This window comes from Nuphar pumila, chromosome 5, assembly GCF_984573655.1.
Source record: "Nuphar pumila chromosome 5, dmNupPumi1.hap1.1, whole genome shotgun sequence".
Taxonomy (NCBI): Eukaryota; Viridiplantae; Streptophyta; class Magnoliopsida; order Nymphaeales; family Nymphaeaceae; genus Nuphar; species Nuphar pumila.
In genome coordinates, this window is record NC_143253.1 from 110,063,458 (window position 1) to 110,174,590 (window position 111,133).

General features: G+C 37.1%; 2 protein-coding genes across 2 annotated transcripts; both read left to right on the forward strand.

The window, feature by feature from the left end:
* Window positions 1–33,361: 33,361 nt before the first annotated feature.
* Window positions 33,362–42,827, forward strand: LOC149838094 (DDT domain-containing protein PTM-like). The gene is made up of 10 exons (XM_090007583.1): window positions 33,362–33,623; window positions 33,850–34,987; window positions 35,333–36,058; window positions 37,144–38,407; window positions 39,581–39,872; window positions 39,980–40,104; window positions 40,186–40,643; window positions 40,753–40,781; window positions 40,896–41,375; window positions 41,463–42,827. Exons 2-10 carry the CDS (start codon window positions 33,876–33,878, stop codon window positions 42,392–42,394), a joined length of 5,418 nt encoding a protein of 1,805 aa, XP_089863709.1. The 5' UTR covers window positions 33,362–33,623; window positions 33,850–33,875; the 3' UTR covers window positions 42,395–42,827.
* Window positions 42,828–55,322: 12,495 nt separating this feature from the next.
* KDTA (KDO transferase A) lies at window positions 55,323–98,674 on the forward strand. Its single transcript, XM_090007584.1, has 13 exons — window positions 55,323–55,447; window positions 55,525–55,618; window positions 56,119–56,161; window positions 59,578–59,700; window positions 61,499–61,550; window positions 72,759–72,878; window positions 72,952–73,023; window positions 87,289–87,402; window positions 87,556–87,653; window positions 97,008–97,098; window positions 97,398–97,517; window positions 97,614–97,684; window positions 98,336–98,674. The coding sequence occupies exons 2-13, from the start codon at window positions 55,533–55,535 to the stop codon at window positions 98,519–98,521; spliced, it is 1,176 nt and encodes a 391-aa protein (XP_089863710.1). The 5' UTR covers window positions 55,323–55,447; window positions 55,525–55,532; the 3' UTR covers window positions 98,522–98,674.
* Window positions 98,675–111,133: the final 12,459 nt, after the last annotated feature.

Consider the following 111,133-nt stretch of genomic DNA (forward strand, 5'->3'; position numbering starts at 1 on the left):
AAACTCCCTATCTTTTCTTTGCTTGTTATAGACTTGTTTCATTCTATTTTGAGCAATCTCAATATTCCTCTTTAAGATTCTTAGAATCTCATCTCTTGCCTGCAATTGCTTGTCTATTAGAGGAATGCTTGTTGTTCCCTCTTCATATAAGAGAGTTCGAGGTGGAGATTTTCCATACACTACTTCATAAGGGGTCATACCCGTAGTGGTATGAAATGAAGTGTTGTAACACCATTCGGCCCAAGGAAGATATTCCACTCAATCCTTTTGTTTCTCGCTTGTGAAACATCTTAAGTAGGTTTCAAGAGTTCTATTGACCACCTCTGTCTGCCTATCCGTTTAAGGATGACTTGTCATGCTAAAACACATTTTAGTTCCCATCAATGTAAAGTACTCCTTCCAAAATCTACTAAGGAATGTCGGGTCTCTATCATATGTGATAGTCTTAGGCATTCCATATAGCCTAACCACATTTTACAAAAAGGCTTTTGCCACCATTTGCACTATATAAGTGATTGGTAAAGGTATAAAGTGGGTACTCTTGGAAAGTCGATACACTACCATAAGAAGTACCTCTTTCTTTTGTGAAGATTGTAACTTCTCAATAGAATCCATACATAGGTCGATCCATATTTGTGAAAAAATAGGGAGGGGTTGAAGAAGACCGAGAGGTTTAATTTTCTCATATTTGCTTGCTTGACAAACTTGACATTCTTTCACATATCTTTTTATGTCTTTCTTCATATCGGCCCAATATAATTCATTTCTTACCCTTTTCTAGGTCTTATGAACACCTTCGTGTCCTCCCACTCTTCAGTCATGGAAATGTTTCAATACCTCTTTGATAAGTGAAGAGTCACTAGGTAGAACAATTTTATCCTTGAAAAATAATTTGTCTCCCTTTACGATGAAAGAGTGATGACTAGTAGAATCTTCTCTTAACTCATGTATGATTCTTTAAATCTCTTCATTTTCAATTTGAGCTTGATTAATTTTTCCCGCAAAAGAACAAGCAACATCAGAGATGACTAAAAGAGAGTCATCTTCCATTCTTCTTGATAATGCATTGGCAACCACATTTTTCACCCCTTTCTTATATTTGATTTCAAAATCATAACTCATAAGCTTTGTGAGACATTTTTGTTGGAGAGGAGTAGAAACCCTTTGTTGCAAGATGTACTCAAGGCTTTGGTGATCCATTTGGATTAGAAAATGTCTCCCAAGTAAGTAAGGCATTCACTTTTTCAAAGCCAAGACAATAACAAGGAGTTATTTTTCATAAGTAGAAAGACTTTTGCTCCTTCCCGAAAGAGTTTTACTCAAATAAGCCAAGGGGTGTCTCTCTTGCATAAGCATGGCTCCAATTTCAATGTCACAAGCATCGGTTTCTAAGACAAAGATTTTGTCAAAATCGAGTAAGGCAAGAACCGGTGCCTCCACCATAGCTTGCTTAAGCATGAGAAAAGCTTGTTCCGCTTTACTATTTCACCCCCAAACATTCTTCTTTAACAAAGCCATGAGGGGTTGGGCGATGACACCATAATGTCTAATGAATCGGCGATAGTAATCAATAAGGCCTAAGAACCCTCTTAAAGCCTTAATGGTGTGAGGTATTGACCAACTAGCCATAGCTTCAATCTTTTTTGGATCGGCACTAACCCCTTTACTTCCAATTAGGTGCCCAAGATATGACACATTTTCTTGTCCAAAACTACATTTGCTTTGCTTGGAAAAGAGAGTGTGTTTCCTTAAAACTTTCAACACCATCTTAACATGATTAAGATGATTTTCTCAATTAGCACTATAGACCAATATGTCATCAAAGAAGACCAAAACAAACTTTCTTAACATTGGTCTAAAGATGTCATTCATGGTCCTTTGAAAAGTGGTCAGTGCATTCGTCAACCCAAATGGCATGACTAGGAATTCATAGTGATCATCATGTATGTGAAAGCCGGTCTTTTCTATGTCTTCACTTGTCATTCTTATTTGATGATAATCGGCTCTTAAGTCAAGTTTTGAAAAATATTTGGCACCATACAATTCATCCAATAATTCATCAATAACCAGTATTGGATGTTTGTTTTTGCAAGTCACCTCATTAAGTGCTCTATAGTCAATGCAAAACTGCCATGTGTTATCCTTCTTGCACATAAAGAGAACCGACGAAGAGTAAACACTTGAACTTGGGCGAATGATGTCACTATCAAGCATTTGTTGTATTAGTTTTTCAGTTTCATTTTTTTGTACAAAAGCATACTGGTATGGTCTTACACTTATTAGTCATTGTCCTGGCATAAGAGGAATGTGATGATCTTGAGTACGTATAGGAGGTAAACCCTTAGGTTCTCCAAAAATATCTTGAAATGACTTAAGCAACTTACTCATGTCCGTAGGGATGTGCTCTTCTACTTTGGACTCCCCTTGTTGTGTAAGTGGTTGTGCCAAACATATAGAAGCCATGTGAGTAACCTGGAAAATTTTTAATGCCTCTTGGCTATCCATTAACTTCCCGTCAAATGTGTTATTAGCTTTTAAGCTCATAGGTCTTTTCGCCTTGGCAAATGTCATTTCCATATTAGTGAAATTCTACATGATACTTTCAAGTGAGCATAGCCAACACATTTCAAGCACAACATCGACTCCATGCATTGGCAAGACAATTAAGTCCAACTTGAAATAAGAGCCTTAGAGGTTAAGCTCAACATCCATGCAAAGGTGACCACACTTGAGATGGCTTTCATCTCCTACCGTAACATCGAACTTAAGATGTTCATGTGGCCTAAACTTGAGTTTAGACACTAGGTCCTCTCTTGAAAAGTTGTGGGTAGACCCCATGTCTATGAATACCTCTACTCTTTTGCCAGAAAGTATATCGAAAACCCTCATGGAATTTGGTGCGGATTTACTTTTCAAGGCATAGCATTGGCCAATTGGTCCTTGATTAATATCAATTTCTTCTTGGTCCAATTCTTCCATGGTATCATCCTCTTTTAACTCACTATCATCATCATTAGTAGTCACAATTAAACATTTAAGTGACTTGCACTTGTGACCGAGCATCCAATTACTTTTATAATTAAAGCATAGTCTTTTTCTTCTTAGATCTTTCATCTCTTCTATAGAGATATGTTCAATCTTAGAGTTATTGGCACTCTTGAATTTGACTCTCTTATTAGGCGTAGGCCTTAGTATAAATTTGGTATTTTAAGTAGAATTCCATGAACTCTTGTGCACCCCATGCATTTTTTATGTTTTTTCTCAACTATACGGGCTTGCAGATAACAATCCTCAAGTGAATTTGGGTTTTTTGCTAGAAGCTCATGACAAATTGCATCTTTAAGTCCTCCAATGAAAGAGCTCAAGAGCGCTCTTTCATTCCATTCTTCACATAAGGAACATAAGTCTTCAAATTAAGTTTGATATTCTTGCACGGTTCCTATTTGGCAAAGTTGTTTCCTCTCAACTCCATGGTTGGTGAAAGGTGTAGGACCAAACCTTTTGATGATTTCTTGTTCAAGAATATCCCAAGTTGAATATCCATTCCTTTGATCAAACCATCAAAACCATCTAAGAGACTCACCTTCAAATCTCATAATAGCACATCTCACCATGTGCTCAAAACTCACGTTATGGCTTATGAAAAATTATTGTGCTTTGTAAAGCAAATCTTTAGAATTTTTTCCCAAAAATGTTGAGAAAGGTAGCTTCACTGAGCATGGAAAAAAAATCTCATTTTGTTTTTAAAGTAGGCATCAGTCCTTCTATAATTTGTAAACCCTGTTGTGTTTTCGAAATCATTCACCTCATCATCGCCCATGAGGTCATGTTTGAACTGTGCATTATTTGAGACATTTGTCTTCATATGGTTCTTTTGCCCTCCCGGACTTGGTATGCAAGACACTCTGCTTCGCACCGGATTATTGACAGTAAAACATTCCTACGTGTCAAGCATATCTTTGATGTGGCGCATGCCCGGTGGTTCACACACATCGTGAATGTAGTGTGCATCTCGCATGTCACGTGCGTTGAGAGTATAGCATGTGTCATGTGCATCGCGAGCATAGTGTGCGTCATGTGCATCGCGTGCATCTTGAATGTAGCGCGCGTCACGCGCGTCATGACCGTAGCGTGCATCATGCGCTTCACGGGTGTTGCGGTTGCGGCATGCATCACGTGCTTCATGCGTGTCGTGCACATTTTCTGTATTGTGCGTGTAGTGCACATCACACCCGTTGTGTGCATCGCATGCAATCGCACCACCCACATTACCTATTGTCCTTGCATCATGCTAAAAACCGTTGTGCCACAAGGCATTGTTGCCCTGTGCATCAGTCCGGTCTGCATTGCTTTCATTTACAAAATTTTGCAGGGCTTGCATTTTGTGTGCATGGCTTGAAGAAGGATCTTCTGCATGCATCAGCTCTGCAAAGGACTGTGCTGCAACTGGATCTTCCTTCTACGTGTTTTGCTTTTCACTTGCACGCAGGTGCAACAACACTTTCGCCAATTTATCTGTAAGCTCCTGTTGAATAGATGAAAGCTTTCTGTCAAATTGATCAAGCTTAATTTCCACAGATGCAGTTCGTGCAACAATCTGCTTGTAGTTTTCCTCGAAATGTTGTTGCAATGCATCCAGCATATCCTCCTTAAACGGTGATACTTTAGGCAGCATTAGCTCTGATACCAAGTTGATAGAGTGCTCTTTATGGATCTTCACTGCTGGTTGTCTCTAGGGATCTATTTACAAGAACTTACAAAGACTCAGCTCAATTCGCACTTGTAGATGCTCAGACTTTGGCTCGCTCAGGTGCGTGGCCACTGCAGTGCTCGTGGAGATGGAATTGTTGTAGCGCTCACAGTCACTTTACAGAATAGCCCACTTAGATGCTAAAATATACAGTGCACACAGACATATGCTTGTAATTACATAGAAAGGTTGTTCTGTTGTCGCATTTGGTTTCTGTATTCGAGTACGATCTAGGTTGACAATTTCTGGACTTGAATCGCGGTGCACGCACAGTTGCACCTTGATGCGCGATGTTGAATGCGAGATTTGTACTCACTTTGACACAATAGGAAGAATTTGTAATTTCTAAATAAGAGATCAAATATTCAACAGTGTCTGATGCACTTAGCTTAAGCCGATTGAGCGATGATTAAGCAGGTTGCTTAATTCACTGGAGATGATCATTGTTTATTCAGTGTGGTAGGCTAGTTGTGATCTTCCTGTGCATTATGAACGTCGCTTCTATTTTTCACCTTAAGATATAACTTGATCAGTTACTATTCTACAAAATAAATAGAATTCGTTTGACATTGCACTCATCTACCTATCGATTTAGGCGTTAATGAGCAGAGAGCTCATCACTACACCTGTAGCTCAATTCAAATCACGGTGGAGAGATTGCTTGTCATGTAGTTGACTTACTTAGGCATGAATAACAGGGTTACGGTATTCAAGTGTCATTGGTTTGATCCAACTGCAACAAGACTCGGCAAAGCTTCAGGCATTATGGAGGTGAATCATAAATCCAGGTTTGGAACATATGAACCATTCATATTAGCCTCGCAAGCTCAACAAGTTTATTATACTTCATATCCGAGTATAAAAAAGTCAGATAGAAATGAATGGTGGGCAGTTTGCAAGGTGAAATCCAAACTATACCCCGAGTATGATCAGTTACAGGAAGATGAGTTAGCTGAAGACAGTGATTACTATCAATCAGATGATGTCTGTGACTTCGCTTATGGTCACGATATTGCGCATGATATGCATGTCATATCTCCATTGGCTGATGAAACATTCATAGAGGAATGTGATCCAAATGATGTACCAAGTGGATGGGCAAACAATGAAGAAGAAGAAAGTCAAACTAGTGACGAGGAAGAATTCTCAAGCTAGTGAGCAAAATCTTATACTACAAACCTCTATTTAAATGCATTGTAATACTTGATGTGAGTTGTATTGCAATACTTGGTGTGAATGATTAAAAATTTTATTTCAATGTATTGTAATACTTGATACAAATGATTCGAATGCATTGTAATACTTGATGTGAATGATTTCAATTATCTGAATGTATTATAATTTATGCAATTAACGAATGATTTGAATTAGTGCAATACTTGATGTCAATGATTTGAATTATTTGAATGCATTGCAATGCTTGATGTGAATGACTTGAATGCATTGTAATACTTGATGTGAATTATTTGAATGTATTGTATGACATATGTTATTTGTTAGAATATGGTTCGTGGAGGTTATAGTGGTCGCTCATCCAGTAGTAGCCAGGCTCAACCTTCATCTTCACGGGCTCCTGTGATAGGTATATCATATAACTAATTAGATGCTTGATTAGTTCAAATGCACATTCTGAGAACTTGGTGTGTATTTTTTTACAGATGATGTTGTGCCTGTACACGACCCACCTACACCAGTTGATCGCACAAGTCAACAGCCAACACAGGAAACAGGGTCTTCTCAGGCTGGCACAAGAAGACTCATTCGAATAGTGTATATCGATAATCGACCGTAAGTATTTTGTTTTCAATTATTGCATATCTTTTAAATATTTTATATTGATATTTACTGTGTAACAATTCATGTGCAGCACGAGGTTTGAGCCACAAGAAGTAGTACGGGAGATTAGGAATTCACTTCTTCAACATCTACCAGGACCAGTTGCTCAATGGAAAGAGTACCCAAAGGAGGTGTTAGACAGATTGTGGTCCTCATTCATGGTATACAGTTGTTCCTCATAGTTAATGTGTTTCATATTTAATTTATTTAAGCAATGTCTACTAACTTTCTGAAAATATTTGTAGGCTTTGAATCGCTTTGCAACTACGGTGGAAGAAAATGATGCAAGGAAGGTGTGGCAGAAGGTGGCTGCCAATCGATTTGCAGACATGCTGCACACTATGAAGACTACAGCAAAAAAAGCATCTGGCGTAGTAGATGATCCATTACTGTGGAAGGGCCATGGTCCTATTACTATCAGGAGAGATTACTGGGATGAAATATGCGATATGTGGGCGGGAGATGCATTTAAAAATCGCTCTGCGAAGGCTTCACAAAATCGATCGAAGATGCCCGAAGCCCATCTACACACAGGTGGATCTAAGACATTTGGGAGCCACCTAAAGAAAATGGTAACTCATCAATATATAATATTAATTTTATAAGTATTGTTGCAAATTTGTGTACTAAATCTTTTGTCATTTAACTTCGCAGGAAGCAGAAAAAGGAGGCAGTGTACCATATAAGGATGTGTTTGTAGAAATACATAAACGGAAGACCACGGGAGTCTTCATATCAGAGAAGGCGAGAACGACAACGGTATGTATTAATTCTATTAATAATCATTGCAATATATATGCAAGTTATCATAATGTTATCATTAATTATTAATGAATACTTTAAACATTATTTTGTAGGAGGCATATGAGCAACAGATGGTAGAGCGATATGGCAAAGACGCTACTCAGCATCCATCATTTGATCCTACAGCATGGGTGACTGCAGCAGGTGAACCCAAAAAAGGTCGCGTGTTCGGGTTTGGGAGTAATATGAACACTTCACCAGTTATTGGTTCTTTCAGTTACGGCTCACCGACTTCTTGCGCCGACATAAGCTCCAAGCAGCCTACTATTCTTTCCGGTGATGATGTACGCGAGATCATTAATGAATCACTGAATAACTACTTCCAATACACTGTCGCCCCCTTTCTCCGAAATGAGATCAAGGCCGCTGTTCAGGATAGGGGATCTTCGATTCCAGGTCCCTCTCAGGTATAATCACATATATAGTTTTTTTGACTGTCTTAAAGCACATCTGAGCATGGTAGAATCACATATAGAGTTTTTCTAGATGCCTTAGAACACATATGAATATACTATAATCACATATTCAATTTTTTTACTGTCTTAGCACACATATGAGCATGATAGAATCACATATAAAGTTGCTTTGCCTGCCTTAGAGCACATATGAGCATGCTATATTCACATGTTCAATTTTTTTACTGCCTTAGCACACATACGAGCATGATCGAATCACATATATAGTTTTTTGCCTGCCTTAAAGCACATCTGAGCATGGTAGAATCACATATAGAATTTTTTTATATGCCTTAGAACACATATGAACATGCTATAATCACATATTCAATTTTTTGACTGCCTTAGCACACATATGAGCATGATAGAATCACATATATATATATATATATATATATATATATATATATATATATATATATATATATATATATTTAACTTTTTGTCTGTCTTAGAGCACATATGAGCATGATAGAATCACATATAAAGTTTTTTTGATTGCATTAGAACACATAAGCATGCTATAATCACATATTCAGTTTTTTTACTGCCTAAGAACACATATGAGCATATTATAATCACATATTCTGTTTTTTGACTGCCTTAGCACACATATGAGCATGCTATAATAACATATAGAGTTTTTTAACTGCCTTAGAACACATATGAACATGTTATATATCATTTATGATAGAATCACATATAAAATTTTTGGCTTTGCCTGCCTTAGAGCACATATGAGCATGCTATATTCACATATTCAATTTTTTTACTGCCTTAGCACACATACGAGCATGATCGAATCACATATATAGTTTTTTGCCTGCCTTAAAGCACATCTGAGCATGGTAGAATCACATATAGAGTTTTTTTATATGCCTTAGAACACATATGAACATGCTATAATCACATATTCAATTTTTTGACTGCCTTAGCACACATATGAGCATGATAGAATCACATATAGAGTTTTTTTATTGCCTTAGATCACACATGAGCACATGATAGAATCACATATAGTGTGTAATTTATTTCATTATATTTTGTTTATCAATACTGACTGTTCTTTTCTTGTGTAGGCTGCTAGCGATAATCAGGGTAGTGGAGCTGAAGGGACAGATAAAGACAATGAACAAGAAGACGCACAAAATCTTGGCGATGATTAGAGGACTGTGTTGAAGAAGTTCTATTTTTTTATTTTTCCTAATTGTAATTGTTGAATTGTAAATAATTAAACTTCTTAGTTTTAAGGTGGAACGATTAATTATTATAGATACTTGTTATATGAATTTTTTTGTGTGGTTTGTTTTTTATTTACAGGAAATATAAATTGTACAGGAAATATAAATTGTACAGTTCTCGGTAATTAATTTTTAAATAAATTTTTTTTGATTTTTTTTCGTTTTTGCGACGGATTAGCGACGGATGATTCTGTCGCTATTCATATTAATCTAGCGACGGCTTAGCGACGGAATTAAATCCGTCGCCACGCCGTGGTCGCCGTTTAGTACCGGCGGATTGGCGACGGAATATAGCGCTCGTTATTCCGTCGCAATTAGCGACGGACTTGGCGACGGAATTATTCTGTCGCCAGTTAGCGTCGAAATATTCGCGACGTAAGCATATTGTCGCCGCGTTGTCGCTAATCCGTCGCTAACATGGTTAGCGACGGATTAGCGACGGATTAGCGACGGAATGTGGTCGTCACTAATCTACTGCTTTGTTGTAGTGTATTAATATGAGTTTACAAAATGAACCATCTTTCTCTGGTGCAGTGATGGTCATATATGGGTGAACTGTTTTTGTAAATACCACAAAAAAACAAGGGAAAAGGTTGACATGTTTTATGTACCATATGTTCAACTTGAATGTATATTTAAGAGTAAATATAATTAACATAATTACAAAAATTAATCAATATATAAGTAAAATAAGTGATATCTAACCAATGTCACAAAGATATGTGGACAAGAGGACATGGGATTTGTGTTTGACTCACAAGTTCAATTCCTTTTCAAAAAATCGGACACAAGGACACATAAATTTTTAAATTTTTATTTTTTAATCAACAAAAACTATTTAAAAAGTAGTTTTTTATTAAAATGCAATGAAAATTGTTTAAATATTCAAATAATAGCTGTAAAAATCCATGTCTGCTGCTCTTGTCACTAGGACACTAGACTGAAATGATGTGTCTCTATGACATAACAGCTAATATATTTAAATATTTCATTGCTTCAAAAATTAAAATAACTCATTGCGTGCATGTGTTTCCTTTCTGATTAAAAGACATGTGAAGGGTGAAAAAATAAATTCATACACTAAGTTTCCTTCTTTCTTGAGTGAAAAGAAAATTCATACATTTAAAAAGAGAAACTAAGAATTATTACATTAAGGTCGATGAGAAATCACTCTACTCAACGGGAGTAGAAAACAAAGGATAAATAAAAAAAAATGTCAATCCCTTGATTCAGAGGCAGGGAAAATCACCAACCATTCTTGAAAATTGCTGCGATGAGTGCTTGCTGCTTAAAGAGAATCCATGTTTGATCCTCTTCTTCATTAAATCCTTTCAATAATTTTTTTCTGCATCACATTCTTAGTAGCAGGTCTCAGTTACTTATTATCACTTTAGGTGCTTATGAACTTTTTTTTTTTCATTGGTACTCAGCATACAGTAGTAGTTGAAGGCAATGAAATATGCATTCAGCTCTTGATAAATCAAAGAGAAGATCCTAACAGCATAGGTACATGATCAACTTAAAGAGTAAGTTCAAAGATTAGTGGATAAACCGGTAGATTTTATGTTCTCAAGTTACTTTCAGTGTTCATTTGACTAGCCACAATTATCTCCAACCGCTAGAAGTTATCATTTGAGCTATATATACTTTTTGCTAACAAAGCATTGATCATAACTTCTTTGTCTACAACTTGTCAATTGCTTTAGTACATGATCAGCCAGACTACAACTTGAAATTGGAACAAATCTACAATTTGGTGACATTTTGCTTAGGATGGACTGAAAAGGAATTTGCATTTATTTTACTTTAGTGAAGTATTTTCTAAGCTGCTTATAATTTGATCTACATTTTGGATGTGAAGGCAGTTTTGTTAGTTTTCAAATTAATATAATATGCCAGCGTTTACAATTTGCTAGTATAATATAATTGACAAGGTCCGATAAACAAAAACTACAACCCAACTTAAACCACGACGCTAAACGACTTTGAGCAACAAAGACGAACAAACTTTTACCAACACTAAACATTAATAGTTTCACGACAAAGTAAATTTTAGAAGAAAAAAAATGACTTCCTCCAACTAACACCAGAGTCAGACCAACCGAAGAATCAAAACAAAGTCCATGGCCGCGCGTCGTCCTTCACCGGAAGAACATCACATCGCGAACTCATCCTCTCCATCTGCGACGGATGATGGGCTGCAATCTTTGCGGCTATATCTTCAAGGAGCTTTGCGTTGCGAGAAGACTCTCTTGGAGTGCAGCGTCAGAGGGGGGGCACAGGAGGCGTCGATGCAGCTGCTGAGAGAAGTGGGGGCTGTGGAGGCTGCGAACATGCTAAAGGAATGGGGTCATGTGGCTGAGTCTCCTTATCACCCCCGCGGTCTGCCAAGAAACTCCCCACAATAACCTACCAAGAACAGCACCCACCATTTTAGACCAACAGAGAGAGAGAGAGAGAGAGAGAGAGAGAGAGAGAGAGAGATGTTACGTAGACAGGGGACGCAGCAATCAATCCTCCGAAGACAGTACCGCCAAACACTCGACCATCAAGACCAGCCAAAGCCACAGTCATTCCACGCCTTATTGGAACGGTCTGAGTCCCGGTATTGCTACCATCAGCTGCAGCGGGTGCCGAGACAAACCCTGACAAACTTACTATCTGAAAGAGGCCCTATATGTGAAAATTTTTTAAGCAATTAGTTACAATACCAAACCATGCATTCTTTTTTTCAATTTGTTACTCGAAGAAATCGTGTCTGGGATCCAAGAAGACGCGGTCGCACTGACTCAGCCTGCCATACCTAGACTCATTGTTCTGGAGGTGTAAAACCATCAAACCTTACAGGCATGTTTTTTTTTTATAATCCAAAGGAAAACCCCCCCTCACCGGCCGTGCATTGGCTGGCCTATGGTTGGTAAAACCCTTGAGGTCCCCCTGCCCACGGGAGAGCAAAACTCAGCTTCGACCTTACAGCAAGGGACACCACCACCTGTGAGTTTCGAACTTGCGATGTCCTGATGAACGGAGCCCTTGTGGGCAACCTTACATGCATGTTGTTGTAAAGAAGATGCATAAGAAACAGAGACTAGACTAAATGCAACCGGAAATAAGAAAATATCCAACATGGTGTACTCAAATTTAGTTAGCTACCAAGCACCAAATTCTGATAATCTCTGTACAAGAGCATTAGTTGGGTTTCATGCCTCATAGTTCATCAGTTCGCCGTTTGAGGCCGGGCTAAGCAGAGTGACCTTAGAAATGGTCCCGTTTCCACTGATCAAGAAGAGGGGACGGGAGCTTTTTTGGCCGAGGTCCAGCAGCTCTTTCGAGATGTCCTGCGTGTGTAAAGAAGAAATGCGGATCAAATGAGTGGGGTATTTAGAGGATATCCATGCGACAGAAGCTTCCATTGCCAGATAGTGATATGATACGCACCTTTCCCGGATGGAAGTGGAGAGGCTGGAGTTTGAAATCTGAGCTGTTCATCTGTGCTACTGCTGGGTTGGCGTCTTCACAAACAGACAACAATTTGAAAGAATTCGAATTCAATCAAACGCAAGAATTTAGTGCAAGATCATGCATGCCAAAGATATGTGAGTCGAACCGCACAAGCACAAAGGGTTTGGGTGTTGGTGACCTCACCGGGGGTTTAACTCGCAAGGGTGGCCCATTAAGTGACCCTATTCTCGGCGAGAGTTCCTCATCATAAAATAAATGTATGATGGAGGAATGCTCTCTAATCTCAGTAGGAGGGTTTAACCCAGGCAGAGCCACCCCTCCAAGGTGGGGAAGCAGGTGGATTTTCCAGGTTTAAACCCAATATCCTGTCTGGTTTTGGTGAAAGGGGCACTGACCCGGACCCAATTCAGGTCTCACTATCCAGGCGTGGTTTCGGATCCCCATTTGGTCTTCGTGATGCCAGAGCCAGTGTAGCTGGTATTCTCCATCTTTCACATACAAAAGGCCAGAACCAGTCGATTCGGATCCAGTTCTGCCCTGTTTCCAACTTTATGTATCCTTGGAACGAGATTCATAACCCAAAAGGTCCAGTCTTCGTGTTCTGGAATTGATCCAAATTCGTATAAGAGGTGCCCACATCAGATAGTAGGTTGCACCTGGATCCAACCCATTTACAACCCCACCACTAGGAGTGTCAATGAGTCTGGTTTACCCGGACCCGACCTGAACTTAACCCTATAGGATCCGGGTATGATGGTAAATAAGAAGACCCGAAGGGCCGATTAGTACATGAACCTGGGTATAGTTTGTGAAATTTTATACCAGACCCGGACTCCAATTAAGACCTGTAATTTTTCAATGTAAAAATGATAAAAAATATGGTTTTACCAGGTATGGTTCGGGTTTGGTTCATGTAGTTTTTATCGGGTCCGGGTATGGTTTTTCTTATAGTAGACCCGTGGGTTTGGACCCGATATCATACCCAAAAATCTGGTTCCACCTGGGTCTGAACCAAACCCGACCAGTTGACACCCTTACCCAACACCAGTAGAGATGTAAGTGGCGCATACTTGAGCTGGATCTAGGTATGACTGAATCCTAAATTATGAGGTCCAGATGCAGATTCAGATTCAAAGTCAGATTTTGAAAAGGTAATACTGAAATCCAAATATGATGAGCTAATCGAAGATATATATTTTATACGTAATCGTACGTATCAGATAATCTATCGGACTTGGATTCACTTTAGACTTGGATTCTGGCAAATCTGCATACTGAATCCGATTAACAACTGTCAAAGGGACACAACATTTTGGTGGCGTGTCCTGGGTGACATGAGTGAACATGATCGGACACATAGACACTGACACTGACACTTACGGCCTGCATTTGAATATTATTTTATTTTTTAATTTTTTTACAGTTTTATTTGAATAAAAATATATTTTTAACATTAAAATATCAAAAAATAGTTTTATTGAATAAAGATAAAATAAGTATCTTCGTGTCACGTGTCCTCTTGTCAATATATTTTTGGTGACAGATTATCTATGCTGAAAACAACGATGGTACGTACACCCACCCACAGGGGCAGTAGCCTAAGCTGTGCATGCCATAGCGTTCCAGGGGGCATGAAGGGGTATAGATGGCGGATCAGATTGAATGATTGGTGCCGGACACTTTACAAAGTACTCAGGCCACATAAAACACAAAATATCTTTTGTTTGTTTTTTTAGAATACATGAAGCACCAAAAATCGGGCGTGCAGCAATTTTCTTCATCGCATCGCACACAGCGATTTTCTGTGTCACACAGACAATCACTGCGCGTGCAATGATTTAAAAAAAAAACTGTAGCCAAGTCCTTTGTAAAGTATACGGGCCCGATTATTGGCCCATGCCTCGGGGGCATGGTCACCGGTGGTGATGATGTCCACCGTCAAAATGCCTTGAACCGTGCCGGAGAAGAACGGGTGTGACTGATCGTCTAACACGAACTGGACATAATCATCTATCCTTTGTCCATGCATGCTCAAAACAGACCTTGTAAGAGTGAGAGCAGAAAATCACTTTAAAAAAGTGATTTGACATCTTCATCGTCCATTGCTTCATCCTACAAGGCCCTCATGATCTTGTATAGGTGAGGATGTCAACAGATCACTCCATTCTTCTCTGATGGAAGTGTTATGGTAGGTGAGGATGTCAACCCATCACTCCATCTTATCTGAGTAATGGAGGTGCATGTGCGAGAGAGAGAGAGAGAGAGAGAGAGAGAGACCAAGGTCCCTATTGGCAGCAGTAGAGGATGATGATGGGCGACTGCTTCTCCCGCCCCGAGGCCTTCCTCTTCGTTTTGCGGGCGTAGGATCCTGCGCCAGGGCAGAGATTAATGAAGTCGGGGGCAAAGTGTAAATGGGAGGTGGGACCTCTTCCAAGGTCACCACCCTCTCTTCCAGGCACGCGTAGGGCTGGTACCTTCTATGCCGTCCCCTCCCCCTTCTGATAGGTCCAACGCACCCACTTGCCACGGTCCTCCTTGGAGCCTGGTGTTGCACCCTCCCCATGTTCACCACCATCTGCTTGGCAGGAGGCAACACATCAACTCCATGTTCTGTTATTCCTCGGGGGTTACCCGTCAGGCTTCTGCTTTGTTCCATATCATTTGTCTCAATGGCCATCGAAATTCTGAACAAAACACACACACATTAGTTAACACCAATCACCTCCTGGATAGCATAAACGTACTCACACTCAAATGTACGAATTCAATCCAAGGAAAAGAAGGGAAAAACAATACCAATTACCCTCTCGCACTTTTATGATGCTGGGAGAGGAATCTTCCCAACAGCTTATCTTTCCCTCTCTTCTATTCCCCTCTCTGCTTCCTTCTTCCAAAGACCAAGAAATATGAGTATGGTACCCAAAAATTTTCATCACCTTCTAGCCTAGCTTTTGAACCAACTCTTGTCCACCCTCCATCATTGATAGGGTGCCATTTTCCAAACTTAAGAAAATTGGCCAGGGGCCAGCACTGACCTTTTCAACTTTTGGGTAATCTCAATTATTTTGTTTCCAAAACAGAAATATCTACATTCAATAGAAAATTGTCCAAAGACGGCAAACGAGTCGACCCAAATGAAATCGAGATTGAATTGTAGGGCGCTTACACCCTATTCGGATGAAAAGCCTAAAAGGTTCATGTTTCTAGACACAGCTCACCCGAGCTTGACCATCGGCAAACTCAATGCTTCTTTTTATCTAGAACTTAGTTGTTCTTCATTGTACTAAAATGAACCCATATAAGATTTTTTATTCAAAGTTTTTGACAAAGAGAAATTTTTGCTCTCATTGGCATCATGGAAAAGAAAGAACTAAGAAAAATGAAGTCAAGATCAAGCTTGGCTAAGTCAACCTTCTTTACCTAATGGTCCTGTAAGCATGATTTCAATTTGTCCAACATATTGTTTCAACTTAAACAAGGCCTAGATCAGTAGCACCAACTCGGCTCAATGACCGGCCATAAGCAAGTAAATGTAGTTCAATGTATGTACCCTTTTTTTTCTTACCGCTAACAAGAAAGTCATTAATGTAATGATAATGGGCTATTTACCCCAATGTCAGGCACAAGCAAACATGCCAACTTTACTTCCTAGTGTGTCATGGACTCAGGGATGCGTTATTCTGACTGCAATACCCTATATTCAACGACTCTAAACTTGATGTGCCAAATGCAAGCCTTCTCTCTACAAGGAAATCCACAATTGAGAATCTCTAACAAAGATTTTATTATCATTAATGATAATGATAAGGTTTCATCTTTTCTCCAATGGGCAACTATTTTGTGCTTTTGTTGTGTCAAGGTGTGAAATTAGGCTTTCTTATTTCTATTCTAGAAGTTAGGTTACATAACAAGAGGCTCAACCATATGGCATTTATCTAAGTAATATAACTCTAACAAGTACACCAAGCATCACTAGGGGTTGTTATCAAATCAAGGTTCTCAAGTTCAAATTTAGTTTAAGTTGGTAAATTTTTGTTTAAACTTCTTGATCAAACTAGTAATCTAAGCTCAAGCATGAATCTTGGGTTGTAAAAGTAATGAAGAACTCAAGCAAATTCATGTATATGCTTTTTTTTTCCTCCTCTTTGCCATAGATTTCTTTGTTGGTCCATATGTATTAAAAAAAACACAGTAGTCGAGCATAACTTTTAAATTGTTTTAGTTTATATTCTTAAAAATAGATTTTTGTAATGTTTTAATTATATGTGGAACTTGTTTTACTTTCACATAACTTTTAAAGTTTTTAGGTCTTATTTATTTGACCACACCCTTATGATGTGGCATCCAAAAGTGAAGGGTAGAAAACTCATTCAAAGGTTACTGACACAAATGAAACTATTTGAACTCAAAGTGGAAAAGTCAATCAAAAGTTCCTAACACAAATCAAATTATTTGAACTCAAAGTGAATCTTAAGATCAACCTGAATATTATGAATTATAGTCTAATTTAATGTTTAGTTGGCGTCATCAAGTTCTAAATACGTTAATAATAAAGATTTGTAATATGAAATACTTAATTGAAATTCAACACTAAATTGCACTACCTAAGATGTAGCAATAAAATCATTTATATAATGAATTATATATTTCATATTGAGCTCTAGCAATGGAATCCAATATTGAAAACCAATTCTTAAAGGCATTGAATAATATAACATAACACTACCACTACAAGAAAAATGGGTTTTAGCCGCATTAATATCTGCCACTAAATTATCAGTGAAAGTGCTTAGCAGCAGCAGTGTAAATGTTGCACCAATGTCATTATAATCCATAGTCACTGAGTATTAGTGGCAGAAGACTGTTTGTCGATAAACACAAATAGTGGCATTAATATTTTGATGTTGTTACTAATTACCCCTCACAAGGGCAACAAAATGTTACTTTTTCATGGTAGTCACCAACTTTTGCAACTAAAATTCAAAGTTGATAGCGACAATACACTATTGATAGTATATATCAAAACAATAGTGGCACTTTACACCTACTGCCAGAATAGTTCAAAAACATTAGTTGTCCCAATTTGCTAACTTTTTTGTGGCATTAGGCATAAGAGTGACTTTAAAATTGACAATATTTTTTTATTAGAAAATAATGTGAACACGATCTATACTTGTAGTTTTTAATATATATATATATATATATATATATATATATATATATATATATATATATATATCAAAGTAGCATTATAAAACAAACGCATGACATATTCAAACCCAAATGTCTATTGTAATAATATGTTGTCAACAAAAGAACATGTATATTATTAACAAATATTGAAATCAAATCATTGATTATTCCATGAGAATATTTTCATCTTGCTCAAAAGAAAATAACACAATCTCCCATATAACTCATACATGCTTCAATCCCCATGATGTCCCCTATTATAACTCATCTCTATATCTTCAAGTTCTTATTGATGCATCTATAGTCAGTAATCCATAAATTGAAATTGACTGATATATATATATATATATATATATGTCTAACACTCCATTACATGGGGGCAACTCCATCATTAAGCATATCATGGGTATCAACTTTCATCCTCAGCTTGAACAGTAGAAGTGCTTGAATTTAGAAGGTCATTGGCAATTCATGTAAGCATATGTGTTTACATGCATCTCGCAAGGCCGACACTGACTGCCCATTCATCAATTATGGCAATACTCCATTCACGAATACGGTAGGCAATGGTGCAAACATCAATAGGATAACCTGCAAAGTATGCCACAATTGAAATTATCCATGGAGTTAGTTGTGTGTACTTTATCTCATGTCACATGGTTACTTGAGGTCTTCACTTAGCATGTCTTCATTATGAAGATATGACCCTTTACTATAGATGCAAGACTATCAATGTGTGGACAATGCAATATCCATAACATCATCTACATTGTTCTTGATCCTGGTTATTTAAAACTTATCATTTATATGAGTGTATTTGTGTTTTTTAATGGTCTTAGAGTTTTGACATTGGTGGTCTATAATTATGGAATAAGTTTAGGGTGTTTGTGTGTGTATTGGCTACTTTGAAGAAATCTAAAAGCCTTCTTCAAACAAATATGAAGGATATGAGACCCTATATTCAACAATCCTAAACTTGATGTGTTAAACCAAGCCAATTTTACTTCCTAGTGTGTAATGGACTCATGGATGTGTTATCCTTACTATAAGACAATATATTCAATGACTCTAAATTCTATGTGCCAAATGCAAACCTTCTTTCTATAAGGATATCCATGTTTGAGAATCTCTAGCAAAGATTTTATTATCATTAGTGATAATAATAAAGTTTCATCTTCTTCTCTAGTAGAAAACTGTTTTGTGCTTCTATTTTATTGGAGTGTGAAATTAGGCTTTTTATTTCTCTTCTAGAAGTCAGGTTAGAGAACAAGGGGCTCAACCATATGACATTTAAATAATGTAACTCTACCAAGTAAACCAATCATTACTAGGGGTCAGTATCAAATCAAGGTTCTCAAGTTCAATTTTAGTTTAAGTTGGTAAAATTTTGTTTAAACTTCTTGATCAAACTAGTAATCCAAGCTCAAGCATGAATCTTGGGTTGTAAAAGTAATGAAGAAGAACTCAAGAAAATCCACAAATATGTTCTTTTTTCTCGTCCATTTTGCCATACATTTCTTTGTTTGCCCATATGTATTAACAAAAACATGGTAGTCGAGCATAACTTTTAAATTATTTTAGTTTATATTCTTAAAACTAGATCATTGTAATATTTTAATTATGTAGCACTTGTTTTACTTTCACATAACATTTTGGGTTTTTAGGTCTTAATTATTTGAGCATACCCTTATAGTGTTTTATTAAAAAGTGAGGGTTAGGAAACTCGTTCAAAGGTTACTGCCATGAATGAAATTATTTGAACTCAAAGTGGAAACTCAATCAAAAGTTCCTACCATAAATCAAGTTATTTCAAAAAGTGGAAAACTCAATCAAAAGTTCCTAACACAAATCAAATTATTTGAACTCAAAGTGGATCTTAAGATCTACATCAATATCATGAATTATATAAACCATGTAAATTATACCAATCTAATTTCATGTTTAGTCAACACTACCAAGTTTTAAATATGTTAATAACAAAGATATGTAATATGAAATACTTAAATGAAATTCAACACTAAATTGAGCTACTTAAGATGTAGCAACAAAATCATCCATATAATGAATTATATATTTCATATTGAACTCTAGCCATGGAATCCAATATTGAAAACCAAATCTTAAAGGCATTGAATAATTTGACATAACATTACCACTACAAGAAAAAGGGCTTTAGCCGCATTAATATCTGTCACTAAACTGTCGTTAAAAGTGCTTAGCAGCAATAACATAAATGTTGCATTGATGCCACTGTAAGTCACTCACAATGAGCATTAGTGGCAGAAGACTTTGTCAATAAACTTAAACAAAAAGCAGCATTAATATTGCTACTAATTGCACATGCTACGACCCATCACAACGGCATCAAAGAATTACTTTTTCAGAGCAGTCACCAGCTTATGCTACTAAAACTTAAAGCTAATAATGACAATACATTATTGCTCTTATATATTAAAACAATAGTAGTACTTTACACCTACTGCTAGAATAGTTCAAAAACATTGGTTGTCCCAAATTTCTAACTTTTTTTTGCATTAGGCATGGAAATGACTCAAACAAATATTGACAATATTTTTCTGCTAGAAAATAATTTAAACACTTGATCTATACTAGCAATTTCTAATGTTGATATATATATATATATATATATATATATATATATATATATATAAAATAGTAGCATTACAAAAGAGAAGCATTACATATTCAAACCCAAATGTTTGTTGTAATAATATGCTGCCAACAGAATAACATAGGCTTATATTATTAACAAATATTGAAATCAAATCATTGATTATTCCATGAGAATACTTCTATCTTGCATTCCCAAAATAAAATAACACAATCTTCCATATTATAACTCATGCATGCATGCTTCCATCCCCATAATGTCCCCTATTATAACTCATCTCTATATCTTTAAGTTTTGATTGATGCATCTATAGTCATTAAGAAATAAGTTGAAATTGACTCTGATGTATATGCCTAAGACTTCATTACATGAGGAAAACTCCATCATTAAGCATGTCCTAGGCATCAACTTCCATCCCCAGCTTGGATAGCACAAGTGCTTGCATATAGAAGGTTGTTGGTGATTCTTGTAAGCAGACTTGTGCTTGCATACATCTCACAAGGCTGACTCCAGCTGCTAGTTCATCAAGTATGACAATGCTCGATGCACGAATATGCTAGGCAATGATGCTAACATTAATAAGATAACCTGCAAAGCATGCCACAATTAAAATAAGCCATGGAATTAGTTGTGTGCATTTTATCTCATGTCACATGGATACTTGAAGTCTTCACTGAGCATGTTTTTTTTAAGAGAAAGCGAGGGTTAGGCAGACCCCTACCAGATTTATTAAAAACACAAGAAAATAAAGTAGGTTACATAGGGGGAACCCAATCCGAGTTCAAATTAGACCATTATCTGTCTACAAACGTAATGGCAGGGATAGCCAAAGTTCATGCACGATTATTGAGCTCTTTAGGGACAAAACTTATGATATTTCTTTGAAAAGAGAGAAGGCTTTGGGTAAGAAGCACTAATTGATTGTTATTTGTACCACTGCCTTCCATACTTTGGTTCACCATAATCACATAATTTCTCCTAGATGCTTCCACAATCACTCTAGAAGAAATAGAAATGAGAGCAAGAATTTTAATCCAACATCGAAAATCCCTGTCACCAAGAGGAGAGTGATTGGTGATCTGCCCTTCTTTGATAAGATGACATCAGAGTCCTGAATCACATAACTTGCATGCCATCATAAACGATGTACACTATAAATATTGACCTTAGTCCAAAAAATCAGAGGGGGAAATCCATGAACCAAAGTTCCACCATCGCCAAACCATCAGGTGATCCACTCCTGCACATATACGAACAACTTGCTCCCTCACTGCTATAAAACAACTCTTTTGAATCTGTTGGGGAGTGAAGATCTTCTTGTCAAAAATAGCTTTATTATGAGTACCCCATATTTTCCAAGCATTCACTTTAAAAACTACCATCCAAGTATGACACATCTTTTTAGATGGAAAATAGCAACATTTCCATTTTTGTAATGCATTAGGCATAGAGTCATATGGGTGATGCCAGATCCCAAACATACGGCTAATCATTGTCCATGATCGTTGGGTGACAGGATGAGATGAAAAGATGATCTATCAATTCTTCGGACAGAAAACACATCAATTGGCCGTAAAGAATCCAAGTTTTTTCAATCTATTTTGGCTCAATAGGCTATCTTCTAGTGCAAATAATAGTCACAACTGCCCTTGGAATGTAAAATTTACACCAAACCAGATGCACCAAGCGGTTGTTTCGAAGGTGTTGATGACTCTGTTGTCATGTTGCCTTTGAGGAGAGTATTAGAGTATTTTCAAACATGATGCAGTCTTGCACTTCCTGTCTGAGGTTTGATGCATGGAGATGATGCCCAACATCAGTAATAACTTGTTTAATATGACTATGGATATCATAGTTTGTGCCTTGTTTTGATGTTGCCATGTCAGCAAGTTTAACGAGTAACATAAACTGTATCGCCGAAGTAGTGATAGAAATATCAAGGAACTTAATTAGTGGTTGAGAACCACGCTATGGATTCAACCAAAATGATATTTGTTGTCCATTATCCACCTGCCATTTAACTTCACGTTGAATAAAACTTAGATCCTTGGTTAGACTGCACCAGCCATGAGAGCTATTTCTGGTAAGGTTTGGCAGCCATACTGAGTTCCTTTAGAAGTGCTTTCTTTGAATTAATCGCACCCAAGGATTAAGCTTATTTTAAAGAATGTCCCATCCCAACTTCGCTAGGCAAGCTGCATTATGATCTTGCTAGAAATTGATTACTAACCCTCCTTCCTCTTTATGCCAACAAACTTTGTCCCATGGGAGTAAGTGGAAGTGCTTTCTTGTGTCTAAGTCATACCACAAATGCTATGTCATGATTTGTTCTATAACTTGGCAGAGCAAAGCATGCCATCCAATAGATAAGAAAAGAAGCCAGACGGAGTTAATTAACACCAATCTTCCTGACATCGATAAGACTCTACTACTACAACACTCAAGTCACTTGCGAAACTTCATCACTAAGGGCTCACATAAAGATTTTTTCAGGAACCCTTTGAATAGAGGAAGGTCCAAGTATCGAATTGGCAAGGATGCTTGTTGCCACCCACATATATTAGCAATATGGTTAGTACGAGCCATGGATAAATGGAAAGGAATGAAAACTGATTTACTCGGGCTAACGAGCAATCCAGACTTATCTTTAAAATCATGATTAAGATTTAGGAACTCATATATAGACTATTTTTTATCGCATAGGAAAAATGAAGAATCATCAGTGAACAAAGAGTGACTCCAATAGAAACCATTTATTGCAAAATGATAGATTTTGCCTTCTTCCTTTGCCTAGAGAAGTCTGTGACTCAACCTTTCCATAACAGGAAGGAAAAAAAAGAGATAAAGGATCTCCTTGACAAACACCCATACTATAACCAAATTCAAGACCCAGTTCACCATTAATGACCATCGCAAACTTTGGAGAAGTGATGCATCACATGATACACTTGATCCAAAAGTTCGCAAACCCATATTGATGAAGTGTATCTTTCAGGAAATGCCTGTCTACATGATCATATGCTTTATCTAAGTCCATATTGAACATTATAGACGTTGATTTGCTATGAAATGGAGTCAACTAATTCATGAGCCAATAATATGCTTTCATGAATACCGCAACCCTTCAAAAAAGCCCTTTGATTGTGAGAAATGATTCACTGAAGTATTGGAGACATGTTATTCACCATAATTTTGGTGATGACCTTGTAAATAAAGTTACATAAACTGATAGGATGAAATTTGGCAAAAGTGTGAGCTTCCTCCTCTTTAGGAATGAGAATGATGTGGGTGGAATTAATGCTCGAAAGGATTTTTCCTTTATGAAAGAAATTCTGGACAGCCACACATATGTCCTTGGAAATAACATCCCAAAAGGAAGTGAAGGAAATCATCTGAGTCGGGGGCACTCTCTCCATCAAGCTTAAAGGCAGTCACTCGGACTTTTGCATCAAAAACAGGATTGAGAATGTGTGCATTTTCTTCTGGGCTCACGCCAAGCAAGATTGGCCCAATAAACTCAGACGGATTAATATTGGAGCTCGAGAAAAGTGAAGAGAAAAAATATGAGGCTTCCTTGAAAGTGTCTGCTTTATTCATCACACTGGTACCATTCTCTTTTTGGATCCACAGAATCTGTTTACGTTGAGTATTCTTAATGGCCATCAAATGGAAGAATTTGGTGTTGTGATCCTCATCTATTAGCATCTACATCTAGATTTTGGATATCAATTTGATTCATCAAGTCGAAGGATATCAAATAACTCATCTTGGAGGAGAGCTTCTTTTTCGATGACCGCTAAGTTTTCACTATCGACTTGAGCTTGCAAGTTACTAATATCCTCACCAATATTATTTTTCTGCTTTTGTAGGTCCCCCACTGTCATTTTTTTCCAATCTTTGAGAGCACGACAGACATAAGCAAGTTTAGATACCACTCTGAACATTGGGCAACCTTGAACAGGAATCGATCAAACTTTTTTGATGACTTCTCTATATGAAGCAATAGTAAGCCATAATGAAAATTTTAAAAGGTCGGGGGACATGTGAACAATGATTGGATGACATCATCAAAGCATTATGGTCTGACACTGACTTAGGGAGAGATGTCAATGTCAATGAAGAAAACTTGAATTGCCAATATCATTCACAAAGCAACAGTCAATTTTGCTGGCCCAAAATTGGGACTCAAGCTGCTTATTATGCCACATAAACTGACAAGAGGGGTCTTCTCATTCCATCAGCCCCAATGAATCAATAAAATTATTAAATTCAGCGGTACCCAAATCATGACAAGTCACATTCTAGTTCCCCGTGATTACCCATGGAGATTCAACCAGATGAGCTACCAAAGTGTTCCAAAGAGAGCATCTTTTCGCATAATTGTTACTACAATACACGCCAGTAACAAGAAAAACATTTGCTCCATAATCTACAAGAACAATGATAAACTGGTCTGAACTCCATAGAACATCAATTTGGGGACAAGCCTTATTCCAGAGACATATAATGTGGCTCTTTGGGGAGCTCTCAAAATTTCCCATGATATCATAGTTTGAAAATTTTAGTTTAATAGTTTGGAGCATGTTAGAAGTTATTTTCGTTTCTAATAGAAAAACCAAGTCGGCATGGTTAACTTTTGGCAATGTGTCGATGTGCCTATTTTCGATCGAGACCCCGTACATTACAACTAATGATCTTCATTAGAAACTGTCGAGTCGGTTTCCAAAGTCAGAAAATTGACTTCTATTTCACGGGAAGAATTGTCTACAGAATTCACAGTGTCAGGAGGAGGCTGACCTAGGGTATAGTTTGAGGGACTTGGATATCCCATGTTTCCTTTAAAGTTGTGCGACGTGCACCGACTACTGAGTAATTCTGATCTCCCTCGAAGGAGGCCTCACGTATTCAAAGACACTTGATTTATAGCACCTTTGAGTTTTTGCAAATCCTGTCACCAGATCTGAAGTAGGACTCTCTGCTTGAGTAGAAGGGCATTCCTCTGTAGCCATGAACGTGAAACTAGGAGGAACCTTCTGTCCATAATCAGAGGCTCTTGCTGACGATACTGCTATAGAAGATGAGTGGTGTGCATGCATTGAAACCAAAAGGGGTTGTTGACTTGGATCCTCATCAGTGTGAGGACATGTACGAGGAGGCGACCCAAATGGTTTCCCACTGGGAACGTCCTCCTGATTCATGCCGCTACATTTGCGGGTGGCTGAGCAGTTACATAACTGCTTAACTTGACTTTTGCTATCGAAAGTTGCATCTCGTTGTTGCTCTAGCTAGCTACCATCTTCCATTTCCAGTCGTGGGTTTGAAGGGTTATCTACATGGAGGTTGGCCTCCTCTTGCATGGCAGTTGGAGGGTTATCTGCATGGAGGGTGGTCTCCTCTTGCATGGCAGACACATCTTCTTCGTGTGGAGCTCACTTAGCATGTTTTCACCATGAAGATATGACACCTTCCTATAGAGGCAAGACTGTAAATGTGAAGTCAATGCCATCTCTATAACATCATCTACATTTTTCTTGATGTTGGTCATTTTTTTGTGATTAGTTGTTTCTTTTAATACTCACCATTGATATGAGTGCATTTATGTTTCTTAATGGTCTTAGAGTTTTAAAATTGGTGATCTATGATTATGCGATAAATTTAGAGTGTGTGTTGGCTACTTTGAAGAATGCTAAAACCCTTCTTCAAACAAATATGAAGGGGTAAAGAGAACACACCTTAAAGTAACAATTGATGGCAGTCTTGAAATCCTTATCTCTGAATGCAATGTCTCCATACTTCTTTTTATTTAGCATATCTTGAACTTGCTAAGTTAATTCTTGAAATGACAACTATTTAGACACATAAAACTCCATCACTCACCACCACCAAATTTTGACTTATCTAAAAAAAATGAATCTCTTCAGTAAATATTAGGATGCACCTGCTTATCTAGAAAAATAGTCATGTCGTAGTACAAAGCAATTCACAAGTTTTAGCTCAATTTTCTAGATAAATCAAGCAATTGAAGCATCAAAAGTAACTTTTCAAGTGCAACATTTACATAAACCTTATTTGTATCTAAATCACTACAACCATGAAATAAATGTAATTTACAAATGGGAAGCATCAATGTATAGTCCTAGTTTCTTACTTGAAAATATATACCCATCAAAATAAATGTAATTAACATAGCACCATCAATCCTAGCTTCCACTTGAAATGGCTTGCTCATCAAGTTTCTTGGCTAAGATCTTAAACACTTATTACTCATTTGAGACAAAAAAAAATCTACCAATGATAAAATCCCAAAAGAGTAGTACTTAAACATCTTCAGCCAACTCCATTGCAAACCAATATATAAAACTCCATGTAAGAAATTTTGAAATGGGCAGCAACTTGGGTGAGTCAATAGGGTTGACATAGATCCATCCAAATTTGAGATGACTTTAGTCGCATCTACAACAAGAGAAAAATGGGTTCTATAACAATCTACAATGACAAAAAACAAGATTTTGTCAACACAAGAGATTACATACTTGAGGCTTAAGTACAAAATGTATCAAAATCTTTTTTGCATATAATTAAAATGCAAAGCTGAAATATAATATTAAATGTTGCCTTAAAAATTGATATTTAGTTATAGTTTTAAAATAAAAATAAAAATATAATACCAAAATCAACTATGGAGTTCATTTATAAATTTTTTTTTATAGTGAAAAATAATACTAGTACATTAAAGTCTCAATCACTAGATGTGTTTTTATAACAAGATAATGTAATAAAATATATAAATGATGAAATATTAAAACTACATAAACCATTGTTCTCAACTTATTTATTATTCAATTGACAAGTTCATAGTTTTTTGTCAAACAATGATTTTAACTTATTTTCTTCTATTATTATGTACATACTCCAAAAAATTATAAACTATGATCTACATATAATGACAATATTTGGTCAGAGAGATAATGTTCAAGAGAGAAAACCTAGAGTGTAAATCATTACTGAGATATGAATCTACCATGCCCTTTTATGAGCCATTATCATGTATATGCTTCATAAAAGTGTTGGTTAATCATAAATAAATAACAAGGAATTAATTAAGTAATGGGCAAGCTAAAAACATACAAGATACTTAAATCATATATTTAAAAATTAAGAAACTAAACACATAGTAATAGTAAATACTAAAGGAAGATAGAAAATTATAATAAACAACTTATGAGAGATTGGATTATGCACATGCAAGCAAGACTAATGTTGAGAAAGCTTGTTGGAAGAGACTTGAAAATGCATATTGTTCAATATATTTAATTTACATAATTTCAATCTTTGATTTTCGATTGGGAGAACATGTTTCATATTTTTAGAGTTTTTCCTATTATAGTTCAAGCTTGTTTGTAAATAAAGTAAACATGAACATTGTTAAAAGGTTCTTGTTGCAAAATTTTAATTTGATAAAAATAATAATTGTAAAATCAATATAAATTATATGTTTTTGCTTACAGTTTATCAAACACAATATTTAGTTGTTATGGTGGAGTTTGATTTTTCACAAACTTGCAAAGATTTTTTTAAACCCAAAGGCTTCTTACTTTATTATGTTGTTCTTAGTTTCTTTTTTTTTCTTGATTCAGTGGATTTAAGAATCCCTCTTATTGTGCAAAGGAAAATATTGTTTTGGGCTCATTTGAAATTACCTAACTCTAATCCCTCATGGTTAGGTCTTCACAGGTTACATGTATTTTTTTCCTCTTCTTCCTGTTTTCCTTCCTCAAATGGGTTGTGTTTATTGTAGATAAGCTTTACTTGTATTTTATTTTGTTTTGTGCTATTGTGACATGGGTGATGCCTTATCATTCAACCTCCACTTCTTTCATTTCTGTTTATTTAATACGTCTCTTTATCCTAAAGAAAAAAAACATCACTTATTGATTTTACTTCTTATATTGCCTTTCAATCTCGTTCTTTCCCTTACAACCTTAATATGGTTATTGCCATTTGCATTATTCAATTTTCTCTTGTCATAAAGCACATGCTAGTTTAATTGTCTTCATCCATGTATATCAATTGAAAATATCATACACAAGTCAAGAGGTGGGCAATGGTGGAGCTATTTAATTTGGAAAATATAAAATATTGAAAGCAAATCCCTCCAAAATGTTCATTTTCTTTCATTAAATGCAGTTGCATTCAATAAAAAAGCGATAGTGGAGAAGTTCATTACATTGGGAAGAAGGTAGTTCAAACGAAAAAGAGCTTCGATGATGGTTTTTTACTTTTGACTTAGTCTTTGTTGGGGCTTTGAACCTCAACAAGGTTGATTATTAATGATAAGCATGTCTTTGTCATATCCTTCAAGATTTTTCTTTTGCAAATGAATGTGGGTTTGCCTCCTAAGTGCACCTTGCCAGAAGCAGGCTCACTCTTCAAACTTGCATATGTGTGGCTTGTGTTCCTAAAGAGCATTTACACAAAAGAATGCTTGGAAGCTAGGGGGTCAGTGTATTATGTGTGATCACGCTACCAAAAATTTTCAAAATGTTTTTTTTTTGTATACACATTTTTTATAATTAGTTTGGCCAAGTTAACAAATGTTTTAAGCAAAAAATCAAGCAATCATTCTCTTCTCTTGGTCAAGAAGATGAGCTCCAAGGGAAAAAATGAGAAAGTTTTGTTTAGATAAAAACCTATGCATTATTGAGGACTAGCATCTAGCCCATTATAGCATTGGTAGTTAATAAACCCTAGTAGATCATGTATTAAGTTTACTTGTACTCAGTGGAGTATGAAACTTATTTTGGAAACCATAAGTAGAAGTATCAAATGTTAAGAAATATGTTTCAATTACTTCATAAACTTGCACAAATTCTAGTGAAAAATTGTTTCTATTATTTTATAAACAGGTATCAAAGTTTTTTTATCAACTTTTCTAAATATAGATAATTACACCATTCCACAAAGACACTATTTTTGTTAAGTCTTTTGAATATTATGACTTGCAAAGAATTTACAATACAATAACGATTGATTAAATATGCATAATTAACTACTTTAATTAATGGGTATCGTTATGAGAATATAGCTTTGGTGTCAATATTTTAGAAGATAGCATTTATTATTTTAAAAATTGTACGAATGCTTATTAGAAACTTTTATGAATATTTTTTTGAATCAAATTAGTATGCATTTAATTAAAAAACATACCTCAAACTTTTTAAACTTTCACATCATAGCACTAATACTTGTTTTTGGCACCTATGGCCTCGCTCTCACTCAGTTGTCCACTAGAGCTCAATGCAATTTAGCCAAATGTTTTTTAGCTCTATTAGGAGGATGGGAGTGGAGATAGGGTTGGGATGTCATTCTTTGTGTTGTATTTTTTATCATGTTTTACTAGCACAAAATCAATCATAATTATAATTATTGGAAACTATACTCGATACTAGTTTTGGGGAGAGATGCAATAGTCGCAAGCCCATTCTAAAATCTAGAGTGGTACTAGCGTGCCTTGATTGTGGCTTGAATGAGTGGCTATTGGACTAAGACTCACTTTGCCACATAAAGAAGTCTATTTTGGACTCTTATTTAGAATCTTATATGAGGTGAAAAATATGAACCCTATGTGGTTATTTGATGGATAAAGATTTTACTTTTGAGAATTATAAATAGAGAGTGTGATTTCTTTGAAAAATGATAGGAAGTACTTCTTGTCTTAAGAGAGAGAGATAAAAGAAAAGGTATCTCTCTTTTGGTGTTGAAAGTAGTGATTTTACTCTCTTAAAAGGTTCTTTGATTCTTAGGGCTTTTCTTCGATTTTGGAGAGAACATGTCAGATATTTCTTGGTGATGGAGATAAAGGTTTGGGCAGCATGCATCGATCCTCTTGGTGGGTCAAACGACATGTGTGGTTGTTCCTGTTTGTAGCTTTATTTGTTTTCTCTTGTACCAGTAATTGATTATATTAATAAAGACTTTTGGTACCCTCCCCATTAATGTATGTGATCTTGCTGAATCACGTAAAATCCTCTTGTCTTGTAGTTATTTATTTTTTTGGTTAGTTTTATTGTGACAGTCTATGTTCTCTAATCACAGCAATATTGTATCCAACCTAGTGTGATCTTGTGCATGAGCCCTAAAATCACAATAAGCGGTCTTATAGTTATTGGTTGCAAAAAAGATCAGATATAGCTTCAAGGGTGATGAATATTAAGTTTGAGGTGGAGAAATTTGATGTTAAAGAGAACTTTGAGTTATGATAAAGAAGAATTAAGGATATGTTGATTCAACAGGGTGTTTATAAGACATGAAAAACAAAAAAAAAACTTTGTTGCAGGTCGAGCAAAAAGTTGAGAAATGAAAGGGTGATGGCTTTTTATATCAAAATCTTCTCAGGTTCAATTACGAGATAACTCACTATAGAAGGTGGTTAAATTTCAGATGAAGTCTATTTAGGCTCATGAGCAATGTGCAGAGGATGATCATGTGATAATGTATATTTTGTCAGTTGAATATACAAGTTGGTGCATGAGAAATATGACTTCTACAAGTGAAAAAGTCAAAACAGTGAAGATTACAGAGTTTAGGGTTGGTCTGAACTTGATCCCTATTATGAGGTAGATTACTTTGGCCCTAGGATTATAGGGTGTTCAAAGAGAGCTGGTTGAAGAGCATTGATGCCAAGGTAGAGAATGTTGATTGTGACTTGAATGAGTCCCTATTGGACTAGGACTCACTTTGCCACATAAAAATGTTTCTTTTGAACTCTTATTTAAAATTTCATATGAGATAAAAAAATAAAAATCATATGAGGTTGCTTGATGGATAGAGACTCTATATTTGAAAATTAAAAATAGCGGGTGTACTCTTTTTTTAAAATGATTAGAGGTACTTCTTGACTTGAGAGAGAGAAAAAAGGTTGATTTTTCTTTCTTAGGCGATTATTCAATCTTTGGTGCTTCTTTTAGATTTTGAGAGAAGTGTGAGAGAGAATGTGTCGGCTTCTTCTTATTGATAGAGGAAGGTTTGGGCTGCACACAACGATTATCTTGGTAGGTCGAACGACTTGTGTAGTTGTTCCTGATTTTAACTTTGTTTGTTCTCTATTATATTGATGATAAATTATATTAATAAAGACTCTCGGTACTCTTCATGTGGATATAGACGATTTTGCCGAACCACATAAAACCCTCTTGCTTTATGTTTATTTGTTTCTTTGTTTCTTTGTTGGTTTTATTGTGATTGTCTGTATTTCTTAATCACAACAATATTAGATCTGACCTAGTGCAATCCTGGGCATGAGCCCTAAAATCACAACAACGAGCACAAGGTAATTGATTGTCAACTGGTTGCACACTTGATCCGCTTGGTGTGAAACTTATGCCATAGTCATGACTCGACCAAGTCAGCTCCACAAGCAAGAATTGTAGGCTGACTAGCACCAAGCCAGCATGAGTAACAAAAAAAAAAAAAAGCAAGTGATTGTGTCTAACTGGTATCTTTACCAACCCTTTTAAAAACCAATTTTACATGGTGGCGTTCTTTAAGAGTAATGCCTAACTAGAGGGTTTTAGCCTTTGGTGTTCATATAAGAGGGAGAGGGGGCTCCTTTGATGAAATCTCTCAATATTGGATCTACCCCTTCAAGTAGGGCTGGTAAACGAACAGAATGAACCAAACAAGGCATGTTCAGACTCAGCTCATTAACTAGTGAATTGAGATTGTAGCTCGGCTCATCCCTGAATGAAACGAGCCAAACATGAGCTGGCTCATGTAAAAACATTCCATGTTATTTATACATAGTATATACATTTTTATATATTATACTTGAAACCTATATAACTTTTTATAAATTATACTTAATAGTTTATATTTTATGTATATATTTTTCATTCATCATTCTTTTATATATATATTATGCTGTTCCTCATTTTATATATTACACAAAATATATATTATCCATAAAAAAATATATTTTATCTATACGAGCACTATCAATCTTAGCCTAGCTGAACACCTTGTGTTTGGGCTTGACTAGTTTAAACTAAACGAGCTGCTTGGCTCGGTTCGCCAATATATACAAACCGATCATGAACGAGTTCGTGACTAGCCGAGTCACGAGCTGCTCTGTTTGTTTCCAAGCCCTACCTCCGAGTAAGGCCAAGCAAGGGCCGTTAAGAAAAGTGACCGTTGCTGCTTCAGTAAGTCTTTCCCTCGTCTTGTTTCACCCACATTGGGGGACGGGGGAAGGACTTTGGGCGCGGGCACCAAAACTTTTCCCGCCACTAACCCCATCGAAATTTCATTTCCAGGAAAATTCTAGAAAAAAAAAAAGCGAAAGGAACAGCAGCATCTTTTTAAATTATTATTTTAAATGAAATGGCTTCTATGCCCTCATCTATTTCAAAGCCTACCCGTTACACCCCAAACTCATTTTACTTACAATATCCAGAAACGCATGTTCGGCCTTTTAAAGAAACTATCAATTAGATGCCCATGATGCATAAGGTTGTCAAGGGTGCCGGAGCAAGATCTGATCAGGAAGGCAGCGAGCCAACCGTGGGTGCGGAAAAAACCAAAACCAATACCAAAACCGGAACCGAACCCGAACCCGAACCCAAACCTTTTGTTCTTAAACTACATTTTTGATGCTGATAAATTGTCACGGCTTAGGCAAGCACCAAAGCCGAAGCCGATCCAGCAAAACCCAGATATGCCCAGGCAACGATCAGAGGTAGGCTAAGTCAATACTCCAGAGTCCAGATCCTTGGGTTGCAAGCTTTCGTCTTGTTCCGCTTGTGTCATTTTGATAATTAATAGGGGTACAAAAGTCAATCAACACAAACAAAAGAATTTTTAAAAAAATTGTTATTTTCAAAAGGAGGAGAAAAAAAAAAAAGAGCGGGTGAGCCATGAGGATTAGGGCAGGGTGTGTGTGTGCAGACCGAAAACGCAGGCGAATAAAAGGGAGAAGAGGGGAAGAGGTCTCTCTCTCCACACTCACACGCACTCACATACCGTTCCCCAAAAGGAGAGTAATATTGAAAAATGAATGCTATGCGAGCGTTGTAGCTGTCGGACGGACGGACGCGGCAGCCCAACCGTTCTTCTCCATCTCCCCATATCCCACAACCCTCAACCCTCAACCGTCTTCTCCTTCGCTTTCTCCCTGTCTCCCTTTCGCCGATCTTCTTCGGCGTCGGTATCATTTTTTTCTTGGATTTAATGGTGGTTAGACTACCGCAATTCAGGTATTTCCTCTCTAATCCAGTTTCCCCTCTTCTATGTTTTTCCCGTTTTTTCGGTTCTGGTTGTGTTGTCATTTTCCGCTTTTTTGCACCCTTTGCCTTGATGATGATGATTTAAAATTAGGGCAACAAAGCAATCTGAACTTACGATTTTAATTCCGATGTTTGAGAGATTACATCGGTTATGATTTGTGAATACACACAAACTGAAAGCCCTAATTTGTGTTAGGTTTTCCTTGGGTTTTGTTTGATTCGATGGATTTGGAAAAAGCTAGGGCTCCCACCAGGAAGAGGGAGAGGGGCGGTGTTGTGGATGGGATGGGAGGGTCGGAAGGAGGTGCGTCGGTTGAGGGAAAAGGGCGGGTCGAGAAACGGGGGAGGAGGTTCGTTGGTGGATATGTGAAAAAGGAGTTTCCTGGATATGGAGTCTTCCTAGGGAAGGTGGTCTCGTTCGGGGCTGGGTTGTACAAGGTTTGGTATGAGGATGGGGACTGCGAGGAACTGGATTATGATGTGCTCTGCAGGATTTCCGTCGACAAGAGTGGGTTCGATGAGAAGATGATGAGTAGAAAGAATAGTTTGGATCAGTTAGTTTATTCGGGCAAGTTGATCCCGAATGCTACTCCTATGCAGACGAGACTGAAGGCTTTGGCTGCAAATCACGACTGGGCAGTTGAAAGCTCGAGAAGTGGAGTTAGCTCCGAACCTGAATCCCTTGTTGTGGATAGGGCGAAAGAGATTATTTCAGATGATGGAAGAACCAGAGCAAGACGCAAGCGGCAGAGAGTGATGGATACGAAAGATGTGAAAAGGGGTTCAATGCTAGAGGACCAACTCAAGTTTTCTAGGGTTGAACTGCAAAGTAGTGGTTCTACCAATCCTGAAACCGAGTCATTGGTGACCCTAGAGAAGGCTACACCTGCTCCCACTTCGCCTCGTGGTCTTTTGTTGTATGTTGATGATGGTAGTCGTACTTTTTCAGATGGAAGGTCTGAACATTGTCTTGATAGAGAAGCTGACTCGTATAGTGATTCTTGTGACTCCCAAGATCCTGTTCAGAGGCGTGCGTCATCTGTCGACAGCAGAACTATCCTTCCTCCACCACAGCCTCTTCCTCCATCATCATCTGATATAGATGTGCCACTAGAATCGGTCGGAGAACTCTTTTCTGTTTATAATTTCCTTCGATCATTTAGCCACCAGTTATTTTTGAGCCCCTTTGGTTTTGATGAGTTTGTGGCGTCACTTAATTGTGGTTCTCCAAACTCCATACTTGACGCTGTTCATGTGTCTCTCCTACGGGCTTTGAAGCGTCATCTTGAAAAGCTCTCTTCAGAAGGGGATGTGCTTGCATCAAGAATTTTGAGGTATGTCACATTTTATGCTTGTGATTTCCTTCTCTCTAGTTTTATTTTTGTTTTGTACTTTTACATTTGAGGTGACTATGCTTAATATATGGTTGTATCGAATCATTGAAGTCTCCCCATCATACTTGGAGTAAGTCGTGCACTTCCATATCTTCATCTGGTTTGGGAAGCCTTGTCAACTCGGTGTAATTAACCATTGCCTCATGTAGAAAGTTTGTACCCAAGTTGATCAGGAACTTAAAATGTGTTTTTTAGCCGGTCCATTTGGTTTCGTGTTGGTCAAGAACTTAGAACCCTTTTTTTATTTATCTTTGGTTGGCATTACTATTTAAACATTCTTTTCAGGCACCTTGATTGGAGTCATTTGGATGCATTGACTTGGCCGGCTTATGTCGCTGAATACCTTATGGTATCTGGAGCTGTCTCTAAAATAAACATGAAAATAACTGGTGCTGGTCTTTTAGATGGTGAATATTATGCTTCACCGGTGTTCACCAAGCTCAGGATCCTGCAGACCCTCTGTGATGATGTTATTGTATCTGCAGAGCTAAAGGCTGAGCTTGATATGCGTGAAAAGAAAGAAATATTCATGGATGATGATGTTGATCCAAGCCGTCCTATAGAAAATGGACTTGCAGCTGCTTATCCTGAGCAAGCAAAACCCTTCTCTTCTGTTAAGTCAGATGTTCCAGGGGGGGCTGTTAACAATATTGATTCTTCTCAACCTGCTTCAAAGCCATCATGCAATTCAAACTCTTCAGATGGTAAAGTTGAAGTTCCAGTGATTGACACAGAAAGTGCTGCTAATGATGGGAATAGTGATGAATGCTGCCTTTGCAGCATGGATGGGATGCTGGTCTGCTGTGATGGATGCCCTTCTGCATACCACTCACGATGTGTTGGTATAAATAAAGCTCTCTTGCCGGAAGGATCATGGTTTTGCCCAGAGTGTGTTGTTGATAAGATGGGGCCTACTTCATCCAGAATAGGGAAGGGATTAAGTGGAGCTGAGCTCTTTGGTGTTGACCCATATGGACGTGCGTTTTTTGGCACATGCAATTATCTACTAGTGTAAGATTTCTAGATCAGTTTCCTTTTGTTCTTCTCTTTCCTAGTTTATTCTGGGTTTTCTTATGCTTATTCCTCTAGTGCATGATCATGCTTATCAGTGCTTTCTGCATTAAGTTTTTGTCCCTCGTGTCTTTCATCTGTACTGCTTTGTCCTTTTTTACCATACTCCTTCCCAAACTATGAAGCAACTTGTGCCAGATGTCTCTTGAAATAGTGGCGACCATGGGCAAAAAACTATGTGTTATGGGCAACTGGGAGCCGCTATAGGCAGGAAGAGAGACAAGAAACCACCTCCACTCCTATCCCGCCCAAACCACCACCAGTAAATAAAAAAGCACAAAGGAAAATAAAAAATTGGGTAAAAAGAGGGAGAAATATCTACTGAATGAGCTTTTTCTACAATTTATATCTCCCTTTCCTCATACAAAATACCTTATAAGTGCCCACAAGAGCTCCACTCATCTTGTAGGGGCGACTTGTGAATGTCACCAAATTGACAGGATGTCACAAGTTTTAAACTCACAGGTGGTGTCCATCGCTGCAAGGTCGAAGCTGGGTGTATTCCCCAGTGGGCAAGGGGGACCTCAAGGGTTTCACGAACCAGAGGCCAACAAATGTAAGGTCGATGATGGTTTTTTCTTCTTTTCTTGGACTATCCAAAAAAAGAATACCTTATAAACCCATCCATTTTCCACAAAATTGAATTTTATGAATTGGGTTACTTTTCACTTTTTATTTTCAAATGACCACTGGAACCATGTAATTTGTAGTTGGCACAAATAACAGATAGTGGTTATTTGTTCTTCTATGAAATGTTTAGATATCCCATATAAAAAGATGGTGCTGCTAGTGCATAAAATCTTGAGCAGCTTATATAAATGAAAAACTGTTCACACAAAACTTCAGTGCATATGCGTAATTTATTTATATAAGCATTTATCTTCTGCCTGTTTGTTTTTCTTTTTTCTTGTCGGATGTATGGTTGAGATGATTATGGTGTCCAGATGATGTGCTCCCTGAAATTTGTATACTTGTCAAGAATTTGCTATGTATCTTTTAACTGCCCCATAAAATGGATATTGCAGGTTTGAAGATTCGTCAAATCAAGAGGCAACTTCCAGATATTACAATGTGGATGATATTCCAATTGTTCTGAAAGCCCTTTGTTTATCTGAGCACAATTCTTCTATATATTCTGACATTTGTAAAGGGATTTTTCAATATTGGGGGATTTCACCTAAGGCAGTATTCTCGAATACTGTATCTGAAAAGGAAAATGTCAATGGAACCTCAATGCACTCACTTGCTGCTAAAGAAAATGGTTCAGTTTTGAATAAGGCAGAGATTGATAGTTGCACAGGCAATATATCTCTCAGTCTTAATACTTGCAGGACATTATCAGATCATCAAGATGCCTGCCATGAAAGTGGGGGCTATGGTTCTCCTTCAGAGTTTTCGAGGAAGGCTGATAATCCAGACGTTCAGCAATGTGATGGTGGGACCTGTGGAGAGCCTGTTAAGCAGGAATCAGAGGCTTCAGAAGATAGGATGGGTGGAACATTTGGTCATTTTGCTGATGAGAATGCTAATCTGGTAGCTAATCCTGCAGGCAGTTCCATTAAGGGATATCAAAATCTTAAAACGGATCCTGTGACAGCTGTTTCAGTTTACTTGCCAACTGATGCTTTTCAGCAATGTAAGCAGCCCTTAGATATGGAATCAGCTACATGTGCGTCTGCAAGTGTAGAGCAGCCTACTGGTACAAAAGAAAGTGATGCAAGAAGTGAGAAATGTGTTACTACTGTGGGATCATATCAGAAAATTGACTTTGTGCCGTATGCATACACAAACCAGTACATCCTTGGTGATATTGCAGCCTCTGCTGCTGCTAACTTGGCTATTATTGCTGCTGAAGATAAGAAAAACTCCAGCAATAATGCTTCTTCTGTGAATATCGCTTTACAAATGAAAGCGTTCTTGGGAGCAGAAACCCACTTCTTTTGGCCAAGTTTTGAGAAGAAATCCATTGAGATTCCAAGGGAAAGATGTGGTTGGTGTATTTCATGCAAATCTTATATAAATAATAGTAATAATAGGAAAGGCTGCCTACTAAATGCAGCTGCCTTGAATTCAATGAAAGGCGTTGCCAGGGTTCTTGGCGGTGGCCTTCGTCCTGTAAAGAATAGTGTGGGTCATGTTGCTGCAATTGCTGCATATATCCTACATATTGAAGAGAGCTTAAGTGGCCTAATTACTGGCCCATGGTTAGTTCCAAATCATAGGAGGCAATGGCGAAAGCAAGTTGAACAGGCAACTACCTGCAGGAAACTAAAGCTGCTCTTGCTTGAGGTATGATTTCTAGTTTTATGAGATGACTTATCCTAATAATTCTTTAGTGGATCTTTGATGTGATTCCAAGGAGACCCGGATCCTAATGTACTTACCTGTCTGTGTGGAGATTAATAAAAAGAATGATATATTGGAGATAATGACTGCATTTTGCCTAAAAGTGAACATGCTTATGATCTAATATTGTATCTTATAATTGGCTTAATAATACAAAAACATGTAAAAACCCTTTAGTAAAGGAATCTGAAGCAATGTTATGAATAAGCTGATTGACACAAAAGTTCCCTTGGCAGATACTTTCCCTGTATGCTTCAATGTTCATTTTTTCCTAACTTGGTGTATATTCTAAAATCTAAACTTTCCATCCACAATGTCTTGTTACTTGATAATTTTGAAATTTTGTCTGGAAAAATAATAGGTCTCGTGTATGTATGTTATGGTCTTTCAATATATTACAGCAAAAATTTTTGAATGGTTGTTTGGTTGCCAGGATTAAATGCTTGTTTGGGGTTGTCATGGTTACCCATGGTTTTAGCTAAACTAATTCAACATGTTATAGATAATTATATTTGCTTTTTCACTTCATCTAGTGGTCATTTTTTACTTTTCTTTTTACTTTTGTCCAGCGCTAATTTGCTTGTTCTGGAAGACAATTTTTGTTGCTGTGGGTGTTTCAGTTTGAGCAACAAGACTGTTATCCTTCTTGATGAAGAATACAAGTTTAGATTGTGAAGTGTGCACTTGTATGCCATAACTTCATGTGCATGCCTACATATTTTTTCTCAAAAAGAGACACATACATACATGCAGGCATGCATATATGTATAGCTGCATCCCCAGATCCCTATGTACCTGTAACTGCACCCGCACCTATGTAATATAGATGCATATGTGATTTGTTGAGTCTTATATGCTGCTGCCATACTAGGTGACCCATAAGCAAGACTAAATTTAAAACAACAAACTTGGTCTCTTTCCTCTCTTTTCTTGATTGCTTGTCTTCTGTTGATAAAGCGTGATTTGTTGAGTCCTATAGGCCACTGGCCATCCAGGTGACTGGTGAACAAGGCTAACTTTAAAGTATACAATCGTTTCCTTTCTGTTTCGCTGCTTGTTTGGCTGTTATTAGTTTCTAAAGGCCTTTATGAAATGATTACCATGTATTATTTTCAGCTTGAAGAGAATATTCGTCTTCTGGCATTTTGTGGTGCTTGGATCAAACAAGCAGATGATTGGTTGTCTGAGGTTTCAGCAGTAGAAAAAAGTGTTGTTTCTGTTCGACAAACTCAAAAGCATGGTGCAGGTAAGAGGGGCAGGAAAAGTTCAGGAACTTCTGGAAGCACATCTGATTCTGTTGAACCCAGTTCAAATGATTTTCACTGGTGGCGAGGGGTAAAACTATTGAAGCAGGTCTTCCAGAAAGGGATTTTGCCTTCTGTCACAGTAAAGAAAGCAGCTCGGCAAGGTAACTCTAGTTTTTTAAGTGGTATCTGGCATCTAATCTTCTTTGTTTTCCGATCATCTGTTCTTTTAGGTGTTCTTTTGAAATGAATGACTCTGACTCAATGACAGGTGGTTCTAGAAGGATCCTTGGTGTTTTTTATTCTGAAAGTTCTGAAATTCCGAGAAGAAGCCGGTGTATTGCTTGGAGATCTGCAGTCGAAATTGTAAAGAGTACTTCTCAGCTTGCTCTCCAGGTATGTATTTTTTGTGCAGCTTAATTCTGGATGTTAATACAATGCTATCAATAATAATCTTGGAAATATAACTCCTAACAGGTTAGATACCTTGATGCTCACATTAGATGGAATGATCTCTATCGACCTGAACACTTTACTCAGGATGTGAAAGGGGCACAATTGGATGCTTCTGCTTTTAGAAATGCAGTTATATGTGCAAAATATGTTGTTGATAATGAAACGAGGTATATGCTAGATTTCGGGGTTCAGAAAGATCTCTCTGCACGGATTATGAAAAATGTTATAAAAACTGATCAAGGTGAAGATGGCAAGAGCGAGTTCTGGTTTTCAGAGAATCATATCCCACTTTACCTTATTAAAGAATATGAAGCGAAGATTTCTCTGACCTCTGCAAAGAAGTCGACAATGCTGTTCCATAGGCATCAGAGAAGGCAGTCAATAATATTCCACAAAGACATCTTCTCCTATCTCATTCAGAAACTTGACATGCCTGAGAGGGCCTCTTGCGTTCAATGCCAAAAGGATGTGTTATCAAAGTAATAATTAATTATTATTATTATTTTAAACCAGGGCATGATCAATTGTTAGGTTCTTTATTTTACCTTGAAAAAAACCTGATTGTGCCTTTTCTGGTATTCTCTACAGGGTTGCTGTCAAATGTGGATTTTGTCAAGGTACAGGATGGAAAATCTCTCAGACATTCCTTGGGAAATTTTGAAGGTCCAACTGCATTAGAATGCTGATAGGATTAGTTCATAGATTTATCTAACTGACTCTTCCTGTTTCAGGTTCTTTCCACAAAGAGTGTGTAATAGTGACATCAATCATTGGGGAACAATCAAAAGCTGCATTCACTTGCTATGCATGTTACAGCAATGAACAGGATGGCCAAAGTAATCTTTGTAAGGATTATTCTGGAGGTGGTAAAGTTCAAGGACAGCCAAACAGTTTGAATCGTCCAAATTATCAACTCATGGGACCATATCTATATCCCTCTACTCCAGCTCCTGTGGAGAGTGTAGAATTGCATTCGGAGGTTCCTACTGCATTAACGCCCTATCCAAAGTGCATTAAGAAACGTGGGGATTCTTCAGAGTACGGTCTTATACTGAAGAAAAATAAGGCTGATGAGTCTGTGGATTTTTTGAACAAAAACATTTTGTGGGGGGGAAACCAAAGCATTGATAGGTCAATCAGACCTATATGTGGCCTCTGCTACAAGCCCTATAATCCAGAGCTGATATATGTTAGATGTGAATTTTGTGGAAGTACGTCTTTGTATATTAGTTTCTTATGGCATTGGTGCCAATCTATTTGTATTCTTTTCTTTAATGTTTTTTCCTCGTTATATGCAGAATGGTTTCATGGGGATGCTGTCAAGCTTGTGGAAGACCAGGTTAATGACGTGATAGGATTCAAATGTTGCAGATGCCGGAAGAAAGTCATGCCTAGGTGCCCCTACTTTGATCAAGATACTAAGAAAGTGGTGAGAACTTCACTTAAAATGAAGCGAGGAAGCAGCAGACAATGTTTAGCTCCACAAGAGTTGGAAAGGATGCCCAGTATAACTTTACAGGAACACACGACGACTGTTGATGGCACTGAGGCACAAGACGATCCCTTTCTTTTTTCTCTTGAAAAAGTTGAGCCTGTCATTGAGCAATCCATGTTGGAAGTTGGATCTATATGGGATAACCCTGAACCATTATATAGAAGTCCACAAAAACTAGTGGTCAGATGGCACCATGTAAATGAACAAAATGGATATCTAGATAATTCTAGTCACTCAGAAGCTCCAACATGTGAGGGAAAGTTGGAAAGCATGATGGCGACAGTATCTTCTCCTCAGGCAGAGTGGCAATTTTCAGCTGCAAGCCATTGTAATGATGGAGAAATGATGCTGGGCCTTGGTGAAGGTCTGGTTGATTGTGAAAATGGTGGTATTGACGATATGCAGTTTGAGCCTCAAACATACTTCTCATTCACAGAGTTGCTGGCATCTGAGGATGATGGAGTAGAAGATATGGCTAATATGTCTATGGATGCCATGGGAAACTGGGATACGTCCAATGCTACTGCTTTTGGAACTAACGAAGTAGTTGAAGGCTGCTTGCAGCCTGGCATCTCCATGGATTCATCCTTCATGTTGGGTGGGTGTGGGATTTGTGCTGTCAGTGACCCATCACCTGACGTCTCGTGCACAAACTGTGGTTTTTTAGTACACAGGGCGTGTCTACCTTATCCCATTACAGAGAACGGGTGGAAATGCGGTTCGTGTGAGAGTTAACTAGTGTTGCTTAGAATTCCCCTATATTTCAACAAATTTTGCTCTAGCATATTCATTTTTATTAAGTAATAACAGTTCATAACCGAAGGATCAAAACCGATCGCAGACCTTTAGATGCTCTAGGCAGAGGATCAAGTTCTGGATTCTTGCTGTACAGCAACTGGGGAGTAGCAGTCCTGTAAAAAAGGTGAAAATAAAGAAATTTCAAGGGACTACAGTAGGAACTGATTTTCCTGTTTCAAGAAACAGTGCATTTCAAGCATTGTGATACCATTGGATACTTCTTTCTGTCAGGCAGAGGAGGTAGGATTGAGCTATATACGAGAGGTGATTTTTTGGGTGACAGCATTTCATACTGTATAACAATGCTAGTAGATGGGATGATGTAAAAGTGTAAACATGTAAATTAACGTGGGAAACAATCGAGAACATTTTTTTTCTCAAGATACTTTTACCCGTTAAAGATCTTTTTTACTCTTTTAATTGCTTAGTTTTCTGTTTTTGCCATTTTTCTTCCCTTGTGGCAGTTCATGCTTGAACAGGTGTTCTTCCTTTCGTGCCTTCTGGTCGTGGTAGGGTGCACCCTATGTTTGCTTTCTTTCCTCTTGTTTTGGTTTCTCTGATTTAATAATTTGAAAGGGGAATAATGCCCCTGCAATAGGGGACTCGGAAACAACCCAGTGCCAAGGGGAGCTCAGATGTATTGCACTAGTAATAAATATTGATCGACAGGGGTCTGCAGTTTAGACCGTGTTGTCACAACTTTTTTCTCCGTGTCTTCCTGATTTGCGCGGGCATTTTGGGCCATGCAGCTTGCCTTAGGCAATGAGAGATTATAAGTTACGAAAGCTTAGCGGAAGTGGATTCGAAATTGTGCATATCTCATGCATGTTTAGCACAACAGAATATCAAAAGTGATATAGTTGAACAAGTCGGTAGAGCGGTGCGATACCAAAGTCTTTAGTGTACAAGCATTCAAGCTAATTAAGGACCGGTTTTATCGCCTTCCTGTGATGAGTGCACGAGCAACAATCGAGGGTTGTAGAACTAGCTATGCCTTTGAATAAGCACCACGAACATTGGAGTGAACATAGAGTTCTAAAGATGCACCAAACGAAGGCATATCATATTTCGGCACCTGTGAGCCTCGCGGAGCATAGCGCATGCCCCATGGTAACCTCCTGCTACGATGAAAAAGGCCTTTCAGCCCTTAGCCTAAGTCAGTTGCGAATATGACATAGTAAAGCTCTCTAGCCAAGAGAAATCATCGTCGCTCGACATGCACTCATCGAGCCCTTCACAAGGGTACGAGGTTGAATGACAAGAGTGGACTTTGTGCATGCCTGAGATGCCCATGAAGAATTTGTATACTCGTGAGTACTTTCATGCACTCCGGTGTACTACTCACGAAATATAGGGGTTGTCTACTTTGGACCACACCTATGGTGCACCAATGCAAGTCAAGAGGAAGATCCTCTACATAGGTGTTTTGGGTACTCAACCCCCCTGCTAATAGGAAAAACCTTAATATCCCTTGGAAACACACCGCTTTTGTTTTTAATATTGTTCTCGAACGTAAACTTTGTATTTCACCAAAACGATTACACTAGGGTCTTCTTCACATATAAATGTGTTGGCGAGATTTCAATCTTGACTCGGTAATTCTCAACATGCATAGAGATACATGGCTCCCAAAGTTTGAGCGGGTCTGTATAGACATCGACATGACATCTCCAAACGAAGTAGTTTCTTTCAATGTTCTGACTTCATGGAGGTGCCCCCCAACTATGATTGAGTAGTAGAACACTCGATCGTGACAAATGAATTCTTCATAGATGTTCTCTGTTTGCGGGCTTGAAGTTAAGATGAGTCACGGGTGGCGCAACACCTTCGAAGTATGGCACATGGCAGCGGGTAGCCGGAGAGACCTTCGTGACATGGAGCATGGAGTTGAGCATATTGATGCAATTTTTCGTGAAAGTATTTTAAAAAGATTTTTTCAATGAAATCGCTTGTGTAAACTATGCACTAAATTTTAATTTTTGGCTCACGCTAGTAGTGAAGTCTAGGTCAAATATAGGGAACGTGCTTAAGAACTTTTGTATCCCACACAAATACAGTCTTTATTACTTTATTACCTTGACTAAAAATAATTAAATAAATGAAATGTACTACCCTCTACGGAGGGCTAAAAAATAAAAAGGCCTTATTACAATCCAACTTAAAATAAATGGCCCTCTGACCCTAAAAAATAACATAAAAAAGTAAAAAAATTATAGGGTTTCTTTTCCTCACGATCTAGCATTCTTCACATAAAACATGCACTCTTCTCTATCACGCTTCTATTCTCCAAAGTGAACCCACCTGCAAAACACAAAAGAAAAATACAAAAACATGAACCCATACACACGATCTCTAGAAGAATGAATATTAGTTACAAGAAATAAAATCAATTAAAACTATAAAGACTATTAAAACTATCTAATTAATTGACTACGTAACAAAAGAACAAGAGAGCTTAACTAACTAAATGAAATACTCAACCAATTAGCTAACTACAAAAACAATTACAAGAATTTAATTAACTAAATTAAACAATGTGTTGCAGATCTAAAACATGATCATCATTAATCACACTTCTCTATGTGATTAATGGTGATAGCGTGGAACACGGCTCCTAAGAGTGTGTGCAATCTGAAAATCACGATATGTCGAAAGCGTTGGCCTTTATAAAATAGATGCAGTGTATTGACGTCAGTTGCAGTAGGCCAGAAAATGCAGATTTAGATTGTGATCAAAACTTCAGGTGTGATCACAATAATATGCGCAAACACACCAGCACGCATGGCCTGAATGTCACGCCAATTGGTTTGATGTAAACCAATTCAATGATCACCAAATCAACAGGTCAGCATGCTTTTGTATGGCCTGATCACACTGGGTTGTCTATGGATTTGATTCAAAACACAATTAGGATATGTGCAAGTCTACAAAATCCAATCATGATGAAATCTACTAATTGTTGGGCCTGCTATGGAGTTGAACCAATCTAGGTTATCCGATTTGACAGATCAGACATGACCAGGTAAGTCTGATCCGCTTTCACGTAGATCCAACGTGATCTGTACCATGATTGGCAACTACCAGATCAGCTAGCACCAACCTGGCTGATTGGCAGGTCTGATCGACAAGTCCAAAATTAAAACAACACTTTTTTTTCCAATTTAAACAAAGTAAACAAAACTATAATATGCTAGAAAATTAATTAACTAACCAATAAGTATGAACAGAAGAAGAAAACCTAGTCTAGATGCATGCAAAAATTTAGTAAAACTAATCTATGCTGAAAACACTGGGAATACCATATCAACTATGATGTGATGCTACAAAAAAAAACTATATGCACTCCTAACCAAAAACTATTTTATATGCAAAAAAACAAAGAGAGGAGGGAGAAGAGACTCACCTTTCGGCTCGCCTTCGATAGAATGGTTGAGAAAAGAGTGATCCTTCGATGAGATCGCACGTGTACCACCACCCTCTGACGATCGAAGAGGAAGAAAAGAAGAAGAAGAAGGGGTAGGGAACCAACTGGAGAAGAGAGAGAGATAGGAGAGAGGGAGGAGATAGAGAGGATGTGAGGGGCATGAATCCCAAGAGGAAGACGCCCCTCACCTTTTCTAAATAAACTATTTATAAACTTAATTTAGGGTTACTGGGGTTTTAAGAAAAATGTTCTAAAAAACTCTCTAACATTCTCATAATTATAAAAAGACTCTATTTTCAAAACTATTTTCAAAAAGACTTAAAAAATTAATTTTGCAAAAACACTCAAATGGGTTCACTTTAAACATTTTTTTTCTCTTTTTAGAAAATAAGAAGTGTCATGCCAAAACTTTGTTTCACATATAATCATGCACATGAAATATATATAATATGTATAAAAATTATGCATGATCAAATTCTCCCATGCTTATCGTTTGCTAGTCCTCGAGTAAACTAGCTCCTAACAAAACAAAATATACAAATCAAAACTTAACTCACTTTCGTAGGTATCACAATTGTATTTAGCATATACAATATGTCCTTTAAACCCCTGGGTCGCCCTAGTGGACGAGTAAGGTCTCATGAGGATTTGCAGTAATATTACCTACAAACATCTTTGTCATGTATACATAGAGATTCAACTTCATGAAGCATTAGACAACTAAAGAGTTTGTTTAAATAAATATTTCATGTCATTACATTCTCAAAACATATTTAGAGTCGTTATATGCCACCACAAAATAAATTTCTTTCTTTACTTTTCTAAATATCGTAATCATTCCTGCTTTATTCTCAAAAAATTAGATATACACACGTCATTACTTATTTATCCTCACTTATATATTTTCTGCACAGGTTTTCCAAAATTATTTTTAAGCAATGAACTTTGTCGTTATGCTCTTGATTTTTTTTTTCAATTTTCTATATTTTTTCCTTTTTTTAGTTGAGCACTATATCAATTTTTTAGGTTTTTGTGACCCATGTAAATGTGGATCCACAAGTTGGATCCAAATGGATCCAATTGTGGATCCCTGCACTAAATTTTTATATTTATTTTTTCTTTTATATATATATATATACGATATTAATTATATATATGCCCCTTTATGGGTTCTGGATCTGAAATACGGATCCTAGGCCCATTTGCACATTTCACATTATTTTATAAAAGAAAATACATGAAAATTTTTGGTTATTATACTACATCTAAGAAGATGACAGGCCTGAAGCAGACTGGGTCGATTCATGACTACGTCAATACCTATTGATCCCTTATGTTGGAGATTACAATTATGGGGGAGTCAGATCGCCTCCTCTATTTCATGATGGGACTACAACCTTAGGCGGAGCAAGAGTTGTGGAAGTAGAAACCTCAGGATCTTGCTAGCGCCTTAGCAGTTACAGAAGTATTCTCAAAATTTCAGCGAAAACCTGTGTTCAAGGAAAGACAACTAAAGAAGATAACTTCTGGGAACAAGAAGCAGAATGAGAATCACCCTGACAAACAAAATGCCTAAGGGCAGAATCATTAAGACAATTGAAACCGAAATCAGAACAATTATCATGGACGATATGGAAAAAGCAAAAACTACCATGGGAATAACAGGAATGATGAATAGGGTTGTGAATGCAGCTCTGACAGAAGACCCACCAGAGGACCAACCAAGGATGGGTGCTCTACAAAGAGTGTTAGTGTTCAAGGAATTGAGTGTTGGCATGCCTACATCCAACAAGACACTCATATACATGGATGTCATCATGAATGGGGTGGTCACTTGGGCCATGGTTGATTCAAGTATCACCCACAACTTTATCTCCCAAGAAGAGGCAAAGCGGTTGGGCTTAAAGTCCACAAAGAAGGTGAGCCGCATTATAATGGTAAACTTAGAAGTGAAGCTAATCTTCGGTGAGGCAAATAATATGATTCTTAAGATGAAGGATTGGTTGGGCATAACCAGTTTCTCGGTAACCCTACTCAACGATTTCAAGGTAATCCTTGGCATGAAGTTATTGCGGGTGAACAAAGCCTCTATCATGCCCCACTTGAATGTGGTGTCTATTATAGATGGGTGATGCCCGTGTATGGTCTCTGCTCATCCTGTTGGCACTTCGCAGATGTGGACAATCTCTACGATTCAGTTGAAGAAGGGCATCAAGCAGCAAGATGAGACCTTCCTGGTGGCCCTCTGAGAAACAGAACCTATGAAGGAAGCAAACACCCATCTGAATTGGTCCTTATGTTGGAGAAGTTCAAGGAGGTAATGCCTCTTGAGTTCCCAAAGAGATTTCCTCTTTGAAGGAAGGTAGATCATGAGATTAAACTTTTGTCGAGCATGAAACCCTTGTTATGGCCTCATACCACATGGCTCTACCAGAGTTGAAAGAGCTGCAGAGACAATTAGATGAGATGCTGGTCTCCAACATCATTTGTCCCTCAAAGGCACTGTTTAGCACACTCATACTTTTTTAGAAGAAACATGACGGGTCCCAACGGTTGTGCATGGACTATCAGGAGCTGAACAAGGTGATAGTAGAAAACAAGTATCCTCTGCTATTGATCACCGACTTGTTTGATCAACTGACCAATGCTCGAATGTTTTTGAAGTTAGACCTACGATCAGGATATTAGCAGGTCAAGATCGTAGAAGGAGAAGAACCCAAGACTATGTGTATGACAAGATATGTTGCATATGAGTTCTTGGTTATGTCGTTTGGTCTGATGAATGCCTCTGCAACCTTCTTGACCCTCATGAACAAAATCTTTCTCCTGTATTTGGATCACTTTGTTGTCATCTACTTGGACGCCATCATTGTCTACAACATGAATCTGGAACATCACGCGTGTCACTTACGCATTGTGTTTCAGTTTTTGAAGGACAATGACATATGTGAAATGGAAGAAGTGCTTATTCAGGCAAGCAAAAGTCGAGATCTTGTGCCATGTTATTGGACATGGTATGTTGCAGATGGACCAACAAAAGGTTCAAGCCATTGTTGAGTGGAAATCACCCTCCTATGTGTCAGTGTTGCGATCATTCCTAAGACTCACAAATTACTGCCATTGATTCATTGAGGGGTATTCTCTAGCTTGTGCCCCTCTCACAGATTTGCTTCAAAAGGATCAAAGTTGGGATTGGTCAGATGCATGCCATGCAACCTTTAAAGAGCTGAAGAGAGTTATTACTAGTGATCTAGTATTGAGGTTGCCTGACCACACGAAGACGTTTGAAGTTCACATAGACGCTTCAAATTTTGCAATCGCTGGAGTTCTCATGCATGAATGACACCCTATCACTTTTGAGAGCCACAAACTGAAGGATGTGGAGCAGTGATATTGCATGCACGAGAAAGAAATGATTGCATTTGTGCATTGATTGCAGGTTTGGCGTCATTACCTCCTAGGATCTCAGTTCGTCTGCAAGACAGACAACAGAGCTACTAGCTACTTTCAGACGCAAAAGAAGCTTAGTCCTAAGTAAGCTAGATAAAATTAGTTCCTAGCAGAGTTTGACATGGTCTTTGAGTATAAGCCTAGAAACACCAATGTCATAGCTGACGCACTAAGCATAAAGGTCGAGTTGGCAGTCTTACAAGAGGAGGAAGCTTCATCTGCTCAGCCTCAAAGCGACCTTCTCGACAGCATTCAGGAAGACATCAAGTCTGATTCATCAGCTCAACACCTGGTGACCCTAGTTCAACAAGGGAAAACCAAGAGATTCTGGATGCATGACAGCCTCCTGGCGACTAAGGCTAGTCACAGTTTTGTACCATGATAGGGATCATTATGGAGATTTGTGGAAAAAAAAGTGTCATGATACCCAATACTCAGGGCACCTGGGGTAACATTAGACACTCATCTTAGTAGAGCAAGCATACTATTGGCCTTTCATGTGGGAAGATATTGAAGGTTACATTCGCACCTACTTGATCTGCCAGCAGGATAAGTTGAGTAATCAGAAGCCCGCAAGACTATTCAAACCTCTTCTTATTCCAAGTTGTTTGCGGGAGAGCATCTCCATGGACTTCATTTTGGAACTACCGAAGGTGAACGACTACAGTTTGATATTTGTGGTGGTCGATCGGTTTTCAAAGTATGTCATTTTCATATCGATGTTGTCAACATGTATAGCCGAACGAGTTATAGGATTGTTCGTGAAGCACGTTGTGACCAACTGGTCGATCCCAGAAAACATCATCAACGACCGCAACCCATGCTTTATGGGAAAGTTCTTGCATAACGTGTTTCAATTATTGGGGATGGAGTTGCACTTTTCAACGTGCTTCTACCCCAAACGAATGGCCAAATGGAGAGAACCAATGCTCTCTTTGAAGAATATATGCAACACTTTGTAGGCTGAAATCAGAAAGACTGGATAGAGCTTCTGGATGTTTCTCAATTCTCCCATAACTTGCAGAAGTGTGAATCAACTGGCCATAGTCACTTTGAGTTGGCAATAGGGGGACAACCCTAGATGCCACACACCATCATGACGAACTATAAGGGCAAGGTGTCACTTGACCATTGTTTTGCTCAAGACTGGCAGGATCAAACAGTACTAGCCAAGGTGTTCCTGCACAAAGCTGCCAAGAGGATGAAGAAGTGGGTGGATCAGAAATGTTGCTCTACGGAGTTCAAAGTCACAGACCTAGTATTGGTCAAGTTGTACCCAGAGAGAACCAAGATTTTTCGGGGTCCCCATCAGGGTCTTGTTCGCAAATACAAAAGCCCCTTTCCTATCATCAAGCGAGTAGGCAACCTCACCTACAAGCTCGAAGTTCCTTTGCACTTTCAAACACATCCAGTCTTCCACGTCAGTAACTTAAAGTCATTTCATGCCGATGAAGAAGACAGCAGCTGCAACCAGTCAATACAAGCACCAGTACTTCTCTACACAATTGACATCAAAGAAGTAGAATACCTCATGGATCATCTGTGCATTCATCAAGGACAGGTCACAGAGTATCTAGTCAACTGGAAAGGATTGCCCAAAGAAGAAGCTAGTTGGGAGAAAATGAATAACATCTCCAGTTTCCCTCAACAGTGGATGAACATGAAGCATGAGCCATATCGCCGGGGACATCAACATCTTAGGTGGGGAAGAATGTTAGGCCCAAACTTTTTTGTGCAGTTTTTGCCTTGTAATAGCATATCGAAAGATCTGTGTGTCTCACAACGACCTTTTGGCTGTGTAATGTTTGTATAGACTTACATACCTATAATTTTGCATTTCTTTTAATGAGATTTTGGTGTGTGACACTATTGTACATTTCTCGTATTCAATGAATTGATTGTTGTTGAACGTTCGTCTCTCCCCCTCTATTCTCTCCTTCTCTCTGCTTTATGATTATTGCCTCATTGTAATTGTGTGTTTGCATGCAATACTGCTTGTACACTTGTTGCTTTAAAAAAGATTCACTGCGTTTGCTTTTGAAACTTGCTAGGCTTGTTGGATCAAGGTTCACCCAACGCTGCATAGGCCTTTGAAGTTTAGCCCGTGATAGCATGCCATAGCCAAGACATGGGCTTTCCACTTAGCAATGCATGTGTCACCATATGTCCCGCTGCACCGCACACACGTGTGCCACTTTCGACCGATGATGAATAAAGTTGAAAATATTATCCCCCACTAAAACAAATCGATGTTCTTGTTGATACTTCTCCAATTGGGAGACAACTGAAGCCTAACTGCAAAAGATCGTATAAAGCAAGCATCCTTCAAGAGACTGTGTGTAAAGCAGTAGGGTAGTCCGGTTTTGAGATGGAGCTCAGTGTCGGTCCCTATGTTGGGAAAGCAAAATCTCTGAGAGCATGACATCTAGAAGCCACCGATAAAGCGCAAATGTGGGAATCACCACCCACTAACATGTGCGGCGCAGGAAGCCGCCTAAGGAGTTTCGATGTGGCCAAGCCAAGTCCATTAAAGTTGGAGGTGGTCTAGTCATCCTCAACAGAGTAGGTGTTTGGCACCCGAGCATATGTGACCCAAGCAATGCAACGACATGGCACATTGGTGATGAATGGATGTCATTACATTCTGCTCAACTAGAACAGACTTGACGTCCTTATCGATACTTCACCGGTTAGGAGTTAACTGAAGTTGCCATGAAATTCTTGATAACAAATAAGGCAAGGCCACTCTGTAGTGTGGGAATCGTCACCCACGAAGATGTGCAGCACAAACAGGCCACTATAAAATTCCTGCATTGGAGGTGGTCTGGTGCTCCTAGCAGAGTGAGTGTCTTTCAACCCATAGTGGCCTATTGAGTAGAGCAACGCGACAACGAGCAACACATGACCCAAAAGATCATAGCAACTTGGGCCAAGGAAGCGATGCAATTTTTAGCAGATAAGCTGGTCTTTCAGCAACTGATGGTCCTTTGATGAGGGGTTGCAAAGCATCGACTTCTCTCAGCGAAGCATAATTAAAGGTTAACCATGAAGTGTCTTCACATATTTCAAATAGCAAAGGTTTGGCCTCCGAAAGGTGTAGCATAGAGTGTCTGGAGTGTTTGCTCTGTGAACACGAGAGGAGTAATGGTCCTTGCATCATTCTAGCAGTGAATATCTCTCAGACGATCATTGAGGTGTGACACCAAGTCCTGTTGCAAAGGCGAAGCACCAAGAGTTAGCAATCATGAAGATGCCATTTGTGACCCAACACATGGTGGGTGAAGAAATCGACCGAGTAAAGACAAACCAAGCAAATGATGTTGATGATGAAAAGCCTAAAAAACCCAATGGTCAACGAGCACGAGCTACACCAAGTCAATGTGTCAAGTAGATGGACCAAGAGAATGGAGAAAGAGAGGCATTATGAAGAGTCTCCTCTATTGAGAAGGTGCATAGAATCAGTTGATTACGCTAAAAGCCTCTCTTACTGCATCGTCGTGTGAGCAATAAAAGTGAGCAAGCTTTATCTGTGAGACTTACTTTTGAAAGATCGAGCTAAAGCAGAATGCATCCTCTTAATGCGCTTGATTAGGGAAGGGTCACCACAACAAGGTGCTCAACCGATGAATAATATTCCATGTAAAAGTAAGCAACTGTTGAAACTAACATTGCCACAAAGCCTTACAATGTGTCCTATAACTATCTCGCTTAACTGAGTAGCAACATCCATCGATAGAAGGAGGGACAATGTAGCAGACACAAGTCACTTCCATGCGACTCTAGACAGTAGGGAGTGGAGTAAGTGTTGGAGTTACTTCTGGATCGTAGAACTCGAACATGCAATGATCTGTCACCAACAATGTTGCAAGTACCCTCGACGAAGATGATAGATTTATGAGTATAAAGTTCACCATAACTCACACTTGCAATGTGTTGTGTCCTAATCAATCTGCCGCGAATTGACTGACGAGGGACGATGCAGAGAACTTGAAGCATTCACACAAATGATACAAGCAAAGACTAAGTAACAAGCAAAGAAGATGTGAACTAAGGCAATTTCTGTTTTGATAACAGTCTTGGCAACTTTGACGATGACCAAAACTGACAAGCAGATGATGATAACAATTTGGGGCAATTTTGAGACAAGTTTGATGCACTTTTATACTAGTATGGTATGCTTTGATATCAGTTATCATAACTTTTTTCTCTCCATCTTTTGGACTCACACAAAGAGGGAACTTGACGGGCATTTTGGGTCATGCAACACATAGCTTGCTTTAGACGAGGAGCTACGTAAGCCTAGCAGAAGCGGATTTGAAGTAGTGCATATTCCATGCACGCTTAACACAATGGAATATCTGAAGTGACATAGTCGAACGGGTCGATCGAGTAGAGCGATACCAAAGTCTTTGGCGTACAAGAGTTCAAGCTAACAAGGAATGGGTGCATCATCTTCCTATGACGAGCACACGAGCAATTGAGGGTTGTAGAGCCAGCTACACGTTCAAAGAAGCATAATTGACATTGAAGTGCACATAGAGTTCTTAAGACGAACCGACCGAGGGGCATATTATATTTTAGCACCTATGAGCCCCACGAAATGTAACGCACGTTAGGGTCTTCCCCACATATGATTGTGTCGACGAGATTTTGATCTTGGCTTAGTAATTTTCAACATACATGGAGATATGCGTCCTTGAAGTTTGGGCGAGCCCGTATAAGCACCGACATAGCACCTCTAGATAAAGTAGCTCATTTTAGTGTTCCGATTTCACGGACGTGTTCCCCACCTATGATTGAGCAGGTGAGTACTTAACTGTCACACATGAATTCTGCATGAATGTCCTAAATTTGCAAGCTTTAAGTTGAGATAGGTTGCGGGTGGCGTATCACCCCCAAAGCATGGCATATGACCGTGGGTGAACGAAGAGACCCCCGTGGCATGGAGCATGGAGTTGAGCAAATGCACTTGAGATATAACATGCACAATAATGCTTGTTGTTGAACTGCTAACGAGCAATGTTGTGTTGCCTTATGCTGCCGCCGCATGCCATAACCAATACATGAGCTTTCTACTTAGCAATGCACTTGTCACCGTATGCCTCGCCACACCGCACACACGTGTGCCACTTTCAGCCAATGATGAATAAAGTTCAACACATCATTCCCTCCTTGCCTTGCAGTGGTGTGAAGCAAGAAAAGAGAAGAGATGGTACATCTATAAGGCACCCTCTATCTGATTGTTGCAAATATGAACTTGTCTAGAAACATAATCGAGATTGCCGGTTGCAAACTAATATGAAAAGAAAATAGCTCCCAACCATTTCATGCGGGTAACTAAGGTTAAAAGGACAAGGAACACACTACTGTTTGGCTAATTTTTCTTTGAAAATGATATACTGCAGGACATGGCAGCCCTGTGATTCAACTTTCTCTTAGATCACAATCACAAAAGAATCATAAGCTACTCAAACATGAAAAGATGTAGCTTGTGCTTTTGAACTCTCAACTGCGAAAGATGAGACCTTTTTAACCTGTGAAAGTTGGTCACAGGTTTTAGCCTATAACCAGGGGCGGAAGAATCAACAGTCGTGACCAAAACAAACGTGCTGTTTTGTTCAATTCATCCAAAGCTTTCTGCACCATTGAAACCCGCTTCTATATATATTGAAATTGCAATAAAAACATGTTAATAGGTGTATCATCACTTCAACCTGCGTGCTTCAAGAGTTTAAAGAACAGTACAAAAAGATGATCGGATTATCCCAATGTTCATGAAATATTGGATCCAGAACTGGGTCCAATCCTGCTTGCAAGTTGATTGGGGTTTCAGGTGCCATCTGCAATTCTCATTTATTTGACTGTGGCTCAATTCCATGCATAGTGTTGCCGCCACTGAATCAGCATAGCGAAAATGATGGGTTGGGAGAAGGGGAAGGTGGTGAGCGTGGTTTACAGGGCGGTGACCTATGCTCTCACTCCCCTCATCTTCCTGCACGTTGGTTTGAGGAGGCTTCGTGGCTTGGAACATCCCACCCGCTGGACCGAACGCTTCGGCTTCCCTTCGTCCCCACGCCCAAATGGACCCCTCATCTGGTTCCATGCCGTCTCCTTGGGTAACTGTTCTCTCTCTCTCTCTCTCTCTCTGCTTGTTGATGTTCTCTATGTATTGGTGGTGCCGTGTTGTTAGCAGGTGAAGGAATGGCTGCTCTTCCCGTCATCAGATATTGTGTCCATCACCATCCTCATATCAACGTGCTGATGACCACCACCACCACTTCCGCGTTGTAAGATGACATGAACTCTTAGCACGTTGCCTCTCACCAACCCATCTCTTGTCATGGTTTTCACTCTTGTGAGTCTCTGATCGCATCACCCAAATTGTTGTTCGGTCTAACTGAGCCATTTCTGGTGATGCTCTCAGGTGCGACTCTCGTTTTGCTGTAGTTCTATTGCCGGTCTTAGACTTGTAGATGTATTTGTAAAACCTCATAAACATGGTACACTGAGTCTTTTCGTGTAGGATAGTTCTTTACATTGATATTCTGCTAATCCATGAACAGAGTAGGCTGTCAACTATGAAAGGTTAACTGTCTGTTTGTTTGGTTCTCCTTAATCTCTTGGAAACATTTCGTTTTAATGATTTAGAATAGCTACTATAGTCCATGACTCCATGCTGCTAATAATTGATATTAGAAAAAATCTTATTCTTCCGTCAAAACATATATTCTAACCTCTTTTGGGATCAGTTGGGGCAATTGAATGTGACGACTTCCTGCTTTTGCAGCAACGTCATCAAGGACCGGCTCCCGGATCGTGTTATCTATCAGGTACAATTTTTGACCTATTTGCCTTTGGCATTGAAACAAGTAAAAAGTTGATTGTTTTCCATACACGCCTAATGAGTTCGGCGATGCATGGATCTATAGATGTGGTTGTCATGAATGGTATCTTTAAGTTGGTTTGGTATATTATATTTTGCAACATTCGTGCCAGTATTAGTTTTTATGTTCTAAATTATGCGAACAATGGAATGGTGCTGCATAACAAAGGAGAAAATACAGTCACAATGTAGATGCTTCCAAATTTCTCATTGCCGAGACCTCATTGAAACAAAGAACGAAGTGAAATCAAACTACTAAGTTCTCTTTAAACAGAAAATTGGTTGTACCTGATATTATCAGGGAATCTATGAACCATTTGATAAGTTTCTCTGTATCTTATGTGCATTTGTTGGATAAATTTTGGTGAAACTCTTGATGCCTTCCTTGCCAGAGATCAGTGTTTGATGTTTTCTGCACTTGTAGAAATAGGGGACTATCTAACATCAACATAGATTCAATGATTTATCTCTATCCTTCACAAGCATGAAGTTTACATCCTTGTTTTTCTGTTTAAATGGCTGTTTTGCTGTTTCTGAAGAGGGGAAAATAAAAAGAAGTTTTGCTGTCATGATATTCTAATTGAGGGGCACAAGTGCAACACTCAAACACACAGGCAGAGTGAGCCTTAAAATCTTGTAATCCTTCCTGTGAAAAGCACAGGCTTGCATGCAACATCATAAAAGGAAAAAAACTCACAAGTTAGCCATGAATTACAAAAAATGAAGTAAATCTTTTAGTGGTGTCAGACAATATGATCTAAATTTTATATAAGGGTGTCAGCAGAGCTAGGAGTTCAACATAGTATCCCATAGAAAGAAGTTGCTTACAGATGGCTACATTTAGGGAGGGGAAATTGAGGTGCAGCCCATTTATATGCAACCATATGTGCTCATGTCATGATATATTCCACAATATGGAACACACAAGTATGCTGTAATTGAAGTCTATACGTGCATTGTGGATTCTGTTATGATGGTAGAGGGCCACAATTACCAGTCATGGCAGTGATGTGCAGACAAGTGGTGCATAATGGGATGCATACTGTATACCTTTGCTGTTTTTGGAGTTAAGTGGATTGCCTTCATGTTTATGTATGTTAGCACTAACCATGTGTCCTCCAGCCTGTTTTTGTATGAGTTCGAGATTTTTTTTGTCATCTTCATGCCCTTATTAATATTTGGGATCCATCATTCAAAAGTATGGAGAAATTGATGGAGATGTAAATCATAGGATAAAGGTTGGGTGGATGAAATGGAAAAGTGCTACTGGAGTGCTGTGCGATCGTAGAATGCCATTGCGGTTGAAGGGAAAGTTTTATAGGACGACTATTAGACCCGCTTTACTATATGGTACGGAATGTTGGGCTGCCAAGAGACATCATATTCAAAAAATGAGTGTAGCTGAGATGCGGATGCTTAGATGGATGTGTGGAAATACAATAAAAGATAAGATTCGGAACGAAGAGATACGTAAGAAGGTAGGTGTTGCACCCATTGAAAATAAGATGCGAGAGAATCGTTTACGGTGGTTTGGACATATTCGGCGAAGGCCTAATGATGCTCCAGTTAGAAGGTTGGAGAAATGGGAAAATATATTAGTTAAAAGAGGTCGGGGTAGGCCTAGGAAGACTTGGATGGAGATGATAGGAAAGGATATGAATGCTTTGAACCTCACCGAGGACATGGCGTTGGATAGAAATGATTGGAGGAAAAGGATTCATGTTGAAGACCCAAAATGAATTTCTTTTTTGGTTCATATCGCTGACCCCAATTGTTTTGGGATGAAGGCGTAGTTGTTGTTGTTGTTGTTGTTGTTGTACACTTTTTAGTCATGTCTGGCTAGTAAAAATTTCTACTATATATGGAGCTATTTAAGTTATGTGGGCAATTATGCTTTGCCAATGTTCGAGATTTGAAGGACTTAATCTGCTGAAGTTTTTAGTTTTAATAAAGCAAAGTGCAAATAGCTATATATGGAAAACTATTGAAATGATATATCCAAATATAGTTACAGATGCTTCTTTTGGTAAATTTTTCTTCCTCTTCCTCGTGTATCACCTGGAATTAGAAAAGCGTACTAAATGATCATTGAACTTTACAGAATATGATATGTTCCTGAAGGCAACTATTTTATCACACACTCTTGATTCCCATAGTGTTTTTCTCAACTCTTGTTATTCTCAATCTGCTAAAACCTGTGATCTACTTCTTTGCCATCACTTAATTATCTTCACCATTACCGTTTTTGTTATTGTTGTTATTTATCTCGTATGATTGGCTTGCAAAACGAGTCTTTGATTGCAAGTAGTCATACTTCATGCAATCTCTCAACTAATCAATCTTCAGTACTTTGTGTATAACTTATGAATAGGTGATGTAAACCATAAGCCCGATTTACAAGAAAATCTAATCAACTACGAGTTTATCTAGGCAAAGCAGAAAATATAATGGAAATTGCAGGAAATTAACTGAAACTGGGAATAAACCAAATAAACTAGAAATTAACAAATCTTAGATTCCAACTCTACTCTGATGAGAAATCCCTATAATGAGTATTTATAGGGAAACACAAGAAACCCTAAATCTATTTCGGATCCGAGATGAATCCGTTACATTGAAAATATCCAAATATAAATAGAACTCAAATAAAAACCCTAAACTGGAGCTAAATCCAAATGGATCTCTTGGGCCCGGACTGTGTGCTGCATCACTCATGCATCAATAGGTGTTGGAAACTAATGCAGAATGTGTCATTCTAAGAATTCATTAGTTCATCTGATTATTGTATTTATTTCTTATTGTTTCTATAATGTTCATGTTGCTTGCTTGTATAGATGCAGATTATTTGATGCCAAAATTTTACATGTCAGTCTATCCCAGCTAAACAAGCCTACGACATATGCCAGGATTCTACAAGTGACACATGCTTTTAAGAATTAAGATTCCTGTGTCCTATTTGTATGCAATCTGTTTTGACCTAATGGATGCAAAGAGAATTATTTCATTTGCTGTTGGTGGAAGTATAATTTTGCTTTTACGGTTTACACCATCCATCCTTCAAATTGAGTTTGTTTGACACCTCGACTCTGTATATCATGAGTATTTAGTAGCTTGAAGGGTAAAACAGGTTCAACTGATCATAGCTCTGGGTCTTTCTTTTATTATTTGAGTTTTATTTATTTGGAATGATTCTACCCTCTCCCAAAAAATTACTTGGAATGATACTACCATCAGCTAATACGAAGTTTTGTACATTTCCCTTCCACATCTTGTTCTGTAGTCTTCTATTCAAAATGACCTTGTGGGTGTGTTGGGTTTTCTCTACATAGTTTACTCAAACTTTGGTTGCCTAACCTGTTGCAGTATGCCCCTCTTGACATTCCTACTGCTGTAGATGCTTTCCTTGATTTCTGGAATCCTGATGCAGCGTTTTTAATGGAAAATGAGCTTTGGCCAAATCTTATCTTGGCTACTTCTAGAAAAAAGGTCAGTTATCTTTGTTAATCCGGGTGGTTTCAGTTGTTTTGGACATTTACTCATTAATGGTGAAAACTAATTGCACCACATAGAAAAACAATTTGCTGGAAATCTTCCTGTGATCTGTGTTCCTGTTTCCAAATTGATATGGCTTTTATGTTTTCTGAAATTTCTTGTGGAATTACATTATCATAACAATATATAGAAGGCACACAATCTTCTCTTGATGCAAAACAGAAGGGGTAAAAATGTTAAGCACCATCACTTAACATATGGCATATCTTAACTTTGTTGGTGGAGTTGGTTATTCACTATGTCACATGGGTGCGGGTGCGGGGGTGCGGCACTTTCAAAAAACTTGGGTGTGGGGGTGCAGCAAAAATATAAAACATTATATATATATATATATATATATATATATAAAGTCCAAAAGTTGGACATAAATGACCCTGGGTGCGTTGACTGCATCCAGGGTCAGGTTGACCGCATCGGGTCCGGGTGCGGGTGTGACACGGGTGTGGCACCTAGTTGGAGAGTCCCTGTGACATAGGTTATTCATGTTTGATGGGTGACAAATTTGAAGGAGAATCAGTACATGCTCCAGAAACATAGATTGTAGGTTCTAGATCTCATAACTTATTGTGTCTTATGTGGTAGTTTCTGGATAGGCAAACCTGTAAGCACTTAATCTATTAGTGCAGCCAACAAGGTGGGAATACTTCAACTTCCAAGGAGATACCTTCAAACTTTTTCTTCACTGTATGTTCAACCTGGAACAGCTACAACTCCTTTGAGTAAAGGTGGTCCTAGATGTATAAACAGAAAATTTCCTTTTAACCTATGTAGGCAAAGGTGCCGACTAAGCACCTAGTCGGGCTAGTCGAAGGGCCAACTAGGAATCAGTATGATTCCTAGTTCACCCCCATCAGGGGTACCAATTTTCCCACCTAGGTGCCAACTAGGCACCTAGTCGGCGCTTAATTTGTCCTCGCCTAGGTGGGAAAATCGATATTTTTTCCTTTCTTTTTAATGAGGGGGGGGGGAGGTTTAATAAACCCTCTCTCTCTCTCTGCCCTCTGCCATCACCCTCACCCGTCGCCGTCGCTTCAGCCTTCAGGTACACACCTCTTCTTCTTCTCTCCCCCTTCGTCCCCCTCTTCTTCTTCTCTCTCTCTCTCATTTTGTCTCTCTTTCTCTCCCCATTCCTCTGCCTCTTCTTCTCTCTCCCTTTCTCGGCCTCTTCTTCTCTGTCTCTCTTTCTCACTCCTCCTTACTTTGCCTCTTCTTCTTTCTGCCTTCCTCCGCAGCTCCGCCTCTTCTTCTTCTCTCCCCCTTCCTCCGCCTCTTTTTCTTCTCTCCCCCTTCCTCCGTCTCTTTTTCTTCTTCTCTCTGTCTTTCTTTCTCTCTCCCCCTTCCTCGGCCTCTTCTTTGATTGTTTTCCTCTAAATTGTGTATTTTTTATCAACTTTTTTAACTGGGTGAGTTTAGTATTATTGCTCATTATATATATTAGTTATGTATGTATATGTAAATTATGTAATCATGTACTTGTTTGATTCTTTTATTATATATGTACTATGTATAATTGTTAATTGCATATCATATTATTCATATACAAACACAATACATATATATATGTATATATATGTGATTCTTTGATTCTAATATATTTTTGGTTCTTTGATTGTTTCATTTATATACATAATACATTATATACATTGTATTCTTTTGTTCTTTCATTTATATACATTTGATTGTTTTTTATTCTTTCATTCATTCTTTTAAAATATGATTTTTTATGTGATAGAATAACCAATGGAGGGGGCCGTCTTCAGCTAGTGCAAGCGCTTCTATTTCCGGTCCTAATTGGATACATGTTTGTTGTTAGTTTTAGCACTTTATTTTAAGAATTTAGATTATTTTTAAACTATTTTGCATTTGTTGATAGTTGTTTACTTTGCTTATTCAATTGTTTTTAATATTTGGGCAGGTTTTCTAATGTTCAACATGTTTTTTTTGGTCTATTGCTTATTGTTGATTTATTTTATGTTGCATACATGTTTGTTACTAATTTTAGCAGTTTATTTGCATATTTTTATATATATATATATTTTTTAATTGGTACCGACTAGTCTGCCTAGTCTCGCCTAGTCTCCGACTAGGGTTTTTATGGGTCCACCGACTAGTCACCACCTAGTGCTTTCGACTACATAGCTTTTAACCATAGTCACAAATATCGGTATCAGCTATATCTCAGTGATCTATTTCTCGCGATAATATAGGTTTGGTGATAAATCTTGGGAAAATATAGGGGCTTAAAAAGTAAAAAAAAAAGTAAGAAAATATCATGTTTAGAAAAAAAATACATAAATAATAAAAGAAATAAGTAAAAAATGTAAAAGAAAGAAGAAAAACATATTTAAAATGTAAAAAATAAAAAACATAAAATATTTGATATTGTCTTGATATTATCCCGATATATATAAATTCTTGATATTTTGAAAATATTACGATATTTTACCTTTAATATCATTTTGCCACTATATCACGTTAATATCGGCGATATCTCTGACTATGCTTTTAATGTAACCAAAAATTCTTTAAAAAAGCTAAAGGCAACAAACCAAACTTGCTTGCATTAATTTTAAGGCTAGAAAGTTTTCTAGATATTTGTTAAAATATATGTACCATATATATATATTTTCCCTTTATCCTTTGTAATGCCCACTAGGGGCAATTTAGTCTTTTCTTTTTCATGTAAAATATGCATGACCAATAGGGTCTTTTTTTTCTTATTTTCATTTTTTATTTTTCATTTTAAATATGTAAAAGGGACCCCCACTAGAGCCATTGGGATACCCCCCCAACGACTATATGGGAGCCCCCTTGGGTCTCTTTTGTGCGTATAAATATGGGGTCTTTCCCTATTTCTCTCTAATTTTTTTTAAGCATTTCATAATATATTGTGACTTATATTTTTAAGTTCTCTCCTCTCACTTTGTGTGTTTGGTGTTTGCCCTTTGTGGCATAATATATTTAGTCCATTAGTGACATCTTGCTTATGTATTTCTGCCTTCTTGTAGTCACTTTGTGACATTGTTTTTTGTCCCTTGTATTTCATTACATGGTATCGGAACCCCTAGGTGTTTGAACACTCTTGGGGCTTCTTTCTTTTTGCTTTTTAATGTGATTAAGCTTCACACTAGTGTTTCTCCAACTCTTCCGCAATGACCGACAAAGATGCAAAGATTGACCTCTCATTCAAATTGAATGAGAGCAACTATAGAATGTGGGCGACCGTTATGGAAAACAACTTCAAAGGCAAGAAACTTTGGGGATATGTGTGTGGCACAGTTCCAGAATAAAGCTCACCAAGAAGGAAGAAAATGAAAGCTTTAGGTGATGAAGAAAATGCCAAAGTTATTAAAGAATACCAATCCAAAGTTGAAGATTGGGAAAGTGAGCATGCCAAAATATTGACATGGTTCATGAATAACACAGAGCTCAATATTTGTGCTAATCTTGCCAAATTTAAGAAGGCAAATGAAGCATGGTTCTTAATGAAAGGTATGTACACTAAAAAAGACCTTGCTAGGCATTTATTTTTACAAAAAAAGGTAAGAGGAACCAAGCAAAGAAACATGAGTATTAAAGACTATTATAGTATTCTATCTCCTCTATGAGATGAGCTTTCTCTCCTTGAACCTCATTGGGAAGAAAATGCTATTGCTATGTGGCAAGAGCAAATGGAGAGAGAAAGATTTTTTCAATTTATTGATGGACTTCGTCCCTTCTTCATAGGGATTCTACTCCTCGTATTGAAGTTCTTGTCGATTTATGCCAAGAAAAAACTCACTTGGCCCTTAAAAAAAACTTTGATGAAGTTCATGCGGTATCTAAACCGGGAAATAACACGAGGACATATAAACCTCCTCACTTTTGAAAAAACAACAATGGTGGCGAAAGAAAAATTGTTTGTCACCATTATAATGAACCAGGATATCTTAGACCCGATTATCCTAAACTTAAGAAGAATGTGGCTTCCGTTAGAGATAGTCCAAGCAATTCAAGTGAATAATCAAGAAGAGATTGAGACATAAAGGACTTCATTGCTCAACTTACGGAAACTCTCCAACAATTCATGAGAAACAACTCTTCCACACCTTCCACCTCCGGTGCCGCAGTCTCATCAAGTGTCGGTATGTCCTCTTGGATCCTTACTTCATGTGTCTCCTTTCATATGACTCCAAATGCATCTCTTTTATTCAAACTAAGTCTTAACTCTTTTAAATCATTCGTTTTCACGACCGATGGAATATATTTAGATATTAAAAGAATGAAAAACCTTGAAAGTTTTTAAGTAAAGACAAAGAATTTTATGTTCTAAAAATTAGAACTATTCCAAAACTTAATTTAAATCTTTTCTTTGTTTCTCAAATAACCAATTTTGGATATAGTGTCTCATTTTCACCTACCAATTACTATGTACAAGATCTCTGGTCCGGGAAGCGGATTGGGCAAGGCTACAGAAGGGGAGACCTATATTATATGGATTTTTTATCCTTGCCATCCAAATCATTTTGTAATCATGTCCAATTTAAAAATGTTATCACTTGGCACAAAAGGCTTGGTCATCCTAGTGTCTCTAAGTTGTGTATTTTCTTTTGGGAGAAATTTTCTAATGAAAAAGAATTTACATGCAATGATTATATTCTTGGAAAAATGCATTCTCTTCCTTATCCACATAACAACTTTATTTCTAAAAGACCATTTGAATTAGTCATTCGGATATATGGGGACCGACACCTATTATGTCTAAAGGAGGATATTTATATTATGTTGTCTTTATTGATGATTTCACTAGATACACTTGAGTTTACTTTATTAATAACAAATCCGATGTGTTTTCTACTTTTAAAGAATTTCATATCTTTATTCAAAATCAATTTTAAAACAGTATAGTGATTTTTAGATCCGATTCCGGAGGAAAATACATATCAAATGAATTTCAAAAATACCTTCAACAAAACGATATTATTAATCAAGGATCTTGTCCTAAAGCTCCCCAACAAATGGCTTTGCCAAAAGAAAACATAGTCATCTTATTGAAACAACAAGAACTCTTATTTCTAAAAATGTTCCAAAGAATTTTTGTGCCAAAGCTGCTCTTTCCTTAATTTATCTTATAAATAGGATGCCATCCTCATCCTTAAAAAATGTTTTCCCTTTTGAAAAATTGTTCAACATATCTTCGGATTTCAAAAGATTAAGAATTTTTTGTTATAAATGCTTTATTCTTTTTCAAGAACATGATAAACATTCACCAAAAGCTCTTGAATGCGCTTTTATTGGGTATGGTGAAAATAAAAAGGGATATGGGTGTTATTATGTTAAAAATAACAAACTTTATATTTCAAGAAATGTGACTTTTCTTGAATAACAAAATGAATTTGAATCTCAAAAACCCAAGGAAGATGTTGATTATTCGTTTCTCTTTGACTTATTACCTAAAAATGAGTCTAAAGATTCTAATGATACTATTTGTGCTGACAATTCTCATCAAAATGATGATTTACTTCATCAAAATGATAATTCTCCTAATGAGAATCCCAATGATATCTATGTTTATACTCGGCGAGAGGGAAATGAACATCAAAATGCTTTTGACATGTATTCACAAAACATTTCCTTAGAAGATCAAGTAGAAGAATCCATACCTAGGCAATCTTCTAGGAGTAGTAGATCTCCTAAAAAATTTGTCATATGATTCTTTTTTCTCAAATTATAAAACTTGTCTAATGATGATCCACTTCTATCATGAGCCTTCCAATTTTTAAAAAGCCAAGCAACATCCACATTGGATTCATGCTATGAAACTTGAATTAGAAGCATTCAACAAAGCTAACACTTGGACAATTGTAAGTCTTCCTTTAGGAAAAAAGGCTATTGGATGTAGATGGGTTTATAAAGTCAAAACTAAGAGTGATGACTTATTAGAAAGATACAAAGTTAGGTTAGTTGCTAAAGGATATGCACAAGAATACAAAATTGATTATGAGGAAACCTTTGCTCTGGTTGATAGGATGACTAGTGTAAGAACTTTAATAGCCTTAACATCTATTAAACAATGGCCTATCTACCAATTAGACGTCAAAAGTGCTTTTTTAAATAGGACCTTTGTGAAGAAGTCTATATGGATCCTTCGCTGGGTCTTGAGATTGGGAAAAAAAATTCTTAAACTTAATAAAGCTCTTTATGGCCGTAAACAAGCTATAAAAGCTTGGTATGATCGCTTTAGTAAAGTTGTTCTTGATAGTGATTTTACTTATACTGATACTGCTCTTTTTGTTAAGAATGCAGGTGCTCACTTAACTATTTTATTATTATATATTGATGATATGATCATCACTAGGAATGATAAAAAGGGCATCGAGTTTATTAAAAAAATTCTTAAAAGCAATTTTGATATGTCAGACCTTGGATTTCTAAGGTATTTTTTAAGGATTGAAGTTGCATATTCTCTTCGGGGATATCTTCTGTTCCAAATGAAGCTTGCATCATATATCATTGCTAAGTCTGACTTAACTGACGAAAAGAAAGTGAAAACTCCAGAAGTAATCAATGCTAAGATGAGAGCCAATAATGAATATCCTTTAGAAGATCCCACTCCTTATCGTCAATTAATCAAATATTTAACATATTTGTCTATTACCAGGCCAGATATTACTCATGCTGTATATAGTACAAATCAGTTCCAAAATGCTCCTACTACTATTCACATGGCAGTTGTCATGCAAATTATTAGTATCTAAAGGAAACTATAACAAAATGGCTATTCTTATCTTCTTTTTCACCTCCAAATTTAATTGCATATATTGACTCTGATTGGGGTAGAAAACCCTAATGATTGTATTTCTACCACAAGTTATTATGTTTTTCTTGGAGAATCATTAATTTCTTTGGAGATGCAAGAAGCAACAGAAGGTTTCTCTATCTTCCACAAAAGCCGAGTATAGAGCAGTGGCCAGCACTACAACTAAATTTGTTTGGTTAAGAAGTCTGTTCAAAGATATGGGAGTTATAATCTCTAGTCCTTTAAAGCTATGTTGCGACAACAAAAGTACCATCTACATTGCTAGTAATCATACATTTCATGAATGAACAAAGCACATTGAGATTAACTGTCATTATGTTTGAGATGAGTTTTTACGGGGCACTATTGAACTTCCATACGTCACTTCAGAGTACCAGCTTGCAGATTTCTTTGCCAAAGCTTTACCATCCCCTAGGTTCTCCTTTTTTCTAAGCAAACTTTCAGTGATCTCACCGTCAGTTTGACGGGGGTGGGTGGGTTGGTGTTAAAATATATAAACCATATATTTGTTAAAAATATATATACATATGAATATATATACATGTCTATATATATAAAAATATGTAATTCTTTTATAGTACCCGTTAGGGGTAAAATAGTCTTTTTACCATTTCTCGCATATTCATTTTTGAATATGTTTTGTATTTCTTTTTATACTTTTTTTATTTTTATTTTTATTATTTTTGTCTTTTAGGAATTGAGGGGCCCACCATATAGACGTTGGGCCCCTCCATCGCCTATATGGGAGCCCCTCCTTGGGTCCTCTCTCTTGTATAAATATAGGGTTATCCTTCTTGTATTTGTAAGCCTTTTTCAAGGCTCATTTTAATAAACATTCCATTATATTTTTTTCATGCTTGTGTAGCCTTTTTAGGTTTTTATATTGTCCCTTTGTGGACTTTTTGTTTGATTGTCGTAATTTTTGTCCATTATTGGACTTTGTGAATGCTTGCGCATTCTTGGGTTACACTTTCGCCTATTTCCTTACATGGTATCAGAGCAAGGTTTCTAGGAGAATAGATTGTGTGTTGCGTCATCATGATGGTCGTCTCGAAAAATGTGCCACTCAAAGTTGTGTGGCTTGGATTTAAGAAAAGTTCTTACCCGGTATCTCATATTTTTAAAAGTGTCTTGTATTATTTATCTCATTTATGTATCTCATGTACTGTGTCTTTATGTATCTCATTTACGTATATGTATCTCTATTTTTAAATAGTAGTCTCTTGTTAAATATGAATATGTTTTTTTTAAAGTAATTATTAAATCTCGTGCATAAGCATATTTCCATAAAATATTTGATTTAATTATGCATAACATCATAAAAATTATATTTGATAAGAATAGATGATTTTCCTTTAAAATCTTAAATATTGTGCTTTTCATATGGCTAATTCCTTTGTTGTATGCATTTAATTTTTATTGTAATAATTATTGATAGTTCTTGGCATATGTTAAAGTATGATTTTTAGGCATATTATATAAATTTTATGAAATTTTTAGAAACTTGTATGATGTACATCTTATATCATCATGTTTTCTTAACTCTTTGGTAATATCGTGGATATTTTTGCATATTAACATATTCAATGGTTCTCTCACTTTTTCTCCTCAATAATATTCTTCTTTTGCCTTTTACCCCTTAGTGGGTTTTGTGTATTTTGCACTTTATGTGCTTGTGATATTTGGTTCTTTATTGAACCTTCTTGTGTTATCCCTTATAATTTGTATTTCCGCATATCTCATTACAATGGTTAACTTTAAGATGTTTTTCTCATTATGCAAAACTAATTCTTTAAAAAACATTCTTGATTGATTATGCTTAGATATTTGTGTTCATCTCTATTTGACTTTTATATAGAAAATAAATCTTGCATTGGATGCTTTGAATACATTTTATAATGTTAACTTGTTTTTCTCTAAAAATGTATCATAGTCACACAAAATAGATTGCATTATGAATAATGTTTGGTACAATTTCATAGTTTCTATATAACTATGAGTTATTAGATTATTTTCATGATTGATAGTAATTATGCTTAATTATGGGATTGTAAAAAGTTCGTCTAAAAACTTTATATGTATTATTTCCTTAATATTACATGTTTTGTTTGTCTCATAGTAAAATTTTGTTTTTAAAAGACTTCTTTTTAAGACAATATGTTCTTGTCTTCTCTTTAAAAATTATTAGATCTTTTGTATGTAACGTGCCCTAGTGCATCTATTCCTTGATCAGTGAATTTATGATTTCATCTTTAAGAATTGATTATGTTAAGCATGGTTCTTGTTTATTCAAAAGGTTGTCATGAGACATATTGTTATGCATATGATTGCATTTTTTCTAAGATTTGTCATTTACCATTATTGGTTTTTTTGATTTGAAATTGTCTTTTCATATCAGTTTTTTTTATAAACTCACCTATTTGGAAAATGATTTCTGTGAGTATTTATTGCCTTCTTATGACATTTGTGTTGTCCATCAGAGACTTTTATATGATGCATCAATCTTTTTGGCCTTATTATTATTGAATCAAAGATGTTTGTTGGGGTGAGTTGTGTGAACCTCGTTTTATGTCATTTTAGATTGTCAACTTGTAGTTTGACTCTAACTAACAGTTATGTAATCTCTGATTGCTACTGTATTGAATCACTCATTTGTTTTTTTAACCCTTTGTTTTTATTATGAATGCTTTTAATTATGTGTATCTGTGATGAATATCTAATTTTTTGAAACCATGGTGTTTCGAAATATGGTCAAAATTGATATTTTTTAATTGCATTAGTGTTTTCATTACAAGCCTTCTTACGTCAGGTGTCTTCTTCTTTTTATGTTTCTTTTCTAAGTGTCATCATATGTAGACAATAGATGTTTGTTCATACCTTCGTGTGTATTTTTAGCCCATTGTTGGCTTTGTACTCTTGTTTTAGTCGCTGATACACTTTATTCTTAGTGTCATTATATGTAGACAAGAGTTGTTTATTCACACCTTCGTGTGTAATTTTTAGCCCTTTGTTGGCAATATGCTCTTGTTTTAGTCGTTGATACACTAGTTTTAAGTATCATTATATGTAGACAAGAGGTATTTATACACATCTTCGTGTGTGTCTTTGGCCCTTTAGTGGCATTGTATCTATGCTCTTGTTCTAGTCACTTTTACACTTGATTTGTGGGTTTTGGAGGTCTAATGAGGTGATTGCGTGTAATAGATGAACTATTGTTGAGATTTGCAAAATTTCATATTTATCAGAATTTTTAAATTTGTCATCTTCCCCCAATTGGTTTTGATTTGCATTCCCTTTATCATGTGGGATTTTTTGATTTTGTATTGAATTTTTTAAATCTTTACTACTTTTTATTTCCTTGTATGGAAAAATATTTATCGATAAAAATTCATGCATTTCATCGATAATATATATATATATGTATATTTGGACGTCTATAATTAAAATCACTCTAAGATGTGTGAGTTATGTTTCTAATTGATTATCGTGCCCACATTGTGGTACGCATAAATTTAATTAACTCATCTTTTATTGATAAAATTAGTTCACTTCATTATTGTTTCATGTGTTTTGAACATGCTTTAACTATATGATGCATATATGTGTGTATTTGCATGAAGTTAATTAGCTCTTTCTAATCCGTTTTGTAAAAGTTCTCTTACTCGTTCAATAAATTTGTTCTTTATTTTTCATGCCTTTGTGCATGTGTACTCCTTTGAGAGTGTTCATCTTACCGTTGTGCGCATTTTGGTCTATTGAGAATCTAGTGCCTTTGAGCACATAGCTTTAGTCTTGAAGACATTTTCACATGGGGCATGATTGAAATGCTTCTTAAGCATATTTTTTTGTGATAAATAAAGAGTCATTATTTTATCGTGTTCTTCTATTTATATCCTTTTATGAGATTTGTTTGAAGTGTATCTAATAGACACTCTTTTGAAAAATTCGTATGCTTTTTGGAAGACCACAATTTCACTTTTATGCATAATTGTTTATTTCTTCTTCATTAATCATATGCCCTTTAAATAATCAAATCTTCTTATGATCAATGTCATGATTTCTTGAAAAATAAGTTGATTATGATCTTTGAGGGATGCTCCTTTTGTCCTTAAAATCTAATGATTCGAAAAGTTACTATTTTGTTCAAACCATTTTATTCTTTACAATATATTGTTTTGCAATTCTTGAGCTAGAATATTTTTCTTGTGTACTTGGAGTCTTCTTTTGGTTTGTTCTTTCTTTTCAGGATCTTTAAGATGTGATACCTTCGATACATCATGGAGATAACCAATGAAAGTACTTGGGGATGATCACCAATAAAGGCGTTTTGAAGACTTAGAGATACCATAAAGATGGAGATTTCCCTTGAAGACTCTTGAAGACTCTTGAAGACTTGGACTTCTTCCCAAGATTCGTTTTGTATTTTCAAACTTTCGGGATAACTTTTTCCGTCAAGTTTGAGGGGGAGTGTTGAAAATATATATACATATATATATATACATATATATATATATATATATACATATATATATATATATATATATATATATATATATATATATATATATATATATATATATATATGTAATTCTTTTGTAATACCCAATAGGGGTAAAATAGTTTTTTTACCATTTCTCGCATATTTATTTTTGAATATGTTTTGTATTTCTTTTTGTACTTTTTCTTTTTATTATTTTTGTCTTTTAGGCATTGAGGGGCCCACCATATAGACGCTAGGCCTCTCCAACAGTCATAAATATGACCGTTGGAGGGGCTCCAACGCCTATATGGGAGCCCCTCCTTGGGTCATCTCTCTTATATAAATATAGGGTTATCCCCCTTGTATTTGTAAGCCTTTTTCAAGGCTCATTTCAATAAACATTCCATTATATTTTTTTCATGCTTGTGTAGCCTTTTTAGGTTTTTATATTGTCCCTTTGTGGACTTTTTGTTTGATTGCCGTAATTTTTGTCCATTATTGGACTTTGTGAATGCTTGCACATTCTTGGGTTATACTTTCGCCTATTTCCTTACAATATATATATATATATATATATATATATATATATATATTTATTTATTTTCTTTATCCTTTGTAATGCCCACTAGGGTCAATTTAGTCTTTTTCTTTTCATGTAAAATATGCATGACCAATAGGGTCTTTTTTAGTTTTTTTTTCTTATTTTTATTTTTTATTTTTCATTTTAAAAGGGGCCCCACTAGAGCCATTGGGATACCCCCAACGGTCATAAATGTGACCATTGGGGGGCTTTGGTGTTTGCCCTTTGTAGCATATTGTATTTGGTCTATTAATGACATCTTGCTTATGTATTCATGCCTTCTTGTAGTCACTTTGTGACATTGTTTTGACACTTGTATTTCATTACAATATCTTCGTGGTGGTCCATTGTGTTCCCAATCTATATCCTTTCTTAAATACATTTGCATGCCAGTAGATTGATATTGTATGTTACAACATGAGAAATCGAGCAATGCTTTTGATTTTTACCAGAAAAGCATTTTATGGTATAAGAATAATTTTCTGGTGAAAAATGAGTCGTCCACCTCTCTTTGGTTGAATAAAGGGGAAACCAACCTTTAGTATCTACTGAAAGCTTGATTTTGGGATAAAAGTAGAAGAATTTTTTTTTCTCTTATATCGTGGAAAACAAGGACAGACTCCAAGTTTCTTTCCTTTTTTTTCAAAGTAGAAAGGAAGGTGATATTTATTTTAACAATTGTTCTAAAACTTTGCCACCTAGCTACATCAGCTTAAACGCCACAGTGGAGAAGAGATTTATTATAAATATTAACTCTTACTACTTTGATCTCTCTTTTACATTTTTTCCCTCTTTTAAATGTCATTGCCTGTATAACTTAGTAATTTAGTATAGTGATCCACCATGACAATCACATTGCCATACACTTTTATATAATAAAACTGGTTTTTAGAATATCATCAAGGCTTTTTTGGTTGGAGTTGTTTTGTGCTTTTCTTGTTTCCTGATGTCCTTAATTTCGCCCTTTCTGTTTAAAATCATTTTGACCTTATAAATATGAAAAATAAAATCATATAAGAGCTTTTGTGTTTAAAATTTAAATTCTTAGCAACTTTCCTTTTGACTTCATGAGTTAGCTTCTCATCCTTGTATTGATTTGGGCCTATGTTTGACCTTCATTGAGTTTGTTCCAGATTGCATTGGCATTGTTGAATGCACGCATGTCTATCAAATCCTTCAAACTATGGTCACAACTTACCGTGAAGCCATTGATTTCATCAATGTTGTCAAGATTTTCATTGATTGCACCATTAGTAAGTTTTCAATAAATGCATTGTGATATTCTTTATTTTTATTGTATATTGATTTATATGTCTTAGAGTACAGATGAGGCAATCCGGTTCCAACTGCTTGGAGCACCACCATTTATCATCAATTTTGCTGGTGATTTGAAATATGGTATGCTCATCTTTTAGTGTTGCATAATATTCTTATTGGAGTTGGGAGAAGCATATGAAATTATCTAGTATTATTTCCTCTTTTACCTAAATGTCACTTTGAGACTCCAACATGTTACAATTTGAACTGGTTCCAATTAAATGTTTATCAAATTAAGCGAAAGTGTACAACTGGTTCATGCAAGAGAAGTGGTCTGGAGGTGAAGATAGTGGCATTCTCTCTCTTAGAGAAACAAGAGATCATCACCCTATATGTTCAACTAGTGCAAAAGTAAATTCCCTAAGGTTCTTCTTTCAGAAGCCATGACACGACACCATAAATGTCTAAATTGTGATATAATAAGATGATATTGCATTCTCTCGAGAACTTTAGATTTGTCAAAATGGAAGTACTGAGAGTTTGCTAACATGTTTCCTGAAAATGAGGAAATTGGTGGGATTATGAATATCCTCTGATAAAAGAAACAGAAGAAATGCTGGGTAAGGAAAGAGGACAAACTGAATTTGCCATTGACCAAAAGTTAAAATCAACCTCAGATTACAAACTTAGGCAAATGAAAAGCAATATCAATGAGAAAAATCTAGACTAAGAAGCTTTGCTGTTGTTTTGCTATGGCTTCATATTCCAGCTAAATTTATGATTGGTCAGTTCTTTTTGGGCACAAGTGAGCCCCCATGGAAGTTGTTAGGGAGTGTAGGTGCACACAGAGTTTTGCCTGACCCGGCCTAATACAACTGGGAAAACTGTGCTCTGATTGAGCTTGGCATGTGTTTTGTTGGACGCCCCTAGGCCTCAAGTATGTAGCATAAAGATGGGCATGACATAAGTGCAATACTTAACATGCATGCAGCAATACAGCAATTTTAACACATTTATATATTTAACTACTTAAATATGTGCAACTTTATACAAGTTCTTATTGACTCCATAACTGTTACCAAATCAAGATTCAGTATCATTAAAGAAATACAAATGTACTATGTCATTGAAAAATTCTAAAAAGGAAAACAGCAACTAAATGAATCAAGACCATAAATAAAATGAGTGGTGTTAAGAGGCATCGACTGTGTCCATGAAGCATTGGGTATTTGTCTGTGCTCTGTTGACATGCTGAGCGGATGTGTCCATCTGGTCCTGGTTAATTTAGCTGAGGTTCATAGGCCCACCGTCAAGCATATTTGTGTTAAAATTTTTACACTCAGGCCCAAACATGTGCCAGTTATCTACTTGGCCATACCTGGACTTCAGTCAGTCAGAGTTGGGCCCAGATGTTGAAGCCACAGACAGCCCAACCCTGGATGGATACCCGAAAGCCTGTCAGCTACCAGGTTGTATGTCCACCTTGATAAGGACAGGTTTCAATCGGAGATGGTCCTATTGTAATGAAATGGTGGTCTTCCACAAATGCACTTGAATCCACCGAAGAATGTCTATAAAGACACTTCAAGCAAACCCATAAAAGGGTATAAAAGGAAGAACACAACAATAAATAAATAAATTTTTATTCAGAATAAAAATGCTCAAGAAGCATTTACAAGGACACATTACAATGAAGGGGTTCACCCCTATTTATACAAGAAGGATCAAGGTATGGAAGAGCTCTTCCAATAGAGTCGTTGGACTAGGTCCAATGGCTAGGGCTTTAGTCAAGATCTAAATAGATCTTGACCACGTAGTTCAAATTGAACTACAAAAGAAAAAGGAAAAAACTAAAAGGAAAAAGGAAAAGAATAATAAAAGAAATATATATATTATATAATTATTTTATTATTATACAATATATATTACATGTTTACATTTTAACACCTATCTCACTTCCAAGTCTTTTTGCATGCTTTAAACTTAAGAGGCAAGGGGAACAGGAAAATAATGTGCTAGCGTAAATAAGTACCATTCAGCTAAGGTTCTTAAGGAGTTGCAAATGGATTTGCTAGTTCACCAATCATTCGCTGTTGTAGCTCCTAATAAGATCATTCAAGTTGGATTCTTTTGGGTAGGTGAATATGTATCCACCCCCCTGAATAACCGTGTTAATGACATGGACATGAAAGTTATGCATGGTAACTGAAATGGTAAATGATTAAACATTGAATATAGATAATGTAGACAGCACAGATGTACTGCAATAACGTCGTATATACAATGCCTAAGAGATCGAGGTTTAGAAAGTTTACTGAACAATGTGCTTGCTTTTGAAGAATTGAGCAGCAATTGTGATTTTGAACACTATGTCCAGTTCAATTCATATATGAAAAAAACAAATATATGTTGAAGTGCGGTGTCAGTCATCCATTGGATAACTTTGACAGAGAAAGGAACCCTAGACTGCATCATTCATTAGTGCATTTGCCTATTTGTTGCTATATCATCTACTCTTGTATGAATGTAGTATGCAGTAATGTTTGCACAGTTACAGTTAGGGGTGGGCAACCGGCCCGGCAGCCCAATGGGCCAAGTCGACCTGGCCCGCCATGGGCCGGGTTTGGGCCATGATTTTAGGCCCGGGCCTGTTAGGTACTGGGCTGAAATCTGGCCCGTTATATACGTGGGCTGGGCTCGGTCTGGTCCGATGGGCCTGAGTTATTTATTATTTTTTTTAATAATATACAATTTTTATAAATTAACTATTACATAGTAACTTGGATAACTATTATTATTTACTTAATTAGTTGCATGGGACCTTGCTATTTATTAAATATTACTATTTACCTAATTAGTTGCACTAATTAGGAATTAGTTACATGGGAACTTGCTATTCTCTCATTAACCCATAATTTCAGTCAAGCATTTATTCATTTTAAGATTGAGTCAGGTCGGGCCGGCCCGGCCCGCTTCACATTGGCCCATTGGGTCAATCGGCCGGGCTTCTCTTCAAACCTGAGCCCATAATTACTGGGCCAAAACCCGGCCAGTTAGTAAACAGGCCAGGCCGGCCCGATGCCCACCCCTAGTTACAGTTATCTGCAATTCAGAGTATTCTAGCAGCAGTACGTTCTTGTCACATAGAATGTTGATAGCATTTCATAGGCATCTGCATGCATCTTATTTTTATCTACTTTGTATTTCTCCGTTTTTGGCATAACCTATTTTTCACACCTCCAGGTAAGGATGTCTATGAAACAATCTGAACATAAAAGAGGGTTGTCTGCTGTACTGGTTCATTACATAACAATAAAAAAAAATCATTTAGCTGTGAGAAATTTACTGTATTTGAGCTGAAATATTCAAATGAGTCTTTATTTGGTTAATATTGAGCATTCTAAATTGGTGCCCACATGCACTGCCTTATTTTCCATTTTTCCTGTATAATCACTGTTTAATTGTTGTTAAGATTAGTCGTCTGTATTATGTTTTATTCTTAAAATGTTCCTTTTTGATATTTAATATACAAATGAGGGACCCATATGTAATTTCTCTTTAGGCTAACCTCTATTTAAACTAGAGGATAGTAGCCCTAATGAAAAAAACGATTTTCCCTCTCTCTCTCGGTTCCTGAGTGCTCCATGAACTGTCGCAACATGGTATCAGAGCTGGCGACCTTGGGGGTGACTTCGGGGTCTGCGCCAAAGTATGCGTGAAGAGTACCAGATCGCGTGAAGGGGCGTGACTTCTGGGTCTGCGCTAAAAGCGTGCGTGAAGGGTACCAGATCGCGTGAAGGGGACTAGACTTAAGATCTAAAAGTCGAGGTGGAAGTATGGTTCGGTTGATCAAATCTGGTGGATACAGGTACGTTGCAGTAATGTTGAAGTGAAGTGGGTGGCGGCCTGTTTTTTTTTTCCGTGGATGTGGGTGACGACCAGATTTGTCGTGGGAACTCTTATAGTTGCAGATCTGAATATTTCTTTGGATCTGATCGTATGTTCAGATCTGATCACAGATCTGGGTGTTGGATATTCATGGATTTGGATGCTGATTTTTTTTTTGGATTGGCTCTTTCCGATTGATCTGGGGTTGCCGTGAATCCTATATAGCGCTTTGTTTTAGTTTTTTTTGTTGAGAATCCTGTACGATAAGGAGTCGCTGCTGTATCCTCTGTGATTGAACCAATGTGTGGAAGACAGATCTGGATTTCAGATCTGTGTCTAGGTCACTGTCGAGGCCTGATTTCAGAAGGCCTAAATTCAGCCAGATCTGAATATGGCTGAAGTTATATTTGTTGGAGCAGGTCAGCCAGAGTGATACAATCTTGAAGATTGTGGTGTGTGGATCGTGGAGAAGACTGATCAAGTGGGGATCGGGTCTATTGAAGGCTATAAGGGAATTGTTCTATGAGTGTCGGACGTTGATCGGGTACCAGATCTGACGTCAAAAATCTATTGGAGTTTTTTTTTGGAGTCATGCTTATATAGGTTCTGATGAATCTCGATGTCAGGTATGGAATGATATTATCTAAGCGTATGGTGACAGACCTCATCTGATTCAGTTGACCAACTTTCTATTACGACTTTCCAATCTTTATGCTGTTTTTTTTTTGCTGAAAATGGTTCAGTAATGGTCGTGGATACAAATTATATATATTGTTTTTGTCGTGAACTTGCTTTCTACCTTTGGTTTGCCCATATCTGGTTGTCGTGAAGAACAATTTATATTAAATAGTAATAGTAGTGGCGGATTTACAAAAAAGGGAGCAGAAATCAGATGCAGATTATTCCAATGATTTTGTAACTCTTAGCAGAACTGAATATGAAGAGCTTCTAGCCTTACGCCCATCTACTTCGAAGTCTACTGTTGCTGAGGTTGCATACTCTAGAAGTGATGGTCTATCAGGCCAGAGTGGTAGGTGGATCATTGACTCAGGAGCATCTAGACACTTGTGTGGAAATTTGTGTAAATTTTCAAATTTAAAACCTGTGTATGATAAAAAAAAGAGTAGTTCTTACTGATGGCAGTTCTTCTCCAATTATAGGGCAGGGAAGCATGTCTATTTCCCCCACTCTTCAATTGTCAAATGTTCTTCATGCTCCTGCCTTTCCACAAAATCTGTTGTCTGTCAGTCAAATAACAAAAGAGTTGAATTGTAGGGTGATTTTTGATCCTATGGGTTGCACCTTTTAGGACTTGCTGACGGGAAAGAGGATCGGTGGCGGCAGAGCCGTACCTGTGTTTTATGGGGCCTGAGGCGGAGGGAAAAAATGGGCCCCTTATTAATAATAGGAGTTTGGTGGCAGTGCCTCCGATTTTTTTTTTAAAGAATCAAAATATCAATAAAATTTGCATTCACATTAAACAAATATAATATTCCAAATATTTATATTATATTAAATAAAAATGTATAAAATATTTATATAAACTACCCAAACAATGGGCCCCTAAAATCTTTTTGGGCCCAGGGGCCCTGAGGCCCAAGCCTCATTGGCCTCTTTACAGGTCCGGCTCTGGGTGGCAGCCATGAGGAAGGTGGTGTGTATTATTTACATCAACCAGTGTGTTCGGTCTACTCTGTTGTTACATCATCCTCAAGTCCTTTATTGTGGCATAGTCGTCTGGGTCACCTTCCAGTGCCAAAACTTCGTCGTGTCATTCCTCATATACCTCCTTCAGTTTCGTTTCAATGTGAAACATGTCAATTGTGAAAACATTGCAGAAGCTCCTTTCCTTCTAGTCTAAGTCCGTTGAGTCAAAGACTATTTGATCTTCTTCATGTCGATGTATGGGGTCCAAGTAGGATTCCTACTAGGACTCAGTGTCGTTATTATTTGGTCATTGTTGATGACTTCTCAAGGTTATCGTGGGTGTTCCTGTTAAAAGATCGGTCTCAAGGCCCTATCATTCTTAAATCTTTGATTGCTGAAATAAAAACTCAATTTGACGTGTGTGTTAAAATTGTTCGCATTGATAATGCTCTGGAGTTCAAATCCAAAGACTCGCTTCAATTTTATTATGCTAATGGGATTCAACCTCAATTTACATGTCTCCATACATCCCAGCAAAATGGTGTGGCTGAGAGGAAGCATCGACAAATCCTCAATGTCGCTCGGTGTCTAATGATTCAATCCAATATGCCTGCGTCATACTGGGGAGATGCGGTTTTGACTGCTGGCTTTCTTATAAATCGCATGCCTTCAAGTTCTATAGAAGACCAGATCCCAATACAAATTCTCTATCCAGAGGTTCCTCTCTTTCCTATCCCCCCTAAAGTTTTTGGATGTGTGTGTTTTGTGCATAAACTGGGTCTTGATCGAGATAAACTTGCGTCGCAGTCTATTAAATGTGTTTTTCTTGGGTATCCTAAGAATCAAAAAGGATATCGTTGTTATGACCCTATATCCCATAAAGAGTATGTCAGTGCGGACGTTACCTTCTTTGAGTCTATTCCATATTTTTCGAGTGCTACTCCAAGGTTACAGGAGAACCATGGTGATGTCCTCCCTTTGCCAATTCCTCCTTTTCCTTTAGAGTCGTTTCCTCCACAGCCTTTGGCTCCATCCTCTGGTGAGTCTCGCTACCGAAACCCTCCTATAGTATACACTCATAGGTTACCACCATGCCCCCATTATCTTCTTCCCCTGAAGTAAGTATCTCTGAGCATACTGAAGTTTCTGCTCTTGATGATGATCTTCCTATTGCTCTGCGCAAAGCAAAACGACAGTGCACCCTTCATCCCATTTCACAATTTGTTTCAGAAGTTAATCTTGGGGCATCTATGAAGATTTTTTTTCCGGCTCTGTCTGCCTCCTCTGTTCCGCTTTATCACAGTCAAGCTCTATTCGACCCCAAATGGGTGCAGGCTATGTGGGATGAGATGGATGCCCTATGCTCTCGTGGCACTTGGGACTTGGTTGATCCTCCTACTGATGCAGATATTGTTGGCTGCAAATGGGTATATACCATTAAATATAACTCGGATGGGTCAATTGAACGATATAAAGCTCGGTTGGTTGCAAAAGGCTATACTCAGACATATGGTGTTGACTTTTTTGAAAATTTTTCTCCAGTCGCTCGACTTGGCACTATTTTTCTTGTTCTTTCTGTTGCTGTGCACTATGGATGACCTTTGTTTCAGTTGGATGTCAAGAATGCTTTTTTGTATGGAGATTTACATGAAACAGTCTACATGCAACAACCCCCAGGCTTTGAGGTTCAGGGGGAGTGTCAGAAAGTGTGCAAGTTGAAGAAGGCTATCTATGGCCTGAAACAGAGCCCTAGGGCATGGTTTCACAAATTATTTGAGGTAATGTCGGATTTTGGTTTTGTCAGGTCTGCTTCAGACCACTCCTTGTTTATCAAAAAAACTAGTTCTGAAATTGTGGTTATGGTGGTATATATCGATGACATCATATTGATAGGGAGCAGTGCCCAAGATATATCTGCAACAAAGGATCATCTTCAGAAACACTTTGTTACTAAAGATCTTGGTTCCCTATGATATTTTCTGGGTATCGAGGCTGCGAGAAACAAAGAAGGCTTAGTTTTGTCACAAAGAAAGTATGTATTAGATTTATTAAAAGAGACTGGAATGTTAGGAGCGAAGCCTGCTAACATTCCTATGGATCCCAAAATTCATATGTTCGATGATAAGTCTGAATACGTGGATAGTACCAGTTTTAGATTCTTGGTGGGTAAGTTGTTATATGTGATGGTCACTAGACCTGACATCTCATTAGCTGTCAGTAAAATCAGTCAGTTCATGGATAAACCTACCAAAGTTCACTGGGATGCAGCTATGATGGTTCTTAGGTATTTAAAGTCATCTCCTGGTAAAGTACTGTTGTTTAAACAAAATTCTTTCTTGGACGTTGTTGCTTACACTGACGCAGATTATGCGGGATCTATTGAAGACAAAAAGTCAACAACTGGATTCTGTGTTTTTGTGGGAGGAAATCTAGTTACTTGGAGGAGTAAGAAACAAACTGTTGTAGCCAGGTCGAGTGCTGAATCTGAATACCGAGCTATGGCTCAGACTACAACTGAGATTATGTGGGTAAAATCAGTTTTGATCGACCTTCAGGTGAAAGTATACCTACCTATTGTGAAAGTATCTCCAACAAAATACTAATATCAAGACCTTAATATTCTTGATATTGAACCCTCCACGAAAGCACAATAAGAACACTTTAGAACACTTGTGCACAAAAAGCACAACCCACAAATAACTCACAAATGCACAAAGGCATAAAATAATGGAATCAATTTATTGAGAACTTGGGCTTTGACTCAAAGCCATGAGAAAATACAAAGGGGAGAACCCCTATTTATAACACCATTAAAGGGGCCTTGGAGGGGCTCCACCCATAGTCGTTGGAGCCCCTCCAACGGTCACAAATGTGACCGTTGGAGAGGGCCCAACGACTATGTTGGTGGCCCCCCCAAGGTACCTTTTTGGTACATACAAAAAGAAAATAAAAAAGAACAAAAGGAAAAATAAAAATAAAACAATTACAATCACATCCGAAAAGTGGATGTGCGCAAAAATAGGGAAAAGACTAAACTACCCTTATAACAAAACAAATAGAAATATATATTTTATATATATATTTGAGTAGATACATATACATATATATTAATATATGTATATGTATTACCATATATATATAAAATATATATATTACATTATATGATTATGTACATAATTTAACACCCCCCCTCAAACTTAGGGCAGGATGACCGAGAGTTTGCTAAGAAGGAAGTTGAAGCGCGGAGCACACAAGGCTTTAGTGAAGAAGTCCGCCAACTGATACTCGGACGTGACATATGGAAGGTCAATGATTCCTTGGAGATATGCCTCCCGAACATAGTGACAGTCCATCTCGATATGTTTAGTCCTCTCATGAAAAGTGTGATTTTTTGCAATATAAATCGCACTTTTGTTGTCACAGCAAAGCTTGGTAGGCCCTTCAATTTTGATTCCCATATCTTCCAGCAACTGATGAATCCAAACAATTTCCATGGTAGTAGTCGCCATGACACGATATTCAGCTTCAGTTGATGATAGAGATACCTTTTGCTGCTTCTTGCATCTCCATGAGATCAAAGAATCTCCTAAGAATACACAAAAACCAGTGGTGGAGTGACGGTTATTTGGGTCACCTCCCCAATCAGAGTCAGTATAAGCAATTAATTTTAACTCAGAACAGGAAGACAGAAAAACTCCCTTATTAATAGTATGCTTTAGGTATCTCACGACACGCAAGATAGCACCCATGTGAACAGAAGTTGGTGCATGCTGAAACTGACTTGCCGTATGCACCGCATGTGAGATATCTGGTCTGGTGATACTTAGATACATCAACGAGCCTACTAGTTGCCTGTAGGGAGTAGGATCGGAGAGAGGAACACCATCATCAATCTTCATTTTTGCTCCTACTATAGCAGGAGTTTCACAAACTTTATCATCTGTAATACCTGACCTGTCAATAATCTCAGATGCAAGCTTAGTTTGAGTCAAAAAATACCCTCTATGAGAGTATGCAACCTCAATACCCAAAAAATAAGTTAAGAAACCCAAATCAGACATTTCAAACTTATCCTTTAATATGGACTTTATGCTTTTAATCCCTTTAGAATCACTCCCAGTAATAAGCATGTCATCCACATATAGCAACAAAATAACAATCCCTGCATTAGACTTTCTAACAAACAAGGCAGTATCAGTAAAGCATGATGAAAAACCATTATCTAACATCACAGAGTTAAACCTATCATACCAAGCTTTGGGAGCTTGTTTTAAACCATACAATGCTTTCCGAAGACGAAGCACTTTCCCTTTAGGATACTCCATTCCAGGAGGAGCATCCATATATACTTCTTCGTTTAGATCTCCGTTTAAAAACGCATTCTTAACATCCATCTGATAGATGTTCCATTTGTTTATTGAAGCAACAGTTATAAGACATCGGACGGTGACCATTCGAGCAACGGGGGCAAAAGTCTCCTCATAATCAATCCCATATTTTTGACCATACCCTTTAGCAACTAAGCGGGCCTTATATCTCTCAAGAGACCCATCACTCTTAGTTTTGACTTTAAACACCCATTTACACCCTATTGCTTTCTTATCTTTAGGAAGGTCTTGAACCTCCCAGGTTTTTGCTTTCTTTAGGGCTTCAAGTTCATTGTTCATAGCAACTATCCATTCTGGGTATTTTCGTGCTTCCTCAAAATCCCTAGGTTCTATGTACGAGTGAATGGCGCTTAGACAGGCCCTATATTTTGGTGAAAAAGACTCATATGAGATGAACCTAGAAGGGGGTTTTCTTGATCTTTCGGTCCTACGAAGATTTCCTTCACTTGAAGGGGTAGACTCACTATCATATCTTTCGAGGGCACTTCTAAAAGTACTCCTATCTCTATGAGAGTAGGTTATCGGATCTCTTTGTGGTTCTTCATTAATGGTTTGATCAGTATGAGTTTCAACATTTTGATTGGTTTCATCATCGCTAGTATCATCATCTTCAGTTAATAAATCAAACAGAAAGGAATAATCAATATTCTCATCATTAGTTTCAAGTTTTTCGAAACCACTAACATTTTCCAAGAAGCTTACATTTCTGGAAACATAAAGTTTATCACTCTTAACATCATAACAGCGAAAACCTTTATGAGTTTCAGAGTAACCAAGAAAGGCACAAGGAATGGCCTTAGGAGAGAGTTTGTCATTTTTATTAGTAAGGACAAAACATTTACATCCAAAAACCCTTAATCTGCTATAATCAGGTTCTTTTTCGTATAATTTTTCAAACGGGGAAATCTTGTTCCAGTTTTTAGATGGAAGTCTATTTATGAGATAGACAGAGGTAAGAGCGGCCTCCGCCCAGAGTTTTTTCGGTATATTTTGAGAGATGAGCAAAGTTCTTGTGGTTTCAATAATATGCCTATGTTTTCGTTCAGCCAACCCATTTTGTTGGGGGGTTTTGGGACAAGACTTTTGATGAAGAATTCCATAGTTTTCAAGATAGCTTTTAAATTCATTGGAAAGGTATTCGCCACCCGAATCGGTTCTAAGAATTTTCAAATTTCCATTGAATTGATTTAAAACCATCATATGAAATGTTTTGAAAGTTGAAAAAACTTCATATTTATGTTTAAGAAAATATATCCAACTAAACCTAGTGAAATCATCCACAAAGATAACATAGTACGAAAAACCTCCCTTGGATATCACCGGAGCGGGACCCCATACATCGGAGTGAACGATTTCAAAAGGTTTTGTTGTAAACATGGATCTTTGAGGAAAAGGAAGACTTCTCATTTTTCCAAGAATACATTCATTACAAACAAAATTTTCATTACAAAGATGCTTAATAAAAGGCAAATAAGAGATCTTAACAATGTTGGGATGACCCAATCTCTTATGCCATACATGAATATCTTTGTTTTGAGCAACATTACAAAATTGATTCTTGGGAATTTTAAGAAAATCAACATAGTAGAGGTCTCCTCTTCTAGAGCCTTCCCCAATCAATTTCCCGGACTGGCGATCCTGTATCCAACATTTATTAGAAGAAAACTTTATATCGCAACCATAGTCCGAGAGTTGAGAAACAAAAAGTAAATTTAAGTTTAGTTTTGGAATAAGACGAATTTTTGGGATAAAAAAATCTTGTTTTTCAAAATTGCCCATTCCTTTAATTTCAAGAGGGGTTCCATCCGCGGTTGAGACAAAAGATGGAAGGCGATTTTCAGAATAATTAGAAAGGTAACAATGACTTGGAGTCATATGAAACGAAGCACCAGAATCAAGTAGCCAAGATGTCTTACCAAGAGAGGAAGAAGATGACATGGTGGCTCCAGAAGTGCCTCCTTTGAGAAGAGGTTGAAGAGCATCCATAATTTGATGAAGCGAGAGAGGTTCATTTGATGTTGAAGGCCGTTCCTCCGATTGGGATGCTAAAGCCGCGGCGAGGAATTTCTTCCATTTAGGACAATTGGGTTTGATATGTCCCGGTTCTTTGCAAAAATGGCAAGTTAGTTTGCTATAATCCCTCTTGCCATACCGATCACTTTGCCCTTGATTTTTGAAATGGGGCGGTTTGTAGGTCTTCAAATTATTACCGGGTCTCGACACGGCATTGACCACTTCATAGTCATTTGGAGAAGGTGTAGCAAGAATGCTTGGGTTATTTTTACTAATCCCCATACGTGTTTCCTCACCACTTAACTTGGTGATGACATCTTCAATAGATGGGGAGGTAAAAGCCGATAGAAGGGAGGACCGAATTTGCTCAAATTCGGGTCTAAGACCATTCAAGAAGTTGAAGAAACGATCTTCCTCAAGTTGTTTGTGCCTTAACTCAATAGCTTCTCCACTCCATTTTGGTTCGAGCATGGCAAGCTCGTCCCAAATAGATGATAATTCGGCAAAATATTCCCGAATAGATAAATCATTTTGTTGGAGAGTCAAGGCTTTCTTTTGGAGGTAGTATTTGTGAGACAAGTCTCTTGACGGATACATTTTTTCAAGGTATAACCAAGCTTCGGAAGCCCTTTTAAATTTGATGATGTTGGCATTGATCTTGGTTTCAACGGACGAAAAAATCCAAGACAATATTTTTAAGTTCTTCATTTCCCACTCATCATGCCTTTTGGAATATTCTTCTAAGGCCTTTTGTCTATCTTCTCCTTCAAGAATTTTGATTTCCCCTTTCTCTATAATAGAAAGCTTTGGTTCGGGTTCTGATATGGATCCTTGAACATAACCCCAAAGACCTTTCCCTTTGATGTGGGCTTCCATGTTGCCGGCCCAAACATGGTAGTTTGAACCACTAAGTTTAAAACCAAGGGAGAAGTGGGAGTCTTTTTCACCCATTATGGAGAAGAGAAGATGAAAATAAAGCGTACCTTGCCGGATTTTCAACCTTTCTTTGACAAAAGTTGCTTCTAAAATATTGCCCGGAGCAAATGCTTTACTCAAAAACTTCACTAGCTTGAGGGCACGATTTTCGAGGTGCTTCACAAGAGGCGAGATATACGATCTCCTTTCTTCCAACCTGGCTCTGATACCATGTGAAAGTATCTCCAACAAGATACTAATATCAAGACCTTAATATTCTTGATATTGAACCCTCCACGAAAGCACAATAAGAACACTTTAGAACACTTGTGCACAAAAAGCACAACCCACAAATAACTCACAAATGCACAAAGGCATAAAATAATGGAATCAATTTATTGAGAACTTGGGCTTTGACTCAAAGCCATGAGAAAATACAAAGGGGAGAACCCCTATTTATAACACCATTAAAGGGGCCTTGGAGGGGCTCCACCCATAGTCGTTGGAGCCCCTCCAACGGTCACAAATGTGACCGTTGGAGAGGGCCCAACGACTATGTTGGTGGCCCCCCCCAAGGTACCTTTTTGGTACATACAAAAAGAAAATAAAAAAGAACAAAAGGAAAAATAAAAATAAAACAATTACAATCACATCCGAAAAGTGGATGTGCGCAAAAATAGGGAAAAGACTAAACTACCCTTATAACAAAACAAATATAAATATATATTTTATATATATATTTGAGTAGATACATATACATATATATTAATATATGTATATGTATTACCATATATATATAAAATATATATATTACATTATATGATTATGTACATAATTTAACACCTATGTTGATGGTGTGTGACAATAGGGCTGCTACATATATTGCAAACAATCCAGTCTTTCATGAAAGGACTAAACATATTGAAGTTGACTGTCACTATGTACGTGACTTGGTTCATGCTGGTTATATTTGCACAGATCATGTATCTTCCGAAGATCAAGTAGTTGATGTTTTTACCAAGGCACTCACGAGGCCTAATTTCTCTCATTGTTGTGACAAGCTGAGCATGATTGATATCTATGCTCCAGCTTGAGGGGGAGTGTTAAGATTAGTCGTCTGAATTATGTTTTATTCTTAAAATGTTCCTTTTTGATATTTAATATACAAATGAGGGACCCATATGTAATTTCTCTTTAGGCTAACCTCTATTTAAGCTAGAGGATAGTAGCCCTAATGAAAAAAACAATTTTCCCTCTCTCTCTCTCTCTCTGTTCTTGAGTGCTCCATGAACTGTCGCAACAATTGTGTTATGTTGCAAGATTCAATTACAGAATTTCTTATCCAGCCTTGGTAGTTTTACGCAATGCATGATCTTACTTTGTTTTGTTTGTCTTTCATTAAGTAGATACTGATCTTTTCTAAGTATCCCATGATTAAGGAATTCATGACAACTTTCCATATGTTATGGTGCTAATACTTGTCTTAAGGCATATACTTGCGGTATCTCATGTGCTGTCTTTTACATTAAAACATCTGTTCTTTTACTTCTAACAGTAGGGGATGTTGATGTCCCCTCCCAGCAGAATGTGAACATGGAAGATCTACGGTCACATCTTGCTTCTAGGCAGGTTTGGATGGCTTCCTCTATTCATAAAGGTGAAGAAGCAGGTCAGCAGCATTAGCGAGTCTTTCAATTAAAACTAGATTTACCCATGTCATAGTATATGACAGTTTTCTGGGTAGTGCTAGCTATGCCATATATCGCTGCTTTTTCAGTCTGTTATATGATTGATTTAAGGTCTAATAATTAAAGATATGCAGTTATCTTATGGGTTCACAAGGAACTAGCACAAACATATTCTAGCTTGCTCACTATTGTCGTTCCTCGACACCCACAGCGAGGGAAGGAGATTGCTCAAGTAAGTTCTGAATAGTGCATCAGTTGATGGTTATTTTATCTTTCTGATGTGGTGCATAGATTGTCATTTCTCCAGCTACTTTCATTTTTTCTGGTCTGTACAGTTTCATTTGAACAATAAACAGAAGGTAGATTCTTTATGCTCAAAGATTATTTAGTGAAAGAAGTTAATCCCTGAAGAAGACAATTACTTTGGCGCTTTATGCCACTTTGTTTTGTTTTTTTTCTCATTTCTTCTTGGCTATTTTCTACATGATAACTTGATTATCCTCAATTGTTCAACTTTTATGTGTAAGGATTTTTTTTACTACACTTGTTGCCTTTCTATGAAATTTTCAAACTATTATTAAAGCTTGGGATAGGAGTAACAGACAATGGAGGGGATGTTTCACACATAACTCTCACTAGTAGCTGGCATATAGAATATGGGCCTCCATTTTGAGGCCCATCTCAACCAAAACTGGGCTTAGGATAGGCCCAGGCCTGCCTGGTGTAGGCCAGGATGTTGGTTATTGGCCTGGCCTGTTGATGGCTTGGGTTTGACTGGCCCTGGCTCATTAATGAGCCAGTTGGTCTTTTACAAGAAACTGGGCTTGGCCAGCTTGTTGCCAATCTCTACATGCTTATCATGTTAGGCAAAGGTACAGGTCTGGGTACGTGGTATGACACCGGAATTTCTGAAATGATGGGTACGGGAGTACGTCTATATATATATATATACAGTAACGCGTAAATTCCAAACCATTTATCTCTGAGACCCCTTTAAAAAACATATTTACATATGTTTTTACTTAATCTAAATGCGTAAATGTGATCTCTATGTTTTATTTAGTAGAAAACATGTATTGATTTAAACAATTTTCATGTTTAGATGTATTTTTAGCTGAACAAAAAAATCAACGGTTCATATTACATTAAAAACTTGATTAACTAAAAATCAAGAATTCTTGTTAAATTGATTTGATCCAAAGCATGGTTCTTAGTGAATAACCAATGATAAATCCATCTGCATATTTGGATTTAAGCATTAAACACATGCAAGTGCATTTTTTAAAAGGGTCCCTGATGGTGTGGGAGATAAATGGTCTAGAGCTTACACATTACTCTCTCTCTATATATATATTGTTAGAAATCTCCTTGAAAAGGTGAGACCAAAGCTTGGAGTCGCACAACAATGGCACTTTCTTAAAAGCGACAGCTACCCCACCGGTGTTGAACTCAAGTGCAATAGGGTTGAACACAACTTCGCCTGTGGGATACAACCAAGCTTGCACCTTACGTGCAATACCAACCACTCCTAGTCACCATGACACGGCTACCTTGAACAACTTTGAAGATAAAGTAGAGAAATAGAGAGTGGGAAGAGAGATAACGTGAAGGAGAGGAAAACATAAGCTTGTTGTTCTCATGACCTGAGGTAACTGGGGTTTATATAAGCCTCAACAGATTGGTTCAAAGGACCGTTTTCATGGGCTCATAAAGGCCAAACTGGTAGCATGCACTCGTTAATGCTCAAACAGGTAACATTCACCCATTTAAGGCCTCAAATGGCCACCCAAACGAGCTTCATGCACCCACTCGCCTTTCTAATGTGCCAAAGACGTTGAGGCTAGCCTTTAAGGCTAGGTGTCGCTTCCAAGATAGGTAAAAAATGACCTCAAAATTATCTAAAAGGAGTGATAAAAAGGTTGGTCAAAGTTCAAAGCCAAATCCAACTCCAAATCCAAATTCAAATCTAACGCCAAAGCCAAAGCTAAAGCCAAAGCTAAGTCAAAGTCCAAAGTCCAAATTTCAAAGTTCAAAGTTCAATTGACAAGCTCCTTGAGGGCCTTGCCCTCTAAGTCAACTCTACACATTTTAAACCCAATCAGCTTCTAAACAATGTTCAATATGAGACTAAATATATTTCATAAAGTATATTTTTCTTCCAAAATCTATTTCTCAAAAAACTAGTCTAAGAGAGTGTTATTTGTCCAAAGTGCTTAGCTAAAGAAACTATAAATTTTGATCCAAACAGCAACAATCCCTCACGTGGGTCAAAATTATAACAGGGAAAACATGAAGTTGTTCATGAAAGTCATATGCATAAATGAAGGTACCTTTTGAGTTTGAACCTTTACTTAGTGTGTACAAGATTTATACAGACTTAGAAGCTAAGTAGCTAAGCTTTGAACTTAGTCCTTATTGTGGATTTCCTAGGCCTATTCACCCACACATTCCTTTCAGGTAACCATATGTGTCATCACTATATAAATATTGTATATATTTAGGGTCATATGCAATATCCCACTTCATGAGTGCTCTAGAGATAACCTAAATCTCACAGAAGGCGACCCACACTTTCATACTCATATAGGTGAGTTTGTCAAAAGTGAAAACTTGTTTTAACCATTTTAGCCAATTTGGCCTACAAATCTCATTAAGAGTCGTGCCACTCATCCTCGTATCACAAGTTTTTTGAGCACTTACATCAGAATGGGACATGAATATACTCTCTATCTTCATATATACTTTAGTGTTCACTTCACCCAATTGCTCCAAGCACTTGTTCTTCCCATTGAATCAAGAACTCAGTCGACTCGAGTCACTTGGTTGGGTTTCTATCATGGCTAATTTTTTTAGTAGGTTTTAAGCTCATTCTCTCATATGTATTTTTAATGATTTTTAATAAAAGGCCTTCTGTAAGTGGATTTGCCAAATTTTAGCAAGATTTCACATATTCTACTGAAATTACTCCTTGCTTGAGTAAATTGTCTGCTTTATATATAACAACTTGACTATCACAGTAAATCGCTACAAGGAGCAAAGGTTTGCTACCCAATGAAATCTCAATCAGGAGATTCCTCAACCATTTGGTTTCCATACTAGCAAATGTTAGTGCCTAAGCTTAGCCTATGATGGTTTGCTTCTTGGATGCTCAAGATATTGCCCCAGATCTAAGGGTAAAGACCCGTCTACTTATAGATATGGAATCATCCTTAATCGAATTCCAATTTGCATTCCTTGTAATGAAACAAGGAATAGATGTGCATACATACACACACAAATCCATTAATGGACATACACAAACCACTAAGGGCTATGAAGCAACCCTCAAGAGCACACACAAGCCACTAAAGGGCCACACTCACAAGGGTAAAAGAATATCATTTTATTCACCCTTAAAATGCTCAAGAGAAGCATAATAGTGGGGAGTGGGTCTGCCCCATATATATATATATATATATATATATATATATATATATATATATATATATTACAAGAGAGAGAGAGAGAGAGAGAGAGAGAGAGTTGTTGGGGCTAGTCCCAATGGCTAGCAATAAAAACAATTATGCCTTTATAAAAAGGAGCAAAATACAAAAATACAAAATAAAAAAAATAACAAAATACATAATATCCTAAAATACATTCTAATATATATATATATATATATATATATATATATATATATATATATATATATATATATATATATATATATATATATATATATATATATATATATATATATATATATAACACCCCCCTCAAACTGATGGTGAGATCACCAAAAGTTTACAAAAGAGAAAAAAAAACAAGGTGCGACCGTGCGAGCAATGCTTTGGTGAAGAAGTCTGCAAGTTGTTATTCAAATGTTAGATAAGGAAGCTCAATACTGCCTCTGAGAAATTCTTCGCGAATATAGTGACAATCCATCTCTGTGTGCTTTGTGCACTCATGGAAGGTGTGATTATTGGTGATGCAGATGACACTCTTGTAGTTGCAACGCGTCCACGTCCTTCAAAAGACTTCTCAACCAAACAACCTTCGAGGTAGTAGTTTCCATTGTTGGTACTCGGCTTCGGTGGAAGAGAGCGACACATTTTGTTGCTTCTTGTACCTTCAAGAGATAAGAGAGTAAAAAAATACAATAACCTATAGTAAAAATACGATCGTTAGGATTGCCTCCCCAATCTAAATCAATATAAGCAATTAAATTTAGACAAGAAGAAGAGAGGAATAATCCTTTAGTTAAAATGCCCTTGATGTATCAGATGATCTGCATGACTGCACTCATATAAACTGAAGTGGGTGCATGCTGAAACTGACCGACGCTTTAACGACCCCAACTTCAGAGACCCGAGGCCTTTACAATTACAACATATCCACAACTATAAGGGATCTTATACTCATCTTTCAAACCAACCCAACTTTGTTTATTAAAGTGGATATAGTCTGCGACATAAGCAAATAAAATATAAATAAAGCAGAAAGAAGAGCCACATTGTCCTAAGAAAAGTCTGTCAATCGGTCGCATAACTCTCATAGCTTCTCGCAAAGCAAATCACCTCACTGGACCTCTGAAGCTACGAAAAACACAAAAGTAGGGGTTTCAGAATCCAAAGATTTCTGTATATAAATATCTCTAATAAAACAAATAAGTAAAAAAAAACATAAATAAGATTCATACAATATTTTAGAGGGATGTAATTATGACAAATTTATAATTAAAGTAATTATTTAAGCAACAAGAAACAAGTGTTAAACAAGACAGAAACAATTATTATCAATAGGGGACACCAATTATGCAATAAAGACATTTAACATGCATTAGTGAACAAACATCATGCATTCATCAGTGTATAACAATTAAGAGAACAAGTAAATTTGCATGATCTAATGCATAACAGGAATATGCATGATTTCTATGCACATGCATGAATAAATTATTATCTTTTATCAAAGTTTTCTTTTCATATGCATATTCCTATTAAATGCACACAATTTAAGTTTCTTTTTTTATTACCGTTGCCCGCGGATACTCTAAATGGGTAAAATTTTATGAGGTTAAGTTAGGTCTCCAGGGTAACTTAGAACAAAAGTTATATTTTATTACTGAGTTTCAAACTTTGCCTTCGACCGAAACAACCTTCGAAACATTAGACCTCCATATATAATGTCGGGACACTAGGGACCTCTACATCTACAAGTGCCACTTGTGTCTACACACCACCCCAGGTAAAATGGTGGATTCTCTCTAAAACCGTGGCAATGAGAAGAACCTCAATATCGGGTTCAGGGCTATGTCACATGGGTGCGGGTGTGGGGGTGAGACAAATATATATATATATATATATATATATATATATTATATATAAAAAGTTCAAAAGTTGGACATAAATGACCCTGGGTGCGTTGACTGCACCCAGGGTCAGGTTGACCGCATCGGGTGCGGGTGCAGGTGCAACGCAAGTGTGGCACCTAGTTGGAGAGTCCCTGTGACATATTAAGGAATGTTTGATATCTATGATATGACTTATGACATTTATGGAATGAAGATGGAAAATCAACATTTCACAACTTGAGTGATAGAAGAATCTAATGCCTACACAATGGAAGTGTTTGGGCATAAGTAGACTGAGGATCAATCTTTTGATATTTTCTTTGTTGTGTGGATACATTAATATGACGCAAAATATGGTTATTTCATGGGCTTATCCCATTAAGAATCTCATAATGGTATGGATACGAATATAGCATGAGTAAGCATGAATCTTATGGTGTAGCTTGTTTGCCTGAAACTGTTACATGATTGTGATGAGATTGAATTGGCAAGAATGTGCATTCTCCATGTTTCTAGTCTGAATTCTTTTCAACCCTCTTCACGAATGCTAATACAAAACACAAACTTTTTATTGCACTTCTTGTTAATTGTAGCAAATGATATCGATAAGTGGTATTTCCTTTTGACTCTCAAAAACTTTTTATTGCATTTCTCTCAATTTTTTTTATGTTTGAAAATTGGATGAAAATGACCCTGGGTGCGGTCAACGCACCCAGGGTCGTGTTGACCGCACCGGGTGCCGCACCCGCAAGCGCACCCGCATCCCATCTACGTGGGTGTGGCACCTACTTTGCGGAATCCGTGTGACTTAAGTTCAGGGGTAACAACAACGTACACAGAGTTTTAGTATCCTCATAGTTCCCCAAAACCGCAACTCTAAGAATCTCATTTTAAATATGAGATATCTCAGAACGCATATTACACTGTTTTCTTTCTTTATCTTGTTATTAATACTCATCCATTAATTTGCAATTCAACACGCAAAATTAATAACACAAGTTCGTATATCCAAATGTGAGGCTCATCACGGGACCACAACCCATGAAAAACATAGAATAATGCAATATAGTGAAACAATATCAATGTGACTTTTGCGATGCATTAAAACAAGTAAAGAAAGAACAATCAAAGCTTAAGACTCATACAACCCATAATGATCCATTATTCGACCATTGATGCATCATGTGCAAAAATCATAACAACTTGCCATATATGCAATGATGTCACATGCTTTTAAATGCACATTCATATATGTCAATTTAACAATGTACATGATCTACAACATTCATATGCATGTGTTCACAATCTCTTGCCATTTACATGCTTTTATTCATAAGTCATTTCAATTAGAACATGTGAACATTCATGCATTTACGTACATGCGAAAAACACATCAATTTCATGTATGCACATGCGCTTGAAACAAATTCTGAAATAACATATTGCTAAAACATGTCATATCAAGTCAAAACATGCGAAAATTTTCATTCTTAGCATGTATTAGAATCGAATTACATACACTTAACAAAATCTGGAAGTTTACATGCATATTAAATTTCGAATTCCAGATTTAAGCAAACACAAGGTGTTAAAGTAAATTTTGAAGTAGGCTGATGGCGCCTAGCCGACCCTGTCGGCTGGGGTTCAGCCCCGACCCAGCTGAACCCAAACAGCCCCGACCCTGTCACAACCATCAAGGATTTTTTTTTAAACTTTTTAATTTGTTTTTTTTTTGAAGGGCACCCACCTGGCCCGACAGGTCTGGCAAACAGGCCTGTCAGCACCTGTTTCGGTGCTGTCCAGATCTGGCCCCATCCACTGAGTTGGCTTAAAAACAACTCTTTAAGACCTTTTTTTTTCCTTTTGTATTAAAAATAGTCTAGTACCCAGCTGACCCTGTCGGCGGGGGCTCGGCTCCAGCCCAGCCGACTGGGTCGGCTGGGCCTGTCAGGGTACCAGTCTGCCAGCCAGCCCAAACCACCCAAAAAAAAGTTGGTTGTTTTTGCTTTTTTTTCACAGATTGCTGCCCAGCCGAGCACCACTTGGCTGGGCCCTGCAACTCAGTAAGGCCTGGTAGACTAGGCCTGACGAGGTTGAGCCATACTGGGGCAGGTCTGGCCGGACCTGGCCAGCCGAGCTGGGCTCAGCTGGTCTGCCGGCCAGACCACAAGGCCCAAACAAATATATATATATATATTTCAAAAACAGAGTATGAACATATGCATATTATACTTAAATGAATAGAAAGTACCATAAATATATGTAGATCTGGACATACATGCATCTACGTGCTTCATGGCTCAAATATGCATACTAGGGCATAATCATATTCATATATGATCACCAAAACAAATCGAAAACACATGCATGCCATTAATATTTAGATTACATTCATATACTTATTCAAGAACACGTGCATATTCAGATTTCTCAACTACAACACCATTATACAGACTTTTACTGAAAAATGCATGCATACACTATTGTCTCATCACACATTTACATGTCTAACAGTCCATAACATGGATCATCCATAGAAATCGATATTCATCAAAAGTAAGCTTTAAAAGAACACTTATACCATAAATAAAAATTCTGTTTTATCATATACAGAAATTTATTCTTTAAAAAAATGAAAGAATAAAAAACACATCCATGGAAGAGGATCTACGAATCTTCCTCCATATGTTTTAGAGTAAACATCCATACTCTTTTTTCATGGATTTCTATCAAAATATTGCATGAAAATCCAATCTATATTCATTTTTCACTTGATTCAAGAAAGAAAACCCGTACCTTAACCGTGAATCGAAAAGAGAATTAGAATAATGGTGAAAAAACACCGGACGATCGGAGAAGACTCCTTCCTTTGCCTCTCTTCTCTCTCTCTCTCTCTTTCCCCTTTTTTCCCTTCTCTTTCTCTTTTTTTTTTTGATGCTTAAATAGGCCAAGAGGAGGTGACACCCCCCCTTCTCCGGCCCCTTCTAGATGGGCTGGAGTTAGAGAGTTTCCTTTTTTTGGGGACTCACACCCTTATTTCCAAAAATTTTGAAATTCTTTTAAGTCGACTTTTCAAAGTTTCCAATTTTTAAAAGTCTTTCCAAAACTCTTAAGTCTTTTTAAGCCTATATAAGGACTCTATCAAGGAGTCCTAAACAATCATAAAAATTAAATTTCATAATTAATTATTTAATTAATTACTAAATAATTAATAATTATCCAGAAGCTTCCAAAAGTTGCCATAATAACTTGGGAGACTTTTTAATATTACTTCACTTCAATTTAAAGCTATTTAATGAATTTAAAGTTGAAAATTCGATGGATATGGATTCAGATCCAATATCCAAACCCATCTCAAAAAATCCAAATGGGTCTTGAGCTAGATCAAATCCAGATTAATATGGGTCTTGGATAGAGTTTAAATTCATATTAATTTGGATCAAATCCATTAGATCCAATCTGATCCAAATCGGGATCCGAACCGATAAGCTGCTCCTTTTTTTGAAAAACGTGATTGTCGGGCCAACCGTAGCTTGAATTCGGAAAAGTAAAATACTGTTATGCTCAGAAATTTGAGACGCATCCAACGATATATAACTCGAATTTCGCTTCTAAAATTTGTTCAAAAATAACCTGAATTTCGCTCGAATTTAAAGGTTGAAAATAAAACTCTTCTTCACGTTTTAAGTGGCTCGATAAGGCCTTGACTATGAGACCTGGGCCAAGCCCAGAATCAAAGGCATCGGCCTAAAATCGAGAATCTACCGATTTTTCTTCTAAACTTTCTTCAAGGGCAATTGAATGTATTTTCTTAGGATACGGCGAAAAACAAAAAGGTGACCGCTGTTTTGACCTATTAAATAACAAACTTTATATCTCAAAAGACATCAAAGGCCTAAAACATGTTAAATAAATATAAGTTATATAACTAACAATTCATGATAAAAAAAAGTATATAGTTAACTTTGGACTCATTTGATTCTGAGTGTTAACTACACATTCATTGGATCATTAAATGGATAAAATGCGTTGAATTAAATCCAAAACTCAGTAGACCCATACCTAAAGTACTCAAGTACTAGTTTGGGTACGCTATGGGTACGAAGGGCTGGTAGAAGTACATGTTACATAGCAAATAAACTATTTAGAAGCACATCTTACCAATGTATGATTTTCATGTGTTAATTGATTTTTTCAGTTTGAATGACCCAAGCTTTGCATATTCTGTAATTAACAGGCGTTCACGTGTAGGTACTGCAGAGGGAAGGCATGAATGTTGTGTTGCGGTCTCAAAGTAAAGTTGTTCTTCCTAGCACAAACTTTTATGTGGTCGACACTTTAGGTTGGTGGCTCTCTGAATTTGAATATCATGTAAAAACTGTTTTTATCTTTTCGCACCATTGGCATGATTCCTTTAATTTTTGCTGTTCTCTGATACTTTGTAGATGACAAAAATCTCGTGCTAACAAGTATACCAAATGAACAAGATCATGCTTTACATAATACTATGAAACAGGCATCTTAATTTCTAAATGGTTGCTAACAAAAGATACCAAGGCAAAGTTTAGAAAATCATGATTTTGTGCGAAGGGATATTTCAATAAAACTCGTTAACAGGTAATTTCCTGACATGATTTACAGGTGAATTGAAAAGCTTGTATAAGTTGACCCCAATTGCTGTGGTAGGAGGTTCGTTCCTCCCAGGAGTATCTGGACATAATATTTCTGAAGCTGCTGCTGCTGGTTGTGCTGTTCTGACTGGTAATGTTTTTGTTTTATGAATGCAACATTCGTCAAAATTAAGGTGATTATGTCTATGTACAATTTTTGTCTCATTGCACTTCAACTTATTTTTAGGTCCCCATGTAGGCCATTTCTCTCAAATGGTACAAGAAATGCAACGATCAGAACCTCTTTCAGTGCAACAGGTGTGGTTCCTTCATTTGCGTTACTTCTATGATGTTGGAAAGGAATATTGACTGTTCCACAATGGTTTTATTTCCTATCCTTCAAGATCTTCTGCTCATGAAAGTTGCAATAATAGTTTTCAACTTGTCAGCAACGATTAAAACCAAGGATAATTAAATGATGGGGGGTTTAATTGGTTGAGACACTTTTTTTTTGTGACGTAATATGCCAATATATTTTTGATGTACTATAAGGATGGCATTTATCCTAACAATGAATATTTGATGATATATCTCCTAGGTTGCTAAAAGGCAAATTCTTGTTTACCAACCACATTGTCTAAGCAAATCAAATTCTCTCTGGATATTGTAATACAGGTGGGGCCTTAAAATGTGTCACGGTCTGTATCACAAACTTTTGGTGACTATTTAAGATTTATTTTCTTTAAGTCACTTTGGTATAATAAGGATAGAAGCGGCATTTAGCATCTTAATGATATTATTCAACGCAATTCTGGATAACTATGGTACGATCATCCTAGCAATCTATCTGATACCAGGCAACAATATTCATGACATTTATTATGACATACAAAAGTATTTATTAACAATGCGGTGTAAGGTGTTTTCTTTCTTCATTAGCTCATTTAAAGTTCTGTACAACTCTTGCAGGTCTCTGGAAAATTTGAACTGCTTGATTCTTTGAGAGAGCTCTTCGGTGATGCTAAAGTCTTAGAGGCAAGGCAAGTGGCCGCCAAAAAAGCAGTTTTTGGACTATCACATGAGGTGGTCCAAAATGTTTGGAACCTCATCGTTATACATGTATTGAAAAATCAGTCATTCAAGGGTGTGATGTAATTTATAGTGAAATAGTTCTTGCATAATGCAGTTAATAAAAGTCCAATTTTATCTACCTAAGATCATAGAAATGAAGTTGAAGCGACCAGGCTACAAGCTAATATGACACAGGTACATCGAAAATGGGCTAGGTGCCTCATGCTCACTCCAACCCTGCATCAGGTAGACGAGGCACCTAGCGCAATACTAAACCCTCGCATTAGTTGTATGTGCAAGTCTCCTTGTGGTGGGATGTTGCAGGTTCAAAACCCAATGGTACGTTGAACAATAACTGGTGGGGTCTGCCTAACCTCAGCTTGCCTTAAAAAAAACAAAAAAAACTATCGCATCAGTTATTTCTGTTCACTCACATACGTACAACTTATAGATTTTCGCAATATAGTAATGCTAACTTTATATTATAGTTTTTTGTTGTAGATTTTGAGTATAACTTTAGAGCAGAAGACAGCTTTCACATTTCCTAGACCATAGTAACAATGGAATCGAACTTGGAAGGCATGATTTTGATATTTTTCTTTTACTGTCAAAAAGAAAAAGAATCCCTTGATATAAGATCGGAAACATCACAAAGGGATGGATATTATTCCTCCAAGTTCCCTCTCTTTTCCTTCTCTTCGCCCTGCCTTGTTTAGTCTCCAATCCATACTTGTCAAGCTTTTTCATTTTTTGCCATCTTCTCCTCTTTCCCCATCATGGCCATCCCTGTATACACTTGTATTTATCATGCCTATTTTTAAGCCTCTGTCTTTGTCCGCCTCCTGTTTTCTCCATCCTTCCACTTATTTCCTCATCTTTTAACTCTCAACAATCTACACCATCTTCCTCATCCACATCCTTAGATTTTCTTGCACTGCCAACATAAGTCTTCCATCGGTTTCTTCTCTTTTTCATTTTCGTGCCATTTGGCAGTCTACGCTCTTCTACATGCTGGGTTCCCATGTTGCCTCTCAGATGTTCCTCAAGCTCACTTCATGCCAATTTCTTGCCAAGTGTTTTGTTAGAATGTATAGCGGTGCTTCTCCAGGTCAATCAAACCCTGGGTTTTTTCTGTGTAGTTAACTCCATTTCTTGGCCCTCATTCTGTTTCTCCAGGATCTTAACCAGCAGATTTGTGGAGGCATTCTTCCTTAGGATATGATGAATTCCTGCATTCTGGCTAGTGCTTTCATCTGGATCAGCTCTCTCTGTTGGAAGCGATGGTCTATTTCACAGGTATGCAAATAAGATGTTGGCATCACTAAATAGGACTAATGATGCTTGATCTGTAAGGAAACAATATATGCATTATTTAGCCACCTTAAGAGAGAACTGCCTGAAACAACTCTTTTCACATAGCTTCTGCCTGCACAAGGGCACAGAGTGCTGATGTTATATTCAAGCTGAAAGTTATAAGCTTCAATGGTAAATAAGAAGCAAATATATCAAAAACTTTTAGTTCTTTTGCAGAAAGACTACAGCAGATGCAGAAACGAGGCTGCTAATTTGAACTGGTAAAACTTAGATAAGAAAAGAGCTGGCTTCCAGCCGTGCAGTTTCCTGATAGGCTAAAACAATTGAAATGATAAAAAAGTATAATTAAGAGGCAAAACAGCATCCTAAGTAAATTAAGGTTTAGGGAACTTAAACCTTCATAACTTCAATATATTCAAAGGACAACCTCCACAGATCAAGGGGGATGGCGTAGTGGGATGGGGCCAGACTGTTTGATAGGCAGCATAAGTTCCAATCCCATGGGCGTCACTCACTGCGTTAGCCGAAGCTTGCTATTCCCTGGGATCGAGGGGTAAGCCCTTGGAGTTTAACACCAACAGGACAGCGACCGTATGTAGGGCAGACTGAGCCAGCACGACTAGGTTTCTGCGCCTGGGGCGGTTTCTCCGAGTAAAATATCAAAAAAAAGGACAACCTCCACAGATTGTTCCCATTTTAACCTGCTTTAGGGTAGATACTTAGTTAGCATAAAATGTTGTAACCTGGTAGCGCAGCGCGGTTAGGTTCCTTTTCTTTTCTGGTTGAGAGTCAAGCTTGGGAATAACCCCATATGATTCTAAGCTGTGTTATGAACTTATGATGGAGTGATCTAACCAGCTCTCTCCTTCAATTGATATGTTAATAAGTAGTTTATAACACTGTTTTCACTCACACATGCATGCACGCAGGCAGATAGAGAATACTGTCATCTGCTCGTACCTTCACCTATCTGCATATGAAACATATCTAACGGTTGTGCCTTCCGGAGGGGGTTCTGACCTCTAGAATGTTGGAAGCCAACCAAACCCTGATGTCGTTGGTGCCCTCGTAGTCATTATGATGGATGTTGTGACGCAACAATGGACTCTCTCATGTCTTCCTAGCTGAAAGCAGGGAGAAGAAACCAAAAAAGAGAGGCATTGCGTTATGCGACTCTCTTGTCATTGATTCCCTGAAAAATCAATTATCATGTCAATTCTTTATATACAATTTCTCGCCATCCGATTCTTCCTCAGACACAAGACCAGCCTCTCACGTCCCCAGGCAAGTTCTTTGAAACTTCAAAAATGTCTTCTGATTGAGAATTTCATTAGTCGCCCACAACAAAATTCTTTATCAATCTCAATCCAACTGCACCCTGGGCTCTTCTTCAGTCCTTTTTCTTTCATCTGCCTCACCATTTTTGCATCTTTCCACCTCCCTGCCTGTGAATAAATATTTGCTAGAAGAATGTAATTTCCTTCGTTCTCTGGCTCCATCTCAAACAACCGATTGGCAGCAGATTCGCCAATGCTGATGTTATTATGAATTAAGGCAGCGCCTAGTAATGCATCCCATACGCGGGGGTATAGCTCCTCCTGCATCTTTCCAATGAATCAGACCGCTTCTTCAAGCATCCCAGCTCTGCCATAGACATCAACCATGCATGCACAATGCTCAACAGTGGGATTTATCCCATACCTAGCCGACATACTTTCAAAAATTCATCGAGCTTCACTCACCAGGCCTGATCGACTACATGCAGTTAGAACTGAGGTCAATGTGATGGAATCATGCTCTGCACCATTGTCCAGCATTGTGCGAAACAGAGCAAAACAGGTATCTGCGTGGCCATGGGCTGCATACCCGGAAATAATTGAAGTCCAGACAAATCAGCTCTTCACTGACGTCCAAGCAAATACTCGGTAGGCTTCTTCCAGACTTCCAGCTTTGTATACATGTCAATCAGTGCAGTAGTCACATAAACATTTTGGTCATGGTTGTTCCGGATAGCGTAGGCATGCATTTCTTTGCCACTGGACAAAGAAGAGAAATATGAACAACTGGGTAGGATGCTAGAAATAGTGACACTGTAATGCCTAAATAATGCGAGATGCATTTCTTGAATCATTTTTGGAACCTCATTATGGCAACCGTTCTGCCCCAAAAATTATGGCATTCCGTGTTCTGACCGAAGGACCCTCATCATCTCTCTGCTCGAAATTCTTCATGGCTTTGTTGCAATATTTATATTGCATGCATCTCAGACTGAGAGCCTTCAGAATGAGGCATGTGCAGCGTAAAGCTCTACCGAGTAGAAAATGCATCAAGTGTAGGAATGTACAGCATATGTTGGCGTGATTAGTGACGTGCAGTGGTAGCATGACATGTGATAGGCAAGAGTATCGTCGTTGGTACAATGGTGTGTGACGACACATACATAGAGCGTTGTTTGGTTAAACAGTGTCAGTGGATAAAAAGATGTCATTGAGAATTTGGTTAAGGACCTCTCCACTTGAATGAGTTTTTTTATGCATAGTGTTTGGATGCACGAGGGTGTGTGTAGGTTAAGGCTAATTATCCCAAGAATCACCATAAGTGGTTCCAACCGAGTATAGTAACTCGGGACTAGGTGAGTGAATGCCTAAGGGCCGACGAACGAGTCTGAGTGATGCTTTTTGCTATGACATGCAATCATCAACGGGTCTTCAGACTGAGGGCCGAAAGACCTTGTCCCTTTAGTGGTGAAGTTGTACTTAGGCGCGCTCATAGAGTTGCGATACGCTCCATGACATGCAAGGCTAAGGCATCCGTGCACTATTTAGAGGTGCTAACCAATATAGGACAACTATGTACGTAAGTGACATAGACCAAGTAGAATGTGCAGTTGGTGATGTGCTTGATCAGCTTTCGCCAGGCAGTTGGGCACGTGGTAGTGCACATGTCCAAAGAAATGATTCATTACATAGAAAAGTATTGGTGTGCGGCTTTTGACCGTTAGGTTAGCCAGAGTGGGACAAATTGACATTAGAGCATAAAGATTTATGGAGACCTTATTGTTCGGTGAATGCGATACTAAATAGGACAAAGATTTATATCAATTGTGCATCAAACTTGCAGGTGGAGTGTGGTGTTTGCCTTGTACATGCAGAGAATGCACGTTAGATTCAACATCTTTAAGATGAGAGATTCAACTGAACTTTTATGTTCTCTCTTAAGATTGTGGGTTAACGGAGTGACCATCTTGAGTAGTATGCTCATTATTTTGGACACTTGAGTATAACAATTCTTGTGTGGACTGTGTGTGAAAAAAGTCGTCGTCTGTGGCTCATCGATTTGGTTTCTACGGAAACGTATTTGCCGACTCTGGATAAGAGTTGCAGCATGTTGGCTTCGGATGTGAGTTGCAACATTAGGTCGTAAGTTGTCCCTTGTATGGACGAGAGACCAGAAAAATGCTTTGAAGAACCACTTTAGGATGATACGCAAGTAAGCATCCCCCACTTTAGGATTAATTTGAACCATTGAAAAATTGCAAGTTGATCTTTTAAAGAAGTTGATATCCCTACGACATGCGTTGGTGGTTGCTCTTTTCTATGAAGACCACGAAGGGCTTGAAATTGCCCTTACTAGGGTAAGAAGATACCTTAGCCATAAGTGTGAAGATGACAAGTTCGTCGTGTGGGCAAAGATGACCCGTTTGTGAAATTTCACTAGAGGGGGGGGGGTGAATAGTGGAATTCGATAAAGATCGATAAAATAAAAATAATCAGGCAATAAGGCACAACACATAAAACACAGAATTTATACTGGTTCGGTCAATACCCAGACCTATATCCAGTCCCCAAGCAAACCACTTGAGCTTTCCACTATAACATCTGAGTCACCGGATAAATAGTACAACACCCTCTTCCTCAGAGGTCTTCTTCTCTCAACAGAGAAGGGGCACACCCTCTTCCACAGAGGTCTTCTTCTCTCAACAGAGAAGGACAACACCCTCTTTCTCAGAGGTCTACTTCTTTCAACAAAGAAGGAATACAGTGAATAACAGAAAGTTACAATACTTCTTATAGAACCTTCAGAATGATATGAATGCACGAATGAAAGGTTCTCAGAATGTTCTGTTTGTCACTCAGAGGATACTCTTTGTCAAAGAGCTGGACTTGACTTTTTCTCTTTTCTTTCTTTTCTTTTTCTCTTTCTTTTTCAAGGCTCTCTTTTCAAATAATGAATAGAATTTTTCTCGTTGTAAGCTCACACATCTATTCCATTCCTCTTCTTGAATAGTTTATTTGAGTGTGTTTATATAGCTTTAAAAAAGTAGTCGTTACATTTTGAAATCGTAGCCTTTTTGAAATGTGAAATGTTATGTCATTTCAAAAACATCTTTTAGAGAAATTCGAGAATGCCTTTTTCCATAAAAGTAAAATATAGGGTACACTTAGTCGTTGTAATATTTTAGGTAATACATATTTTATGTAAAAAGTCTATTTCTTACAATAGTACATTGAACATTGGATTTGTAGTTTTGTCTTTATTCTAATTAATGATTTGAGGTACATAAGTACTTCTTTACCTAAAATGAGTGTAAGTACAATGAGTGCTTTGAGATATTTATTTGTACATAGTCATGTCAAGTGTTTTCTTTATGTTGTGTTTTTCAAAGACTTCAGAGAGAATGAGGACTACAAGAAAGTCGACATTCTTGAGAAGGATATTAACAAGGATTTCTTACATGAGGTATTTAATGCTTGTACAAAGAGAATGATGACTTCAAGTAAGTCGACATTCTATGGTTTTGTAAAAAGGTAACTAGAGTCTTTATCAAACTATTTTATATTTGTTTTCTTTGTATAGTCGATTTTCATGTTTTGTCTTTTACCTATATTTTAAAATTATTTCTTTAAAGGAGATAACTAGAGTCTTTTCAAAACATATTATATTTGCTTTCTTTATGTAGCCGATTTCATGTTTTTGTCTTTTTCCTATATTTAAAAACATTTCTTTAAAGAAGGTAACTAGAGTCTTTTCAAAACATATTTATATTTGTTTTCTTTATGTAGCCGATTTTATGTTTTGTCTTTTTCCTACATTTCTTTTCATGTTGTCTTGTATATGATGTAAGGTACAATTATTACATTTTGAAATCATGTCAAAAATACCTTTTTCATAAATGGTTGTAAGGATGTACAATTATTAGTTTTCAAAAAGGAGCTTTTTGAAACTATCGTATACTTCTATGAATGAGTATGTAATATGCAATATGCATGTTCCTGAAGGTTCTGTTACATATGACTCTAAGAAAGAAAAGAATCTTCATCTTGAGGTAGCCGATCTCTTCAGTTGAACTTTAGGAATGCATGGCTCATCAAGCTTTTTCTTCAAGGAGTATGATTGCACTAGTTGTACTTGAACAAGAAGTCTCCATCCTTTTTGGGTGAGATATCCTTGCATCAAATACTCGTTAGATTTATGGCAAAACATATTCAGTCATAATATAACATTTTTCAAGAGGACATATTATCATATCATATAAAATCAAATACGACAGTGTATCATATTATGTGACATCAAAGCAGAGTTTCTCAACCTTCTCCCCGTTTTTGATGATGACAAAACATGCTCCCCCTCTCAAAAAGACATTATGCATAGAAATAATAATATGATGAAATATTGAAAAATGTTTAAAGAGAGTATTTCTCCAATAATGGAGACAGGTTTTCTCCCCCTTTGTCATAGACAAAAAGGAAGGGATCAGAGTAAGAGAGTTATTACAGACCAAAAGTAATTAAAAGTTATTACAGACCAAAAAAAATAAGTTTATCCCGACTGGAGGGTTCGTAGAGTTTGGTGCAACGAGGCTTGACGGCGAAGAATACGATCCTGAGAGCGCTGAACATCCATCAGAGCAGGGAAGTAATTGAAGGTGGATGTTGGATCTTCTTCATCAGAGCCAGGCATGTGCAGGGACCTTAGATTGAAGGTGGTAGCATCAAGGACCTGAGAGGGATGGAGGATGACTTCGTTGTGAAGGGGTACTTTGAAATATTTGAGAATGGGAGTTATGAAACACCCGAAAAGAAGAGGCTTGAATTTTTGATAACGAATAAAAAGGTTGAAAAGAATATAGGACCAGTTTATCGGAGTAGAAGAAAAAATTGCGTAGATAAGAAGAGACATTTTTCGTGGAACTAATCTCTTGCGGGGAAGCTTGGGATAGATGTTGTGGAGAAGAATCTAGGCAAGTAATTGAGTATGAGGTTGGAGATTCCTCATGTGCCAGGGAAGTTGGTAGCAGTTGGTGCAGAGAAGTATTTTTCGAAGAACCAATTGTTCGATTGGTACTATGTTGTTGAGGTTGGTGGTGGTGGAAGGTAGGTTTAGAATTCTACCTAGGTCGGAAGCATCGAAAAACATCAGCTTGCCTCAAACTTTGCTGGTGATTGTAGTTTGTTCATGATCAGTAGAAAAGTTTGTATAGAATAGTCAAACTAGTTCAGGATAATAGGCAGCGTGAGATGAAGATCCTAGTAGATGTTTGAGTTCAGGGAAATAGTTGTCTAAGTCAAATAGCACGAAGTCATTGAAGTTAACAAATTTACCTTCATGAATGGGGCGAGAGCAGAGTAAGTTATAATCGTGAAACAGATCTGGATACCTTAGATCTGCTGCAGTAATCACATTGTTGGAGGAGGAAGAGGCCATTGCAAGAGTTTGTAAGGAAAAAGGAGGACTAAGAAGAGCGAGTTTGAAGTGGGTAATAGTTTGTAGGAGAATAGATAGATACGAGTGGAATTGGTGTGGGATGAACCAAACCATTAAATAGAAGAATGAAAATAATTTTGATATGTTTTGAATGACATTAGAAGTGAGTGATTTTTAGAATTTAGTCAAATAAGGAAATCCGTGAGTAGTAAGTTAAGAGACTTGTGAATCACAAATCAAATCAATGTTTGAAGATAGTGTATTATATTGGGTTGAGAAGGACATAGTTTTGAAATAATTTGTATATATATAGATTTTACTATGAGTGAGTTTATTGACTAGTGAGAGAAGTAATTAATAGAGTATGGGGTGTCAGATATTGAACTTAAAAGAGTGAATGATTTTAAAAATAATGGCCTAATAAAACAAGCAACTTTTTCTTCATGATTTTACTTTATGTGGAAGTATTCTAAAATCGTGAAGGGTGAATTTGGAATAGGACAAGATATGAGTGAAAAGAAATATATATTGATATGCGTGAAAAAGAGTGAATAGACATAAAAAGATGATACAGATATGTAAAGAAATGAGAAAGGTTATAAAGAACAACAATCACTTGATTTAGATATGACATAAAGTAGAGTTAGAATAAATAAAGTTTTGCTTGAAGACAAGACTTTAATGAGTCTTGATTTTAGAGAGATATACAATATAAGAGAGAGTCATGGTCACGGATGGAAAGTCACTTCATATAAGATAAAGAGAGAAAGAGGAAATAAAAGGGTGGTACTAGTAGTATTAAAAACCATAGAGGATAAGTTGTTTAAAATATGATTTCATAAAGGATGTGAAGGATGACCGGATGATAATAGATTATACTTAAGCTATGAAATAACCGATGATATAGTAAAAATTTACGTGAAATATAACCACTTAAAAGGTGATACAAAAAAAATAATAATCACTTTGAATTTTTCATAAGATGTCTTAAGATTTTAGAGAAGTACATTGATAAGAGGTCATGAAAAAGGGAGTATATCACATGAATATAATTTATTAAGAATAATAATGCAGAGTCATGTTTGGAGGTCGGCTAGCTTATTGTATGAGAGGTTGTCACAAAAAGACAAAAGATATAAAAGGTGTAATGAAATGAGTGATGTGATCCAAGTCATGATAGCTTTTTACTTAAAGTAAATGGTTCTTATGGATATACGTAAAAGGAGATAGGACAATGAGTCATTATGAGAGTGTACTTGAAAGATGACAAGTTGAAAGACATAAAGAATGTGTCATGATGAATGTATTTCTATGAGTATTGAGAGTATACGAAAATATGAAAACATAGTTTGACTTTGAATAGTAAAACAAACACAAAAAAATCGATAAAAAAAAACTTTTAAAATAAGATTTTATCAAAAGCAATAATCTTAATAAGTGTGATTAATTTATAAGTCACTTAGTTTGCATATTCCTAGTTCTCTTCTAATATGTGTGAAGTCTTCATGTTTTAATGGTTTAGTGAATATGTCTGCTAACTCTTGATTAGTGGGTATAAATTCGAGTTTAATAATGTTGTTTAAAACTTGTTCTCTTAAGAAGTGATGTCTTGTTTGAATGTGCTTAGTTCGTGAGTGCAAGATAGGATTTTTAGATAGGTTTATAGCACTAGTATTATCACAGAAAATAGTTGTGTTTTTAAAATTTAAACCAAAATCTTTTAAGGTTTGTTTCATCCAGATAACTTGTGTACAAGCTAGGCTAACAACAATGTATTCGGCTTCAGTAGTTGATAAGGATACATAGTTTTGTTTCTTACTGAACCATGATACTAGTGAGTGCCCTAGCATATGACATGTTCCACTTGTGCTTTTTCTGTCAGATTTACTTCCAGCAAAGTCAGCATCGTTGTATGAGATTAGATCAAATGTAGAGGATTTTGAATAGAATAATTCAAAATCAACTATGTCTTTTAAATATCTCATTATTCTTTTTACAGCTTTAAGATGTGATTCTTTTGAATTTGACTGAAATCTAGCACACAAGCAAACACTGAACATAATATCTGGACGGCTAGCAGTTAAATATAGAAGTGATCCTATCATACCTCAGTATACCTTTGTATCAACAGACTTACCATCTTCATCTTTGTCCAAAACAGTAGTAGTGCTCATAGGAGTAGATTTTGAAGCAGTTGAGTTCATGTTGAACCTCTTAAGAAGTTCACGAGCATACTTAGATTGATTGATGAAAACTCCATCCTTGGTTTGCTTAATATGCAGTCCAAGAAAGTAGGTGAGTTCTCCCATCATACTCATTTCAAATTCTTTCTGTATGGACTTAGAAAATTCTTCACAAAGAGTGCTGTTAGAAGATCCAAAGATGATATCGTCTACATATATTTGAACAATTAGGGTATGATTATTCACTATTTTAACGAATAATGTAGAGTCTGCTTTGCCTACAAAAAAACCAGTTTTTAACAAAAAGGTTTTAAGTCTATCATACCAAGCACGAGGTGCTTGTTTTAAACCATACAAAGCACGTTTGAGTTTGAAAACATGATCTGGATATTGTTCATTTTCAAATCCTGGAGGTTGTTTTACATAAACTTCTTCATTTATAAATCCATTTAGAAAAACACTTTTAACATCCATTTGATATAATTTGAAATCCATATAGCTTGCATATGCTAAAAACATTCTAATAGATTCAAGTCTAGCAACAGGAGCAAATGTTTCATCAAAATCAATACCTTCCTCCTGGTTGTATCCTTGAGCTACTAGTCTGGCCTTGTTTCTTATAACATTACCTGTTTCATCTAGCTTGTTTCTGAAGATCCATCTTGTCCCAATGATCGGATGATTCTTTGGTCTAGGTACAAGATCCCAAACTTCATTCCTTTGGAATTGATTCAGTTCTTCAGTCATGGCTAGCATCCAGAACTCATCAATGATGGCTTCATCAATCTTCTTTGGTTCAAGTTGAGAAATGAAAGTCATGTTTGCAATCCGTTCTAGCTGAGCTCTAGTTTGAACCCCCTTTGTCAGTTCTCCCAAAATCTGCTTTTGAGGATGATCTTTGATATCGACAAATGTTCTTTGATGATCATCTTCATTAGACTTAGCCGTGTTATCTAAAAATAAATCTGTACTTTCAACATCATCATCATTAGTTTGCTTATGAACAGATTGATCAATAGATTCACAAAAACTAACATGCATAGATTCTTCAATAGTATTATAACTCTTATTGAAAACTCTGTATGCTTTACTATGACTTGAATATCCTAAGAATATGCCTTCAACGAATTTAGCATCAAATTTATCCAGGCTATCTTTTGTGTTTAGGATAAAGCATTTACATCCAAAGACTTTGAAATAGTCTATTCTTGGAGTTCTGTCATAAAATAGTTCATAGGGAATTTTATTTAATAAAGGTCTAATGAGAACTCTATTTGTTATGTAGCATGCAGTATTAACAGCTTCTGCCCAAAAAGATTTAGCAAGATTATTGTGTTGGAGCATAGTCCTGGCAGATTCCTGAAGGGTTCTATTCTTTCTTTCTACTACACCATTTTGAGGTGCAGCTCTAGGAAAGGCAAAGTTAAGAGAAATACCATGCAAGTTACAAAAATTTACAAAGAGTTCATTTTCAAATTCTCCTCCATGGTCACTACGGATTTTAACAATAGAACAAGATTTTTCATTTTGTAATTTTTTACATAAGATTTCAAATTGACAAAACGTGTCACTTTTGTTTTTCAAAAATATTACCCAAGTAAATCTTGAGTAGTCATCTACAATAACAAAAACGTATTTATTGTGATTATGACTAGCTACTCTAGAAGGACCAAAAAGATCCAAGTGGAGAAGTTCTAAAGGTCTTTTACTTGAAATGATATTTTTTGATTTGAAAGATGATTTTGACAGTTTTCCTAATTGACATGCATCACAAAAATAATCCTTTTTAAAAGATATTTTGGGTAACCCACGTACTAACTTATCTTTAGCTAATTTAGACATGTATTTAGAATTGACATGACCCATTCTCATGTGCCATAAATGTTGAGTGTCATTATTAGCTATGAGGCAATGTTCTGTGATGTTTTCTAGGTATAGTTCATATATATTATTCTTTCTTATACCTTTTAAGATGATGTTTTCGTTGGTGTCTGCTATGAGGCATGCATCATGATTAAAGCTAACATTATAACCTGTGTCACACATTTGACTGATACTTAGTAGGTTATGTTTTAAGCCTTTAACAAGGAGAACGTCTTTGATAAGAGGTCTATCTATGTTACCAATATTACCAATGCCAATTATCAAACCTTTGTTGTTATCTCTAAAGGTGACGGTTCCTCCTTCTTTATGATGAAGAACAGCAAAAAGGTCTGGATGTCCTATCATGTGTTTTGAACATCCACTGTCTAGAATCCATCTGTTCTTCTTATTTGGAGCCTGCAAATCATCAAGTAAAATTTTTTTTGGTACCCAATCGGGTCCCTTTTTGTTAGACTTTGGAACCCATATCCATTTGGATTTGGGTTTGTCTACAACCTTAGAGGAGTTAAAAAAATTAACATTATAATACTCCTTATTTGGTTCAGACGAACTTTTCACAAATGTGGTTTTTTGATTCATACAAGAAGGCTTGTTGAAATGAGAGTAGCCA

Bases quoted from the DNA above. Each gene is read 5' to 3' on its own strand.
- LOC149838094 (XM_090007583.1), top strand. From the start codon at position 33,876: ATGGATTTGGAAAAAGCTAGGGCTCCCACCAGGAAGAGGGAGAGGGGC. The intron at 34,988-35,332 runs GTATGTCACATT...CATTCTTTTCAG, and splicing joins CTTGCATCAAGAATTTTGAG to GCACCTTGATTGGAGTCATT. The intron at 40,644-40,752 runs GTAATAATTAAT...TATTCTCTACAG, and splicing joins CAAAAGGATGTGTTATCAAA to GGTTGCTGTCAAATGTGGAT.
- KDTA (XM_090007584.1), top strand. From the start codon at position 55,533: ATGGCTGCTCTTCCCGTCATCAGATATTGTGTCCATCACCATCCTCAT. The intron at 59,701-61,498 runs GTCAGTTATCTT...TTTATGTGATAG, and splicing joins TGGCTACTTCTAGAAAAAAG to AATAACCAATGGAGGGGGCC. The intron at 61,551-72,758 runs GTCCTAATTGGA...AGTTTGTTCCAG, and splicing joins TGCAAGCGCTTCTATTTCCG to ATTGCATTGGCATTGTTGAA.